Source organism: Heterocephalus glaber, unplaced genomic scaffold, assembly GCF_053883595.1.
Source record: "Heterocephalus glaber isolate CG9 unplaced genomic scaffold, H.glaber_assembly_v1.0 deba00001729, whole genome shotgun sequence".
Taxonomy (NCBI): domain Eukaryota; kingdom Metazoa; phylum Chordata; class Mammalia; order Rodentia; family Bathyergidae; genus Heterocephalus; species Heterocephalus glaber.
In genome coordinates this window covers 5,477,899-5,622,077 of record NW_028258440.1, presented here as the reverse complement: position 1 = coordinate 5,622,077, position 144,179 = coordinate 5,477,899, and the positions used below count along the sequence as shown (strand labels likewise).

The window sequence follows — 144,179 nt, the reverse complement described above, 5'->3', positions numbered from 1 at the left end:
ACATTCTTTGTGGGGTGAGGTGGAATCTCAGCATTGTTTTCATTTGCATCTCTTGAATGACCAGTGATGTTGAACATTTTTTCATGTATTTATTTGCTATTTCTACTTCTTTGTCTGAGAAATGTCTGTTCATTTCAGATGCCCATTTTGGATTGGGTCTTTAAATTTGGGAGGTCTGATCTTTTTAAGTTCTTTATAGATTCGAGATAGTAGACCTTTGTCTGAGGAACAGCAGGTGAAAAATTTTTCCCACGTTGTGCATTGTCTATTCACACTCTTGGTAGTTTCTCTTACTGTGCAGCAGCTTTTTAGTAAGAAGAGATCCCACTTGTTGATTGTTTGTGCTAGTTCATGGGCAACTGAGATTTTGTTCATAAAATCTTTTCCTACCCCAATGTCAAGAGTTCTACCTAACCTCTGTTCCAGCCAGTTCAGTGTTCCTGTTTTAATATTTAGATCTTTAATCCATTTCAATTTTAGTTTAGTGCATGGTGAGAGATATAGGTCTAGTTTTAATCTTTGGCAAGTTGAAATTTTTCCAGCACCATTTATTAAAGAGGCTATCTTTCCTCCAGTGAGGGTGTTTGGCTCCTTTGTCAAGATGAGGTGGCTGAGTGTGTTTGGGATTGTTTCTGCATCTTCTAATCTGTTCCCCTGGTCCTCAGGTCTGTTTCTTTGCCTGTACCATGCTGTTTTTATCACCGTGCTTTGTAGCATAGTTTCAAGTTGAGGATTGTGATACCCCCTGCCATGTCTTTGTTGCCTAGAATTGCTTTTGCTATTCTGGGTCTCTTCTTGTTCCAAATGAATTTTTGGATTGTTTTCTCAAGGTCCGTGAAGTATGCTGCTGGAATTTCAATTGGGATTGCATTGAATCTATATAGCAGTTTTGGAATTAAGCCATCTGACATATTAACCTACACTCCCATCCATCATACTAACCAACCATCATGCTGAATCTGACTCTACTGCCTCTCTCTTTCACTCATAAAGACCCTCAGGATTATATTGGGCCCATCCGGATAATTCAAGAGTGCTCTCTAATTTCCCTATTTTAAAGTCAGCTTCTTAGCACCCTTAATTCCCCCTTGCCACGTAAAACATATTCACAGGTTCTGGGAATTCAAATGTGCACTTTTTCGGGAGCTATTATTCTGCCTACCGCTCTTCCTGGTTTACATGCACCTGATTTACATTAATCAACCCTTTTAGCCACAAGTCATCTACACACCTGAGCTACATGTCCCTGTGCTGGCCTCCAAATCCTGGATAACTATGCAGAGCAGGATGGGGCTAAGAATAGGGCTCTGGAAATTCTGCTGGAGACTCCTGATCCCAAAGTGAAAAATCGGCAATACTAACTGTGCCTTAGCCACGTCCTGGCTTCACCACTGACTCATGTGGCTGTGAAGCCGGAAATAATAGTCTATTACTCCCTGGGGCTGCCATACTGGAAGTACTACAGACAGGGTGGCTTAAAACAACCAAAATATATTGTCTCAGCTCTGGGGGCTTTGAGTCCTCAGTCAAGGTGTGACGGGGATCACACTCCCTTCAAAGGCTCTAAAGGAGGATCCGTGTTTGGCTTCTCCAGCTCCTGGAGGCTCCTGGTGATTCTTGGTTTATGGCAACAAAACTGCAATCTGTCATATGGCTATCTCTGTGTGTCCTCCTATAAGAACACTGCTCACTGACTTTAGGCCCCACCTGACTCCAGCATGACCTCATCTGAACTGATTACACCTGGAAAGACCTTATGCCCAAATAAGGACACATTCTAAAGTTCTGGGTGGACCTGAATTTGAGAGAGACACCAGTCAACCCACTACAAATAGCATAGTTTTCTCACAGGACCTTGGGGAGGGCCGGAAGATAATGTAAGGCAGCTTCTCAAGCTGCAGTGTGCACACGAAGCACCTGGAGAGCAAGTTCAGTGCAGATTCTGAGGCAGATTCTGGGGTGGGTCTGCATTTCTCAGGTGCTCTCAGGTGATGGCGTTGCCACTGGGACTTGCTTTGAATAACAAGAGTAGAGGCAAAAGAAAGAGCTTTGGAAACAAATGTCTGCAGCATTATTAGATTTCTTTTGTAACGAGCTTTTCTCATGCTCTTGCTTCCCCACACCTGGATCTTGTATGAACTGTATAAGACAAGGAAAGTGTTTTGTTTGGATCTTTTCCCCAAAAGCAGACCCAGAGACAAGGACTTGGGTGGTAGGTAGTTTACTGGGAACGTGATCATGTGAAGCACACATACAGAAATGGAGAGAGAGAGAGAAACTAATGAAGAGCTCATTAAAAAAAAAAAGCAAGTTGCTGCTGGGGCAACTAGGGCTCCATCCTGCTGGAGGCCCACTGAGAAACTGTGGGGACACTCCTCAGAACTGTCACACTGGAGGGCTAGAGCATTTGTCCTCAGATTCCCATCCATCTTCATTGGAATTTTACCCTCGCCCCGGGGGTGGGGGAAATTTTGTGGAGGGTGTGCAGGAAGGCCCTATCCAGGGAGAAGCTGCAGGCCCTGGAGGTGGGAGCTAGAGGTTGGAAGCAGGCAGTCAGCATGCTGGAAATAGCCTTCTCCTGCAGCTGCAGGTGACCTCAGCTTGGCTGAGGCGATGGGGCAGGGAGACAGATTTGTCCTCATCTGCTACAGAAAGCTTCCAGGATTTGCACATCATACAGATTCTATTTTGAGTGCATGAGCCACCCAAAAGAGCTCTCACTTACAGTTACGATTATGACTGTCATCCAGCCAAAGTGGACACCTTGCCCATTAAGGATGTCATAGAAGAGTCCGTCAATGGCCAGCTTTGGCTCCTGACTTTTGGACCTGCCTACCCATTTACATTGGGGTTGCATGGTGGGAAGAGCAATATGACTTGTACTTTAAGGTCACCTTAGGAAGAGGATACTTCCCTCTCTCAAAGTGCCTACCTTCACCTAGTTCAGTCTATCCACACTCCTGACATTCAGTGTCACCTTTCATCCACATAACGATCGTATGAGCTAGTGACTATGATTGTCCCATTTTATAGCCAAGGAAACTGAGGGCCAGAAAAGCTAAGTCATTCACCCAGGTCACGCCGTAAGTGGCAGCAGTGGTATTCAAGTACAGTCTACTTGAGTCACTAGAACAGTAACAAAAGCTCCTTTAAAACTGGCTATTTAAAGAAGACCCAGTCAACAGAGGATGGTTGCATATACCTGTGATCCCAGCACTCTGGGAGGCTGAGGCAGGAGGATTCCAAGTTCAAGTTGAGCCTGAGCAACTTACCAACTTATGGAGACCCCGTTTCAAAGTAAAACAAAAATAAAAAAATGTGTGGGGATGTAGCTCAGTGGTAGCATTCTTTGGTTCAATCCCCAAAACTGGGGGAAAAAGGATCCAGTCCTGACACTTCATTTTGCTCCCCTGGCCTGTTCTTTCTTTATGTTACTTTTTATCTTTTCCTCCTCAGCTCATCTCAAGTTACAGGAATAGCCAACCTTGTAGACAATCGTCTGATGACAGGAACCAAATTGCCCCCCTCAAGCAATAATGACTTTCCTGGTGCCAGCAGGACCCCAAAGCTAGACCTGAGGTAAAGATCAACCAGACCACACTTGGACCAAGACTGCTTGCCTATGCATACTTCTTGCCCCAACCGTAGTTCTCCTACTATATAATCCCAAAGGTTTTGTCATAACTCTAAAACAAAGCCTAGGATGCCAGTTCTCCCGTTCCTTCCCAGTATGGCCCCACTGAAACCAATTCCTTTCCTGCTTCACCTCCATTCATCTCTGCTGATTGGATTGTCACAGCAAGAGGCTGGACCCAGTCTGTTGGAACCTCCAAAGCCAGCCCCCCTGGCCAAAGATCCTGAGAGCAAACTCTAGATTCCATAGGAGAAAGTAGGTAGTAAGTCTCAGTGAGATTTAAATACAGCTCTAAACTCTACTTCTGATAAATGCAAATGACGAGAAAAATGACTTTTATTCACACACAGCTCCTCATTCTATTATAACACTGTGGAGTCCTTAGAAAATGATTCTTCACTTTAAAAAATAATTTACTGGAAGCAAAATATGTGTATTCCCTTTTATAAGTCAGTGTGTATTTACTCAATGCTGGCATTACCTGGGAGGGTGGCTTTATTGGGATGAATAGATTTTTCTTAATTAGTAAATGAATAGATCCCAACTTTTAAAAGCAAAAGATGCATTGGGACATGAAGTAGATTAAATGATATGATAGTATTACTTTCAAAAATGTTGCCATAGGATTTCCTCAACTAGTAATTTTCCCCAGCTCGTCAAATATAGGATTCCATACACATTTCAGGAACACACTTATTCACAATGTCAGAGAGATCTATTTTTCCTCCGTTGGGGGGGTATTATCCCTCAAAAGAAGGAATAGTGTGGGTTCTCTGCCACTTTGATTTCCCTACTCCATGTGTGTAGTGCCATAAGGTGTGTGCACAGAGGGCTGGAACTCCTAAGTTTGCAGAAACCAGCCATTGACAAATGAGTCCACAAAGCTCTTGGGGAAGGGGGCAAGAAAGCTTCTCTAATTACTTCCATGCTTTCTGCTGCTTCTTTCTTTCTCATATTTATTGTTCACTATAGAAATTGCAGAAAAGGGGCCCCAGTCTCTACCTTGAAGGAGCTGACAGTCCAGTTAGACAAACAGGCAGAATACACTGGAAACATCCTGTAGACAAACACAAGTGAGCTGTGGATGAAGCATGGGAATGTGTGGTTCTGACACTAAGCATGGAAGGGGCTCAGGACAGGGAGAGATCAGTGTGAACTGAGAAGAAAAGAGGTAGAGTGAAAAAAGCACTGGCTCAGAGTCAGGAGACCCGGTTTCTAGTCTGGTCCTTTTGCCTGACCCTGTGTGTAATCGCATGTGTTCACTTATCTCTCACAGGCCCGCCCTCAAGTAGTTTGCAGTCTAACCGCGACACATGGGCAGCACAAGCACCAGCTATTTACTAGGCACTGCCCAGACACCCGGAGGCAAACGCCCAACAGCTCTGTGCACACACTTGCAGCTCCCCAGAACCCCTTTGACAATCTCACTTTGGCATCATGCTGACCACATTGCCTTCATCTTGTCCATCTGGGAAAACTACTGACCCTTCTAACTTCTGGCCAGGAATCACCCCATTTGTGAACATTTCCGTCTTAATCTGTTTGAGTTGCTATAACAGAATACCATAGACTGTGTCTATTTGTGCTTCAAGAAATATTTTTTCTCAATGTTCTGGAGACTGGAAGTCCAAGCCAGGGCCCCACGACAGTCTTCTCTAGTTTACAGATGGCCATCTTCTTGTCTTCCCATGGCAGGGGGGTTCTTACAAGGGCTCTTCTCCTTCTTCTGGCTGTTCTTACAAGGGCTCTGATCCTATCAAAGGGACCCACCCTGATGGCTTACTCACCTCCTAACACCATCAACTTTGGGGTTAGGATTTGAACACACGGATTTTGGAAGAACATAAACATTGAGACCATAGCAGCTTCCCAAGCTCCCTCTACCCTCACACCCACCACAGTTCCTTCCTCCACTGTGCTCCCATCAGGGGCTTCCATCAGTGCCCTCACTGGGCTAGACTGACTAGGTCTGTGTACCTCCTACCTAATTTAACTGCAAGCCCCTGAGGACAGGAACCAAGACATTATCTTTGTACCTAGTGCTGGCTCAAGGTCTGGCCCAGAGCAGTGGCTTCTCCAATAAATGTTTGCTGACCCACATAGAATGGAATCCAGCTGAGAAGGGACCTTCAGCTCCATCAGCTTTCCATTCCATTTGCTTTATAGTTGCCTTGGTAGAAAGGGAGCTTAAAAGCATGACAGGCTTGTGAGCTTTACCTACTGTAATCGATAGGTTGCTTGGAGATGTTTTGCCAAATGGCACATTCAAGAAAAGTTGATAAGTAGAAACCAGTGCTGTGTTGCCACTTCAGATTCCAAATGACAACCTAAACTCCAGAGGATCTGGTTCAATAAAGTGGGATCAAGCACAGTTTGAAAGCTGCAAAGACCCACTAGGATAGGAACACCCATCGTGCTACACACAGATGTCCCCTTTGTCACCCACCCCCAAATCATGCAATACAACAGCCTCACACCCAGATGATCAGAGGAATGATGCCGACCTGCCCATGATGGAATGGCCCTTGTCTGGTACTGTCTGCCTCCCTTATACTCAATCCCTACTATGGGCAGAGGGAGTAGGTAGAGGAAAATGATAGAAGGCAGAGTCTATATACGCACATAGGCTGCCATACATACTTGGAACATAGGAGCCTTTTGATTGGCTAAGGGAGAACTCTGGGATAATGAAGCCTACCGTGTGAACCCAGCCCTTGACTAGCCAATGTAGTTTCCACTGTTCTCAAGCCATAGCATCACCCTTACAGGCCTTGTCAATTGTCATGTGGGGACCAGGAGAGAACATGTGACAGTTCTGTGCCAGTGCAGCCATTTTTACCACTGGAGCAGAAAAAGCAGGGGCAACATCCTGGGCACAGAGGGGACTAGAAGTGTTGCATTGGCCTAGCATGCATAAAGCTCTGGGTTCAATCCCCAACACATCCTGGGCACAGAGGGCAACATCATGTTTGTGTTCAGTCCCACTCTTCAATGCTGTCTTAGAAATGAGATGAAGGTGATCCTTCCCAAGTAGAGGAGCCATAAACACCACAGGTTGGTCATCTGTGTTCTTTCCGGGGTCAGTTCAACTGGGATAAGGAGGAGGAGCATAGGAGATAACCCCATTGGAGGGTGGCAAAGACTGCCCAATACGGCACCTTAATCCTGTGGCCAGAGCCAGAGGTCAATGACAGGGTAGGGAGAGGGGACCAGACCAACTTCCTCCAGCACTGTTACTATCCCATCTGTCTCAGTCTATTTTCTGTTGCTATAACTAAATACCACAGATTGGGCAAGTTATAAAGAATAGAAGCTTATTTAGCTCCTAGTCCTGGAAGCTAGGAAGTCCAAGAGCATGGTGCTTGCATCTGCTTAGCATCTAGTAAGGACCTCATGCCACAACATAACATGGCAGTGGGCTCACATGATAAGATGGAGCAAGCGTGCTACCTTGGGCCTCTCTTTTCTTTTAAAGCCATCATGAGGGCCTTGCCCTCATGACCTCATCTAATCCTACGCACCTTCCAAAAACCCCCTCCAAGTACAATTAACATATGAATTTTGGGGTTAAGTTTCCAACACATGAACTTTGGTGTGTGGGGGGGGACACAGTGAAATCACAGCACCATCTGTCCAACACAGGCAGATCGAGGTTTGAATTAAAGCTGGTGACGAGGAGGGTAGGCAGATAAGCTAGATAATAGCCACCTGTGACAAGTGTCTTTGGAAGTACCTTGCTTGGCTTGTTTATTACTATTATGTTCCATGGCCACTGCTGCCCCAGAATTTAGGCCCAAGGGTCACCCTGTACATAAGACTCAGGCTCAGTCTGAAACAGAGTCTAAACTCAGCCTAGTCTGTGGCTGGCCCAGCCCTGGTCACTGGACCCAGTGCAGCCTGGGTCCACATGCCCAGCTTCATTGATCCCAAGCTCAGACCAACATGTGTGACCAACTCCAGGCTCAGGCTTCAGGAGCAGCTTCATTTAAAACTTTGTGAGATGCCAGTAAATAGCACACTAATGAAATCCACAGATGGGCTAAAACCAGATTGTTCAGAATCAGCTAAGACTGAGATTGAGTCTCGAGGGGCCCTGGGAGGCTAGAAATATGGTGAGGAAATAAGCATGTGAAGCTCAGCCTGGCCAGGAGCCAGCTAACTGCATGTGTGAGCTGCCAAATTCTCCCCACAGTTATCGGGAGGCGGGAAGGCTGTGGAAAACAGCCCAGCTAAGGGAGACAGAGGGGCGGGACATGGTAGGGGCTTGGGGCAGGGGACTCTGACCTAGTCATTTGGGAGTGAGTCTGTGGAGACAGCTCATGGACTAGGGAGCAGGCGCCTGCCTATGTGAGCTCAGAGGTCCCAGCAGGACCCAGAAGTTCCAGGGGAAGCAGAACTTTTATCACACTGGACAGGGAGGAAGTCCTGGCCCAGCCCTGCTTGGGATAGTTTGTTATCAGGGGTAGCAAAATCTCTGGTGCTCACCTGTCCCCTCAGGAGTGTCCACAGCCAGCCTAGGTGCTGGGAAAATCTAGAGTCAGCAAAAGATGGCTGTAATAAAGTCTCTGGGGCCAGACAGACCTGAGTCTGTCTCCTGTGTTCTGAACCTTTAGATTAGTTACCCAACATCCTGCAGCCTCAGTTTCCTCATCTGAAGATGAGATATTAGACCTTCCTCATTGGATGTCCTGAAGACAAGAAAATGTCTGTGAAGCAACAAGCATAGTTCTTACCACACAACATCAGCCAAAAGGAGAAAGCCAATGATTGTGCTGTGGAGCCCTCATTATGTGTCCTTCCATGTTCCTTCCTCTCAGAGCTGCCTTCTTTAGGACTATGGGCCAGCCTACACTCTCCTTAGCTAGAAAATGACTGGCCCCTCCAACTCTGCTCTCTGCCCAGCCTCAGTTGTTGAAAGAGCTGCCACATTAATGGCCAATCATGGTTGATTGACTCTCTGCATCCATAACTCTGCATGAATGGAGACAGCCAAATCTTTAGCTAGAATGAAAATTGTGAACTTTGAGTTTTTCCTTAAAGATTTCTAAAACAAATCTTAATATGTTATTTGTGAGTAGCATAGTTAAATGTCTTAGCTCATTAACTGGGGTTGTTGTGGCCCAGTGGAGGGCCTATACCATGGATTCCATTCCAGTGTAGACTACTCTCCTTCATTTTAGCCCTGGCCATGGCCTAAACCTTAGTGAGCCCCAGCCGTGGCCTCAGCCTGAGTCCTCAACCCAGTTCTGCCTGCTTCACGTGAAATGGAAAAGGTAAAAACCAAACTCACCTCCACTGCAGGGAAAACAACTTAAAGATATCTTGTGAGGATAACACAGGTTTATTAGTTCCCTCTCTCTCAATTATGAGCACTCACTGCAGCTGAAGTTTCACAGAGTAGCCTCCCCTAGGAATAACAGACCCTTGCAGCCTGCCCTCTGAGCACTTGTTGTCTCCAGCCAGCAGTGATAACGGCTTAGAATCCAAAGGCAATCCACGAAGGAGTAAGATGTTTTCTTTCATGGAATCAAGAGAGGCCTGATGCCATAGTGCAGATGATCCTCGAAGGGGTGTCCAGCTGAGCAAGTGCAAGGATTTAGCTGTGACTCTCTCCTAGGTCCAAGAAATCATGGAGCAGCAAGTCTTTCTCCTTCCTCAATGCATTTGCATTATGCCAACCTCCAGCAAAAGGTCGACCCAGTGGTAAAAGCTTCTGCATTGAAAATTGGCTCGGACCCCAGAAGAGAAGCTGGCCTCATCTGTGCTCTTCCTCACCATGAGCAGTTCCAGCCTGAGACCAGGAAATGTCCTGTCAGATTTTTCAGGCCAGACCCACTTTCTCACATTTAGTTTCTTGTGTCCAGAGCTCTGGTTCCGAACATGTGCACTCCATAAATAGAAAGCCTAGAAAGGAAATGTGCAGCCAGCTCTTGTCACCATCATTATTCCAAAGTCCCCTGCAATACTAAGGCTGCCTTTGATCAGCGGCAGCCAGCTACGTTCTTGCCCTCAACTTTCTTTTAACTGGATCCTTATGTCTAGCCACTTCACAGAGTCAATCACAGCTCTCCCTCTGCTGCCCAAAGAACTGTCTCCTCATCACCAGGGAGCTCTCAAGGCAGGGCCGGCCTACCCTTTCCACCTTGTGTCCCTATAAACAGTGTTCTTGCTTAGACTGGACGATGAACTCTCATTCACTCATTCATCTAACAAATATTTATTGAGTGCTGACTATCTGCCATACTCTGATAAGAGTTCGATATTGCAGTGAAGAAACAAAGTTCCAGCCTTCATGAACCTTTTAATGGGTGGCAAAGGAGAGCCCAAGGAGGGGAAACCAAGAGAAGTCACTTATTCAATCATTAAGAATCAGGCATCTACAGTGCCCCAGGCTTCAAACTAGGTCCTAGAGGAACAAGACCAAAGCAGAGCTCGTACTTGGCCAGAAAGAGGCATCAGCCAGGCCAGTGCTTTTATCACCCATTCAGGGGAAATGTTTTCTCTCAGGATCCTTGCTGAAGGCAGCTGTGTTGGCCTGGGTTGGCTGATTACTACCCCACCATCAACCTATTCCCCACTACAAGCAGCACAGGTTGGCTGAGCATACACAGAGAGCCATTTATCCATACATCCACAAGGAAACACACTGATGTTTCTAAAGGCCAAGTGGAAGCAGAAGTGCCTTTCAGGTCAGCCTCAGACCAGAGGGACTAGTTTAGCAAGGGAAGCAGCAGCACCCTTCATTTGGGGGCTATTGTTAATGTGTCCATCACCTGCACTGACCAACTGACCTGGCAGGGATACTAGTCCCAGTTCATTCCTGCCCAGCATGGGACTCCTTCAGCAGGCAAACATCATTCAGGCATGTCCCATCAATCTCAGCAACACTTTCTCATAATTGTGCGATGGCTTGAGACCCTTCCTCCCCAAGCTTTCTCCCTTGCTCCTCTCCTTTAACAAGTGTCAGCCCTGCATGGAAGTCTGAAGGCTCTCTCTGCCTACTCCTGTTACCATCCCTGTCAGCTTCACATTCTGCCCTCCCTCGAAGAGACCTCCTGTACATTTAATCCCATTTGGATGTCTGCTTCTCAGAAGACTGGACCTGAGCTAGAAGGCAAAGACCCCATGAGTCAGGATGAACACCATAATTGATGCATACAGCCCCTGCAGCTCTGAAGGGCCACTACCCACTGGCAACAGAGCATGGTTACCTGTTTCTGCAGGAGGGACTGAGCATGGCCTAGAAGGGGTCCCAGCTTCATACAGCTCCCATCCTACTAAGAAGAACCTGCATCAACTACCTCCTCATCTCAGGAGTCTCCATTTCCCTCAAGCAGAAGTCTTGGAAAATTCAATCCCATATATACAACTATTTATTCATTTTAATTAGAAAAATAAATCCAACCATAACCTCACTTTACCCAAGATCTGTGTCCTGGAGAAGTTAAGTACAAATTGAATTAGGGGAAAGTTGATCCTATTGTACATGTCTCAGGAGGGTTCACACTGAAAGGGAACTCTGCAGTATATCCAAGTCTGCCAGCATGCCACATCTGAGTTGACAGAAAAATTGACAGTAAAACTGATGACAGTGGATGTACTGCAGAGAAGTCAAGCAAACAGCAATCTCAGCGAGACTCTGGCTTCAGGAACTCCAGCCCACTGAGGAGATAGGCAGGATCCACTCAGAGAACAATAGGCCACAGAGGATAAATTAGAGTAAGATCTGAGTGGTGACACTATTGCTAATTCAGTAGTTCTGAGTAAGAGGAGAGAGTTTAGGCAAGAATTTCCAGGGAGACCATTGAGGGTGAGTATCTAGCTCCAGACCTTTCTACCACAAGTACCCAGAGCTATACCCTTCCTGCCTTTCCTCGACTGTCCCAGTTGCTCCAAGGTTCCCTACATTGCTCTCTGGGCATGACCATATGGTTGGCTGCCTGGGGAGGTCCTGGCATGGTTCCTGGAGCCAGAGGTGGGGTGAAGATGTGTAGGCTGCTTGGAGTGTGGCCAGCCCTCGGGGCCAACTGCAGGGCACAGGGCCAAGTTGACAATGCCAGCCACTGGAGACAGAGTGGCAACTGCTGCTGTCGCCTCCAAAATACCAGTTGAGGTTTTCTCCTATTTTGGGGTTTAGAAACTATTTCCAGTTCTATTATGCCTTTGTTTTGCCCTATTTTTGCTTTTGTTTTTAATAGTGTTGGTGGTTGTGCCTGGAAGTAAGAAAGAGAGGGCAGGGCAAGAGCCAAGGGAACAGTGAAGTCAGGAGAATGTACCCTGGTTCTGCCCCTCAGCTTCTCCTCTACCACTCCCATCCTTGGAGCCTGTGCCTTCTACAGCCTATTCTCCAAGCACAAGGACCAGTGGGGTGGCCACTCTGCCCTACTTTTCACCCATTACAACTTCCCTATACTGTGGCCCATTCTCCCAGCATCCAGTTCTCTGCTAGTAAATGAGAACATTCTCTCTGTCCTCGGCTGCCTTTCCTCTCATGAACACCCTATCCCTGGACAGCCTGACTGGCATCCCTGGCCTTATTTGCCCTTTATATGCCATAAATTCTACATCTATTGCTCTGGCCCCCACCTCTCCTGTGAAACCCAGACCTACATATTCAACTGACTTCTCTACTTGGATGGAGCTGTTTTAAAAACTGTACAACTGGCAGAACAGGGCTGTGATTCCTGAGAGAAGGGAAACAAATGAGGTGAGGTCTATGATGTCCTTTGGTTTCTGCTTGAAGGCACTTTCTGGAGCATGCTGTAAGAAGGAGAAACTCCAGAACAGCATAGAGATCTCTCTGAGTCCATGAGAATGATACTGCAGTTTGAGAGACTGAGTTGGCTGGAATTTGCAGGGTAGAGTTCTAGAGAGGAGGGAAAAACATGGAAAAAGAGTTCCAGGTATCTGCCAAGGTGTCCTTCTGGTTGAAATGCTGATACTAAGCTATATATACATTGAGTGAAACCCCAGAAAGCCTGCTGAAGACCTATTAAGATGCCGTAAGCCAAAAGTCCCAGAGCCCTCAGAGACATGGAAGGCATGCAATTTACCATCAGTCAGAGTAAAGAAACCTTGTGAAAATCCAGGATATTCAGCAAAGGATCCAAGAAGTGCCATACCTTAGCAGTAAGGATAAGCTAGTCCTAGAATAAATGCTACTCTAAACCTGCTCTAATGAACCTTAGAAGCAAGCCTTGAAAAGCTCAGGCTGATGTGAAAATACCCTAACAGCCATCCAAAACAAAGTTCAAGGCTCCTTAAAAGACTACACAAAATCCAGAGACTCAACAGTGTACATTTACAATAAAAAATTATTAAACATGTAAGGGAAGCAGAAAAAATGTGCTGCTTCCATGGCCCAGGGAAACATCAGTCAACAGAAACAAAACCAAGAATAGCAGAGATGAACGAATTAACAGACAAGGATTTTTAAAACAGCTACTTTAAATATGCTCAAAGATTCAAAGAAAATATGGAAATAGCAAGGAAAGAAATTTTCAAAAACATAAAAATAACCAAATAGAATTATTGTAGATGAAAAATATATGTGAAATTAAAAATCCACTAGATGAGCATAACAGTAGATTAGACACTGCAGGAGAAAATAGCAGTGAGAAGAAACAGGAATAAAAATGACCCACAATAAAGCATAGAGCAAAAAGACTGATCAAGAAGTTAGCAGAATGACGCTTGGTGTGGTGGTGCATGCCCATAATCCCAGCACTCAGGAGGCTGAGGCAGGAGGATTACCATGAGTTCAAGGTCAGTCTGGGCTACATAGCAAGACCCTGTCTCAAAAAAACAAACAAACGGCAAGTTAACAGAATGAAAGGGGAAATAACGTGTGATACATCCATATGGCAGACTATTATTTGTCTATGAAAAGGATGCATGCTACTACACAGATGAACCTTGAAAACATATGCTAAGTGAAAGAAGCCTATCACCAAAGATGACAATTTATGATTTCTCTTACATGACATATCCAGAATCAGAAAAATAGTGACAGAAAGCAGATTAGTGGCTTCCAGGGGCTGGGGGACTAAGGAGTTGGAGGAATAGCTAAAGGACACAATATTTCTTTGGAGCTGATAAAAATGTTCTAAAATTGGCTATACTGCTGGTTGCACAAACTTATGAAAATGTACAAGTATTGAATTATGCACTTTAAATGGGTAAATATGTGGTATGTGAATTATATCTCAATAAAGCTGTTATTTTCAAAAAAATTTTTAACAGAACCACAGTGACCTAGGGTTCAATATTACAGTCTAACATATATGTAATTAGAGTTCCAGAAGGAGCTGGAGGCAGAGAAATAATATTTGAGTAAATAATAGCTGAATATTGCCAAATCTGATGAAAACTATAAACTACATATCCAAGAAAGCTCAACGAACTTCAAAAAAACATAATAATGAGGAAGATCAAACCAAGGCATCTCATAACCAAATTGCTGAAAATTACTGATAAAGATAAAGTGATAAAAAGTGGCCCTAGAAAAAAGACACATTCTGTACAGGACAACTAAGCCAAGGGTTACCACAGACTTCTTGACCAGAATGTTGCAAAGCTGAAGACAATAGAGTGACATCTTTAACATATTCAAACACTACAAGAAATGCTGAAGGAAGTTCTTCAAGCTGAAGGGAAATGATACCAGATAGAAACAGAGATCTACGAAAAATAATGAATACTAGAAACGATAACTATGTAAGTAAATACAAGAAGATGTGTTTTCCTCCATTCAAAAAAATTCTTCAAAAGATAATTAACTTAGGAGGGTGGATGAACATGACCAATCCACAATATGTGCATTAATTAAAATATCAAAATATCAAGTGAAGCCCTCCAAAAGAAAATCTTTCGAGTACTTTGACCTTTATGCAAAAAGAACAACTTTCAGTAAATATCTCTGTGCTGCTACTAACAGTTAAGTTTTCTGAAATATAATAAAAAAGATAATTAACTTATTGAAAGGGCTCACTGTGCCTCAAAGTGTGCTTGTAATTAGTAGGTGTAAAATAAAAATATGTGTGTAATTAGTAGGTGTAAAATAAAAATATATTTTAAAAAGATAATTAACTACTAAATGCCACTGAATTATTCATTTTAAATGATTAATTTTGTCATGCAAATTTTACTTTAATAAGTTATTTCAAAAAAGATAGCTATTAATTCAAAAATAGTAATAATCTATTGGGGGTTTATGACATATGTAGAAACAGAATGGATTACCACAAGAACAGAAAGAATGGGAGAGGAGAAATCAAAGCATGCTATTTTAAGTTTCTTAAGTACATGAAGTCACATATAGCATCTAAAGTACATGAAGTCATATATAGCATCTAAAGGCAATTTGTGATAAGTTAAAAAAGATTTTAAACCCAAGAGCAACTGCAAAAATATACTTACAGCTAATAAGCCTAATGGTGGAGATAAAATAAAATATTAAAAGATTTCAATTATTTCTTGATACTTGTCCCTCCAGGAGGTGGAGCTTAATCCCATCTCACTGAATGTGGGCTGAATTTAGGTGACTTGCATATAATGAATACAATTTGAAAAAGGAAAAACAGTATCTTTACAATATAGAATCCTGGCAGATACCACCTTGACTAAATGATCAAGCTTAAAATCACCTGTAATTCTTGTTGATATTGTATGGTACAATGAGATGATGACATGAAAAGGTTATATCACCTCCGTGATATTTTTCTAAAAGTCCACAACCACAAACTAGTCAGGAAAAAACAACAGCTCAACCCAAAGTGAGAGATATGCTACAAAATACCTGATCAGTACTCCACAAAATTGCTTAGGTCATCAAAAAACAAAAATCTTAAAGAGTAAGCATATCTGCCCTTGTTCCCCACTTTAAGGAGAAAGCATTGTATCTTCTCCATTCATATAAGGTGTTCTCGCTGGAAGTATGGAGTACATGTCTTTAATCTGTTGAGAAGTTTCTGTTCTACTTCTAGGCTCCTGATAGCTTTTACCATGAACAGCTGTGGAATTTAGTCCAATACTTTTTCTCCAACTACTGACAGGATCATATGGCTTTTTCCTTTCCTCTGTTAAAAGGATGACTTTTGGGGGTGGATCTTCCAATGCTGAACCAACACTGCCATCCCTATAACAAAACCACTTTCTACATCCTGCCAGATCTGACTTCTAATAGTTTGTTTTGTTAAACAAATTTCTATGTATGTTCATACTTTTTTCTTCTATTATCTTTATCCAGTTTTAGGATTAGCACAATGTTGAGTTCCTAAAATGAGGGGAGAAGTGTTCCTTCTTTTTTCTGCTTTAATTGTTTGATATAATTTATCAGTTAAAATGTTTATGAGCCTGCTGTTGTCATACAGGTAGGTTTTCAAGCTAGGAATATACTTTCTTTAATAGGTGCTATTCAAATTTTATATTTCCTCCAGAGTTAGTTTCATTAATTTGTCTTCCAAGGTACTTCTTAGAAGTTGTCAAATTTATTTCAAAAAAGATTTTTGTAATATGCTTTCTATATTCTTTTAAATTCTGTAAAATCTGTGGTAATGTCTCCTAGATCTTAATATTGTAATTTAAAAAATGTATAACTGATATTGTGTAATAGGAAGAAAAGGTCTAAAAGAGCAGGGGAATTGTGAAGGGTAGGGGAAGGGAAAAAAGGGAAAGGAAAAAATATGAGAAGAGGAAAAAAATGGAAACAAGGTCTTTGCAAATAGGGAAGGGTGGGCAAGGGAAGGGGAAAAAAATAAGAACCAAGAGACTCATGTAATGGTACAAGATCCCAATGATGAATGTAACTGTATTTTATACCTAAAATGTACCAATAAAGTTAATGGGGGGGGGAGAAAAATCTAGAAAACTGTCACAGCAAGGAGGAACCTAAAGAGATAATGACTAATTGAAATGTGGCATCCTGGATGGGATCCTAGAATGGAAATGGGCAATGGGAAAACTGGGAAAATCCAAATGAAGTCTGCAGTCTAGTTAACAGTATGGTGTCAATGTTAATATCTTGATTTTCTACAGTATACCATGTTTGTATAAAATGCTAACATTAGAGAAGGTTGGATGAAAGGTCTATGGTAGCTCCTGTACTATCTTTGCAAATTGTCTGCTAATCTAAAGTGATTTCCAAATTAAAAGTATATTTAAGATTACACTTGTATTAGTCATTTTTCATTACTATAATCAAATACCTTAGGCTGGGTACTTATAAAGAAAAGAGATTCAGCTCACATTTCTGGAGACTCAAAGGCATGGAGCTAGCATCCGCTCAGCTCTGAGGAAGACCTCATGGTGAAGAGCATCTCCATGGTGGAAGTGCATGCAGAAAGATCACATTGCCAGACAGGAAGTCAAAGAAGAGTCTGGGAAGTGGCCAGGCTTGATCTTTCATAAATCTTTCATGAGAATCCACTCAATGTCCCATAAAAACTACCCCAATCTCATGTGAGAGCAAAGCTCCCAGCAAGATTTAATCAGCTCCCACTAGGTGCCACCTCTTAAAAGTGCCACCATCTCTTAACATCACCATGCTGGGTACCAACTTTCCAACACATGAACCTTTGGGAGGACACACTTAAACTGTATCCAAATCATAAGAACACTCAATCCAAAAGAAGGCAGAAAAAGAAGGAAATGTTTGACAAAGAACAGATGGGAAGAACAGAAAACAAACAGAGCAAATTGGTGACCTAACTCCAATTATATTAATAGCTACATTAAATATACATGGACTCTAAGCAGTACAATGCAAAGGTAGATTATCTTGCTTTATTAAAAACAAAATTAGATGACTTTTTCTGCTTTCAATAGGAGATATATCTTAAGTACTTGTTTAAAGACACATGTAGGTTAAAACCAAAATGATGGATAAAGATATACCAGGGGTGGTGATATTAATTTCAAAGTAAGCTTCAAGACATGGAATATTATTAGGAGTAAACACATTTATAATAGTAAAAGGGTAAATCCATCAGGAAAATATAAGAGTCTTGGATGTACATGCACCTAACAAGCTTCAAAATACATGAAGCCAAAGTGGAAGGAGCCAAAACAAAAATAGCTAAACTCACAGGTGCTGTGGTGCACTCCTGTAATCCCAGCACTTCGGAATCTGATGTAGGAGGATAGCAAGTTCAAATCCCACCTGGGCAATTTACCAAGACCCTGTCTCAAATTAAAAAACCAAAAAGGGCTGGAGATGTAGCTCAGTGTGAAGGCCTTGGGTTCAATCCCCAGTATCTCAAAAAGTAAATATATAGACAAACTCATAATTACAGTTGGAGAGTTTGACATTTCTCTCTATAATTGATAAAACAAGTAAACAGAAAATTGGCAAGGATCTAGAAGACTTGAACAACGTCATCAATCAACTTGACTTATTTGACATGAATAGAACACTACATCCAACATCTGTAGAACACACATTCTTCTAAAGCACAGATGGAATATTCTCTAAGATAGACCATATGCTGGGCCATAAAACAAGTCTTAAAAAATCTAAAAGGACAGAAATCTTTCAGAGTATATTCTCTGACCTCAACACAATTAAATTAGAAATCAATAACAAAAAGATCTTTGGAAAATCCTCAAATATTTAGAAAATAAAATAACTTATTTGCAAATAATCCATGGGCCATTGAACAAATTAAAAAGAAAATTTAGAGGTTGAGTCAGCAGGTTGCAAGTTCAAGGTCAGACTGGGCAACTTAGCAAGATCCTGTCTCAAAATAAAAAGGACTGGGGATGTAGCTTGGTGGTAGAACTCCCTTGGGTTCAGTCTCCACTACCAAAAAAAAAGGAATTCAGAAAGTATTTTTAAATGAAGAAAATATATTTCTTAAAGTATGGTGTGTCACTAAATTAGTACTTAGGAAGAAGTTCTTAATACTTATAGTAGAATACAAGAAAGGTCTCAGATCAATGACCTCATCTTCAAATTTACTAAGCTAGAAAAAACAAGAGCAAATTAAATCCAAAGTAAATGGAGAAGGAAGTAATAAAGGTAAGAGCAGAAATCAATGAACTAATAAACTAATACAGAAGATCAATGGAAGCAAAAGCTGGTGCTATACTGCTGGGGATCTTCCCCAAAGAATTAAAAGAATCATACCACAGTGATATATGTGCACCCATGTTCATAGCAGCACAGTTTGTAATAGCTAAAACTTGGAAACAGCCCAAATGCCCATCAACTGGAGACTGGATAAAGAAAATGTGGGGTTTTTTATAAAATGGAGTACTACTCAGCCATCAAAAATGAGAAATTAGAGACATTTATAGCTAAGTGGGTGCACATTGAGGCAATACTCTTAAGTGAAATAAATAGGACACACATGAGTAAATACCGAATAGTTTCTCTGGTGTGAGAAACTGAAAGTGTAAATAAGGACTAAATGTATAATAGGTAATGTGAAATAGGAAGAAAAGGGGCAAAGGGGAAGGAAGTGGGAAGGCTAGGGGAAAGGATAGAAGGGAATGGGATTAATATGAGAAAATGGAAAAATAGGAACAAAATCTTTGTAAATAGGGAGGACTGGAGGGGTTGAAGGGAGGGCTGGGCAAGGGTGAAAAATAAGAACCAAGAGAGACTATGTAAAGGTGCAAACTTCTAATGATGAATGTCATTATATTGTATACCTAAAATGTACCAATGATTAGAATGAATAATCGGTAATGTAAAATAGGAAGAAAAGGTCCAAATGGGTAGGGGTAATGGGAGGGGCAGGGAAAAGGAAAGAAGGGAAAGGAAAAATGATGAGAAATGGAAAAAATGGAAATAAAGCCTTTGTAAATAGGGAAGGGTGGAGGGCGTGAAGGGAGGGCTAGGAATGGGGAAAAAATAAGAACCAAGATGCATTATGTAAAGGTACAATTCCCAATGAGAAATGTAATTGTGTTGTATACCTACAATGTACCAATAAAAGAATTTAATACAAAAGCTGGTGCTATAAAAAGACCACTTCCAGCTAGACAGTACTGGTTACATGGTTGTATTCATTGGTCAAAACTCACTTAATTGTATACTTACTATGGTGCATTCTATTGTCTGTGACGTATACTCAAAATGGACAGAGGATTTGAATGGACACTTCACAAATGACATACAAATAACACATGAAACATTTTCAACACATTAGCAGTCATCAGTGAAATGCAGATTAAAACCACTGTGAGATACTAGTGCACATCCACTAGAATGGCTAAAAGATAACAAAACTAAGTGGATATGAAGCAATGGTAACTCTCACATTTCTGGCTGGAGTATAAAATGGGAAGACCATTGTGGAAATAAATCTGGTAAATTTCTTGTAAAATGAAAGATAAGCCAATACTTTGTTCCAGTCACTCCACTCCAAGATAATTATGCAAGAGAAATGAAAACAAATGCCCACAATAACACTTACAGGAGACTGTTCATAGTTGCTAATGGGGTAAATCTTGATCACAGTGGTGGTTTTACATACAGGGCCAGTCCTAGGGTGCTCAAAGCCTTGGAAAATACATTCAGTGCAGCCCCTGTCCATATATACTATTTGAATCATCCAAAATCAATGTGTCGATAACATTCTGGTGGCCAGACTTCACGCACTTCTGTCAAAGAAATATTGCTCTGGTGAGTGGAGCAATCTACTTGCCAAACTGACCTCCTGGGACCAGGCCCCAACCACAGTCCCATAGATGATCCAATAAGTGAGAATTCTAGAGTTCTGTGGACATCTGGTGGGCCTCAAGCATGGGGTGGCAGGTCTAGAGCCTCAAAGACTGCCTCGAATGGTAGAAACATGGGCTGGATCTGTGTCTAGTTGGGATGCATTCTGGGCTAAGGTAGCTCACTGTGATGATATTGCTTTCCCTTCCTAGTCCCAAACACTGAAGGGAAAATCTGAAAATTTCATGGAAAATACTACAAAGTACATGGAGGTGGGGCACTGAGATGCAGGGCATGGGGCAGTGTTGGCTACCTGGGTTTAAAATGGTATTGATTACTTGGTGTATTTGTCAGGTTTTGGTACTACAATGAAATACCTGAAGCAAGCTACTTATGAAGAAAAAGACTTCCAAACTCATGGTTTGGAAAGTTCAAGGGGATGGTACTGGCATTAGCTCAGCTCCAATGAGCTGTATCACATCGTGTTGAATGGCAATGGCAGGAACATGGGTGGCAAGTGATTACACTGCCAAACAAAAAGCTGGACGAGGCTCAGGCTTTTATTACAACCCTCTCTCAAGAACTTCCAAGGGGTCTCACGAGAACTACCTTAATCACTTTTGAGGGCATGCCCCCAATTGATCCAAAGACCTCCTACTAGGCCCTACCTCCCACCATAGCCACGCTGAGGGCCAGGCTTCCAAGACATGAAACTTTGGAGGGACACACTTGAAGCATAGTTAAACCATAGAGTACACACATTCACCAAAATTCATTGAACTATAATGGGTGTGTTTTATTGCATATATATTATACATCAATAAAGTAGAGAACAATTCTCAGCCCCACTCCAAATAAAATCAGATTGCCTTCTGTCTAGACACTCTGGAAAACCTTCATTTGCTGGTTCTCAATTACCTACAGAATCACATCTATGATACACTTTCAGCCCAGCCCTGACCTACCGCGGCCTCAGCCCCTGACACACCCTTCCTCACTCATTCTCCATGCTGAACTGTGAATCAATTTCTAAAAATTCCTGCACTTCTTTGCAATATTGCACCTCTACATATTAGGTCTCCCTTGCTTGAGCATGCACCATCTCTCTGCAAGGAATTCCTATACATTGCTCAAAGTCCATCTGAAATGTCACCTTTTCGATGTAACCTTGCCTGACCACCAAACACAATTGGGATGGTTGGAGGAAGGATGATCTCTTCCCAGTGGACTCACAAGTCTGAGATACACTTTTTATGGCTATGTCACTTGTCAAAAGTGGACTGATGATACCTGTCTGAGCTTTACTCCCACATCACATTGCAAATTCCTCCAGGGCAGGGACCATACCTTCTTCATCTTAACATCTAGCACAGTGCCTGGCAATATCTAAGAGTCTTGACAGAAGCTGTTGAATAAGTGAATGGATGAATCAATCAATGAAACTATTCCCCCTTTGGGACTTTTTAATGGGGGCATTCAGTGGAGAGTGATTTTACCATAAAGAATGAGCTATAAGCAAAAAACTTCATTTCTGGACATCTCAGAAAGGAGGAGTATTTGGTCATGGGTCCGTTTAAATACCAGATTATGCCACTGCTGTATTTCAGCTTATCCAGGGCTTGTATTTGTGAGATAGCCAGGGCCCGGGGTCATCTACGGCCAGTTATATGTTGCATACCCATTGTCATCACCATCATCATCACTATTCTTCATTGGACAGTTGTCATATGTCAGGTACTGGTATATACACTCTTGTATATCAACTCACTTAATTTGCACAATAACCCTGAAAGGAAAGTGCTATTGGGTTGAACCATATGAACTTGGCAATATTCAATCTTTTTTTGACCTACAAATAGCATTTTCATATGGTTAAGCCTAATGTTACCATTCCCTTTTTAGAACTGAGGAAGAGGAAGTTCAAGGAGGTGTGAGCCCCCTGCCCACATTTGAATGTTCATCCATCTGACTCCAGAACCCTTTTTGCTATTTCCCCACACTGCCAGCTCACATCAGCTGTGAAATTCCTGCCCTAAGCCAGTCCACAGAGGCTAAGAAGTGAGACAGGGTTGGGCCTGGCTAGGATTTCAAATGCTCTTTTGCAAGGGGGAGCGGGTGGCATGAGCAGTGTGGCCTGCAAATGTTAGTCTTTTAGTGGTCACATTTCCAATTTTTTTAGGCTCTTACTCCTCCAGAATCTACCTCCCCAGTGGCCCCCTCACCCCCACACACAGAAAGGAAGAGCCAAGCTGCTGACTCACACACCACACAGCAGTTGCCTTGACTTTGTTCACGTAGGCTCAGCGGCTCGAGACTCCTGCTTTGGCCTTGGTGATGTCCTCAGCTGGCACCCAGTGGAGCCACTGCATGCTCTCCTCACCATGGACATGGCTGGCATAGGTGCTGTTGCCTGGGGAAGACAACCATCAGAGCAGGCTGTAGCCCAAATCCAAAGTCAAAGGTGATGCCCAGCATCTGAAAGAACACAGGCGGCGGGGTGGGGCGGGGGAGGGCTTCCTGCCAGTTGTGCTTTGAACCTTGACAGATCTACCAGACCCCCCAACCTTGCCATCTCTCCTGCCTGCTTACCAGGCCTTCGGCATTACCTGCTGGGTCAACAGGCCTGGCAATGTTGGAGGTTGGCAAGGGAGAGATATGATGCAGAATGCACGAGCCAGCAGGAGAAACTCACAATGACCCCAGCTCATGGTGTGAAGGAAGTGTCAGAGCACTGCCTGGACTAGGGATGGGCACCAAATAGAGGCCAGGGAAATGCAGACAGGCAGAATCTCAGACATCAGGAGGCCCAAGGAGAGGAGAGAGAGGCAGGAAGTTCAGGCAGGCACTCCATGAGGTTCTGTCTTGAAATGAGCACTGGGGGAAAGAGGCAGGCTGACTGTGATGTTGGTCTGAGACTACAAGCCCTGGGTCACAGGAGAAGAGAGGAACAGGAAGGGCTTCCTATAAGAAGACCAGAAGGAGAAGCTGACAGACCTAGGATCTTAATAAAAGGTGGTTCAGAGGCTTCTTTTCCTGTTTCTTCTCTCAGGGTGGAGCAGCCTGAAATGCCTCAAAGGACTGGGCTGGAAGGTAGGAGGCCTGGGTATTAGTCCTACCTGCCATCCCAACCCTTGCCCTCTCTGGGCCTCAGTTCTCTGTGTGTACAATGAGGCAGGCTGGGTAGAGAAGGTGCTTGGTTAGACTAGAGTCATGGTTCTCAAGGTTTTTCTACTTGGAAAATGTTTTAAAATAAGATCCCATGGAGCAGCTCATTACGTTAAGCAAACAAAAATAGAGCTGCTCTCATACCTCTTCCCATGGGTTCCCCCAGATCCTACATGGCAGCCCAGAGCCTATTTTAATGAACACTGACTGGTTAGACCTGTGGTTCTCATACTTGTTCACCAGCATCACCTGGAGGACGTGTTAAACCACAGATGGCTGGGTCTACTCCTCGAGTGTCTGAGTCAGTGTGTCTGGTATGGACTGAGAATCTGCACTTCTAACAACTTCTCAGTTGATGCTCATGGTGCTGCTGCAGGATCCACACTATGAGAACCAGTAGGTTACATTATGACTATAGGCCTTTCTCCATTCATGCCCAGTCAATATTTACATGAAGTCCACCTCAGATAGATTGCTGACATGACAGCATGGGAGAGCACCTGGCATTGTGCATGGCACATAGTAGGAACTCAGTTGAAGCTGGTGGGGTCTAATTCTAAATGCCTTGCCTATAAGTCTCTTTAGATGTAAAGGAATTGACAGAGGCAGAAGCCCTTCCTATACTGAGTTTACAGCCTGCCTCCCCTCCCTGGAAGTAACACCCCCACTAATTCTCCCTTCAGAGGTTATTGCATGTTAAGCATTATCCTTTCCAGACATTTTTTTCCCAGATAAATTCCCTGAGATGTGGGTAGCTGTTCATTCCCTGACCTCTCAGTGTTTCTCAGATGTTTTCCCCATTTGTAGGGAGCACAGTCTTGATCCTCTGGAGTTCTTCCAGGGCAAGGACCTTACCCGTCTCATTCTTCTCAGCATCCTCCGTGGCTGGTGGCCCAGTGTCTGACACAGAGTGGGCACTCAGTACAAGTTTGTGGGACAGAGTAAAAGAAGCACGAAAGCTGTGACTTGATGGAGCCCTTGTGGATTACCATCATGGTTAAGGCCACTTGCTCGGGAACTTTGAAAGGGCATTTAGGGAGGGCAGGTCTCTGGGCACATTCACCCGGGAGTACGGCCCAGCAGGTTTTGCACCTTGGTCCCAAGAATGGTCACAGGGCCCCTCGTCCCCCACATCCTCCTTTTCAGCCTCACCACTTTCTTGAACAAATTGGCACTGACCCTGGTGACAGACTCAATCATTTCCCTCTGCTTCATGATTGTGCTAAGTGGCTGCCAAAGTCCCATTCCTAAATAGTCAGCACATTCCTCAGCACTGCAAGTGGAAGCCCATCTGCTCCGGGGCTGCTTCCTTTCCTTTATTGTGCTATTTTGGCTTCAATTTCCCATTTGGACAGGAGCATCTTCCAGCCGGTGAGGAAGGGAGAGGGTGGGGAGGATCACCACAGCCTGCCTTCATTTCTCATTCGCCTCCCTGGTTGCTCTGGAAAGAAATCAACAAATTTCAGCCTACGTGCCTGGCACTGCTCTTAGCTCTCTACACGTAGTCAATCCTTATAATACCCCCGTGATGAAGGTACAAATATTATCCCCATTTTCTAGATGGGGAAACTGAGGCAAAAAGAGGTGAAGTAAGTTGCTCAAAGTCACACGGTTTGTGATAGAGCTGAGAATTGAACTGAGGCAATCTGGATGTCAAAGATGAATTCTTACCCATGGTCTTTGCCACCTTGCAGAGTGTGGATTCTTGAGGCTCCACTGGTAAGTGGGAACATAGCACTTTCCCTTGTCACTGTCTGTCATGAAAACTAAAGGTCACTTGTATTAAAAGCAGAAGTGTTACAGAGAAACAGATTTCCTCCATCCCTTACCACTGACCCACTCACTTAATGCAGTGTTTGAACTTGCAGCTTCTAGGCCAATAGGAGAATGTGGACTTTTACCCTGAGGTTGGTTGTTAAGGGGCTGATCTTCCAGAAATCTAGAAATCTAGTATTTATTGTGTGCTCTTCTTTTCATGGACTGCTCCGTTTAGGTCTCACATCAACACTAAAGTAGGTTATAAGGATGAACTAAGGCTCAAGGTGCTCCTAGCCAACCCAGCCAACCTTCGTCCCTGCACCTGTATACTTCACGGCTGCATTAGATATAAACATTTATGTTTAGTCATTCAATCCTCACAGCAACCTCATGAAGTAGGTACTATCATTATCCCTGTATTTCATTTCACAGATAAAGAAGCTAAGGCATGGAGAGAGAAGTAACTAGCCCAAGGTCACACAGCCAGGAAGTAACAGATTTAGGAGTTGAATCCAGACTGCGGCTTAGACTGGCCTTAGATTGCGGGATTCCCAGTGTGTTCTCTTAACCATTACATTGTACTACCTCTTGGCATTGAGGCCACCTCCAGGCACTTGAGGTGCCATGTTACCATAACCTTCTCCACCTCTTCTTATCTCTCTGCTGTTCCACACGGACTTGATCTTCCCAATAGCCGTAACTCTTAGAGGCTCTTGAGTCCAAATTCTAGCTCAGTGACTCACTAGCAGTTTGACCTCTGTGTCTCTCTGTCCCTCTGATCTGTAAAGTGCAGCTGGTAATGGTAATGAGCTCATAGGGTAGTTGTGAGCATTTAGGTCAAGTAGGATCAATTCCCCATCATCACCATCACCTCCTGCTGCATCTTCTCCAGCCCAGCCCCAGCATCCTGCAGGGGGAAATTGTGCTTAACGCCCTTTCACTTATCAGTCTCACCCTCCATGTCTGTCTCTTCCTGTCCCAAATGAAAAGCAGCCCTCAGTTACACATTCCCTAGGCTTTTCAAAACTTGGTAATTACAATTCCTTCCAGGAGATCAGAGAAACCCATTTCCCTAGCATTTGAAGCAGGAATTCTATTGTCATTTCATAACTCAAGCATGACCAAAGTGGCTCAGCCCATCTCCTATCTTCCTCACCCTTAGGAGAATAGATAACTTGCCTGCAACATACCCCAAGAGCACCCCATGGCCAGAGTTCCTGAGAAAGAAATTCACAGCAAGGAAAGGCACTCATTTCAAATATTTATTTGGAATCTGATAATTCCTTGCCACACCAGTGACTGTGGGAGTAAGCCTCTCCCTGTTGCCTTCTTCACAGTATTTAAGTGCTGAGTTAGGAATATAAATGATCTAGTATCTTTCCCTATCTTCCTAAATGCCTTTGTCCTATAATTCTCCTCTAGTTGCACTGATGTCTTGTGTATTAAGCCAAGTGGAACATAGGGATACCTATAAGCAGACAAAATTAGAAGAAGAGATTCCCTTCAATTAGTTCTTCATCCACAGGCTCTAATCCTGGCCACTGACTGAGCCCTACCTCTAGCACAGAATGTTCCTTAACCCTGCTCACAAAGTGAGCCCTCAGAACTGGCTGCCCTTTGTCTTATTCACAGGCTGAGTAAATAATTGCAGAATGAGAAAACTCGAACATAGAGAGGTAAAGCAACTTGATCAACATCAGACAAAACCCAGTCCTCCATCCCACTCGTATACTGACCCTGAACTTCAACTCATGTTTTAGCCACAAAGGACAAAGACTGCAAACATGTAGATGCATCAGTGCAAAAGGACCCCATTACTAAGGTTCCAATTCAGAGTCAGATGGGAGGCTACCATATCTTTGTCTCTGAGAGAGAGCCCACTGTTCCAGGCTTCCCAGAGTAGAAGGGCTATTAAAAAGAATTCTTACCTAGGAAGAGGGATTTGCCTGGTGAAGGAAATCAATAAATTGCTATTGAATGCAGTCCAAGCTCACTTACTCAAACTAATTGGAGGTAGCCTTTCAAATTAGTGAACCATCTGTATTGTAGTTTACTTATAAAGAAATGAAGCTTTATTGCTTTCAACAATTCACAGTAACTCCAAGTAGACTAGCAAATTGTAGCCTAATCAAGGTCTCAGGAGACTTGCCTTAATGAAATGAAAAGAATCCCCAGCATCAATCATTTGTATGCAAATAGTTCTGTGAAAGGAAAGACAGTTTGTAGCCTTGAAGTTTGGAAACCCAGTCCACACAGTCCATTTATTCGCTCTATTCATTTGCTCATGGTAAGCAAAGTAAGCCCTGGTAGAGCCCAAGCCATCCCCATTTGCCACTCATGGAGTGTCTTCTAATGAGGTTTTACTGTAAAAGGAAATAGTCAGAAAGTAGTCTTAGAAGTAGCAGGTGCAATCCATCTACTGATGGAATAAAAGATGGTTTTGAAATACTGTCACTTCCTTTAATTTTTTTCCTAAGAAGACATTAGGGGGAAAAAAAAGCTACCAACGTAAGTCAAGGGCCTCAGTGCTTTGTCAAAACCCGGAACAAACATTGAGAGGAAGAAAATCTGAAGGTCGAGGAAAGGAAATAAACAAGAAGAGTAAGTAAACCATGAATCATCTGTTACCACCTGATGGCTCCTTAAAAATAAAAATAAAACCATGGAAGGAAATAGAGTCCATGCCATGGTTTAGCATTTTAATAGAGGACCTGATGTAGATTCTCTGTTCTTTTATTTCACGAAGAAACTCACTTTGGCTTCTAATTTGGTTGTTTGCTTGGGTTTGTTTGGTTTTTTTTAGTTTTTAATTTTAGTTTTAGTATATGTTTGCAGTACACAATGTTTATATTCCTTGTGGGGAGTTGGTACATGTACATAACACATCTTAATTCTTTTTACTTCCGCTTCCTATCCACTCCCTCCTCCCCCCCTCCATCTCTTGATCCTTTTCCCATGTGAGAAAGATCTATCTCCCTACTTCCCATTATCTGACTTTATTTTGCTCTTTATTTATACTTTGAGTTTCTCGTATAAGAGAAAGCATGCAATGTTTAAGCTTGTGTGTCTTATTTATTTCACTTCACCTTATAGTCTCAAGGTCTTCTATGTTTTTTCCTTAAGGCCCTACAGGGCACAAGGTTGACAATATTCACCCAGCACAGGTGTCCACTTCTCTCCTGGGCACTGTGAGTGGAGATAGGAGATGCATGTTTTTCTTTGCATATGTTTAGTGACCATTCCCTTGTTTCCCAAAGACTTTGAGAAGGTTTACCACAAAGTGATAAAATAATAACAAATAGAAACAGAGAACCAGGACCAGGTGAAATAGCAACCAATTTTTAAAAATCAAATATTAAAGAATTTAAAGGTCATCCAGAGTGACTACAGGTGGCTAAAAAAGGCAGACCTGGGCTTCATTCTATCCCAGTGCAGTGGACTAACTCCCAAGAGATCACAGATTCTCCAAATTGGCCTTTCTGTGCGATCCTGGACTAGACACCATTTTTTGAGCCTGTTTCATAGGTTCTGTTCTGAATGATGGGTCCAGCACATATGATCTATTTCATAGAGTGTTATGGGGCTCATTGAGATGATGTCTGTAAGCCACCAAGTCTCACTGTCTGGCAGAGAACAGGTGCTCCACAAATGGCAGATATTGGGACAGATATGAAGACAGTCTCCCATCATGCATTTGCCCATGAGGGAATCTCATTTGATCCTTACATCCGCTAGGCCCTGGGCACAGGATCACAGCAGGGAGAGCAGAGGAAGGGGGCAGTCCTGCAGGAGGCACTACTCCAGGTGTTTTCCAGGAGATGGAACTTGGTTGAGCAATGTGTCAACGGTGCATGGAGACAGTAAGTGTCAGACTTCTCCTACTGGAGCAGAAGGATAGATGTGCAGAGGGGAGAGTAGGCAGGATCCTCTCATGGAGTTGTTTAAGTCTGGCCAGATGTTGGAGGAATTTGAACCTCATTTAACAGGAAGTAGGAGTCATTGAAGGATTTTGAGCAGGGGAAGGATACGGCATGTTGAAAGGGATGTTTTCAAAGGTGGAGTCTGTCTCCTGCTGTCTGCTCTGTGCAGGCTGGGGTGGGGGCTGGGAGGAGGAAGCAGAGACTGGCAGACCAGCTGCAAGAATCCAAGGAAGAGACAGGCATGGAGAGCTCAAGCTAAGGCCATGGAGATGGAGAAGAGACAAGATTCCCACTTCCAGTTAGGGGCACTTGAAGAGGAATCATTTGACATACGCCCCTCTACATGCGAAACTTCATGGGGGCAAAAACCACACATACTTAGTTCATCACTGTTAACCCCCCAGGACCTAGCATAGTGTTTGGCACACACTAGGCATTCAGCAAGTGTTTTATGAATGAATGAGTGAGAGAATGAATGGATGAATGAATGCCTCCATGCAGACACTGAATAAGAATAAGAATGATTGCTTAATCAACAACAAACAATAGTACACAGAAAACAAAATAGAGGGTTGTCCAAAAGAATCTCATCACTGTAACTGACTTTCTGTCACTGTCCCTGGACCTACACGGACAATCTGGTATGGGAAGGCAGCCCAGAAGAAAGAGCCAGAACTGGCTGGAAAAGAAGCCACCTATAGCAGAACACATACTGGCAGTGGTAGTGAGCACATCAACCATGCACCCCCTGGACAGCTCACATCATGTAGGAACACTGTGTAGGAACAGGAAAATTACAGATGAGAGGAGAAGAGAAATGGTGGTGCTTATCTCACAAAAGGACTAGCTGAGGATTCACTTAAAGTAGCAGTGTGGAAACTTGTGAATCTGCCTTAGCCTACCAAGTAGCGGGGGATGCAGTGCATTTCTTGGTATCTCAGGTATATGCCATCACATTTGGCTTTTAAAATTTTTTTATGGCTGATAATTTAAAGGAATCAACACCAAAAACAATGTTTTTATTTGCTTTCTTGATACTTTAAACTATATTGATACAAAAACATCTTGCTTACTCTGAAGGTGAGAGTCCAAATGAGGCATTTTCTCATTACTTATTGACAAATATACAGAATTCTGAACATCTTAAAATGATTTTCATTTAATTGAAATACTGTGTGTACTCTCTTGATAGTTAAAGCTCTTACAAACTTATTTTTATTTTTATTTATTTATTTATTTATTTATTTATTTATTTATTTATTTTGGTGCTGGGGATCAAACTCGGGACCTTGCACTTGTGAGGCAGGCTGAACAAACTTATTTTTAAATTTGTTACAACCAGAGGAGTGGAGTGTCCCAGTGCAGTTAGGTGTGTGCAACAACATCATAGAAGAGTAAAAGGAATAGGTCATTGTAAAGACTATCTGGCCAGTGAAAGGAAAGAAGAAAGGGATCCAGATAAATAGGAACCAATTCCTGGCTCCACAACAGTAAGATTGTATTAGGAAGCAAATCTCTGAGAGCAAGTTTCTGTTTCTAGAAGGGGAAAGTCACAGACTCATGGAAGCTGAAAGCTGAGAAGCACTTGGTCGGGTTGTGGCAAAAGCCTGGGTTGGCCTGCTTTGGAGCCATGGGACTTCCTTAATTTAAATTGATCTTTTGTAAGTAAGACCAAAGGAAAACAAGATATGATTTTGACAGTCTGACTTAGCTTTTAAGTAATAGCAGGCATTAATGTCAAAATTGGTTATTAAATTTATAGAATCATAAATGGTGAATTTTAAAAATGTATAGGGTGTTAGGTATATTCATTAAGAAGACCAGTAATTCTCTCCAGGGTTGTTCTCTTAGTAATTTGTCATTTAAGAACACACTGTCAGAGTTAGACCTGATCTTTTTTGTTTTTTTTGGTACCGGGGATCGAACTTGGGACCTTGCACTTGAGTCAGGCACCAGAACTACTGAGATAAATCCCTGGCCCAAGTTAGACCTGATCTTTTTTTTTTTTTGGTTCTTATTTTTTCCCGATTCCTAGCCCTCCCTTCACGCCCTCCACCCTTCCCTATTTACAAAGGCTTTATTTCCATTTTTTCCATTTCTCATCATTTTTCCTTTCCCTTCTTTCCTTTCCCCTGCCCCTCCCATTACCCCTACCACTTTGGACCTTTTCTTCCTATTTCACATTATCTATTATTCATTCTAATCACTGGTACATTTTAGGTATACAATATAATGACATTCATCATTGGAAATTTGCACCTTTACATAGTCTCTCTTGGTTCTTATTTTTCACCCTTGCCCAGCCCTCCCTTCAACACCTCCATTCCTCCCTATTTACAAAGATTTTGTTCCTATTTTTCCATTTTCTCATATTAATCCCATTCCCTTCTATCCTTTCCCCTAGCCCTCCCACTTCCTTCTCCTTTGCCCCTTTTCTTCCTATTTCACATTACCTATTATACATTTAGTCTTTATTTACACTTTCAGTTTATCACACCAGAGAAACCATTTGGTATTTATTCATGTGTGTCCTATTTATTTCACTTAAGAGTATCACCTCAATGTGCATCCACTTAGCTATAAATGTCTCTAATTTCTCATTTTTTATGGCTGAGTAGTACTCCATTTTATTAAAAAAACCCACATTTTCTTTATCCAGTCTCCAGCTGATGGGCATTTGGGCTGTTTCCAAGTTTTAGCTATTACAAACTGTGCTGCTATGAACATGGGCACACATATATCACTGTGGTATGATTCTTTTAATTCTTTGGGGAAGATCCCCAGCAGTGGAATAGCTGGGTCAAATGGGACTTCCAGTCCTAGTTCTTTGAGGTATCTCCATACTGATTTCCACAGTGCTTGCACTAGTCTACACTCTGACCAGCAGTGGAGCAGGGTTCCTCCTTCCCCACAGCCCTGCCAGCATTTGTTATTGGTTGATTTCATGATAGCAGCCATTCTTTCTGGAGTGAAGTGGAATCTCAGCATTGTTTTTATTTACATCTCTCAAATGACCAGTGATGTTAAACATTTTTTCATGTATTTATTTGCTATTTCTACTTCTTTGTCTGAGAAATTAGACCTGATCTTAATGTAAAAGAAAGGGGATGCAATGCATTTCCTGGGAACTTAAATTGAGTCTCTGAGTTACAATGATAAACTCAAGCTCTGTGACCCTTGTTGATGCTTCCCCGTTACTAGAACTGTAGGTTCTTTGCATCAACGGAGATGTTATCTCAGATATTTCTGAGGACCCTTCTAAGAGTCAGGGACTCTGGGCCAGGTTCTGGTACTAAGGTGCCAAATATGTAATATGCTGGGGCCCCAAATAAACTGCTTTGTATTGAGCATGAGGCCTGGCTGAAAGCTGAGGAAGAGGCAGAGTTGCTCCTGGTCTATTCAAGGAAAGAAAAGTTCCACAACAGTGACAAAAATCCAATTGACAGGATTTAGATTTTGTTCAACTTTTTCCTTGTTAGTGGTTTCCCACACCCAAATTTTGATTTATTCTTGTAATGCCTTATTTAACACAGCTTAAAAACTGCAAAAAGGATGAAATGGGATCTAGAAAGCTGTTAGGCTCTGAACTAATCCCCCCCTTTTTAATAAAATGTTTTTAGATAACCATGAATCAAAGTTAGGTGCTAATTATAAGAATGAAAATTATAATGAACAGTACAAAATAATACACAGTACCAGCTGCTTTGTTATTATAGCCTATGTATTAAAGTAAAAGAATACTGAAATACCATACATTAATTTTTCAAGTTTTTTTAAAAATTAGTAACTTAGGAATAGTGAATTTAAATGCAGGAATGAAGAAGCTTTATTTTTATACGGTAATTTTTATCCTCATAAGGACTTTAAAAAAATATTTTACTTAACAGCTGAAATTTTAAACATGTTAAATATATTAGAGAAAAAGCATTATAGTTAATTAGATTCTTTGGTGTATATTTTCTTTTTTAACTTAGTGGTATAAAATAGGAAGAAAAATACTGAATTCTAAAGATTGCATAATAAAGGACAACAAATACCTTTATTAAAGATACTACTTCTGTTAAGTGTGCCCATAAGCAGCCTATGCCAGCAAGTTTTTATCTGAAGCTTTAATAAACTTATTTTGGGGAGATTCTCTTCCATATTCTGTACTGTACCACTAAAATAAGATACTTGGAATCTAGCTCTTGCCTTAAAGTAAATGCCTCTGCGTCATTCATAAATCATTGCTTGACTACATTACAGGATAAGGATGAGTTATTGAAGCATTACTGAACAATAGATCCTTCTTTTTGGTGGACGCATGTTTGTTTCGCATATTATGTAAGACCCTATATGTTTGTTGAGATCACACTGTCCGCTAATAAATTGTTACTCTAATAAAAAAAAAAAGTAGCAGTGTAGAGATTCCTCAAAAAACTAGGACTAGAAGTTCCATTTGACCCAGCTATTTGTCTTCTGGGTATCTTCCCAAAAGAATTAAAAGCACCATACCACAGCAATATATGCACACCCATGTTTATAGCAGCACAATTTGTAATAGCTAAATCTTGGAAACCACCCAAATGCCCAGCAAATGAACAGATAAGAAAGATTTTTTTATATAATGGAGTAATAATCAGCCATAAAGAAGGATAAACGTGAGGTATTTCTAGGTAAATAGATGCGCCTTGAGACCATACTCTTAAGTGAAATAAATCGAACACACACACATATGTGTGTGTAAATAGCACAGGGATGTGGTCTCTACCTATATTATGAACTCATTATCTTTCACACATAAAAGCATCTCCATTGTCTAGGGTCCCCACTGATAACTCTGCCTTAGAAGGATCGCTGAGACTCCTAGAAAAGAAAGCAGGCACAAAACTGGGATTGATGTGTCTTTCTTACTATACTTTGTAAACCCCCCTCCTTCCACCCCTGAATTCTAGCTCTCTCCCCTACTCCTAAAACACTCTATTTCCTTAACCATCTTCATCCAAGGTGTGAAAGGAGAGTGAGCCCCAAACTCTGTTATCCTCTAGACCGCTCTCCTAGCCAATCCCCCATTTGGAGTTAGGACCCCCAAGTTCTTCCTTCAGGTTTCTCTTTCCCTCTGCCCACTCCAGCCGACCGAGAGAACAGCAATCACATCGACCTCTGCTGCCCTCTGCTGGCTGGCCCCAGATGTGTTGGCTCCAGTTGGGTCAGTAAAGGCAACTTCCAAAGACCGACCCATCAGTTTTCCCAAGCCCTGGTTGCCACTTGGATCTCAGTAATCTATGGTGGATGTGTTGTCAATATCCAGGCTCTCCCCTAATCTTCACAAACACAACCTATCCTATCCAGACCCAACATAACAAAGCTACAGCTGGTGTGGTCCATGATTCTGGAGTTGCTGTCTTCAGCAAAGAAGGTATGCTATTACAGCCATCCATATCCTCATCCCAGTTCCCTTTGCAAACATTCCATAATCATTTATTGGGCATTTTCTGTGTGTCTGGCACTATGTAAATGCTGCACAAGTATTATCTTATTGAATCCTGGCACCAACTTTGCAAGTAGGTAAAATTATTATCCCCACTTTACAGGTGAAGAGACTGAGACTCAGAGAGATAAATGTCATGCCAAAGGTCACAGAGCCAGTGAAGGGCAGAGATGGGACATGAAAACTATCTATCTAGTTCCAATGCCTATGTTCTTCACCCCTGGCCTTGGTGTGGAAGGCAGTTGAGAGGGTATGAGAGTGGAGATAGGCAAGCCAGTTAGGGTCTGTGGCAATAGTCCACGGGAAAAAAGCAAGGATGCTCTTTAGATGTATTTAGGAGGTGAACCTGGCAAGGCATAGTGACCGACTGGATGTGGAGGAAGCGAGAGGGGCTCTGAAATGGCCCTCTGGCTCCTGGCTTATGCAACTGGGTGGGTAGGGACACGTTTGGGTATGGGAAAGTGAAGAGATTCATTCTGGATGCGCTAAGAGTGAGACATCCAGGCACAGCTGGTCAAGAGGTAATTAGAACTCAGGAAAGAGGTCTGGGCTGCTGTCAACTAGGAGGTGGGTAAATTTTCCAGGGAGACTGTAATTCATCAGAAAAGAGGGATGAGGCTGGAAGACCAACATTTAAAAGAAAAGTAGAATAAAAGGAATATAGAAAGAGGACTAAGAGCCAGGCTTGGTGCAAAGTTGGACACCATGAATTTGAAGTGACCCAAATCCACAGAGTTGGAAGGCATTCTCCCACGGAGAAAACAAATGGTTCAAATGTCCTGGGGTTCATTCAATCATTCAACAAATACTTAAGAGCTAGGCAATGCTAGAGCACTGGCTCTGCGATGTAGCTATGGACAAAAATAAACAAATAGATACATAATACCAGGTAGATACTCTGATGAATAAATAAAACAGAATAGAGGATAAGAAGTGACAGTAGTAGTGTTTAAACAATGAGATCAGGGAAGGGTTCTCTGCAGAAATGACATTTAAACAGAAGTCTGCATGAAATGAAAAAAGAGTCATGTTGGTTTCTGGTAAAAAGAACATTGCTATTTGTAGGAACAATATGTGCAAAGGCCCTGGGGTGGGGCCATGCTTTACTTTGGGGTGGGAACAGACAGGATGGATGTGGTCAAAGAACAAAGGGACAAGAGTATTAAATGTGTTTAGTAAAAGGGAGGCTAGAGGGATGAGTCATGAAGTTTGGACCAAATAAGAAGAGAAATTAGACCAGGGAATGCTCATAAATGGAGAGAAGCATATAGCATAAGGTGCAGTGAAGTTGAAAGTCAGGAGTAGTAAGAGGGAGGGGGAAAGGTCTTCTGTCAGAAGGACAGGGGTGTGTGGTCAGAGAATGGGAGTTTGGAATTCAGTGTAGTAGAGGACAGCAACCCCGGGGCAATGACAAAGCACAAGATGCTCCTTTGGACATAGGGGGCTGGGGCATAGTGAGAGTTTGTGCCACTCAGGGCGGTCCTTCAATTTGCTGCCCCCAACATATCTGAATATGTTAACATATTTAAATACCACCAAAGACATGTACTGCCTGGGACAGACCACCCCTTCTGCCCCCTACCCCCAGCTATGCCACTGGGCTGAGGAGGAGGAGAAGAGAAGGGGCTCTGAACTGAGGAATTTTTAACTCAAAGAACTCGACAAGAACCTTGATGTCACCCACTATAATGGCGGAGATGTGGGAGGAGGCAGCCATGAGCCTCTTGTCATGGTCTTCCCCATGACTAGGGACGTGTTGGGAGGTAGACTGACAAGAACCATGACAAAGGCAGAAGAGGAGTAACAGGAGGCCAGGGAAAGCTTCCAGACCAAGTGGCAGTTGAGGTGATAATGGGAAGGAGAACAGAGGATGACATTCCAGGTGGAAAGAAAAGGGCCTATGCTAAAGAGGACATGGGGAATGAAACAAAAAGAAGGGCAGTGTGGTTGGAGAGGAGATGGCAGAGAGAGGGACATGGGATGACTGAGAAAGGAAGAGGACAGGCTAGGAGAGCACCCAAAGACCACCAAATGAAGGCCTGAGTAGAAGCAACTGGAACCTGGGTGAGCCCTGAATCCTGAGGGGGAAGCCCAGGTTTGTGACACACATGGCTGAGCATACGACTCAGCTGGGGCTTGGGATCTGACTCAGTCTGTGATCACAGATGCAAACCAAGCTAGCTGGCCTATGCAGAGTTCCAGCCAGGCCCCACTTATTCCACAAGGAGGAAGGGGAAAGAAGGAGAAGGAGGAAGAAGAGCTGTGGGCAGCTGGAAGCTACTGGAAAGGAGCTTCCCAGTGGATCCACCAACTACAGCAAAGAGATGACCAAATCTTGCCCACCTTGATGCCTGGCTGTCTGGGTAGGGAGGTCATGGGCCACATAACACCAAAGAATGGCTCCATAAAACAAACTCTTGCCCCTTCCCCTCTGAACACACAGTACACACACACACACACACACACACACACACACACACACACACACACACACACGGGGTGACAGTGGTGCTTTTCATCAAAGCACGGCAAGTGTGATGGAATGGACACACAACAACACATGCTTTTCTGGTGCTGGAAAATTGCTCCCCACTCAGCACATGCCTTTCAGGCAAGAGATGGAGAGGCTGAACTACACACTGTTGGGGTTTAGCATCAACTCAACAAACTTGTATTGATCCCACTTTTTGCTGGGCTCTGTCTTGTATGCTTTGGAGGATCTGAAGATTTACAAAAGCACAACTTTGAGAAGCAGGGTCGGTGGGCAATCCACTTTTCAGTCCTCCTTCTGTCTCGATTAGACATAAGCTATCTTTCTCTCAATAAATTTTTCCTATGCATATATATATAATGTATAAAAGCAAGCTCCTACCTTCAGGGATGGGTGACCTAGAAGGTACAAGTGTCTTAGGCACTTTCCTCATCACAGAGACACAGTATGAGACACCCACAACTTAGAGGATGAGAGGTTTATTTTGGCTTACAGTTTCAGAAGTTTCAGACCATGGTTGGCAGGCTCAAACAAAAATAACACGGTGGAAGTACCTGCCTCAGAGGAAAACTGCTCATGTCATTGGTGGTCAGGAAGCAGAGTGCAAAGAGAAGAGCTAGCCAGGGAGAGTAATAAACCCTTGCAGGTCACACCTCCAGTGACCTGCCTCCTCCCTCCTCCAACCAAACCTCACCTCCCAAGAGCACATTCATCTCTGAATCCTTCATTGAATTAATCCTCTGAAGAGCATAGCTTGATCCAATCATCTTCCACAGGAGGCTTTGAGGGGACACCCCAGAACTAAACCACAGCAACAAGTCAAGAAAACAAAGGGTTAATGCAAGGCTTTTAAAATAGATGGTCAAGGCAGAGAAAGAGGCTTCCGGGCTGCCATACCGCCACTCACACTGCAGAGGAGGCTTCCGGGATACCATACCACCACTCCCAATGCAGAGGAAGGGGCTTCAAGGCCACCTTACCACTGCTCCCAGCGCAGAGGAGGTGAGCCGCTCGGGCACCAGCAGCATAAATACACCCCCCACCCCACCCCTGTCGAAAAGAGAAGACACCTAAACAAGTCTCAAAACCAGACTTCCATATCCCTTCCAACAACCCCAAAGGGAAAGGAGATGGAACACTCTGATATTCAACCACCTGGACTCCCTGAATTGGCAACAAAAGAGGATCTGGAAAAAATGAAATCAGAAATAATTTCTCAGATAACAGCAGAGATTATGCTCATAGTGCAAGACATGATTAATAAATCTAGAGAGGAGCTGAGGAACATGATGGAATCCCAACATAGGAAACAAATGGAATCCATAAAACAGATGCAAGCAGATTTTCAGGAGATAAAAAACTCCACTGAAAGTCTACACAGCAGAGTGAGCCAATGTAAGGACAGAATTTCAGATATAGAAGATAAGATTGCAATTAGGGAACAGGAATAGAAAAATTGCTTTAAAATGGTAAGGGACCATCAGAAATCAATCCAGCAGCTGCTAGATGATGCAAAGAAGAATAACATAAGACTGATTGGAGTCAATGAAGAAACAGGAGAGAGTGCAGGTTACATAAAAAAACTGTTCACAGAAGTGATGGCAGAAAACTTCCCAAGCAGGGGGAAATAAATTGACATACAGATAAGTGAGGCATATAGGGCTCCAACTAGCCTTGATCAAAAAAAATCTACACATAGGCATATAATTGTTAAGATTCCAGAAATCCAACAAAAGAAAAAATTTCTACAAGCAGTTAGAGAAAAGAAACAAATCACATACAAAGGAAAGCTCATCAGAATCATAGCAGACTTCTCAAGGCAAACCCTCAAGGCAAGAAGAGCTTGGGGCTGGGGATTTAGCTCAGTGGTTTCACCACCTGCTACGCAAGCACAAAGACCCGAGTTCGATCCCCAGTACCAAAAAAAAAAAAAAAAAAAACAGAAGAGCTTGGAGTGATGCATTCCAAGACCTAAAGGAAAACAGCCTCTAACCCAGGTTGATGAACCCTGCAAAACTATCTTTCAAAATTGATGGAGAAATAAGGTACTTTCACGACAAAGAGCACCTTAGGAACTTCAAGAATACCAAACCAGCACTCCAAAAAATTTCAGACAGTATCCTAGGAAAACACAACAAGGATCACAACCCCAGGAAACACAGCAGAATGAATCCATTGGGCACAACAAGAAATTAAATGCAAAGGGGGATGATCCAACAAAAACAAAAAGTCATGACAATGATGACAATGTGTATGAGTTATAACCATCAATGTAAATGGTCTCAATTCACCAATCAAAAGAAATAGACTGGCAGAATGGGTCAAGAAGCAAGATCCAACAATATGCTGCATACAACAAACACACTTAATTCAAAAGGAAACTCATGGACTGAAAGTTAAGGGGTGGAAAACAATACTCCGTGCAACGGGAACCCGAAAAAACACAGGAGTAGCTATCCTCTTTGCAGATCAAGTGGATTTTAAGCCAACACGGATTAAGAGAGACAAAGAAGGAAACTACATCCTTGTAAAGGAAAGAATCCAAGAGGAAGAGATGACAATCATAAATATCTATGCACCAAACACTAGTGCACCCAACTATATAAAACAAATAATAATGGACATGAAAAGTCATATATGCACTAATACAATAGTAGTGGGGGACCTCAATACCCCACTGTCATAAATAGATAGATCAACTAGCCTAAAAATAAGTAATGAAATACTAGAACTCAAACGATTGAACAAATGAACTTAACAGATGTTTACAGAGTCTTCCACCCCACAAAATCAGAATACACATTCTTCTCAGCTGCACACATTGTCATGGTTGAAAATAGACCACATACTCACTCACAGAACATGTTTAAGTAAGTGCAAAGGAATTGAATTTATCCCCTGTATATTATCAGACCATTGTGCAATGAAATTGGAGATCCATAGCAAAAGAAACTGGAAAAATTTCATAAACATGTGGAAATTGAACAACACACTTCTGAATAACCAATGGGTCACAGAAGAAATTGAAGAAGAAATCAGACAGTTCCTTCAATTAAATGACAATGACAATACAACATATCGGAATCTATGGGACACAATGAAAGCAGTCTTACGAGGGAAATTCATAGCAGTGAATATGCATATTAGGAAAACAGAACGAGCCCAATTAAACAACCTGATGCTGAACCTCAAGCTTCTAGAAAAAGAAGAGCAGGACAACCCCAAAGCTCATACAAGGGAAGAAATTATAAAGATCAGAGGAGAAATCAATGCAATGGAGACTAAGAGAACGATACAAAAAAATCAATGAAGCCAAGAGTTGGTTCTTCAAATCAATAAACAAAATTGACAAACCCTTAGCCAACCTTATCAGAAAAAGGAAAGAAAAGGCCCAAACCCATGTAATTAGGAATGAAAAGGGTGAAATTACAACAGACCCAGCAGAAATCCAGAGGATCATCAATACCTACTTCCAGAACCTATACGCCAATAAGATGGACAACACAGAAGAAATGGACAGATTCCTAGATACATATGAATTACCAAAGTTGAACAAAGAAGACCTAAACATTCTGAACAACCCAATATCAACCCATGAAATTGAAAATGTAATTAAAAACTTATCAACTAAGAAAAGCCCAGGCCCTGATGGCTTCACTGCTGAATTCTACAAGACTTTTAGAGAGGAACGGCTGCCACTACTGTTTAAACTCTTCAATGAAATTGAAAGGGAAGCAATACTCCCAAATTCATTCCTGAAAGCAAGCATCACCTTGATCCCCAAAGCAGAGAAAGACCCAACCGAAAAGGAGAACTATAGGCCAATCTCACTAATGAACATAGATGCAAAAATCCTTAATAAGATACTGGCAAACAGAATGCAGAAGATCATCAAGAAGATCATACACCCTGATCAAGTGGGATTCATCCCAGGGATGCAGGGATGGTTCAATATACGAAAATCAATCAATGGAATACACTATATCAATAGAGCCAAGGACAAAAACCATATGATTATCTCCATAGATACAGAAAAAGCATTTGACAAAATCCAACATGCATTTATGAAAAAAAACCCTACAAAAAATTGGAATAGATGGTCTCTACCTCAAACTGATAGAAGCCATCTATGAAAAACCAACAGCCAATATCATACTAAATGGGCAAAAAATGAAATCCTTCACACTAAAATCAGGAGCAATACAAGGATGTCCACTATCACCACTCTTGTTCAATATAGTTCTGGAAACATCAGCCACAGCAATTAGACAAGAGAAAGAAATAAAAGGAATAAAGATAGGAAATGAAGAAATGAAATTGTCATTATTTGCAGATGACATGATACTCTATATAGAAGACCCCAAGAACTCCACCAAAAGTCTTCTAGACTTAATAACCAAATTCAGTCAAGTAGCTGGTTACAAGGTCAACACACAAAAATCAATAGCTTTCCTCTACACTAATGACAGACTCACTGAGAGAGAAATAGGGCAAATAATTCCTTTCACAATAGCATCCAAAAAACTGAAATACCTAGGAATCAACCTAATGAAAGAAATCAAAGACCTCTTCTCTGAAAACTATGGCACTCTGAAAAGAGAGATTGAAGATGATATCAGAAAATGGACAGACATCCCCTGCTCCTGGGTAGGAAGGATTGATATAGTGAAAATGGCCATACTTCTGAAAATGGCCATACTTCCAAAACTGCTATATAGATTTAATGCTATTCCAATTGAGATCCCAGCAGCATACTTCATGGACCTTGAGAAAACAATCCAAAAATTCATTTGGAACAAGAAGAGACCCAGAATAGCAAAAGCAATTCTAGGTAACAGAGACATGGCAGGGGGTATCACAATCCCCAACCTGCAACTCTACTACAAAGCTACTGTGATAAAAACAGCATGGTACTGGCAAAGAAACAGGCTTGAGGACCAGTGGAACAGATTAGAAGATGTAGAAACAACGCCAGACACACTCAGCCATCTCATCTTTGACAAAGGAGCCAAACACCCTCACTGGAGGAAAGATAGCCTCTTTAATAAATGGTGCTGGAAAAATTGGGCTTCAACTTGCCAAAGATTAAAACTAGACCTATATCTCTCACTATCCACTAAACTAAAATCAAAATGGATTAAAGATCTAAATATTAAAATAGAAACTCTGAACCAGTTGGAACAGAGGTTAGGTAGAACCCTTGAAGACATCGGTGTAGGAAAAGATTTTATGAACAAAACCTCAGTTGCCCGTGAACTAGTACAAACAATCAACAAGTGGGATCTCTTCTTTTAAAAGGCTTCTGCACAGCAAGAGAAACCACCAGCAGCAGTGTGAAGAGACAACCCACAATGTGGGAAAAAATCTTCACCTGCTCTTCCTCAGACAAAGGTCTACTATCTCGAATCTATAAAGAACTTAAAAAGATCAGATCTCCCAAATTTAAAGACCCAATCCAAAAATAGGCATCTGAAATGAATAGACATTTCTCAGACAAAGAAGTAGAAATAGCAAATAAATATATGAAAAAATGTTCAACATCACTGGTCATTCGAGAGATGCAAATGAAAACAATGCTGAGATTCCACTTCACTCCAGAAAGAATGGCTGCTGTCATGAAATCAACCAATAACAAATGCTGGTGGGGCTGTGGGGAAAGAGGAACCCTGCTCCACTGCTGGTGGGAGTGTAGACTGGTAAAACCACTGTGGAAATCAGTATGGAGATACCTCCAAGAACTAGGACTGGAAGTCCCATTTGACCCAGCTATTCCACTGCTGGGGATCTTCCCCAAAGAATTAAAAGAATCATACCACAGTGATATATGTGCACCCATGTTCACAGCAGCACAGTTTGTAATAGCTAAAACTTGGAAACAGCCCAAATGCCCATCAACTGGAGACTGGATAAAGAAAATGTGGTTTTTTATATAAAATGGAGTACTACTCAGCCATCAAAAATGAGAAATTAGAGACATTTATAGCTAAGTGGGTGCACATTGAGGCGATACTCTAAAGTGAAATAAATAGGACACACATGTATAAATACCGAATGGTTTCTCTGGTGTGAGAAACTGGAAGTGTAAATAAGGACTAAATGTATAATAGGTAATGTGAAATAGGAAGAAAAGGGGCAAAGGGGAAGGAAGTGGGAGGGCTAGGGGAAAGGATAGAAGGGAATGGGATTAATATGAGAAAATGGAAAAATAGGAACAAAATCTTTGTAAATAGGGAGGAATGGAGGGGTTGAAGGGAGGGCTGGGCAAGGGTGAAAAATAAGAACCAAGAGAGACTATGTAAAGGTGCAAATTTCCAAAGATGAATGTCATTATATTGTATACCTAAAATGCACCAATGATTAGAATGAATAATCGATAATGCAAAATAGGAAGAAAAGGTCCAAAGTGGTAGGGGTAGTGGGAGGGGCAGGGGAAAGGAAAGAAGGGAAAGGAAAAATGATGAGAAATGGAAAAAATGGAAATAAAGCCTTTGTAAATAGGGAAGGATGGAGGGGTGAAGGGAGGGCTAGGAATGGGGAAAAAATAAGAACCAAGATGCATTATGTAAAGGTACAATTCCCAATGAGAAATGTAATTGTGTTGTGTACCTAAAATGTACCAATAAAAGAATTTAATAAAAAAAAAAGTAGAGGTCAGCTGCTTGTGCAGTCCACTGTGGGACTGCTGTGACTCACAGGTATTCCAAACAACTTACATGCAAGGACCCTTGTCTATTCACCCTCCCCGTCCTGAATCATTTCTTTCCACTTCAGGCCTGTGGCCAACTTGGGTTCAAGTTCCCATTGGCAGGCATAAAGACAGTGCTTCCAAGATAAGGAGATAAGGGAGGAGTTGAGGGTGAAGCTGGTAGGCCATCCTCACTGCCAGGACCAAGGTGAGGACCAGAGGGGTGGACATGGAGGCCATGTGCTATGTGGAGACCATCCCTGGGCAGAGTCCAGGAGCTGGGGGCAGGCTGCACTTTGCTGGCTCTCAAACCCCTGAGGCCTTGCTGATGTTTGCTAGAACAGTAACTGCCATTTCAGCAGTGTGGAATGCCAAGGACAAAAAGAACAAGGTACAGATGAGACTCGTTTTGGTTCGAGTCACAGATTTGCATTAATAAACATGTACATAGCATTTATTCTTTATACTCTGCCAGGCATGTGCTAGGAGCTCCACAGCCACTAACCCATTTAATCTTCATCACACACCTAAGAATTTAGGGTTATTGTGACTCCATTTCACAGGTGAAGAAACTGAGGGCTCAGAGAGGTGAAGTCACGGTCAAGCCCATGCAGCTAGATGGTGAAAGAGCTGGCATTAAAACCCAGGTAGCCTGGCTCCCGAGCTGGTGCTCCCAGCCTCGCTAGTAAAGAGGCAGGGCTGTGTTTGTCCTTGAAGGCTGCCTTCAGGTCCCTCCTCTGCATCACTCTACCTGCTTCCCCTTCAATATGGCTAATCCAATGCACAGAGGAGGAAAGGGCCTTTGACAGAGCATCTCCCCAGTCCTCTGGTCTCTGGGAATAACTTCATCATCAGTTCTGGAAGGAGTAGAAAAGGGGACAGGGACACAATAAGAGCTTCCTGGTCTGTCCTCTGAGGCAAAGGACTTCTGCCCTCGGCTTTTATCCTGATGGTGGAGTTTACAGAACCTCCTCACTCATTTGACTCTGCCTGTCCTGCCAGGGAGTCCATGAAAAGCCCTCTTTCTTTCCACAAAATGGCCTTCGTTATAGTTTTTGAATGACCTATTCTTGAAAGCTGCTTTAAACTGATTGCAGATGTAAGGAGAGAGTAAATGCATTAAAATTAAATCAGAAGGAATAGGCAGTCTGCCTCTGGCCTGCAGAGTAGGTGAACACAGGTCTGATTGTCTATCGGAAGCAGTCCTCTCTGGTCTATTCCTTGCCCAAGCCCAGAGTTTCTAGAGAGGTGAACTGCGAGCTAACTTGCCGCTGGTGCTGCCTACTGCTCTCTGATGTATCCAGGTGCACAGACAAGGCTTCAGTGTCTCCACTTCCCTCACCAGAAGTCAGGCTGTTCAGGAGTAACCTGCAGTGCAGGATAACCAATCCCTGTAGGAGAAACTATGACAGAAAGCGCATTTCCAGTGAACCAAATTTGTCTTCTCAGAGCCCCCAAACTCTGCTTTCTAGGTGTTCTTCCCTCTTCTGTGGCATCATCCCCTGATTCTTCCTAATCGAGGTGACTTTGGGTTTCCGTTCCCTCCTGGTTGTGAATGGCCCTAAGCAGCGTGCATTTCACAGAGTGCAGAACACACAGCCAAATGGGACTCACAGGATCTCTCAAGGAGGGCTGCAGGCAGCTTTGTGGAATGGACTCTTCTGGAAGAACTCACACCAGCTCAAGCAAGGAACTCTGCAGCTGCAACCACCTTCCCCAAGGGCTACAGTAGGGCTGCCCTGTCACAGAGAGAGAGAGAGGACATGACTTTTTCTGGGAATGGCCAGCTCAGGGGAGGAGCAGAAGGAGGGACCAACATCCATCCCAAAGCAAAGACAGGGCTGTACCCAGAGCCCCATATGGGGGAGCTAATGAGAAACAGCTTGCAGGAGGGAGGGGGACAGAATTTAGGAATGGCAGGGGCAGAGCTTATGAAGAGGGGGCTGGGACATGCAGGCTGATTGAGAACAGCTGTTGCTCCTCAATCTCAGAGATCTTTGGACTCTGCCCGGGATGGGCTCACAGCGTACTCCAAGCTACAAGGAGCCTGCACAGGTTGCCTGAGACCGCCCAAGGTTCCTCTGCTCACTGTGGCTCCCAGAAACTTCTGAAACAAAAGACCAGAGGGGGACTCTCCATCCAACAGCCGGACACGTCCTCCCCATCGCCCACCAGCCCCACCTCTGTCTGCTGCTGCCCAGGAAAGGCCTGGAGGAAGGGACAAGAGAAACAGACCCGCCCTCTCTCCCAGTCCCTCCACTCACTCAGCGCTGACATCTGGAGACCCCATGGCCGGAGCTCACTGGGGTTTCTGCCCCTGGCTTGTCCTCCTCTGTGGTAGGTGCACCTTGGTCTCTTTTGGAAAGCAGCTCTGGCCTGTCCCCTCTGGGCTCAGGAAGGGTTGGAGTGAGGGCTGGGGTCCAGATTGTCTCTGTCTCTTGGTGGTCCTGTCTGTCTTGAGGAAGAGGCTCCATCAGGGCCAGTCTTCAGGCTCCTTGTGGCTTGGATCAAATCTAGTTTAGCACCTTCCTATCCCTTCCTGTTAGTGGCAAAATTATTGTGACACTGGCTAGAGGGTAAGGAGGACTTTATTGAAAACTATTGCAATGGGCACCGTGCAGCAGGAGAGACAGCAAAGACCACTGGGGATTTATAGCCAATGAGCATGGTTGGAGGATCAGTGCATGGAAAGTTACTAGGAGTCACCGAGAGGAGTCACTGAGGGTAGTGGGATTCTTACAGAAGGCAGGCCAGGGTGATCAGATATCAAGGGTGGGGCATGAGAAATCTAATCAGATATTGGGATTGATCAGATATCAAGGGTTCCTCTAAACTGCATTGACAGGATTCTTGCCAAGACAAGGCAATGCAGGCCTGACAAGGAGAACACAGTCACAAAAGGGCAAGGTTGAGGCCTTGTCAAGAAAAGATCTCAGAGGAGCCTATATAGTGTTTGGTCAAGGAGCGCCTTTGTTGTCCATGCAGTGCCCTGTTTGTCCTCAAATAGGTGCCCAGTTCAGTTCACCCCTGGCCTTAGGGAGGCCAGTCTCCCCTTTGCTCTCTATCAGCAGGACTCTGCTCATTAATTCAACACCCAATTCCTGAGCACCTCCCCAGTGCCAGGCCCCTGTGCTAGGGGTCAGAGTGATTTGGCTGCACAGGCTACTCCTTGGGAGCTACAACCCAGGCCTCAGAGAACAGCAGATCCTCGTGTCCAGAAGGACATGGGTTAGCTGGGTCCTGATTCTTAGGTTGGCATCTTAGCACCACTATCTTGCTAGAGATCTGTTCCTGCACAAATGGGTGTTTATTTTCTTAAATCAACAGTGTGAATTTCATCTCCCCCTTGAGTTTATGAGACTAAGACAGCCAGGCAGGGCATCCTGCCAGGCAGGGTGTTAGTCCAAGCCACCCTCCTTCTATCTCACCTCAGAGGTAAAAATATAGTGTCTCCCAATACTTAAGCCTCCTTGTCCCTCTAGGGAAATCCCCCTTAAAATGCACGAAGTGGAGAGAAAGACTATCAGAGATTATTGGACTTTGGGGGCAGGAAAAGACTGTAATGCACCCCTCTTTTACAGAGGCCCGGAGCTGGAGGACAAAGCCCAGTGCCTGACACAGAGTAGGCACTTAGGAAACATTTGTCTAATGAATATAGGGTCACACCAAATTTGGGGTAGAGTCCAAATTGCACCCTAGGTCTCCATGTACTCTATCCTGCTTATAATATCCCAGTCCCTTCCAGGCCTACCTGCCTTGGTTGACAGAATGAGAGGATGGAAAGGTCAACCCCCAGGTTTTGTTTTGTTGGCAGTGCTGAGAATTGAACCCAGGGCCTCATGCAGGCTAGACAAGCAAGAGCTCTACCACTGAGCCACACCCCTAGCCACACTCTTGTTTTGTATTCCAATGACCTAAGTTCAAATCCCCATTTTGACTACTGACCCACTGTGACAAAACTTGGGCAAGTTACCAAACCTATCCGGGCTGTGCTTCCTCCTCTGTAGAAAGAGAATAGTAGAACTCAAATAGGGTTGTTCCAAGTATCAAATGAGATACAATTGTGTGCTCTTAATGACAGGGACAAGTTCTGAAAAGTGTGCCATGAGGCAATTTTGTCATTGCACAAGCTTCATGGAGTGACTTACACAAACTAAGATGACCATGAGATCACTACAAGATACAATCTTACAGGTCCACCATCACATATGCAGCCCTTTGTTGGCCAGAACATCATTACACAGCACATGACGAGGCAACAGACATACCTGTTGTTGCTGAGTTGGATACCCGGCACCTAGTAGGAGCTCTTTAAATGCTAATATGCCCTTCCCCACCAGGCTGCGATGTTGGACTAGGATTACTGTCTTATATATTTAAAATGTGCCTGAAACAACACGCAGAGATTTGGATTATAAAAATGGTATAAATGGGGCTGGGGATTTAGCTCAGTGGTTCCACCGCCTGCCTCACAAGGACAAGGTCCTGAGTTCAATCCCCAGAACCAAAAATAATGGTACAAATGGGCCTTGAATTTAAGTAAATACAATATATAAAATTAGATTTTTTAGAAGGCTAAAAAGGTGGAGTCATTATTTAGTGAGGTCCTCTAGAGCATTTAAAAGAAAATTTGATTGCAAAAATTTAATTTACACACAACTTTTCCACTTCACTAGACCCTGAAAAGACCCAATTAGATTAGAAGAAAAATTGATATAATGAGCACTAAACCCATGCAAAAGTGGCAATCACTAGTCGATGAAACTAGCGTCTTTGATTGTGACCCAGGGTGTCATCAATTCAGCCTGATTTCCCATGAAATATGGTTATTTTTAACCTGAAGTAGAGGTGTATGTTTCAAAGGATGGACGCCCCACAGAGTGGGGGAAGGGACTGAAGGAGGATATCCCTGCTCTCTGAGATCTCTCTGGTCCCCCAAATAATCTGGATGTTTTCTCCTGGTTTCTAGCTTGTGCCTGGAGCCACCCAAAGCCAGGGGACCTTGGAAGAGAAGATGTGAGAAACTGTTCAGCCAACCCTCCGGTGAGGTCTTGGGTCCACCACGTGTGAGCCCGCCCCCGCATGCGGCCCCGCCCCCTCGTCCTCTCCATCTCCCATTGGCTCAGTTGGCCAGCCTCTCCGCCTATAGGCTTTCCCCTGATTTCCGGACTCTGGACCCCCTGTTTCTTATTAACATGCATCATTCCAGTGGGGCAGTTGTATAACACAACTAACAGACCAGGAAGTTTATCATGTCCCCCACTTTCTACTTTGGCTCTCTACTCTCGCCCTAGGGCCTGGAAAGCCGCCCCGGGAAGGAAGGAGGGGGGAGGAAAAGTGAGAAAGAGGGAGGGGCATCCCCTGGCTGGTGTTTGGCTGAGGCTCAGCAGAAGCTAGGCAGAGGCTGGGAGGAAAAGGGAGGAGGGAGGAAGTCAGTGGGCTAGAAGAGCCACCGGAAGCACGAGAGAAGGAGACCTCTAGGCTATGAAGACTGGAAGGCCCAGCAGGTTGGAGCCAAAGGGGATCAGGTGGTCAGCTTCCAGGCTGGAGACCAGAGTGATTCTGAACTGGAGTGGGGCTTAAAGATCTTCTACAGGCAGGGATGGTCCCGAAGTGTGAAGAGGTGAGCCGGCATGTGAGTACCCTAGGTCTCAGGATAAGCACAGCACATCTACGTGCCATGTCAACTTTATAGGACTATTAGGTTAGGCAGATGGTGGGCAAGCCCATCGCTTTTATATTAAAACAACCCTGGATAGATCTTTGAGTAGAAAACAAAACAAAACAAACAAAAAACATGGTTCATTTGAAAGATAAAATGGCCTTTGAAGAAGTATCAGGCTTGGAGAGGATCTTTCCTAGCAGAGTCTCACACTGATGGGGGTGCTCATTCACTGTCCTCTGCCATCTGGGACCAGTGAGTAACAACTTGAAAAAGCCCCCAGGGTAGGGTTGCCAGATAAAATACAGGACACTCAATTACATTTGACTTTCAGGTGATATACAATATTTCAGTCTAAGTGTGTCCCAAATAGAACAGGAGCATACTTACATTAAAACATTACTCATTGTTTATCTGAAAGTCAAATGTAACTGGGTGGGTGTCCTGCATCTCTATTTGCTGAACCTGGCAACTCTACCCCAAGATATCCCAAGTAGGGACTGTCCCCGTGGCCTGGGCCAGTGCCAGAGCTCAGAGCCTGCAGTTCTCACCCACACCCCCTTCCAAGACTACAGCACTATTACTGTCACAAAGATTCCTTCTCCAAGCTACACTTCCATCTCTGCTCAGCACAGACATCTTAGTCGAGGCTCAGTGGAACATCAGCTGCCTGCATCATCCTTCCCAGGACCAGCCAGGCTAACCACGCCCAACCCTGCCTCAAGAGAGGCTGGCGGCTCCTCTGAAAGCTGCGGTGATGATGGTGGGAGAGGGGTGGAGGTGTGATTTTTCTCTAAGCAACGGTGAGTGTTTGGGTGTCTTCCTGTCACCTGTTAGCACCTTCCAGTTACTGCGGTCAATACCACAGCGCGGCTCTCAGCCCTCCGCCAGCAGATAGAGGCCTGGAATCTCTCTGCCTACATCATCCCAGACACGGATGCCCACAAGGTAAGGAACTACTCCTCTTCCCCTTGCCCTTGCCACTGCCCCCTGGTTGGCCTATGAGCACAGACACATACAGGACACTGCTCAAACTCAGAAGATGAAGGCAAAGGAGGGATTTGATGGGCAAAGAGACAAGTGGAGAGCTCGCACATGGTAGTTTTAGGGCAACTGGAAGCACGTATTCCCTTGCATAGGAGGGAAGACATAGCCAAAACCCCTTGACCTCAAGAAATGAAACTATAAAACAACTTTAGAATCAGTTCTGATCAATTCCCAGGAGGCAGATCCAGAACGAATGTTTAGGGCATCCCTGCCCTAGGAGGTTAGAATGGAGACTGGGAATTGGACTGGAGCCCAGGCCTTCCCATAGCCTGCTGGATGGAGCAGTGAGATGAACCAGAGTCCTGGACTATGCTAGTGAGGGGGATAGAGGGGAGGGGACAGGAAACAAGATGGTCTCATCTCACTTCCCAGCACCAGCCCAGTTGGAAGAGAAAGCATTTTCAGTGTCAATCAGCTTGCTTGAATTACTTTTCTCACTTGCTGGGAAGGCTAAGAATCTTGAATAAATATTTGAACTTCTCTGATCCTCAGTTTTCTCTTTTGCCAGATGGAAATACTGAGATCTGTCTCCAGGGATATGAAGAGCAGTATATAGCCATGCCATGTTATCCATAAGGGATTGGTTTCAGAGCCCCCATAGATACCCAGTTGAGTGGATACTCAACTCCCTTATGTAAAATGCTGTGATATTTGCACATAATCCACGCACATTCTTCCAAATACTTTACATCATCTCAAGAGTATTTATAAACCTACTACAAGGCAAATGGATGTCATACTGTGTTATTTAAGGAGTGATGATAAGGGGAAAGTCTGTACATATGACCTGTGAGTAGGTGAAGCTGCAGATATGGAATCCATGGATAGATACACAGGTCTGACTGGACAATAAGTAGAAGTGATTTATGATGTACCCAGTGTACTGGAGAACTGAGAGGAAGAGGAGATATCCGGAGGGCAGAACCAAATGATATGATCCTAAACTACACAGAATTTGCATTCTTGTCAAGGTGACAAAAACTCCTTTACAGAATAATCAAGTGTAACCCTGAGTCCACTGTTGGACAGTGGAGTTGAGACTCCAAGAGTTCAAAGGAAGGGAATAGAGAAGGCTGGGGCAGTTAGAGGGGGCCTCCTGAAAGAGGTGCCAAGTATAGGGAGGAGAAGCGCCCTGACAAGGGCACTGGGATTAAATAAATAAATAGAATTTTAAAATAAATAAACGTTTTAAAAATTAAAAAGAAGAAAGAGGTGCCAAGTATGGTTAGCCATTTGGGACTGGTTACAGCTGACCAGAGAGAAAAAGACAGGGATGTTGTTAGGGGCCTTCCACGTGGCATAGGACTTCATAAAAAAGGCTAATAATTCTGATGTTGTTGATTTCCCAGAGTGAATACATTGGCAAACATGATGAGAGGCGTGCATGGATTACAGGCTTCAAGGGGACTGCAGGTGACAGCCATTACCTCCCTTCATTGCGTCTCCTGGCACACCAGAGGTGGTTAGAGTGGACTTGGCATAGCTAGCTCCTTAGCAGCCAGGACCCCAGGACCTAGGATCCAGAATCCCCTTCTTTTCTCCCTGCCTCCAACTTCTCTGCCACCCAGACACCAACATCTCTCAAAGCATAGTGGCCACCTTACTGTACAGAAAGGATGCAGAGGCCCTCTGGCTTCCTTGCCATGCTCACTGCCTCTGCTACAGCCAGGCCCAGCCCAGCACTCCTTGGGCTCCATTTCTGAGATAGTTGCTACTTATGGACCCATTCTTCCCTTCACCTGATGGCTCATTTGGAGATAAAGTTTTACTTGCAGGTCTTTTTACAGACAAGATCACTTTACATGGTGGAAAGAGAAAAACATAGAGACCCATAATGATGTCCCAGGGTCTGAAGGGACACCTGATGGTAGCCCATTAAATGCAATCTAAGCTTCCTTTGTTGATCCTCTAACATGCTTTCCTGAGCCTCAAGCTGTCCTCCCTTGCCCATCATAAGCCTTATTTCTTTGCCAAAGTTGCTGGATTTGTCTTCTCCACCAATCCTCAGCTAAGCCTCTGGCTTAGTGTCCCTATCAGCCACCAAGTCTTGACATTGAATCTCATCTTTCCAGGGAGTACCTACATGCAGCATGAGTTCTTTGGAGCTGGCCAAAACAGACCCTGTCTTCTCCCGCCAAAAGTCCTGATGACCCCCTCAACCCAAAGCAGAGAGGCCTGCCTCAGGACACTCTTTCTGCCAGGTTCCCCCAAAGCTCTCTCTGTTTTTTTCTGGTACCAGGGATAGAACTCAGGACCTTGCACTTGCAAGGCAGGTGTGGTGCCACTGAGCTAGATCTCCAACCCCTTCCCCAAGGTTCTCTTTCACATTTCCTGCCTTACTGCCTTCCAGTGGAGGAGACAAACTCTAGAGGCACCTTGTGACATTCTCAGAGCCCGCACCGTATCACACATCCACCATCTAAAGCTGTGCTCCTCACCTTCACCCTTACCTTCACCTCATCTCCAAGTTTCCCTGTTGTAAATGTATTGTATACCTAAAATGTACCAATTAATATATAAATTTTTAAAAATTTTTTAAAAAACCAAGTTTCCCTGTTGTGTCCCAGGTACTGCAGTAGTGACTATGAGGAAAGCAGCTGTCTGGACTGACAGTCGCTACTGGACTCAGGCGGAGCGGGAGATGGACTGCAATTGGGATCTCCATAAAGAAGGTAGAAAGCCACATGATTTTGTTCCCATCAAGGACATATGTGGTAGGACTGTCACAGGCAGAAGCCTGGCTAGAGAGCCTCAGGCTGGCCTGGCAGGCCACCTCTGAACTCCTTCCTGTCTTTCAGTTGGTATTACTCTTATTGTCTCCTGGCTGCTGGCTGAGATTCCTGCTGGAGGACGTGTGGGCTTCGACCCCTTCCTCATCTCTTTAGGTATATCCTTCCTTCAATTTCTGGGATTTGTCCTCACCAACAAGGGTGGCTCAGCTTCCCTAGAAGGTGAAGAAACACTTTCTTAGAAGGAGGGGCAATGTAACCATGAAGCTAAACTGTTTTGAAGATGTGGTTGCAGAATATTTTGCAACAAAGATAGATTCATGTGTTGTGTAATTTGTAAATGTTAAAAGAATGGATACAAAAATTTTTTAAAAAGTTATAAGTGCAGAAAGCCAACCTAGAAGACAGGGGATCATTATATGTAGTACATGAATAGACCCGGATGTCCTTGAACCTGGAACCATCCTCTGTGTCCTCAAACTACTCAGGGATGGTATTCAGAATCACTTAGAGGCCCTCTTTTGGAAAGTAGCTTAGAAGGGTCAAAAGAGTTGGGAGGGAATGCAGCTCGCTGAACTCCAGGCCCCAGATAACTGGTCCACCAATGACCTCAAAGGTGGCATGACCTCAGAGGTGGAATCCTCATGAACATGTAGTGAGAGGCTCCTCCTTCTGAATTGACTTCCTTGCTAGCCTGTCCAGTGGCTGAACATCACCATTCTTTTCAACCATAACATGGAATCCTGGTGAAAATGGTACCCAAAATAGGGAATACTCCCAGCCATTGGCACTTAAAAAGACAGTATTAGCCAACTGTTGGTGGACAGCATTGAGGACGGCCCAGGATAGCTCAGCTTGGAAAGCAGAAAGAGGAGAGGCACAGCCCCGTGGTGGGGCACACATTACAGAAGGTCCAGATTGCTGGGACAGGTTTGGGGCAGCTGGAGCTATAGAGGTGGAACTAGGGCAACTAGGAGCAAGGCTAATTTTATTTAAGCCACAGGTTTTCCTGAGTTGTAAATAGGCAAGGGGCAAGTGATTCCTTCCTGTCTCCACAGACTCCTGGAACAGTTATGACATGAACCTCCAGGGCTCCAACATACAGCTGGTATCCATCACAACCAACCTTGTAGACCTGGTGTGGGGCTCAGAGAGGCCCCTGGTACCGAGCGAACCCATCTATGCCCTGGAAACGGCATTCACAGGTGATTCAGCAAGCCCACTCTCCTTTCCAACTTATACCAACACAGATTCCCCCTAACATGGGTCCCTATTACTGCTCCTTTGACTGAAAAGGCACCATCAGAGGTACCAAAGCAATGGTTTGCAAAGCTTAGCAAGCACCCAAGTTTCCTGGGATGCTTGGTTAAAAGGCACATTTTTGGAGCCTCTCTCCACAGAGAGTCTTAGTCTGAAGGTCCCCAGACCATATTTAGAAAATTCTGGAATAAAGAGTGTCAGGATTTAAAGCAAAAGGCAGGGGGAAGAGAGGAAACAGGAGAGTCAGAAAAAGAGGGAACAAAACCCTGTGGAGAGAGAAAACATATGACATCCATTGCTTGTCTGGTAGTGGAGACTGGCTCATGTTGAACCATTCATCCCTTTCCTTCTGACTCTCCTGTGGTGAGATATTTACATTTGTGAGACGCCTGGGGTGGACAGGGGAAGTAAATAAGTGCAGGGTCAGTCTATGGCACAGATGAGTATTCAGGTTTTGGTTGGACCGCAAAGGAAAATTAACTGACCTAGAAGATTCTAATCTTGACCTCATTGACACCATCTAAATATTACACCATAAAAAATCAGTATGTGCTATGATTCTTGTAAGGGATAACTACAATCCCGACTAGGGGCTAGGTTACTGATTATGAATCAGCATGTTGGCTACAACCCCTACTTCTCTGGGGATTCTGAGAGAGCCAACAGGTTTGTACTAATAGTCACACGGGGGCCGGGGATTTAGCTCAGTGGTTTCGCTGCCTGCTGCACAAGCACAAGGACCCGAGTTTGATCCCTGGTACCAAAATAAAAAACAAACAAACGAACAATAGTCACACAGGGCAATCTGAGAGGCCCCTTTCCACATCCGAGTCCATACATGTTTCTGGTTTGGAAAGGAGTTGAAAAAGTAGGAGAGAGGGCCGGGAATTTAGCTCAGTGGTTCTGGCACCTGCCTCGCAAGCACAAGGTCCCGAGTTCAATCTCTGGTACCAAAAAAAAAAAAAAAAGAAAAGAAAAAGTAGGAGAGAAATTTCTAAACTGTAGCTATAACAAAAGTAGTGAAAATTGTGTCCAATTCTCTGTGTGTTCCAATGTAACTTGCAGAATCATTCTTTCTGCATCTTGACAGTTTTTAAAGAAACTTACTATCCAAGACTGATCATAGATAAACTCATTTTCCTGAGATAAAGAAGGCCACAGATATGCCAGGAAGCAGCAGGGATAACAAGAAAAATCCTACTAGGGCTTGGGACAGGTTCATATGGATTTTGTCACTTCCCAGGAGCGAGGGGATGCCAAGGCATCACAGGTTGCTAGTCTTTAAGGAAAAAGCTATCTGGAGCCAGAACTGGGCCTTGGAGGCCCAAGGACAGAGTTCAGCTTCAGGAAGCTTTGACAAGAAAGCTTTTAGGCTGCAGATTTTAAAGGAAGGGTAGAGGGGCAGGGACAAAGAACAGAACATGAAAAGTTAACTACTCAAAGGTAGCTGTGTGCATCAGACCATGTAAATTTTGTTCCTTTTGTTTTCTCAAAAATGTGTCATGTTTGTGAATCTTAAAAACATAATTCTAAGAAGCCAGTTAGAGAAGGCCACATATTATATGATTCCATTTATATGAACCATCCAGCATTGACAAATCCATAGAGACAGAAAGATTAGTGGTTTCCTGCGGCTGGAAGGAAGGGGGAATGGGGAGTGACTCCTTAATGGGTCCAAGGTTTCCTCTTGGAATGATGAAAATGTTCTACAAATAGTAGTGATGATTGCACAACATTGTGAACCATACTTAACGCCCACTGAACTATGCACTTTAAAATGGTTAAAGTGTTACATTTTGTTATGACTATTTTACAACAATAAAATAAACCTAAAAAAAGTTTATCATACCCAGAGTTTTGGTTCTTGTTAAATAGTTTTATCTGTTTGTATAAAGTTTGTAATGGCACTAAGTTATCATTTATGCTTATATCTGGGCCCTAGATACAAGCTTCCTAGAGAGGACAGCAGTGTAACACCGAGTGGAAGGACAGGTTTGGAGATTGACGATGTTATCAAGACAGTACAGTGTCTGCACAGATTAGTAGTTTTAGCCATGTAGCCAGACAGACCTGGGTTCAAATCCCAGTTCCACTCCTTGCGGCTATGACACTCAAGACAAGTCACTTTATCACACTAAAGGCTCAGTTTTCATATCGCTAAAATGGGACCGAGTGAGACTTAAAACATGAAGTGCTTAGTTAGCCTAATACCTGTGGTTTAAGTACTGAGATTACTGGAGGGGAGAGTTGAACATGGTCCCAGCCCTCTCCCTTTGCTCTTCAACTAGGGCAGCTCTCCGGATCTCTTTCTGCATGTTTATTTATGGGTGAGAAAGCTATACCAGACTTATTATATACCAAGACACCTTGCTACATGCTTTATAAATACTCATTTGAGCCTCACATCAACCCTGTTGAGTTAGAAACTATTATTGTATCCCATCCTCCTTTTCAGATGCTCAAAAGGAGACACAGAGGGTAAATAATTTGTCCACGGTCACCCAGCCAGTAATAGCAAAGCTAGGATTTAAGCCCAGTCTGGATCCAGAACTCATGTTATTAATCACTACATAAGTAAGAGTTTGTTTGAAGAAAGGTTTCTGCTCCTTTTTTAAAAAATGGAAAGCCAGGGCCATGGATTTAGCTCAGTGGTTCCATCGCCAGCCTCAAAAGCACAAGGACCCGAGTTTGATCCCCAAAAACAAAAACAAACAAGCAAACAAAAGGAAAGGCGTTATCTTAAGGGAGCCAAGTGCCAAATGTAAGGTGTGTCCCTTACGCTTTCTGTGGTCTCCTTTGCTTCTAGGGAGCACTTGGCAGGAGAAAGTATCCAACATCCGAAGCCAGATGCAGAAGCATAGCAAGGCTCCGACCGCTGTCCTTCTGACAGCACTTGATGAGACGGCCTGTGAGTGTGGATTTGTGTGCGTGGGTGGGTGCCACACCCTCCCCAAGTCTCCTGGGCCCTGAAGCACAGGGGTCTTCCCCCAAACAACCATGTTCCCACCAGTTGTGAGATGCAGTAACAGTGGCCCGTGGGAACCAAGAGGGGTAAGGGAGCATCAGCTCATACCTACAGAGTAATGAAACCAGGGGGTCCCCAAGCAAGCTGGGGCCACTCCATGGGCCACCAGGGGAACAGGCAGGCCACAGCAGCAGAGTGCATCTGTTTCCTTAAAGAGAAGTGGACCAGCAACGCCTCCCACCAGCCTGACCATAATCCCAGGACACTCACACCCCCAACTACAACACCCAGGATAACTCTACTTGGTCTCAACATGGCTCAGAGCTTTTTGCCCAATCCCTATGATTGGGCTTCAGACATCTCGGGGACCCACTGAAACTGTGTGCTCACTGTAGGTATCTGCATTTTTCTAGAGGGAGAATTTTACAGGGCTCATCAACATCTCATATACCTCCCCCCAAAGACTGAGAGGCATCCAGAGGCAGATGCTACAAATGTGCTGCTGGCAATCATTTGGGGCCAATGCAGACAGTGGGGCAAAGGTGTCAGAAATGCTTCCTCCCGGGCAGATCAGCTTCAAATGATCCCCACCGGTTCTCTTCCCAGGGCTCTTCAATCTTCGCAGCAGTGACATCCCCTATAACCCCTTCTTCTATTCCTACACACTGCTCATGGACTGTTCCATCAGGTACTGCTTTTCCTTGGCTTCTGTCATGAACTTCCTGCAACTTCTGCCCTCTCATTGCCTCACCTCTGATGCCACCCCAATATACAGTCTTGGTGCTGCCCATGAGCTTGGCACCTGCCCCTAGCCTTCTGTTGGCTGCTCCTAACCTTCTGACTTCTGCTTCCAAGAAATTCCAAATTTGGGCTGCTTAGTTTCTTACACTGGCTTCCTCTGACTTTCAGGAACAAGGGAACTCTGTGAGCCTCTGGTTCTTTGTTTTTTTTTAAAATTAAATTCTTTTATTGGTACATTGTAGGTATACAACACAATTACATTTCTCATTGGGAATTGTACCTTTACATAATGCATCTTGGTTCTTATTTTTTCCCCATTCCTAGCCCTCCCTTCACGCCCTCCACCCTTCCCTATTTACAAAGGCTTTATTTCCATTTTTTCCATTTCTCATCATTTTCCTTTCCCTTCTTTCCTTTCCCCTGCCCCTCCCACTACCCCTACCACTTTGGACCTTTTCTTCCTATTTTGCATTATCGATTATTCATTCTAATCATTGGTACATTTTAGGTATACAATATAATGACATTCATCATTGGAAGTTTGCACCTTTACATAGTCTCTCTTGGTTCTTATTTTTCACCCTTGCCCAGCCCTCCCTTCAACCCCTCCATCCCTCCCTATTTACAAAGATTTTGTTCCTATTTTTCCATTTTCTCATATTAATCCTATTCCCTTCTATCCTTTCCCCTATCCCTCCCACTTCCTTCCCCTTTGCCCCTTTTCTTCCTATTTCACATTACCTATTATACATTTTAATCCTTATTTACACTTTCAGTTTCTCACACCAGAGAAACTATTTGGTATTTACACGTGTGTCCTATTTATTTCACTTAAGAGTATCACCTCAATGTGCATCCACTCAGCTATAAATGTCTCTAATTTCTCATTTTTGATGGCTGAGTAGTACTCCATTTTATAAAAAACCACATTTTCTTTATCCAGTCTCCAGTTGATGGGCATTTGGGCTGTTTCCAAGTTTTAGCTATTACAAACTGTGCTGCTATGAACATGGGTGCACATATATCACTGTGGTATGATTCTTTTAATTCTTTGGGGAAGATCCCCAGCAGTGGAATAGTGGGGTCAAATGCGACTTCCAGTCCTAGTTCTTTGAGGTATCTCCATACTGATTTCCACAGTGCTTGCACCAGTCTACACTCCCACCAGCAGTGGAGCAGGGTTCCTCTTTCCCCACAGCCCTGCCAGCATTTGTTATTGGTTGATTTCATGATAGCAGCCATTCTTTCTGGAGTGAAGTGGAATCTCAGCATTGTTTTCCTTTGCATCTCTCGAATGACCAGTGATGTTGAACATTTTTTCATGTATTTATTTGCTATTTCTACTTCTTTGTCTGAGAAATGTCTGTTCATTTCAGATGCCCGTTTTCGGATTGGGTCTTTAAATTTGGGAGGTCTGATCTTTTGAAGTTCTTTATAGATTCAAGATAGTAGACCTTTGTCTGAGGAAGAGCAGGTGAAGATTTTTTCCCACATTGTGGGTTGTCTCTTCACACTGCTGGTGGTTTCTCTTGCTGTGCAGAAGCCTTTTAATAAGAAGAGATCCCACTTGTTGATTGTTTGTGCTAGTTCACGGGCAACTGAGGTTTTGTTCATAAAATCTTTTCCTACACTGATGTCTTCAAGGGTTCTACCTAACCTCTGTTCCAACTGGTTCAGAGTTTCTATTTTAATATTTAGATCTTGAATCCATTTTGATTTTAGTTTAGTGCATGAGCCTCTGGTTCTTTGCATTGTCCTTAGCAGACACTCAGGACCCTCCTGGTCTTCCTTCCCCACCCAGGTTATTTGTAAACAGGAGTCGCTTTAGTCCTGAGACCCTGCAGTACCTGAACTCTGGCTGCACAGAGCCCATGTGTGTGCAACTTGAGGACTACAGCCAAGTCCGTGACAGCGTCCAGGCCTATGTCTCAGGAGATGTGCGGGTCTGGATTGGGACCCAATACACCATGTATGGGCTCTATGAAGTGATACCTGAGGTGGGTTTGCAGGGCCCTAGCCCATGCTAGGTACTGACCCCAGCTCAGTCTGCTGGTCAGTGGGCAAATGTGCAGTGTGTTCCTTTCTAGGCCTCTCTGGGAAGAGGCAGAAGAGGAGGAAGCAGGTATGTTTGTCCACAGGGGGCTCATACAGTTGTTGAGGAGACTAGAGAATACAGCCTGGTCAGCAGAACCTGACACTGAACCTTGGCTCTGCTCCTAACTGGCTGTGCAGTTGACCTTGAGCAAGTAGCTTAGCCAACTAGGTCTCTGTTTCATTGCCTAGAAAATGGCAAGAGTCCCGCCTCATAGTCTGGGGTTTAAAAGAGATGGGACACATCAAGCCCAGTGGCTGACACAAGGTGGCCACTCTCTATAATATGGACAGGAAATTCACGTGGTCAGAACAGCCCATCATCTGATGCAGGCTAGGATCTGAGCCATTCCAGAGTGCTTATGGCAGTGAGCTGCCCAGCTTGGCAGTGTTAATCAAGGAAGCCTGCCAGGAGGGAAAGAGGAAGGGAAAGAGGGCAGAGGGAAGGTTAGGCTGGACACTGAAGACTAGGAAAGACATGTACCCAGAGAGCACCAGAAGGAGAGGGCATTGAAACAAGGAGCAGCAAGTTTCACCTCAGCTGGGACTTCCTGGCAATTCTAGAAAGCACTACTGTGCTCTGGAGGATGCTCCCAGCCCTCTTCTTCCTCCTTGTTCCCAACAGGAGAAACTCGTGGCAGATACCTACTCCCCAGTGATGATAACCAAGGCGGTGAAGAACAGCAAGGAGCAAGCCCTCCTCAAGGCCAGCCATGTAAGTCCGTATGCAGGCAGACATAGCCTCTTGGCAGCTCCTTGTCTGATGGATTAGAGAAGAAAGCCTTCCATAGCTTTTCAAAGCCTTCCAAAACTGAGGAGAGCCTCACTGAAACAAAGGAGCAGACATCAAACTCCTGGGAAGCATCCTGCCCCTTAACGACTCACACCAGTATAGTATAGTGGTTTAAAGTACAGACGTGAGAGGTAAAGGTTCTGAGTTCAAACACCAGTGCCACCCACTTCCTAGCTGGGTAACCTTGGGCAATCACTTTTCTAGGCCTCAGTTACTTCATTAGTAAGGTAAGGGGGATCAAAATAGTAATCTTACAGCACACAGTTATTGTGAAGATATAATAAAAAAAATGCATGTCATAGAGGGTGATCAAAATACACCATGAGTGTTTACATTTTAAAAATGTATTAGAGTAAAAGACACATTGCCATACATTTTCCTCATTTTAAACACACTTATCCCATTGTCTTGGAACTTTCTGAAGCCGTTCTGGAAGTCTTCTTTCGTGAGTGTCTTTATGGGGTTTGTTCAAACTGTGAGTGCTGCTGCCAAGTGCCATCCCACAGAAAGGCATTACAGTGCATCCTTATCCACCTTATTCACTGGATCTGGCACTGTATGACTTCTGGGTCTTCCCCAAAGTCAAAATGACCATGAAAGCTAAAAGTTTTAAATCAGTTCAAGACTTCAAGGCAACCACAATGGCACAACTCAAGACACTCATGAGAGAAGATTTCCAGAACTGCTTCCGAAAGTACCAAGAATGATGGGGAAAATGTGTTCAAAGGGACAGGCAGCATATTGAGGGGATTAATGGCAATGTGTCTTTTACTGTAATAATTTTTTTAAATGTAAACTTGCATTGTATTTTTCAAACATCACACACACACACACACACACACACACACACACACACGTAATGCTTTAAGCACTGCCTGGAACATTCTATTACCTGTAATGATTTCCTCACCCTGGCAAGAGAATGACTCACCTTCTTTTTAGGACAAGCTTGTTAAGATAAGAGTAAAATAGGGCTGGGCAAGGTGCCACACTCCTGTAATCCCAGTACTCAAAAGGCTGAGGCGGAAGGATTGCCATGAGTTTGAGTCCAGTATCAACAATTTAAGGAGACCCTGTCTAAGGAAACAAAAAAACAATAAATAGAATAAAACATTTCACAAATAAAAAACGTTCTCTTAGGGAAAATTTTCAACATACATTATGGTAGAGAAAATAGCATAATGAACCCCTGTGGCCCCATTACCCAGCTTCAACACTCAACAATTCGGGGCCAGTTGTGTTTCCTCTATAACCCGGCTAAAAACTCCATACATAACCTCCACTGCCGCTGGCTTATTTTAGAATAAATCCCAGATATCATATCATTTCTGCTGTCAACACATCAGGAAATATCTCTAAAGATAAGAATGCTTTTAAAAACATGAGCACATTATGATCAGATATAAACATTAATGAGAATCCTTTGGTATCAAATAGCCAGTCAGATCCTCCTGTTTTTAAAGCTCCAAATCCCAGAACAGCCACCAGGGAGCTGTGGCTGACACTCCTCCCCTTCTCTGTCCCCCCCCCCACACACACTCCAGGTTCGGGACGCTGTGGCCGTGATCCGGTACTTGGTCTGGCTGGAGAAAAACGTGCCCAAAGGCACAGTGGACGAGTTCTCAGGGGCAGAGTTCATGGACCAGTTACGAGGGTGAAGGACTGACTCTCTTTCAGTCCGGGGGTAGGGGCAAGGAGGGTAATTGTTCTTCTAGGTAGGGAGAAGGAAGATCCTCCTTGTATTTGGAAGTCAGAGCAACAGGTTCTTGGGTGGTCTGGGAGCTGGCGAGGGGGTGTTGGGTGACATTCCCCAGCCCGGCTGAAAGCTGAAAGAGGGACAACCCAACAGCACCCCCTAATGTCTGCTTCAGACCCAGACTTGCCGTGCCTGGGGGAAGCTGGCTCTGGCCAGGCTACACTGGACCACTTGAGAATTTCCAGTAGGGAGTAGGGCTCCCACGGCACCATCACACTGTAGGTTTGAGGTGCATGACTGGCTCGGGGAGATTTCAGATACAGGGAGCTAGCTTTCTTCCCTGCCATCTGTAAAATGGAGATAGAGGGGGAATAATTGGTGTCTAAGTCTGACCTTCTCTGATCTTGAGTTCTCTGTGACAGGACAGGGCTTGGGGAAATGGAATCAGGAGGTGGGGCTGGAGGTACCAAATGGAGTGGGGCTGCAGCAGAGTAGAGGCAGCTACGATCTTCGTTTGATCTTATGAGATACCGGGGCACAGCCTAGTCCCTGGGCACATTTACTGACCATTCCTTGCCTTACACTCTCCAGAAAGGAAGACTTCTTTTCCGGACCCAGTTTCCAGACCATCTCTGCTAGTGGCCTGAATGCTGCCCTTGCCCACTACAGGTACTTCAGGAGAATGAATTTTCCTGGGCTGGGGCTGGGGTAGGGTAGGAAATACTCTGGGTCCTGAGGCTACATTTAAGGTTTGAGGCCCTCAGCTTGTTCGAAGTGGGATGGAGCTTGATCTCAGGTTAGGAGCCTCCTTGAAATAAAGACCTGAGCAAATTTTTCCCCAAAAGACTGAGACTTTATGAACATTTGGCTCTAAGGGATGCAGAGCGGAGATTTGGATGCTATTAGATGCTTTTCTTTGGCTTCTTGTGAGTTATTTATGTAAAGTAATTCTTTTTTTAAATTTTATTTTATTGGTACATTTTAGGTATACAATATAATGACAATCATCATTGGAAATTTGCACCTTTACTTAATCTCTCTTGGTTCTTATTTTTCCCCCTTCCCCTGCCCTCCCTTCAACCCCTCCATCCCTCCCTATTTACAAAGACTTTGTTTCCATTTTTCCATTTTCTCATATTAATTCCATTCCCTTCTTTCCTTTCCCCTACCCCTCCCACTTCCCCTTCCCCTTTGCCCCTTTTCTTCCTATTTCACATTATCTATTATACTTTTTACTCCTTATTTACACTTTCAGTTTCTCACACTGGAGAAACTATTCAGTATTTACACATGTGTGTCTTATTTATTTCACTTAAGAGTATGGCCTCAATGTGAATCCATTTAGCTATAAATGTGTCTAATTTCTCATTTTTTTATCGCTGAATAGTACTCCATTTTATTTTTAAAAAACCACATTTTCTTTATCCAGTCTCCAGTTGATGGGCATTTGGGCTGTTTCCAAGTTTTAGCTATTACAAACTGTGCTGCTATGAACATGGGTGCACATATATCACTGTGGTATGATTCTTTTAATTCTTTGGGGAAGATCCCCAGCAGTGGAATAGCAGGGTCAAATGGGACTTCCAGTCCTAGTTCTTTGAGGTATCTCCATACTGATTTCCACAGTGCTTGCACCAGTCTACACTCCCACCAGCAGTGGAGCAGGGTTCCTCTTTCCCCACAGCCCCGCCAGCATTTGTTATTGGTTGATTTCATAATAGCAGCCATTCTTTCTGGGGTGAGGTGGAATCTCAGCATTGTTTTCATGATGTAAAGTAATTCTTAAAGTTCATGAGCAGTCATGGACAAAGTCCTATTCACTCAGCCCAAACCAGCCATGGTAGGCCCAGGATGTAGACTAGCCAGATATTAGCTCCATAGAAAACAAACCGTGGCATCCCTGCCTGATGAAATGGGGTGGGAGGGGGCACTGACCAGATGCCTCTGCCTAGCATGGGCATGGCAGGAAGAGGTTGAATGCCCCTCCAGGGGATGACCTGGCATAGCCCAGAATTCCCTCCTCTGGTGCCTCCTGGTATCTCCCAAGCCTTGCTCCAGCCCCTTCTCCCCAGCAAAGCTAGAGAATAGCAGGGTTGCTAATCCTCAGCTCTACTCACTCTGTCTCTCCAGCCCCACCCTAAAAGTCCCCTCCCTTCCTGTGTCCTGGCTTCGAGGGACCCTCTGATCTCTGAGGCATCCGGAAGTTAGTGAAAGAGCTCAGAATGGAGCATCCGGGTCCAGGCCTAGCTTCTCCCTGCTCTCTTGTGTGGCCTTGTGCAAGCTCCTTTGCTTATAGAGGCCTGCATCTCCTTATGTAAAAGGAAGTAACTAGACTGGGTGGTCTCTATGACTCTCCTAGCTCCCACGTTCTGGGCTCTTTCCTTCCTCCCTCCTTTGGGAATCAAGGCCTTTCTTGGCCAAGTGCAGGATAATCAGAAGCATGCTAGGCACAGCAGCAGCAGCAGTAGCAGCAGCCAAGTACTCTTCCAGGGCCCTTTTGGAGGCAATGACTTCCCTAGAGTAATGACCCTGCAAGCCCAGACCAGGCTTCCCTCTGCTGTCACCCAGGGACCCCCCAAAGCCTAGTGCTTGGTCAGGCTGCTCTCCTCTCAGCATTCTCTCTTGTTCTCAGCCCGACTAAAGAGCTGAACCGCAAACTGTCCTCAGATGAGATGTACCTGGTGGATTCTGGGGGACAATACTGGTAATGTACTCCCCACCACACCTGCCTGGCTGTCTTAGCTCAGACATCCTGGGGTGGCCAAAGCATGCCAAAGCTTCCTTTTCCTGGGCCATGAGTTCACCTGAGCCTGGAGAAACCTGCACTGAATGGGTTCTGAACATCCTTCTCATTTTCACGTGGCAGGGGGCGGTGTCAGTGCCCAATGGGAAGCACACAGAAGCCCAAATGGTGGGGGTACTCATGCAGTACTTCTGCTTTGTTTTGTTTTTTGGTACCAGGGATCGAACTTGGGACCTTGCGCTTTCAAGGCAGGTGCCAGAACCACTGAGTGAAATCCCCGGCCCACCCCATGCAGGGCTTCTGTGAGAATAAGGAATAGATGCTCCTTGCTCAAGTAAAATTTCTTTTTAAGTCCACACATTATTGCACAGCCCTGCCTGGATGCACAAACACACCCCTACACTCTCACACAGCCTGCACACCGCCAGCTCCATGCATACTCTGGAGCCTCTGTTATGTCTCCCCCTAGGGTTCAGGTGCGATAACCATGTCAAGTAGGGGTGGAGCAAGTAAGAGAAGCAACTCTTTAGGTACATTTCCCTTGCACAGTGCACAACCCTGCTCAGGCAGGACAGCCATGCACATTAAGCTAGCCCTAATCCTTCCAAGTGTGTGACTAATCATTGGCACCAGAGCTGATTTAGCTGACCTGGCCTCAGAGATGTTCCATCCTCATCTAGGAAACAAGTAGACTGTGGGAAGCTCAGGGTGAAGCAAAGGGAGGGGTGTGCTGAACTGAGGAAGGTGCAAAGAGTAGTTTCAGAAGGTTTCCCAGCTGCTTTCCTGTGGCTATGGTGACTGTGCCGTGGCAGAGGCTCTTCACGTGTTCTTAGTGCAGCTGTCGGGAGCCAGTGTGGCAGGTGCCAGCTTGGCAGCCTTTACTAGTCACCAGCTCTGTGCTGTGTGTACTTGAGATGGCTGATGTGCAAAGGGGAAGTGAATTTGTTGGGGCGTTGTTGGCTTGGGGCATGCTCAGAGTAGGGTGAGGCTGGGGAAATGGTCACCTCACTTCCTCTTCTCTCCTTCTGAAGCAGTTCACCATGCCCCATGACCTAGTCCTGAGGAGGAGCCCCCAGGACCACAGGACCATTTCTCCCTCCCCTTACCTGGGAGGGGATCACAGGTGCCATCCCACCGAAGCTCAAGGTTGGGAGTCAGACCTTCTGGCTTCACCTCCCTGGGACTCAGCAAATCCCTGGGTCAGGTCCATGTTCACAAGGAGTATGGGGAGTCAGTGCCTGCCCTGCGTGGCTTCACCGAGGCCCAGGGTCTCCCAGCCTCAAGGCTTCAACTGCCTCAACTGTGAAATGGGGATGATGAGCCCTGCTCTGCCACCCTGCCCTGGGAGCTGCAGAAGTGCCCTCTAAATGCTAAATAACTGTGTGAACATCAGAGTGTTGTGATAATGTAATGCTTCAGAAACTCAGTCTCCCCTCTGTAAAATGGAGATAATCCCTGCTGCCTCCCAGGAAGCCTGGAAGAAGCCTTGCTTTTAGAGCCAGCTGACCCACAGACAGCAGAGCTACATACACAACAGCCAAACGGGGTAGCATGGGGGAGACATGTGTATGCGGAATCGTGATTGCCAGAGAGCATAATGACTTTCAGCTTCAGAGTTCTACAGAGCCCTTTCAGGCATGGATGCCGAAGATGCGATGTTAAGGGGGGTAACTACTTCCTTTCACCTCCCACTGGCCTGATCCCAGCCCTGTGGCTGGGACCTCAGTGGAAAACACACAGAAACCCACTGCCCCAGCCTCTACCCAAGTGTTCAGCAGGGCCAGACGTGTCGGTTTCCCCTCTCCCCAGGGACGGAACCACAGACATCACCAGAACAGTCCACTGGGGTACACCCTCTGCCTTCCAAAAGGTAAGCACTGTGCGCGGCACTCCCCTGTCCACCCTCCCCAGAGGGCCCCAAGCAGTCGCTCCACGGAGAGCCCTTTCAGAGCAACAAGAAGGCCTCAGCCCAAGCTTCTCCTCCTCCCATTTTGATGCATCAATGCCCAGACATTTCTTCTGCGCTTTGTGTCTGGCCTTGTCCTTGGCAGAAAGGAGGAGGAAGGGCATCCCAAGTGGAGAAACACAGCACAAGCAAAGTCTCAGTGTGGAAAGGAGCTGGAGGTGTTCAGGAAGCCTCAAGGACTGGTCAGCCAGGGCAGAGGCTGGGCCTTGCTCTTTGCCCTAAGGAGCCTCTAGGGGTGGAGCAGGGAGCTGCATTCGTGTATTGAGCAAATAGACTGTGAGCCTGACATGCTGGAAACAGAGAAGGGAAATGCTGCCTGGATCTATGGCCTCAGTCTGCTGGGCAGCAGTTGACAAGCCTGTGTGGGTACGTGGTGAAGGGTACTGACAGCCTCAGCGCTGGTGGTGACCAGAAGAGGCCACCATCAGCCCTGACAGAGGAAGACTGGCCTGCCAACTAATCAGGCCCAACCTAAGTTTCAGGCTCTAAGGAAACCAAAGGATGGGTGAGAGTGTATCTCAGTGGTAGAGCACTTGCCTAGCATGTGTGAGGCCCTGGGTTCCATCCCCAACACTGAGAGAGGGGAGGGGGGAGAAGGACCATCACAAGCACAGTGGGAAGAGTGCTACTATTTACTTGACCACCTACTTACTACATTATGTTCATTATTGATCCACTCCCCCTCTTGACCACCTTAGGAGCTAGGTACTGTTATCATCCCGTTACATATGAGGAAACTGAGGTACAGAGAGATGAGTTGTTGGTCCCAGGTCTCAGAGTTGGGGAAACAGTGGCCAAGGCAAGATTCCAGCCCAGGAAGTCTGCCTGCCACCCCCTATAGTCACCACCTTCTACAAGTATGTCCTAAGCACATTACGATGACCCCTGTGGACTGGCCAATGGAAACCACATGGGCCCACACCCAGCTTTGGGAATGTCCCCCTCAGCCTCCTTTGGCCACCATCTAGAACCTGGGTGACCGCACATGAGAATACATCTCCCTAAACCCTGCCATACACACCCAGGCCTGGCCCCCACACCCACATGCCCCGAGGCCACACAGCCAGGAGCTCCCCTGGCTCTTCCACATCACTTCCTCTTTCCATCAGGAGGCGTACACCCGAGTGTTGATGGGAAACATTGATCTGTCCAAGCTTATCTTTCCTGCTGCTACATCAGGTGGGTGTTGGAGACCAGGCTGGACCTAGAACCTCAGACACCTGATTTCATGAGACTCAGACTGCTACCCTGAGAGGCTGGTGCAGCAGGGATTATATCCTCATCCCACCCCTATATAGGTTGAGAAAATCTAGCCTAGAGAGAGAAAAGGACTGCCTAAGGTCATACAGAGAGTTAGTGGGAGAGTCGTGCCTTGAACCCCCCCAGTCTCCTGCCTCCTAATCCATTGTCGTTGCTCAGAGATGGAGGAGATCAGCGTGGGCTACAGCAGACATGGGAAGATTCCTGGAGGAAGTAGGTATCAAAGTGCTAGGCCTTGACACAGTAGAGTCATCAGTCCAGATAATGGGTACAATGTACAGCAGTGTGCTGGAGATAATGAGGTTCTGGGCTGGCTTCAGCCATGAGCTGCTCTCCATCCCAACCCAACATCGCTGTGTCACTGAATACTTACCTGCCTCTCAGGAGCCCCTCTTCTCTGGTACCACCTTGGTAGTTGAACAGAAAGGGGCAAAGTGTATAATCTGGGATCCAGCCAACTGACCAGGAGTGATCTCTTTTCCCTTCCAGGGCGTGTGCTGGAAGCTTTTGCCCGAAAAGCCTTGTGGGATGTTGGGCTTAATTATGGCCATGGAACAGGCCATGGCATTGGCAACTTCTTGTGTGTGCATGAGTGTAAGTATCTCAGCTCCCACCCCAGAGTCCTTCCTTGTGTAACACTCCCCCTCTGAAAGAGAACATTTTGCAGGTATGGAAATTACCAAGATCCACAAAGATGCCCTGACCCACCCAAGGTCACCCAGCTGGTGGGAGGGGATGCTCCACAGAGTAAGTGAGGAATCCTGGGACCTGGCCAATCCTGCTGCCTTTTTCTTTTCCTGCTGCCTTTTGGCATACAGAAGGGCACCAGAGAAAGGACAAAGGCCTACTGGCTGACTGGGATAGACTCCAGAGAAATAAAATCTGGAGCCAGTCTGATGTGTGCCAGCTCCAAGCAGACAATAATGTGGTGAACAAGTAGTGCTAGAGATGCCCATGGGCCCCCAGTTACCTGCTCTTCCCCAGAACCTGCTTGTTTTCAAGCTGGTGAGGACAGGAGAGCTGACATTGTACCCACATCTTCCTTTCCAGGGCCAGTGGGATTCCAGACCATCAACATTGCCATGGCCAAGGGCATGTTCACTTCCATCGGTATAGCTCTTGAGCCCCTCTAGCACAGTACTCTATCCCATAGCCAGGCTAGCTGGGGACTGCAGTCTTAGGTGTGTCCACCTTCAGAGAGGATTACAGGCTCAAGGACAGACCCAGCCCTGGGCTGTATTGCTTCACCTCCTCACTTCCCAGCTCCCATCTCTACTCTTAGCCACAACTGGCTTGCCCCAAATTTACCGCAGTCTCCCTCAGCCTATACCCTTCTTTTATTCTTGGGAGTTGATTCCAAGATGTATATCCAGACTCTGGAGTTGCCAGTCAAATGCCAGGGTGATAAGACAGCTGCACACAGGGAGATGGTAACACCTGCAGAAATGTAGTGGACTCTTTCATCTTCCCTGCTGTGGTACAAGGGAGGAAGAGTTGTGCCTGGGAGGCATCTGAGGCTAGACAGTTACCTCTGCTTAGCCAGTGAGCATCTAACAAGCTATGGGGCTGCCAGAGCCAGTGGGCAGAATGCAGCTAGGCAGCCTGGCCCTCCAGCCACTTGTGGATTGGTACAGGATGCCTGGACATGGGTACCCTCTGGTTAAAGCTGCTAGCATCTCTGTGTCTCCCAGAACCTGGATACTATCACGATGGAGAATTTGGGATCCGTATTGAAGACGTGGCCCTTGTGGTGGGAGCAAAGACCAAGGTAAAGTGACACCGAGTTGGGCTGGAGGTGGACAGCGTGGCAGTCACTGTGGGTTGCATGGGGGGTGAGGGAAGCTGAAGGAAAGGGGCATTTGAATGTGCATGTGAGCATGACTTTATTTGGGGTCTTTCTTAGTGCCGTAGGAATTCCATGAATCAGCTTCTGAAACGCCAGGTTAGACTCATCTGGAAAGCTTGTTTTTCAAATGTCAGTGCCAGGCCTCACTCCAAACCAAGTGAATCCGTATCCCTGCCCTGAATCATTGGTTCTCAGTGCACATAATAATCGTCAGGGGACCTGTTAGAAATAAAGATTTGCTATTATAACAACTCACAAGATAAAATACCTAGACATAAACTTTAAAAGACTTACATGGAGAAACCCTCTGCTAAGGGACATAAAAAAGATTTAAGTAAGTGGTGTTCTCTAGAAAGAAGCCTCGATATTATGAAGATGTCATTTCTCCCTAAATTATTCTATAAATTCAAGACAACCTCAATTTCAATGTTAACCAGATACTTTTGGAACTTCACAAAATGCTAGTAAAGTTTATTTGTAAAAATAAACATTCAAAGACAGCTAGGTAGCTAACAAAAACTTCTTAAAAAGAAGACCAATATGGGAATATCAGATTTTAACATAAGCTACCATAAATAAACAGGATGACACCAGAGATGAAATAGACAGAACAGTGGAACAGAATAATTAGTCCAGAAGTAAACCCTCTAATTCCCATAAATGACATGGGGATTTAGTTTCCAATAAAGCTGATGTTTCAAAACAGAGAGTAATTAGTCAATAAATAGGCAAGGAGAACCAATGGCTAATCATTTGGGCAGTGAGTAAACTGAATAATAAAACTATTACATCAAAATAAAGTCTCGTATCAACCAAAGTTTTAAGGTCAATGAAACCATGAAACACCTAGAGGAAACCTTACAAGAATTTCTTTAATACCAGGGTGGAAAAGGGGCTTTTTTACACAAAACTCAGAAGCTACAAAGGGAAAGATTGATAACTGACTAAATTTAGTAGAAAGTGTCAATATGGAAACAGTACCATAAACAAAATAAAAATATCTATGATAAATACAGCACAAATGACCCCAAAAAGGGCAAAGTTCCTTGATTTTAACATGTGCTTTTACATAGGCAAAACAAGGTTTATGCCTGTAAACCCAGCACTTGGGAAGCTAGGACAGGAAGATCACAAGTTTGAGGCCAGGCTGGGCTACATAGTGAGTTCAAGGCTGGCCTGAACTACAGAGGGAAACCCTGTCTCAATAAATAAATAAATACATAAATAAATAAATGAAGAAATAAGTGATTTAAAAAATAGGCAAGGCAGAAAATGGGCAAAGGCCATAAAGAGGCAATTCATTAAAACCAACACAAATGGTGCCCACAAAAGATGCTCAACTTCATTTTTGAAGGAGTACAAATCAAGATACCAATAGAATACTATATTTTACTATCAGATTGGCAAAACTTAAAAACTTTGATACCCAGTGCTGGCAAGTATGTAATGAAATGGACATTCTCATACATTGTTGGAAAAAGTATAAATTCGTACAAACTTTCTTGGGGAAGTTTAACAAAATTGATCAAAATATTAAATCCCTGTGCCTTCTGTCTCTGCAATCCCACCACAAGGTATGTATCTTCTGGATACAGTCCCAAAAGTTCACACATGTTTACATATGAGTATCGCATGTTTACACAGTGATATTGATTTGTAGCATTGAAGGTAATAGTAAAAAATTTGAAACAGCATAAAAATCCATAACTGGTCACAGAAATCATGGTACATCCCCATGTCATGGACTCTTACGCAGCTGTTTAAAAGAAGGAAGTAGGGCTAGGGGTCTAGATTAGCAGTAGAGCACTTGCCTAGCATGCACAAAACTCTGGGTTTGATGCCCACACCAAAATGATGATGATGATGATGATCTTCTGTGCTAACTAACATGGAGCACTCTCCTGGATTTACTATTAAGAAAGGGAAGGAGAAAGGTACAGAGAAATGTGTGTGGTAAGATCCATTTTGTGTGAATTTAAAAAATATATACAGGCTGGGGATTTAGCTCAGCGGTTCTGCCGCCTGCCTCACAAGCGTAAGGACCCGAGTTCGATCCCCGGTACCAAAAAAAAAATTAAAAAATAAAAAATATGTACATATACAGATACATATGCCTAAAATATTTTCAAGAAAGAAACTGGGCAGTGAGGACTTTCCATTTTCAGTGTATATCTTTGTGTAGTTTGAATTTCCTAAGCACATACATGCAGGGCTCTCTGGGAGATGAAAGTTATGGGATTTTTTCCCTTCATTTTACTTGTCTATATGAACAGAAGAATCAATAAATAGATGCATAGCTCCAGCTACTTAGGAGGCTGAGGCAGGAGGATTGCAAATTCAAGTCCAACCTGGGCAACTTAGCAACTTAGATCCTATCTCAAAATAAAAAGTGGGCTGGGATATAGCTGAGTGCTAAGGACCAGAGCTCAGTCCCCAGTACCATAAATAAAATAAAATAAACCTGGCATGGTAGCACACATCTGTGATCCCAGCACTCAGGAGGCTGAGGCAAGAGGATTGCTGCAAGTTCAAGGCCAGCCTGGGCTACATCGTGAGTTCAAGGCCAGCCTGAACTACATAGCAAGACCTTCTCTCAAAAATAAATAAATAAAATAATAAAAAGGGGCTTGGGATGTACTCAGTATTCAGTGTGAAAGCCCTGGGTTCAGTCCCCAGGACTGCAAAAAAAGAACAACAACAACAAAAAAAGGACCCAAGTTTGATCCCTGGTATAAAAAAAAAGTCTACTAATTTCCTTTTATGTTATTTAAATGTGTGTTCCCAGCCCTCCCCCAGAGATTCTGCTTCCAGTAAGTCTGGGAGGTGGGCCCTGGACTCTACATACCTAATGAGACCCCAAGTGCTATTGATGCACACACTATGAGAAGCATAGACCCAAGTCATAATGACAGGCACAGGAGGGGAGCTCCAAGCTCCAAGATAGACAAGAGGATTGGCCAAGGGAAGGGACTCTGGAAGGCTCAGGCCTAGGTGGCTTGTCCAGGATGGACAAGTTCCCTATTGCCATGGATTCTGGGCAAAGTGTTCCCTTGCTCCCTTTCATTGAGCTCCTCTTCCTCCCCCTTTCTCACTTTCCCTGTGGGCTCTCAGTACCCAGGATCCTACTTGACCTTTGAAGTGGTGTCCTTCGTGCCCTATGACCGCAACCTCATTGATGTCAGCCTGCTGTCCCCTGAGCAGGTAAGTGCTCCTCGGCACTGCCTGCCCTTGAGCCTTCTCCTCCACCTAGGCCTGTCCTGCCTGTACTGCCCCTACTCCAAGACTCTCTGCCCTTGCTGTTCCCAGGAGGGTCTACACTCGTGGCACTGTAGGCACACACTGGGTTATACCTCTCCAGATCACTAGAGGCCCCAAAACTTTCAGAAATGTCCAGGCAGACCAGCCTGCCTGGACTGAGGTAATGAATCCTAGGGCAGTCTGAGACAGGGCCCATGAGCTCTGCCACTATAAGGCTTAGAACTAAACAATACCTTCTTTCTCCTCTGTGGGCCTCAGTCTCCACTTTTGTAAAATGGGCCTGCCTACCCTGTTTACTCTCATTCATGAGCCTGAAATCTACCCACCCTGCCATCCCTGGCCATCACCACAACTTTAAGCAGCCACTCTGCAGAATTGCTCTGGAAAACCCAGAGAATACCTGAGGCCTGATACTGGCTGGGACCCTGGGACCAAGGTGAGCAGCTAGCTGGAATACCTCACAGGAGAGACTGACACCAACCTCTCACCTCCTAACACTCAGCTCAAACCTTCTTCACTTTGCAGCTCCAGCACCTGAATCAATACTACCAGGTCATCCGAGAGAAGGTGGGCCCAGAGCTGCATCGACGCCAGTTGCTGGAAGAGTTCGAGTGGCTACAGCGGCACACAGAGCCCCTGTCTGCCAGGGCTCCACACACAGCCTCTTGGGCCTCTGTGCTGGTGGCCTCTACTCTTGCCATACTCAGCTGGAGTAGCTAAAGGCTCCTGATTCCCTGCTAACCCTTCACCTGGATGTAAGACTCACTCAGCTCCCCTCTGCCTGAACCACGCATGCCCCAAGAACCCCTACCCACCCGTCACTGGAAACCATTGCCCTCAGCTTCCTCCAGACCAGGCCCCAGGCAGCACATCTCCCCCACAGGATCTGTATGCCTCCCCCTGGACTCCCAACCCCAGCCCTGGGATAGTGGAGCCAACCGGTGCCTTCCTCTAGTGGGCACAGCTTGTTATACAGCTGCTGTCCCTTCCCACAAATGAAAGACCAAAAGGGCAAAACCCCTAACCCCAGGGGCTCCCTGGCCCAGGGAGAGCCCTCCCCTATCACCAACTGCTGGAGAGCTCCAGATCTCTTCCACTCTGTAGGCTGCCTCTGGCCACCCCCACCTGCCCCTAGTCCTACCGTGGCCTCCAGGCTACAGCCCCTGAGGCTGAAAAGACAAGGCTCCCTCCAAGTTGCCCGTTGTACCTGTAGAGGAAGGGGAAGCAAGGGTGGCTGCATCCTCTAGTTGTAGACTGCCAGCCTAGGACTGGAGAGAACAGACCAGTCAGAGGCAGAGTGGGCCTGCAGCCAGAGACCAGCCAGGAGCTCACACCCATGTGAGAGCCCATCGCTCCTAAACCCTGAGTGCACTCCACTCCAAGGGACAGCATAGGGCACTTAGGTGCAGTAACCTGGCTATGGGTAGAAGGGAATGTGGCCCTACCAGAGATTGAGGAACAGCCTAAGCCAGTGCACAGGGAGCCCCTCCAACTTTTGAAATTGCAGCCACAGACAATGCTATTAAATCTTCCCATGTGCTTGGATGGCCCTTGACCCTGTGTGGGCCGTCTGCTTTCCCCATTTTTCAGACAGGGAAACTGAGCTTCAGACAGGAGGGGAGCCCTGCCCCAGGCCACACAGCATGAGATTGAGAGGTGGCAGGGCCAGATGGGCGAGCAGCCTAGCTCCCTTGCCCTCCAGCAGCATGTAGAACCTCTTAACCTGCCCGCAGCCCTCTCCTCATTCTCTGAGCCAACTGTTGGGGTGAGAAGAGTTTTCTCTAGCCTCGGTCAGGCCAGCCAGAGTGCCTGCCTGCCGTTAGCCACCTGGGCTCACATCCTGCTAGATGCTTAAAACAATCTTGCAAAGTTGCCTGCCTCTGGTTTTGCATTGTGTCGGCCCTGTTGCTGGAGTCTGTTGTTACCTGTGGCTTTTGTGGTGGGGGAGGAAGAGAGGCTATAGTGGGGGCGGGGATGTGAGGCTCCTGGCAGCTCAGTGGGGGAGCACATGGGCTTGAGAATGTGCCTGTGAGCATGCGCATGAGTGTGTGTGCCTGCACCTGTGCACGTGTGCATGTACCCCACTCCTTACTGGCGCCTCCAGCCTGTGCTCAAGATGGTGTAACCTTGTGGAGGGCACAGGGGGAATCCCCATGCTGGGGAACTTGTCAAACATAGTCCATGGTCAGGAAAAGTTGGAGCCAGATTCTTTGGCCCAACAGAATATAGCAGGAGTGGGGAGAACAAGGCTGTGGGTAAAAGGTGCTGGGCAAAGGCATCAAGCTGAGAAGTCTCTCGGCCTGGGACTGAAAGGCCCAGTTTGCTGAGTGTGGGGATGACCTGTGACAGTTACCAACACCAAAGCATGCACCCCTGAGGCCCAGCCCTGACCCACCCTCACTGAGGGCCGGCAGCACCCAGCAGCAGGCCTTTGGTTTGCTAAGCCATTTGTTCTCTCACCTTTCACCTCACAGACAGCTACTACCAATAAAATTAAAGTTCTTGTGGTCGTCATGATCGTCATCATTGCTACCATTACCCTTTGGTATACACCACTATGAGGAAAGCTTACACGCATTTTCCCATTTTATCCTCACTACCTATGAGAAAATACTTGTATTTTTCCTGTTTTACAAGTGAGGGAACTGAGCGAGACCCCTGGAGATTAACTAACTTGCTCAAAGTGACTGTTTTTATCAAGTAAATGAAAAAAAACAGGATTCAAACCAGTCATATGGCTCCAGAACCCATTCTCTCCAAAAAAGGCCAAGTGGTGGGCTCTCCCCATTTTTCCAGATGAGAAAACTGAGGCCTGACCAGGACCACACCACTGGAGAGCAGTAGAGTCTACACGGTACTGCTTCCCCTGACTGTCCCTGACACTTGCTCCTCCCATCTCCTCCTCCCTACTCAGCCACCCCTCCAGCCTTCCACCTTGGGATTGAGAACCACAACCCTGGAAGCGTGGCTGCTGGAGAGGCTGCAGCCAATGCAGCTCCGCCCTTCATGGGGTCCAGAGAGCAGCGCTGACCATGCCTGCTTTAGGGATTTCACTCTGAGTCAGGCAGGGCACACATAGCAGAACTGAAATATGTGGTGGCTCGTGTGACATCACTAGGAATTGGATATGTCTCCCCGCCCCTTGATTTCTGGTCCTTTGTTTTTATACTAGAGGATGAAGCTTACCAAACCTCTCCTCACTTGCTCATTGCAGCCATGGAGCAGGCCATATGGAAAAGCCCCTTTTCCCAAGTGTTAGCATTCTGGGGTTGTGGTCCCAGTTGTACTAGCTGTGTGGCCTTGGTGAGTCACTTCCCTTCTCTGGTCTTCAGTTATCCCTTCTCTAAATTACCCATACTGCCTTCCTGATGAGGTTATGGAGAGCAGCCCACAAGACCCGGATGTGGTAGCATTCTCTAAACCAGGAAACGACACAGACAAGAGATGATAATGTGGTTATTCGCACATCACAAGTTCAACTCTTGCTTCACCTTTGGAGGTAGATAAGGAAAGGTTCAGGACCCCACTTTTACATATAAATAGCCAAAATTAAAAATGTTTTGGAGCAAGCATCCAATTTGTAGGGTTTTTCCCCCAACTGTGCTGCCTGGAGCCTGAGATTTCTCTGAAGTACCCCAAGGGCTGTAACAAAAAGTAGTTCTCCAGCAAAAAGTAGCCCTTATGGGCTTCCCCAAAGATTGTACCTGAAGTAGTCAGCCAGTTTCCAGGGTATATGACCTGTGCAGTCACTGAGGGACTTCTGCTGGGGGTGTGTGCTATCCCGTGTCTTGTAATTCTTAATAGTTTTAAAAAGGACCCCACATTTTCATTTTGTGCCAAGCTTCATGAATAGCATATCTCATCCTGAATAGGAGCTACATGACCAAGCAAACATCTAGTTCAATCCCTTCAATGTACAGATTGGAAAACTACAGCAGTCCAGAAAGAGGAAGGGACTTGCTCAAGGTCACAAAGCCCTTTGGAGCCACAGCAAGGATCCTAATATGGCTCTGTCCTAGCCCCCCTGTCACTTTTAGTGTGCATCTCTGTCATTCCTATATTGTCGCTAATGAGTAGACTGAGGCCCCGGGGAGACCTGTTCGAGAGTACATATCTCTGACAACAACAGTAACAGTGGTATTGTGCTCCATTTCTTGATGTTTCAAATCCTTTCTGGAATAGGAAAGAGAATGGGTAAGACAGTTACTTGCACATATACACAGGTAGTTTAAATAGTTCATTTTAAAAATGATAGGTAAGGGCCGGAAATTTAGCTCAGTGGTTTCACCGCCTGCTGCATAAGCGCAAGGACCCGAGTTCGATCCCCGGTACCAAAAAAAAAAAAAAAAAGATAGGTAAATCAGTCCTTGTTCATTTGCCAGGCAGCTGGCTCCAGCTGTTCAAGAGCTGGGGCTTCAGAAGGGGGCTGGGCTGGCTACTCTTCACCTAGCTAACCCTCGTCAACAGTGCACTTTACCGACTCACTGGGCACTTCCTCAAATCAGTAGTTGGGCACTCTTGGTGCTAGAAAAATAGAAATATGAAAGATGCAGTAATAACTATTTCCCTCCCCATAAGGCTTGTCACAGCTGGGAGTGGGAGGTGCTCCCCAACCCTGACCCAGCCAGTCCTGGCTATGAGGTCAGCCCATTTATTCACTTCCTTGTTTCTTTGTGAAACAGGAACTTAGCAAGCAGCTCAAGTCGGGTAGGATGGGCCGTTGAGAAAGCCCCAGTGAGCCATGGCAAGGCCATGGAGCTGAAATGCTGGTTTCCCTCCTAGCAGGTCCCAAGCAGCTTTAGGCCTGCCTGCTTGTCACACCTCCTGTGTTCTAGAGTACTTTGGACTGAGGGACCTTGCTCTTGACAAGGTGGAGACACACTGGATATGGGCCATAGGATTATGTAGCAAAGATTCAGATGGGGCCCAGAAGACTCATAGAAGCATGTGCCAAGGGGATGCCTCTGAGAGAAGGTGGCAGCTCCCAGTGGTCACCAAGGGCTTCCTGGCATTGCCAAGAGGAGAAACTCTGGGTGGGAGCCTGGATTCCATGTGAAGTCACCCACCAGGTAACCAGCATTTTCTGTGAGCTGGACCCTGGGCTGAGAGTACTCCCTCTACGACGTGTGTCATCTGATTAATGACCTCTCTCTCTCTCTCTCTCTCTCTCTCTCTGACACACACACACACACACACACACACACGCACACACACGCACACACACGACCCACATTATCACTGATACTGCCTTCACAAAGGCTCAACACAGGTGATGTCACTTGCCTGAGGCCATGCAGCCCACAGAGATCATGGGACACTCTGGATCCACTTCTACTATCTCCATTTCTGAGAGGTGCTCTTCTGTTCTTCTCTCTTCCCTAGGGCCCTAGACAACTGTCCCCATGGGGCCAGGGGCCTACTGCCATGACACCATTGTTCTGGTAACCTTGGGACAGAGTCCTAGGCAGAGCAACCTAAACTAGCCTACTCTCACCTAGAAAGGCCCTCCAGTGAGTCATGAGCATATTTTGATCTGAGCACCCAAGTCCAGCCTCCTCTTCTGAGGGTAATTGCCACAGCTGCCTGCAGGTGTTTTTTGTTTTTAAACCATGAGTTCAGAGCTCTAGAGATTACTGTCTTTCCCTCCAGGGGGCTCCCCATGTTCCCCATCTGAAAGCTCTATGTATGGTGTGCATGTGGCATAGACAAAAGAGCCCCCTGACCTTTGGCTCATTGACCTTCTCTGCCCACCTTCGCCTTCCTGCAATTTTGCCCTTTCCACCCTCCCTGCCTAAGATGACCACCATGGAATTTGTGAATTGGCTGGGCTGCTAAGGTGAGCTTCACCTTATAAGTATCTGAGTATTTTCAAGGGATTGTGTGGTCTCAGATATTTCTGGAAACAGAATAATCACTACTTACCATAGTTGAACTAGTACCATCTGAATACCCAAAACTTCTTCCTTGGAGTGAACCCAAACTTTTCATGTATCTGTTCCTCACTGTTCCTAGCCACATAAACACATCCCCCTCCACTACGTGACAGCTGTTGCAATTCAACTTGCTTCAAATTCCCCTACCCAGCTCTCTAGGCTAAATATGACAGGTGTTTAGTACTCCACATGTTGACAAGGGCCTCCCTCTACATCAGCCCCACTTAAACAGCCCTAACTCCTGCAGCTGCTGTGCACCTGATGTGACTTCCAAATGCCATCCTCATCCTGTTCACTCTCATTTGGGCCTTATTCAAGGTGGGCCCTGTGGTGCCTAGTGTGGCACTCAACACAGCATAGAACACCAAGAAAAAAGCTGTGAGCAGAGGGCCCCTAATTCTCTCACATCCTTGTTCAGGAACTCTGCATCAGAGGCACTTTAGCCTCATGGTTAATAGCATTGGTCCTAGACCAAGACCTGACTTGCATTTAAAATTAGCTCCTGCCACTTACTAGCTCTTGATTTAAATCTAAAATGTCCCCCAAAAGTCTCACGTGTTCAGAGGCAGGGCTTTCAGAAGGTGATTAGATCTTGAGGGCTCTAACCTCATCAGTGTACTAATCCATTGATGAGATCATAATTTTTATTAATTATTTTTATTAGTGCAGGTGTTATGCCCTGTGTCTAGATGCCCCCCCAAAGCCTCATATGGTCACAGGTGGGGCTTTTCAGAGGTAGCTGGATCTAGAGTGTGTGATGCTGGGATTAAGTGTGTGATGCTGGCATAAAGGATGTGTGATTAACTAATTAGTCCACTGATTGGTTTGGCATAGTTCTGGGTGTGGATAATGAGAAGGCCCAATCTGGGTGTGAGTGCTACTTGTCCTAAGGTCGTGTGGCCTGGATAGAATACAAGGGACAAAAAGAGGGCTGCTGTGATGGTTTTGCTGCTTCCTTGCTACTTCACTGCTTTGCCGTCTTCTGCCCATCATGAACTCTTTCTCTTCTGCGATGCCCCTCTACCATGACACCCTGCCTTGGAGATTATGGTCTGAAACCTCTACAAACTGTGAGCTACAATAAACCTTTCCTCCTTTGGGCGTTGGGTATTCTGTCTCAGCAATGAGAAAAAGTAACAAAAACAACAAGTTCATGGTACATAATGTTTATATTCCTTGTGTGGAGTTGGTACATGTACATAACACATCCTAATACCTTTTCTCATCCCCTTTTCCTCCTCTCTCTCCCCACTCCCTCCATCTACTTATCCCCTTCCCATTTGCAAAAGATCTGTCTACTTCCTATTATCTTTTAGTTTGCTCTTTATTTATAATTTGAGTTCTCATATAAAATAAACCATATGATATTTAAGCTTGTGTATCTGATTTATTTCACTTAACATTATGGTCTCAAAGTATATCCATTTTCCTACAAATGACTCAAATTTATCCTTCTTTACGGCATAGTACTAGACTGTGTGTATATACCACGTTTTTTAATTTATTCATCTGTCGATGGACATATAGGCCCCTTCCAAGATTTAACTATTATGAATTGTGCTGCTATAAACATGGCTATGTGTGTATCACTGTCATATGATGTCTTTAATTCTTTCAGGAAGATACCTAGAAGGAGAATACGGTAGTTGAGTCAAATGGAATTTCTAGTTTTAGTTTTTCGAGGAATCTCCATACTGATTTCCATAGTAGTTGTTATCAGTTTACATTCTCACCAACAGTATAAAAGGGTTCCTTTTCCTCTGCAGCCTTGCCAGCACTTGTTATTATTTGATTTCTTGGTGTCCATTCCTTCTGGGCTAAGATGGAATCTCAGTATTGTTTTAATTTGCATTTCTCTAATGGCCAGCAATGTTGAGCATTTCTTCATGTATTTATTGGCCATCTGTACTTCTTCTGTGATGGCACAATTGGGGGGTGATGAAAATAGGAGGTGGGGCAGGACATGGGGTATGACCTTGGGGGCTATACCTTGTCCTTGGCCCCTTCCTCTGTCCTTGGCCCTTTCTTTCTCTACTTCCTGGCTGCTGGCAGTTAAACATCTTTTCTCTGTTTCACCTGCCACTATGATGGTTCTTCCTCACCTCAGGCCCACAGCAATGGAGCGGGTCAACCATGGAATGAAATTTCTGAAACTGAGTCAAAATGAACTTTTCCTCTTTTAAGTTAATTTATGTCAAGTATTTTGTCACTGCAACAGAAAGCTGACTAACACAGTAGCTGTGCAGTCTTTGGCAATTTGCTTAACCCCTGTGTACCTTGGCTTCCTTCCTGGAAAATGGGGATAACAACAGCAAATGACTTAGCGAATTGTTACAAAGCACACCGCCTGCCTCGCTGTATTTTCAGCTGGAATGGGGCTGGGAGAAGGGGGAAGTAAGAATCTTTTAGGAAGTTTTCCCAAATATAGGTATCCCTCAGTATCCAAACTGTTACTATCTTGAGGCAAGGACGTGTCTATTCAGGGAGTGAGGGAGGGATGCTTTCAGATGTGTCTGGATCGCACCTGCCCCAAATATCCCACAACCACCTACCAAATCCCTTGGTGGCATGCTGATGGGAACCTGCTACCATGACCTTGGTGGCTTTCCCTGCATCCACCCTCCCAGGGTTTAGACTCATCTTGTTATCAGTGGGACACAAGCAAGCACGCACACACGCATGCACACATCCACACACACACACACACACACACACACACACACATACATCCACACATCCTGCCACATCGCTGCTAACTCAAGGTTCTCCTGCCTGGCATCTATGCCTCTAGGAACATCTTTACCATACTTATCCCAGTTTCAGCTATCTACTTCAGAAGGTTGTGGCAGGATTAAAGGACATTTGTGAAGTATCTAATGTAGTGTTTGGCAAAGAACAAGCATTAGGCAAATGTCAGCTCCCACATACAATAGATTTTGAGTTATTTATTTTGCGCTCCTTCAAAGTGCCTAGCACAAGGCTATGCCCACAGCAAGCTCCTAGGTCCTGCCTGCCACCACATTATTAAGTTTAAGATGGGGCCGGGGATTTGCCACCTGCCTTGAAAGCGCAAGGTCCCAAGTTTGATCCCCGGTACCAAAACAAAAAAAAGTTTAAGGTGGCCCTGTTAACTGAACTACTGACCCAAATCACTTCCCTAGCCTCTAGAAGAAGGCTCTGTGTACCAGGAATGGAATCTATAAAATGCAAACGCAGTGCTCAGAAAGGGGATGGGTATTAAATAAGGGTTAAGGGTCCATTAGCGTATGCTAGGGTTTGACCGGGTAGGACTCCAGCCAGGGCCATCTGTTGGAAGAAAAAGACAGAGAAGCCAAGACCGCACGGGGGGACATCCTGGATCCCAAAGCTCTAGCTTCGGAACAGAGGATGAAGATCTGGAAAGGAGAAAGAGGGATGGGCCTGAAAACACTGTCTCAGGACCCGTCACATCTCTGTATTTCTCTCCCAGGTGCCCTCAACCACCCCCTCGCTGCCTTTTCCCAGGCCTCAGTGGCCCAGCGCCCTGGTTTGCTAGCAGCGGCCTGTGAAGTCTCTGCGGTTACGGTGTGAGCTCAGCTCGCTGCCTGGGCGGAGCAAACAGGAAGCGGGCACATCCTGCCAGCCTGTTTGGAGACAGGCTGCCTCTGCGCAGGCCCAGAAGCTTCTGAGAACTGCTCCCTCCCTCTCGGCTTAGGGCCGCGGGAGCGCCTGATGCCCAGAGCATCTGTAACCTCTTACCTCCCAATCCCTGACGGCCCGCCCTCTCTCACCTGATCACCCGGGTCTCTAAGGGCCCCGTGAGTTGGTGCCCTACAAGACTGCCAGGCTCCTCCAATTGCCTGCCATAAAGCCTTAGGCAGTTACCTAGCTCTTGTCTCAGGGCAGCCTAAAGGGGACTTTTGGGGATGGAAAACGCAAGCCAGAGGGGAAAAGATCTGTGGTGTACTGTTTCCTGAGTCTTTGTGGCCGATGAGTAGGCCAGAGCCAAAGGAAATACGGTTTCAGCTTAGGGGGGAAGGACCTGTCTTCCCTGCGCTTGCCCAACCCATGGAAGGTCCAAACTTGGGGCAAAGTTGAGGGAGGAAGTCACAAGCACATCTTGGGAACATGGGCGGGCCCTTCAGGATTTCGCAAGTGCCACATTCAAAAGCTTTTTAAAAGGTGCATCTTTTATGTATGATGTCCTAAGAGGTTAGGGATCAAAGACGATCTGTCGTTTGGAGGCAGGTCTTGAACCAGGTAGGAAATGTCCCTATAGTAGATTAATTGAAGGTGAATACTTGGCTTCATGTTACTCCATGAATTTATTTCCCTTTTGTTACCTTCTAAGTTTGAATAAAGTCTTTGAATGTTAAAAGAAAGTGTTATCTTTTACCCTAGCAATTCCCCTTTCACATATTTATGCTAAGAACAAACTTGTGGATGGGAATGAATATTACATAAAGGACCCTCAATGAGTACTTAAAAAAAGTTAAACAGGCCAAAGTTCATCAGTGGGAGCCTGGTGAAATAATCACACAATGGGATGTTCAGCAGCCATTACAACACACACAGTTGAAGAATATTTAATAGCATGGGAAAATCTTAATGAGTTCCATGTGGAAAATCAATTTTGTCAACACACTTTGTGAAGTATGACTTTTTTCATTTTTAAAGAGTTAGAAGCAGCTCTATTGAAGTATATAATTGACCTTCAATAAACAACACATTTTAAAGTGTACAATTTGGTAAGTTTTACCACACATATACATCCATGAAGGCATCACCGCAATCAAGATTGTTAATATATTTCTTCTTTTTTTTTTTTTTGGTACTGGGGATCGAACTCAGGACCTTGTGCTTTTGAGGCAGGCAGCAGCTTCACTGAGCTAAATCCCCAGCCCTAGATTGATAACATATTAATCACCTCAAAAGATTCCATGTGCCCTTGGTAATACCTCCTCCATCTCCCCAAAACTATGATCTGCTTTCAGTATAGTCAAGATTCATTTTAGTAAAGAAGAAGAGGTGTATTGGCAAGTAGATAGATGCTTAAAACAGAAAAGGATATGTTGTAAGCAGTATGGAAGACAATCATGGAGAAATTTTGAGTTTTTTGTGTTAATCTGTGTTTGGTAAATTGTCTGTGATAAATGCCAATTGCTATTGTATTAAGAATTAGTCATTGGGGTTATTAAAATATCTGCCACAGATAATTCAGAAAGTGAGCATAGTGCATGGGCATTCAACAAATGTGTTGAGGGAGACACTTGCTGAGGGTGACGGCTTTACCATGATGGCTATCAATAAGAGTGATGGTAGCAGAGGCAATAGCCATAGAAGTGGCGACTGTAGGATGACAGTAGTGGTCGTGATGGCAGTGATGTCTCTGGAGATACAAGTTGACCAGGAGCATTGCCCCAACCAGCAGAGAGATAGTCTCCGTTCTGGTTTCTGGGTTCTCGGTCAGTGAGTATAGGGCCTGAGTGGGCCACGTAACGTCAAGTTGATTGCCACCTCCGAGGAGATGGAGCAGAAGGACTGGTGATGATGGACCTGAGATAAAAGGATAGGGACTTTTCTCTGCTTGTTCAACCCAAGAGGTGCCTGCCTCCGAATCTCTGGAGACTGAAGCTGGGACTTCCTTCCTCCCTAGGGGCCGCCAGGGGCTGCGATTGCTGTAAGAGCAGGTCACGTGCCAGGGCTTCCTGTATGCTGTTGCTGCTGGGTGTCCATGACCCACAACCTCAAGTTGCCACTGCAGCAGTCAGAGTGGCAGCCAGAGGATTGGTCCATGCTGTGCCCTCTGGACGGTGCTGGTGAGGCTGAGCAAGAGGCCTCCACATCTCGACACCTGGGAGAGGGGGGAAGGAGTCTCACCAGGGTAGAGGATCATGTTGCGCCGCAAGCCCTCCAATGCCAGTGAGAAGGAGCCCACTCAGAAGAAAAAGGTGAGGAGCATCTTTGGGAAACTCACGTTTTCTTTCCCTCCTTTGGGAACTCACTCCTTCCTTCCCTCTTCTGCTCTCTCCACCCATTCCCTCTAGGACTCTCAGTGAGAAGAGCCGAAGGCCATATGTTGAGCCTGTAGGTGAGGTCTATTCTCCCAGAGGGCAACAAGACATGACCCAAATGTTACTAGTGTAACAAAGGAAAAAAGAAAAATTTAAAACTCTAAATAACAGAGTTTATGGGATAGACTTTTAGCAGTCTGGAGTTATAGAATTCAAGCCTGCCATGATGTGATAAAGAATGAAAATTGGGGGCCAGAATCCTAAACTAGACTTCAGGAATTACAAAATACTACACTCAACTTGGAAACTTAAGATTTAATTCTCTCTTTCCTCCACTGTTCCTGCCACCACTTCGGCCCAAGTGTGGCCTCTCAGAAGCCTTCTCACTCAAAGATCCTCACTGGGCCACCCAGCCAAGATGCTTCCAGGGCCTCCGCCCTTTGGCCAGGACCCAGACCTTGCCCACTGGGCTCAGCTCAGTTGTAGCCTCCCAGGCCACTGTCGATAAGGCCTGAGGTGACTTCCAGACTCAGGAAAAGCCCCTCCCACAACTGCGGTAAGATGCAGGGGGGCTGTACAGCTTCTTCCCAGGTGGGGAGAAAATGTTTGTGAGAAATAAAAAATGAAGCTGGGGAGATGGTGAGTAGGAGTGGGAGCTGAGGCGGAATAATTCAATGGGAGAATTTCAAAAGCCAGGAAGGGAAGCACCTGAGGTGTTCATCCTCCTGAGGCACAGGCCAAGATCCCTTGAAGGCCTTTGACAGATCTAGGTTTCTCTGGTTGGATCTGTGAATTTGATTGGATCATGAGATTCTCCCAGTCAACCAGCAAGCACACTTTGCACATCCAGTGAGACCATAGGACCATTCCAAAGCAGGAGGCCTGAACCAGGTCCAAAAAGACCTGGACCCAGGCCCATGTCTGGAGCCTCCAGGCCCTCACCGTGCGCTGCCAGTTTTCCCTGGAGCTCAGCCCAGGGGTACTATGGGAGAGCCATCTTGTCGGGGGAATAACTCCCAGGCAGAGACTGAGACAGCCGAGAGACTGAACCCCAAGGGCACTGGGGTGTGCATCCGGCCCCATTTCTTGGGTCGTGGATGGCTGCCACTTCCGGCTGTACTCTTCCTCCACCCAGCTGCCTCTCTAAGGTTGCAGTGGTAGTGGACCGGGGAAGGAGGAGATTCATGAATCTTCACACAGGGCCTGTCATCCTCGTCCAAACCTTGCACAGTACTAGGCCCAGCAGACCTGCCATTGGCTGCCACTCCTTGGTGAGTAGAGCCACTTCCTCTTGCTCTCCGGCTCATAGGGGTGGGAAACAGAGACTGCTTTACAGACACTGCTAGGCCCCAAACCACAGGGGAGCTGAGCTGGAGGAAATAGTCTGAGAAAGAGCTGACACTTTGATACTGAGATACTGTACCACCTCAGATGAAGGTGCTCAGAGCCACACAAAAACCAGAAGTCCCCTTCTTTTTCCTCAGTTTCAGTTACCCAGACTCTGTGTTTGGCAGGTGAGCCTCTAGAATCTTGTCCAGGCCTCTTCCAGGAGAGACAAGGCCCATGTGGCACTGTATAGTTCATACCCTTCAAAGAAGGGTAGTCCAGGCAAACCCCACTGTAGTCTTGCCAGAGCCTGTGCCAGCCTCCTGGGCCAAGATGAGCTTGCTTACATACCCTAAGCCCCATCCTGTGAAAATCCCATTGGAGAAGCCAAGCTTCCAGAAGGGAAAGGCAGCATCTTTCCCAGACCTGGAGGCAATCACCCAGCGCCATCATTGTTCGGACAGTTGTCATGGACAACTGAGGAGATATGAAGGCAAGTAAGACAAAAGGGCAAGGGAGGCCTGCTTCTCTCTCTCTCTCTCTCTCTCTCTCTCTCTCTCTCTCTCTCTCTCTCTCTCTCTCTCTCTCTCTCTCTCCTGCTCTTGCTTCTCCTGTGAGGTCTGCCAGATGGAGAATGTGCCAGGCAGAGGGCAAGAAACTGGAGTTGAAATTGTGCTGCAATCCAGCTGTAGGACCTTGGACAGCATTGACTTCCTTTGGGCCTCAGTTTTCTCACCTCTGAAAAGGGAGATAACTTCTAATCTGTCACCTTGGAATATTGTACAGATCATCTGGAACAATGGTTATGAGAGTACTCTGTCACACATGTTCACGAGGGGGTGCATGCTTAGGCAGGGAAAAAAGTTGCACATTGCAAAGAAAAACAGGTCCTGGCCCTAGCCCTGAAGTGGAGGAAACAAGATTTAATAGCACAAAGGTCGCCACTGAGGGAGAGCTCATCAGGTGCCAAGCACTGTGCTGTGCACTATACCCATCGTCTCTTAGCTCACTAATTCCTCATGACAACCTTGTGAGGTGAGAGCAAATATTGTCACTAGCCCTGTTTTATACTCAAGACTGACAGAGATGAAGACACTTGCCAAAGGTCATACAGCTAGACCCCTTCTCTCTCCACTCAATTGTCCCCGTAAATGATCTCAAAAACACAGAAGAGTCTGATGAGAATAAATGACTCAGCCCACCAGCAGGAGAGCTCTGCAGGGCAGACCCAGATAGCTGTGGCCTTCCAGCCAGCAGAGCAGAGGAGGGAATAGGGTCCTCCAGGATAGTAGAAGCAGGACACAGCACCAACTGTGGATCATGAAGGACTGGGGAGGCCCTGGGTTCTGAGGGCATGTCCCTTAGCTGATCTTAGGTGACTTTCACTCCCTTCAGATTATCTGCACTGGTATTGATCTGATTCTATTCAAAGGCCAGTGCTGGGGTGTAGGAAGTGAAAAGGGGATTGTCCTGGATTTGCTTCCCCTAAGGATAGTCCTTCTCCACCACACCATGACTTTCCACACTCCTCCAATCTCCCACCAGGGAAAATGGAGAGGAATGTAGGCTTCAGTTAGAGTGCTTGGTTGCTCCCTCCTTCCAATCTCTTCCTGCCCCTACCCTCTGCCCAATCCCAGCTCACAACTCCTCCTGGAGCTCCCTTGCTACACCACCTCTAACCTACCTTCACCAGAATGCACTTCATATCTTCAATACAGGCTGCACATCTTTAATCTGACAATCCAAATTCTGAAATGCTCCCAAATGTGAAACTTTATGAATGGTGACTGATGCCACAAGTAGAAAATCCCACACCTGACCTCATGTGATATGACAGTCAAAATGCAGATGCACTAAAAGTGTTGTATAAAGTTACCTTCAGACTGAGTGTATAAGGCGTATATGAGGCAGAAGTGAATTTTGTTTAGACTTGGCTCCCATCCCCAGTATATCTCATTATGTATATGCAAGTATTCCAAAATTCCAAAAACTCAAAATCTGAAACATTTTTGGTCTCAAGTGTTTTGGATAAAGGATGTTCAACCTACAGGACGTTGTTCCTGGCTTCCCACAAAATAACGCCCAAGCTCCTTGGCATGACTGGCAAGGGCCTTCCTTGGCTTGGTCTGCTCCACCTCCCACCACAGCCACCAGCACACCCACTGTTTCATCTCCTCACTTGTAACATTCCTGCCTTTGACTTGCTCAAACTCTTCCCAGCCCCACCTGGAGAAAATATGCCTCCCTACTGGCCCAGCTCAGATGCACCTCTTCCACAAAGCCATCTCTCTTGGTGGCTCCATTCAGACACCACTTGCATTATTGTTGCGCTCGATCCACTTCTGTCTTAGGTGGGGGCAACTGCATGAGCCCTGAGGTGGCACAAGCATAACAACATGCACAGACTTCTAGAGTCAGAGAGCCATGGTTGAGCACCTGCTCTTCTCTTCCCACTGCCAGCTGCAGGACTCTGCCCAGACCACTTCATTTCTCCTCATCTCAGGTTCTTCCTCTCTGTGAGATGTGGATATGACATGAAGCAGGTAAAGCGCAAACAAGCTGGCACATATGAAGTGCTTGGCAGGGGGCAAGCACATGGGTGCTGTTTAACCTTTCATCACAGGATCCCCGTACACATACACACACACACACACACACACACACACACACACACACACACACACACACACCAGGGCCTGAGCAGCAAAGGTGCTCAGTGTGTGGTGGGTGCACTTAAAGGAGCCCAAAGAGTGGTGCAGAAGAAACCTGGGAAAGCCAAAGCTGCTCGGGAAACAGGGAGGAAGATGCCACGGAAACAGTAAGGCTCTAAGAAATGGGTGATCAGGGGAAGATTTCTGTAGAAGTGCTGCCTTTTAAACTGGAGTCGAAAAACCTCTTTGCCAGGCACAGTAGCACAGCTTTATAATCTCAGTTACTCAGGAGGCTGAGGCAGGAGAATGGCAAGTTCAAGGGCAACTTAAGTGATTTACTGTGTCCTCTGGGTCTCAAAAGAAAAAAAACATTTTTATTAAAGCATAATGTCCATACAGAGAAATACATAAGTCATAAGTGCACCACACATCCCCATTCTATAGAATGAACATACCCATTCAGGCAGCATTCAGCCCAAGAAACAAAACATTTCCAGAAGTCCAGAAGCTTCTCTGGACTTCCTTTCCTCAAGGGAAACCACTTTCCTCACCTACAACAGCAAAAATGAGTTCTGTTAGGTATGGACGTTTGTGGAACCATGTGGCATATACTCTTTGGGGACTCTTGCTTAACAACATATTGGTGAGGTTCATCCATATTATGAGGATGGTTGTGCTGTCTCTTTGCTGAGTACTGTTCTCTTGTATGACTGCCACAATCAATTTCTCCATTCTACAGTTGGTGGGCATTTGGGTTGTTTTGGGTTAAGTTGGAATTTGAAGAAGGTGAGAAATCATGTCTGACAGAGAGGGCAGAGTAGTCCAGATGGGGAAATGTCCAGAGTAAGAGTCTAGAGGTGGGTCTTATAAAAGGCTAAGCATTAGCTGGTATCCAATGATAGATTGCTGAGTCAGGCAATGTTTTAAGTATTCTGTGTACTCACTCGTTTCATCCTCACAATAGCCCTATGAGGTAGATGCTTTGGTCTCCATTTTACTGATGAGAAAATAGCAGCCTAGAGAAGTTAAGTAACTTACCTAGCTTTACATAGCTAGGCAGTGCCAGAAACCACCATGGGCAGCCTTGCCATCAATGTCAAATGAAGGAGCTTAGGTTCAGAAAGGTTAAATACATTGCCTAAGGTCTCACATCCCAGAGCTGAACCCAGCAGTGTCTGATGCCAGAAATATAGCTCTTTCCACAAGACCCAAATGCTCCCCTTAGACTTGAAAAATGGCTAGCAGCACATGGCACTAGCTAACCTGCATGCATGACTGCCAGCAAGCCCTCACCCCAAAGGAAGGCCAGGCAGAAACCCAACTGGGTCAAGGGTGTCAACTTATTCCTGGGTGGAGGTCACCCCAGGGTCACCAAAAGGCAGTAGGGATATTGGGACTGCTCCTAAAGTTGGAGGTAGGTCTAGGAAAAGGCCACTCTGGGTGGACCCTCATCCTCAGTCACCCAAAGAATATGTGTTCGTCCTTTCCATCTCCCTGATTGAGAAGCAGCCAGCTGGGCCTGAGCCCTAGCACCACCTCCATGGCCCTTTTCGATCATCTTCTGCTTTGGGCTAAGGCTGGGACCGAAGGGCCTTCACACAAGGTCCTGGAAGCCAAAGGCCCCTCCTCCCAGTCCCCAGACTGCAGATTAGTGACAGAAAAGGCCTAGGGAAAGAGCTGCAATTAGAGAGCAGCCCAGCCATGAGTTTACTCTTCCCTAACAAAGCCTACTTCTGGCCCCACGCCTGCCCTCCTCCTCACTTTCCAACCTTACCAGTCCCTGGGGCTTCAAGGGCAACTCTCGGCCTCCTGGTCTACAGACCAGGCTAAGGGGTGGCAGAAGGAAGGCCATAATAGGATCCATCAGCCTATAAATAGCACCCCAGCCTGCACTTGTTGGGCCCAGGCCAGCTCAGTGCCCGCCCTCTCTCTGTTCCCTCTTTTCCATGTAATTAGAGGAGGAAGTTATCCAGGCAGCTGCATCCTACCATACAAGAGGAGGAAATAAATGGAAGGTGGAGGACAGAGGAGAAAGAAAGGGCGACAAGAAGCAAAGAATAATGGGAGGGGAAAACTGAGGAAGGAGGATGGAAGAAATGCATGGGAACCACAGCAGTCACTATATGGTCATACTTTCCCTCTATATATCCACTCACAGTCCCCTTTTCTAGGTCCCCAAGGTAGCAGAGAGGAGGCTTTCTGACCTAAGCTGCTGGCACCCCAGTCATGTGGCCACAGTGATGCTTGTGACTGCTTGGCCTGACCGCTGACCTAGTTTCTGCTCAGCTACCTCTAGGAATGTGTGGCCCTTGACCCCTGATTGCCAAATTCACTTTGGTCAAGACCCAGCAAAAGTATTAGACTGCTGCACTGCAGTTCCCAAGAGATGGGACCAATTGTGTGTGTGTTGGCGGACAGGTAATACTGTCCCTGACCTGGGGATTAGCCACCGGACACCCACACACACTTTGAGTAGGAAAGAGGATGTGAAACCTTCAGCTTTGTGTGGCTTTGGTTCCTTAAGCCCTTATCTCGGGCGTCTGCAGTCTATCCCGATCAATCTGTCTGGCCATCTGTGAACTCTGGTTCCTGTATGTATCTTCTGGTCTTGACTGTTTATTTTGATGCAGGCTAAGCCTCAACTTCTTGTGTCTACAGCCTGCCCCTTTACCTGCCTTGCCCTGGTTTCTGGCTGCCATCTTACCATGTCCATGCACATAAAGAAGGCTAGTTTCCTAAATGACCTCGTTTCCAGTCTCATCAACACCACCAACAGGTCATGCCTGAAAGTCCAAACACCCACAAACTTCAACACTCACCAACTCATCACATTCATATCTAAGATTAAAAGCTGAGCTGAATAAAGAGAAAATGGAAGCTTTCTTGAATTAAATAAGCCCAATAATTTGTGCACAAACATCTAAATGCCTTCTGTGAGTAAACCTCTACTGTGGTTTTCTTTAAAAAGCATAATGCCAGATCTTGCTGGCTTTGGGTGAGATTGCCTCGATCTTACAAGTTCATCAGGCCGGAGGCCCAGTATGTTTCCTCCTATCACTGACTACAGACCAGGCTCGGTACAGGCTCAGATCATGGAGGCCAGAGCCATGAGGTTTGGGAGGGATTTGCTCTCAGTTAACTTCTGATGAAATTCTTGCATGTGCTGAGGGGTACATTTCATCTGACTCATTCAATTTTTCACTGCAGGCTTTTGGACTGAACTTCAAATACTGAAGGAAATTTGTGCTTAGTTTAGGACCTCACTGAGGTCTAAGGGTTCTGAGATTGGGAGCTTGGCCTGTGGCCCGGGATAAGGTGAAGAACAGGATAAAACCACATAGCTCTAAGGACATCTTGACATTTCACCCCTAGTCCTGGGCCCTTGCGCACGTGTGTGTGTGTGTGTGTGTGTGTATACTTGCACACATACATATGAGGGGCAGATTGGGAGGGGAGAACAGATGGACCTCATGCAGCTATTTTAGCACCACTGATTGCAACACAATTGTTTCTTCCAGCTCTCCCTTCAGCGCTCCAGCAGCTTCAAGGATTTTGCCAAATCCAAACCCAGCTCCCCCGTGGTGAGCGAGAAGGAATTTAATCTGGATGATAATGTGAGTTTCAGGACCTCCTTAGGGGATTTGGCTACGGGCCCCTGGTGGGGAGTGGGGGTGGGAGGGAGGAGGGGGAAGAGGAAATACTAGGATTGTTGGGGCAAGGTCTCCTTTAACAGAAAGCTTGCCTCAAACACACCAAAGTTCTGGGCCCCCAGCACTCACCTGCATTCCTTTCAATTACAAATTAAATAGCAAATTAATTCTAAACTAGTTGAGCTGAGGACAGGACTGGGTCTAAGGAGGAAGATGAAGGTGTCTCAATTCTAACCACCTTCCAGCCTCTGCCATGACCCAAAAGGCCTTTTTACTTCAAGTCCTGGACCCAAGCAAGGTCACCAGGGTCCCTGGACCTCCTTTTTTGTTGTCACAGATTCCAGAAGATGACTCAGGTGTTCCTACCCCAGAGGATGTTGGGAAAAGTGGCAAAAAGCTGGGGAAGAAGTGGAGAGCAGTGATTTCCCGAACCATGAACAGGAAGATGGGCAAGATGATGGTGAAGGCCCTGTCAGAGGAGATGGTGAGGCCTGGGGACCTGTAGAGGCACTCTGTAGGGTATAAGGGTGAGGATGACCATCTGGACAGCCACTGCTCAGGCCAGAAGGCCCTATTCAATGCAAGCAGAAAGGTCATACAGGAGGAAGAGCACGACATCAACCATGGATACAACAGCCAGGCTGAGAGTTCAGGAGGCTGGCTGGGAAATGCAAGGTCTTTGAGGAGGAATGGAAATTTGGGCAATAGAAGCTTCCAGTAAAGACAGGGGTGTGGGAGGTGCAGCTGAAGGGGAGAGATGAGATGGACTGCCTGAGACAAATCCATCCACCTCCAAGATTTGCCTGGAGCTAGCCCCTGGGATTGGGAAGGCCCAGTTCTTGAAGAGTATAAAGAAAAATATACATACTCCTTCATTTATGATGGGGTTATGTTCTGATAAACTACTCATAAGTTGAAAATGCTGTAAATCAAAAAGATGGAGCTGTATCCTGATAAACACATCATAAATTGAAAACACTGTAGGTGAAAAGTACATTGGCTATGCCAGCACTCTGGGAGGCCCAGCATGAGATCACAAGTTCAAGACCAGCTCAGGTGACTAGTGACTTAGCAAGATCCTATCTCAAAATAAAAAATTTAGAGAAGGGCTAGGAATATACCTCAGTGCTAGGAATATACCTGGGTTCAAACTCCAGTACTGCAAAGACAAAAAAAGAAGAAAAGCAGTGAATACCCCTAACCTACAGAACATCAGAACTTATGGCAACACAGCCCACTGTAGAGTGTTGGTTGTTTCTCCTCATGAACTTGGTGCTGACTGGGAGCTGCAGCTGCCCAGCACCAGAGAGGATCAGACCCCATAGTGCCAACCTGGGAAAAGATCCAAATTCAAAACTAAAAGTGTGGTTTCTACTGAATGCATATCACTTTCACATCATCATAAAGTCATAAGATTGTAAATTGAACCATAGTTAAATTGAGAGATCATAGACAAAATTGAGAAGGCTGGCTTCAGCTCAAGAGGAAGGTGGCAGAGCTGTGGGACAGACACAGCCACAATAGCTTAAGGCACGCAGAATCTGGTGTGCTTGTAGCTGTTAGAGGAGGCACCAACCCGTAGTGTGCTAGACTCGGCTTGTGAAAGCAGTTGGTTAAATTGTCAGGAATTTTGCAAGCTGGTTGTTAAATACAACCATTATTTTTTTAAATTATATAAATGTACAATTAAATAAATTCTATTAAAAGCAAGGGTGATCCCATAAATCTTCAGAATTCATCACACCTGTTACACCTATCTGTCATTGAGGATATTTGCATCTATAGTGTCTGTGGAGTAGAAATAACCTAGCTATCTCCTCCCACCACTTATCTGGCGACATCACAGTGGTAGCCTGATGTTGGCTATGGTGTGAGATACATACAACACAAGAATTGGCAAATCATGGAGGCTTTTACTCTTGGAGAGCCAGGTGTTAAACAGCATCACCCTGAGATACGGTGAGCTGGGCAGAGCTCTGGAGTCAGGCCAAGCTGGTTGTGGATTCCTACGGGCCCTGGCAGGGTAACTCTTCATCTGCAAACTTAGGCCAACCATATCACTTATCTCCAGGGATCACCTTGAGGATTAAGTGAAATGGCAGGCAAGCCTGGCACATAGGAGAGCACAGGCAAGCAGTTTGCTCTCAGCAGCAATGTCTGCCTGATTGAGCTATATCAATGGCCCTGAGCCCAAGCTTGGCCACCGTGGCCTTTTCTGCATGTACATCAGCACTTGAAGGTGATGAAGCATAGTCACCCAGCACCCTGGTGAGCCTTGTTCCAGGAGGTAGGCAGGACAAAGATTGTCAACTAGGGTTCAGAGAATGTCACTGAGCCTGTAGGTAACAGAGCTGAAGTTTGAGCCAAGCCCAGGCTCAGTTCTGCTACCTCAGCAAGGCTGCTCAGGCCTTCCTGCCTACCTTCCCTACAGGGAGACACGCTGGAGGAGGGCTCAGCCTCCCCAACATCTCCAGATTGCAGCCTGGACAGCCCTGGTCCTGAGAAAATGGCCCTGGCCTTTGCTGAGCAGGAGGAGCATGCACTCCCAGTGCTCAGCCGCCAGGCATCAACGGGTGAGTAGAGTAGGTGGGGGGACACCTGCTGAATCTAGAGGAAAGGATGGGAGAGCAATATGCCAGTGGGCTGTCTGGGAGGGGGTGGTAAGAAAAATGTCTCCTGTCTGCCTGCTGGAAGCTTTCCCAGGCCTCTTCACATTAAATCTTCCCAACAACCTCATGGAACAGATACTATTATTCTCACTTCATTGATGTGGAAACTGGGGCTTAGGGAGGTTAAGTGACTTGCTCAAGGTGGCCCAGTCTTGAGCTCAGCTCTGCCCTAGAGGAGCTTCCACTTGCTGTCCCTAGGCCCTGGAAGGGGCCATGAGCAGAGGAAGAGCTTCATTGCCCTCTTGGACCAGTATGTCCCCACCCTTCCAAGGGCAGGTAGAAGCTACAGCCCCTTGGGCCTCTGATACCCCAGACTGGGGTGGGAGTATAGGTTCTCTAGCTGTGAAGAGCCTCTTGGACCCCAGACCTTCTTTGGTTGGCTGAGCTCAGGGCACTACTTGGCAACTTTTAGAAGTCCGGGGACTGGACAAGAGGTACCCTGCTTAGAGGGGCTGGGGTACTGGCCTGCAGCCCTGAGGAGGCACTGCTTCTCTTGTCCCTCAGACCTATTCCAAGTTTCTCACTCTGGCTCCACAGACATTTCTCTGCCACTCCCAAAGCCACCTAAAATGCCCATCACCCTGCCCTTCCCAGGGAGAAAGCTCACCTGAGTTTCTGTGGGACACTGTAACTGAACACTGAATCTTATTAAATAGAGAAAGTAAAATATTAATGCAAGGTGTGGCTCCCTGGGGTGGGAGAGCACTGGAATGGGAGTCAACAGACCCAGTGCTGCCACGTGTAAGAGGCCTCAACAGATCACTTGGTGTGGCTGGCCTTTAGTTTCCTTATCTGTTCATTGGAGTGTTGGCCCAGTTGGGCCCTCGAGGCCCTCCCAATTTGCCCATTCTCTGGTCTTTGAGCTGTCTGTCCTGTTGCCAACTCTTTTCATTATCTGAGGTCCCAGAGGTGAAGCTGTGCTTCTCCAGGGTGGCCGAGGAGATGGGTCCAAATCACTCGCTCAGCAGAGTGCAGCTTTCCTCCCTAGCATTTACCCTTGGGACTTCTAGAGGGCCCCCTGGAATGCGCCTGCTGGGCACTGCCAGCTGTCCTGGAGCAAAGGTAAGTCTCCTCCCTGCCAAATCTCCTGCAGGCAGTGAGCTCTACAGCCCCAGCACAGGCTCTGGGAGCTTCGGGGAGGAATCACCTGCCCCACTGTACATAGGACCCTTCTGTGGCCGAGCTCGAGTCCACACTGACTTCACTCCTAGCCCCTATGACCACGACTCCCTGAAACTGCAGGTAAGGTTGGCATCCAGACTCCTCCAGAGCCTGGCAGCCATAAAGGAGTCTGGACTGAGCCAGGGTAAAACAGAATCAGCAGAAGCCAAGTAACTCCCTGCTCTCCTCTCTTCTCCCCTCCCCCACAGAAAGGAGATGTGATCCAGATCATTGAAAAACCACCTGTGGGCACATGGCTGGGCCTGCTCAATGGCAAGCTGGGCTCTTTCAAATTCATCTACGTGGATGTGCTGCCTGAGGAGGCTGTGGGGCCTGCCCGCCCCAGCCGCCGACAGAGCAAGGGCAAAAGGCCCAAGCCCAAGACTCTGCATGAGTTGCTGGAGCGCATTGGTCTGGAGGTTTGAACTTGGACCTACGCTCGGGTCTAGGAACAAGGGAGGCACACTTGCCCCTGGGGTGGGGGCTGGGGAATGACAGCTATGGGTAAGGGGCAGATTCTAGGCAGGGGTGGCTTATAAGCAGCAGTGTCAGTGACCTGCCTCTGCCCCCAGGAGCACACGTCCACCCTGCTTCTCAATGGCTACCAGACACTGGAAGACTTCAAAGAGCTACGGGAAACACACCTCAATGAACTGAACATCACGGACCCACAACACCGGGCCAAGCTACTCACGGCTGCAGAGCTGCTGCTGGACTATGACAGTGAGTGGCCTTAGGAGCAGGGGGATGGGCATACAATGCTGTTGGCATTCCAGAGGACAAATCCTTGCCCTGGTCCTGTCCCCTGACCACACACTACCCTGAAGCACCTTTGCAGTAGGAAGGCACTTTGCATGCTTGAGTCTCAGGGAAAGTTTGTGGGAGTAAGGGGTTGTAGAGGTTTTCAGGCCCCATCCCATTTTGGATCAGAGGGAAGACTTAAGGCCAGAGAAGGTAAGGGATTTATGTGGAGCCTCAAAGCTGGGAAATACAGCCAGGGTTCAAGCCAGGTTGCCAGGATTCAAGCTCAGTGCTGGAGAAGTTTAAGCCCCCAGGCCACCATGGAGCAGCCTGCAAACTCTCACCCACTTCTAAGGTGGAAGTGGTGAGAAGAGGGTGGTAGGAGGGTCAGAGGGCCCAACTGCCTCCAGGAGACTTCCCAGAGCTCCCAACCCTGCCAGGGGGCTCCCCAGGACTTCTGGCCCCTCAGTGAGGTACCCACATTCTCTCTTCCTCCCCCACCCTGGCAGCTGGCAGCGAGGAGGCTGAAGAGGGCGCTGAGAGCAGCCATGAGCCAGTGGTGCACACAGTGTCAGAACCCAAGGTGGACATCCCTCGTGACTCCGGCTGCTTCGAGGGCTCAGAGAGCGGGCGTGATGAGGTGGAGCTGGCAGGCACTGAGGAGCAGCTGCAAGGCCTCTCCTTGGCTGGGGTACCTTGAGGTAGAGGCTGGGCCTGAGCTGCAGAGGCCACAGGGATGAAAGATCTGCGCCCAGAAGACAGTGCCATGCCTGCCCCTGCTTTCTCAGGGTCACTTAGGGCCACAGGGCTGGCCAGAGCCCTACAGGCTCAGCTGGAGTGGACAAAGGGCCACCCAAAGGCACATCCTACCTGCCGAACCCCTCCCTCTTCCAATGACTGACAGCACAGCCCTCCTGGCACCATCCACTCCCCCAGGCCCCAGCCGTAGCAGGTGGGACATTGAGGGAAGAAAGTTGTGGGGACCACACGTTCCTTCTCCCTAACTTGCTTAGAGGCTTGGCTGCCCAATCACTATGAGACTTGAACCAAGTGCCTTCCCCTCTCTGAGCTTTGTACTTGTCGGAATAGACTGGGTAGTCACTGAGGACCTTCCTGGCCAGCTCTGACACTGTGATTTTAAATTTCTGCTCTCCTGCTTCCTGTGGCTTGGCGAAACACTGGGGCTTACTGAGGAGGCTGGAGTGGCCTCAGGCTTCCAAGTGAAATGTCTCTTTCTGCTTATCCATTTCACACCTTCCCTCAAGACTCAGGCTGAGCTGCAACTTCCTCTAGTTTAAAACAATGCATATACCTCATACAGTGCGTGCACCCTTCCAATCCTGGCCCTCTCAAATTAGACTTCCCAGAAGACTAATAGCAGGTGCTTATACCTGGCTTCCAAGGACACAAATGCCTCTCAGATGCCAGTTGGAAGTCTGGGTCTAGACTTGGCCACGTGTGAGTCCTTACAAACAAAAAAAGCACTGAGCTTGACATTGGGAAGTCCACTAGCCAACACTGCTTTGCTAAAGTTTGGGTGTACCCTGAGCTCCACAAAGTATGGAGGCTATCTGTTGATAAAGTCCTCCCTTGTCCCCAGTAGCCAGTCTTTGCCATGAATCTCCCAGAGGAGCCCTTCCCTGGTATGGGACCAACAGTGCCCACTACCTCTAGAACTTCCTGCTTTGTAGTCACACTTCTTGACCTGCTACCAGGAACTTTGGGGAAAGCTAGCTTTGGGGAAGGGGCTAGGTGTAAATATGAAGGGGAGGAGGGAGACAAATCAGAAGAAATAAAATATAGGTAGAATTAAATTACTGTCTCTAGTTATCTTTCCTATGGAGTGAGGGTTTGTGGGGAGGGACAAACAGGTCTTCATAGCTGGTCTCAGCAAAATGTCCCTCCACTGATCTTTCAGGGCTATCCACCCCCTCCTTGATAATGCCCAGTGCCCTCGGTTCTGCTTACCTAAAGCTCCATCTGAATCCTTGGCTGGCTCTGCCCTTCCATTTGAGCAGCCGTTCTGAGAGCAGGGCTCTGGCTTCCATGGCTACAGCTTTTCTGGGGTCTGAGAGTGGGACAGAAGGGAAACTATTTCCATTTTCCTTTAACAGTTCATTTTAACAAGAGCCTTGAAAACCCTCTTTCCTGTGAAGAAGGGCCAGCATTGGAGGGCTGTCCAAGGTGCAAGAGGGGGAGAGCCGTGGTCAGCACAGCCTTTCCCCTTAAGCCCTGTGCCTACTAAAGCTGTGTCAGGCCGGATGGAGATGGAGACACTGACTTCCTGTTGCTGCTGCATTCACTGCATTAGAGAAGGCAAACTGGAGTGAGAATTGTCACTGGAGTGAAGGCAAGGCTACTCTCTTTCCAGGCTGGCTTCTCAGCTACACTCATCCCAGTGCCTGTAGTGACTGTAGGCATCAGGAATCTAAGTGTTATCCTCACCCAAGAAGCAAGAGCCCTAACAGCCTCAAAGCCACAAGGGAACTGAGTAACTACTGCCCTTAGTGAGCACAGGCACTGAGAACTTTACATATATTATACCATGTAATCTTCAGTGTCCTCGAGGTACGCCATCATCATCTCAATTTGCAGAGAAGGAAACTGAAGCTCAAAGAGGCTGATTATGAAGTTGCAGAGCCAGGAGTCTGCCTGACTCTCAAGGCCATGTTCTTAACAGTGCTTCTCAAAAGGCCTCTTCCAACAAACTTTTCAGAGGCATAGGCAGTTCGGAGGGCAATCTGACCATTGACTCAGACTTTCATCTTCCAAGATATGGTCTACAAAAAGAGCCACACAAATGCACAAAGATATACAGACAAAGACAGATCTGTCTGCAATATTAAAAACTTGGGAGCCTGGGGTGGTGATACATTCCTGTATCCCAGCACTCTGGGAGGCCAAGGCAGGAGGACTGGAAGTTCAAGCCCAGCCTGGACAACTCAGTGAGACTGTCTCAAAATAAAAAATAAAAAAGGGCTGGGGATGTAACTCAGTGCAAAAGCCACAGTTCTGTCCCCAGTAACCCCTTTCTCCCCTCCAAAAATAAAGAGAAAAAAAAGGAAACAACACAAACCGCAAATTAGATGGAATCAGGTGTGTCCAACCTGCAGCCCATGGGTCAGACACACCGAAGTTACTATAAAAAATATTTTTAAATAAAGGAATTTTTGTGACTTATGTACATTAAATGTGGTTTTTTTCAGTGCTGGGGATTAATCTCAGGGCCTTTATACAGAGCTACATCTCTAGCCCTTTCATAGAATTTTGAGACAGGGTCTCACTAAGTCACTAAGTTGGCCAGGCTGGTCTTGAACTTGCAATCCTTCTGCCTCAGCCTCTCAGAGTGCTGGCATAACTATATTATATATTTTATATGTGACCTAAAACAATTTCTTTTCACACTGTGTGGCCCAAGCAAGCCAGACAGGCCACAGGTTAGACATGCCAATGTGTGTTCATACAATACAACGTGGCCATTAAACATGGTATTGTAGTAGAAGACTAATGACACAGGGAAATCATGAATTTTTACTCTTAAATTTAAAAATTGTATAAATATATACCAACATTTTGTTGTACAAGAAGTTGGTATTTTATCAAGGGAAAAGCAAGTACTTAAAAATATTTATAGGGCCATTCCATTTTTATCTAAGTAAAGAAAAACACACACAGAATAAAAGACTGGAAAGATCAGCAACAAATGGTTATGGGTGATGGTTTTGTGAGGAACATGGGGTGGGACCGGGGAAGAGGGCTAGAAGTATTCACTTTCTACATTCTTGTTTCATTTGAATTTCAAAAGTATCTATTACTTTTATATCTATAAAAAGGAATGATATTTCAATTTTTTGAAAAATAAAACATAAATGGAGCCCAAACCTCTGATCTCTAATATAATAAAGTAGCAACAAAGACATCTGGAAAAATGAGGGTGGTGGAGTAAATAATGTCCAAAGTGCTTTAAAGAAATTCCTACACTCTAGAGGGGCCCTATCAGAGGAGATTCTTAAACCTTTTAAAACCCCTAGAGAGGGCTGGGAGTGTAGCTAGTGGTAGAGCAGTTGCTTAGCATATACAAGGCCCTGGGTTCGAACCCTAGCACCCCAAACAAACAAAAATACCCTGGGTAATGGCTATTAGCTGAATGCTAAAGAAAGGAAAATATCAGAAAAACAGAAATCCCTAAGAAAATGATGTTTTGGAATCCTCCACAATCCTGGAGATGGGGATGGGGAGTGGGAGGATGTCCAAGAGCTACTGGGCTCAGTTTGGCCTGTAAGGTGATTGCAGGGTGCATAGAGAGCTACACAAGGGCTCCCATGATCAAAGGAGTTTGGGAGCAGCAGGTGTGGAGGGGAATCAAAGAAATGCAGACAACAGGCCAGGGCCTGAGGAGTGAAAAAGGCAATGATGAGCAGAACCACAGGTCAGCCTTGAAGCTCCTCCTCCAGGCAGAGCTGCCAGAACCTCTTGTCCAGCCTGTGGACTTCTAGAAGATGCCAAGTAGTGTTCTGATATCAGAAAACCAAGATCTGGGGTCCAAGAGGCTGACTCTTCTCAGCTAGAGACCCTAAACTCCCACCCTGTTCTGGGGTGCCAGAGGCCCAGGGACCTTTAACCTCCAGCTCCGTGTGTAGATTTTTTTTGATCAAGGCTAGTTGGAGTCCTATATGCCTCCCTTATCTGTATGTCAAGTTCTTTTCTCCTGCTTGGGAAGTTTTCTACCATCACTTCTGTGAACAGTTTTTTTTATGTTGTCTGCACTCTCTCCTGTTTCTTCATTGACTCTGATCAGTCTGATGTTATTCTTCTTTGCATCATCTAGGAGCTGCTGGATTGATTTCTCATGGTCCCTTATTATTTTAAAGAAATTTTTCTTTTCCTGGTCACTAATTGGAATCTTATCTTCTATATCTGAAATTCTGTCCTCACATTGGCTCATTCTACTGCATAAACTTTCAATGGAGTTTTTAATCTCCTGGAAATCTGTTTGCATAAGTTTTATGGATTCCATTTGTTTCCTATGTTGGGACTCCATCATGTTCCTCAGCTACTCTATTTTTTCATCTGTGTCCTCTCTAGATTTATCAATCATGTCTTGCACTACGGGCACAATCTCTGCTGTTATCTGAGAAATTATTTCTGATTTCATTTTTTCCAGATCCTCTTTTGTTGCCAGTTCAGGGAGTCCAAGTGGTTGAGTATCAGACTGTTCCATCTTGTTTCCCTTTGAGGTTCCCTTAGGTGATCTAGAAGTCTGCTTTTGAGGCTTGTTTACATGTTTTCTCATTTCAACATATGCAGCCTGCTATGCCTTTGTTGAGGCAACATTTTGCTCACCCAGTGGTCTTCAATTCTCAGCAATCCATAGAGCTGCCTTTTCTCTGCTGCTCACCAGTACACTAATTCCTGGGTTCAGAAAGGTGGCCTTCTGGATCCCTGAGCTGACCTGTTGTCTGAGTGGGCTTCTGGTTGGGGCCTGTGCACACTTGGGATGATATCTAGATGTGCCACTGGCTAGGGCCCTATGTAGCTGTTGTCTGGGAGGGTCTTTGGCTGGGGGCTGTGCACTCCAGTTCCTGTTGTGTGATGTTTTTCTTTTTGGGGGGGGGTACTGGGGATTGAACTTGGGACCTGGTGCTTGCAAGACAGGCAGCAGAACCACTGAGCTAAATCCCCAGCCCCAGCTCCCTCTGGAGTGGTGGGGATGCACTGGTCTCAGAGGGATGACTGGGCTTGGGGACAGTAAGCACAACCTCCTCTAGGGCCGGTGAGGCTTAGCATTTAGGACTCACTTGCTGGGCTACCTTAGACAAGTGACTTAACCTTAAGCCTCAGTTTCTACATCAGTAAAATAGGGATAACAGTACTAGCCCTATAGGGCTATTATAAAGATTTAATAAACTAGTTATATACTTAGCACAGTGTCCAGCACAAAATAAAGCCCCAGTGAATAGCATGTCTGATTGCTTCAATCTGTTCTACCTTGGTACTTTCATTTCACTCTCTTCAAGGCCCATCTCACCTCTGACTCCTAGTTAGTACAGTGACCAGGAACGAAGGCTTCAGAGTTAAAGTGTTTCCAAATTCTGACTCCACCACTTAGTAGCTACATGACTCCAGGGAAGTTACATATATATGCATTTCTTTACTATAAAACAGGAATAATCATCTAATAATACCTACCTCCTGAAGTCGTTAGAGAAATGAGGTAATATAAATTAAGTTCCTGGCATTCAGTGACAATAAATTGTAGCTATTTGACCTTTCTGTAACCTCCAGGCACAAATAACTGGGCACAAAGGGCACATCAATATGTGTTTGTCTGCAGACCGACATTCAGCATTGCCATGACCCAGACACACAACTGATATTCAAGCACTCAGGAGGTGATGAGTTTCAAGGGTTGATGAGGGTGTGGGCTCTCGTATCCAGAGAGGCTGGTGATGGAGATAAAGCCCACCTGAGGAGTCTCAGGCAGCCCTAGCTCTGCCTAGTTCATAGTAGGATGATCAGCCCTGGGCATTTGACTTCTGTTAGGCAATTCCTTTGGACTGCCATTGGCTGGTAGAAAGAAGAAGATCATGGCCAGATTCAAGAAAGAGTCCAGCCAGCTCCTCCCAGTTCATGGGGAGAGCCACTTGCCCCTTCTCCTTCCCATCAGGGGAGGCAACTAAGGCACTGGGCCATCCTAACCCAACACTCTCCCCTCTCACTTGCTGCTTCCGTACCGCATATCCCTACCTGAGACCACCCAATCAGGTTCTGATCAGCTCCCCGAAGGTCTCCACACAAACCCTTTCCTACCACCCCCAACCCCTATGGCAATGAGTCCCCAGCTTCTGCTAGCTGCCTTCCAACATCTCACTCAATGAGCTCCCCTCTCAGGCTTTTCAAGGAAGTGGAGGCTGCAGTTGGGCCATTAGAGACCAAACAAATGCTAAATACAGTTTCTAGTAAGGGAAAAAAGCACACTGATCCCCAAAGCCACAACAGGGCCCAACACCTTCCCTCCTCTCAAGTCAGGAAATTCTGGATAAGGTATGAGGTTTCCCAGCTGGGAAAAGAAGTAGCTTTCCCGGCTCTCCTTCACAATAGAAGCCACCTTAGCTTCTCACACAACGGTGGCCACATTACATAGTATTCAGCCCACAACACAATCAAGTGGGAAGGAACTGCCTCCCCTCTAGACCCAGCCAAGACCCCTCCTCCAGGAAGGACCTAAATAAATGGAATTCTATAGTACTTAATATGTAGGCTTCACCTTTTCCTATAATTTCACAGTGACCAATACAGCATTTGTATACCATTGCCTCTGGGACCTGCCAGGGATAGCGTCAGAAAGAGCCCAGAGCAATGGCCCTCACAAAGGGACAGCCAACTTGACTGTGGGAACCGGCAAGGCAACTTCCTGACTTTCTGTACTAAAGAAACCCCACCATCAGTTCAACCTAAGTGCAGGGATCTAGAGAGAGATTTAAGTTTAAAACAAAAACCCAACAGCCACCCCATGTCATCATCAGTATATATAGTCAGCCAACTATATATCTAAAATGGCGAGATCATCAGTAATATTAATCCAAAATGAAAAATAACCCTAAAATCATTACTGTTTCTCAATTTACTTACAAGAGAATAGGGCCAGCAATGCTATTTCTTCTAAAGTTAACACATGGTCAGTATTCCACAAGGATTTATTGACTGTGAAATAAATGAAAGACTCATTTCATTCAAATGACATTTGCAGTTATTCAAACTCCTTTTTCTGTCTATATCTGCTTGACAGGGGCAGTGAGTTATGCTAGAAAGCTCTCTGGACTGGAAGTCAGTGAATCTTGGTCTGGTCTTGGCTCTGTCCGTAATTCTTTGTGAGCCCTGGGTAAGATACTGTACTTCAGGGGTGGGTAGATACGAAATACGATAGCACAAGGGCATGAAATGGACTACAAATACGATCAATTTGTTCCTTTCAACTATGTTGGTCAACAAAGCCTCTTTTTATGACAAATATATCACCATGTCTCTTATTTAAATATAAAATTCCAACTCTTTTGGCCAAGTTGGAACAGTCAAATACCTGCTGATGTACAGCCAAATAGGTGTGCAGTAGACTGCAAAGAAGACAGTGGGAAGGAGGGCTTGAAGAAAGTAAAGGGACACAAAATGTCAAGGAGATAATTCTACTCCATATTTTAGAGTTATAAAACCACTTCTAAATCAAGGGCTCCCTCATCTCCTGGCCCATGTTGGAGTGTGAATTCTAAGCTCTAATTTATTAATTAGAAAGCTACCTGATACCAGAAGGAAAACAGACAAAGGACTTGGACAAAAAGAATAAACACAAATGGCAAAAAAAATAAGGCAGGGGAGATATGCAGAAAATTTGTAACCTCTCTTTTAGCCAAAGAAATATAAATTACATGATGCTGAGATAAAAGTTTACAACTATCAAATTACTGGACCAAATATTTAAATGAGATAGATGGAAGAATGCTCTCTGATATATAACTGGCAGAGCAAAATGGGACAGCCTTTCTGTAAAGTACCCTGGCCATACTTATCAAGAGCTTTTAAAAGAGCATTCCTTTTTGACTCCATAGTTCTACCCCTAGGGATCTACCTTAAGGAAGTTCATCATTGCATCATTAATAATAATGAAAAATTAGGAAATGCCTAAATGTCTGACTCTAGGAGTATATACATGTTGTGGAGTCATTAGGAAGTTTTTTTAATTAATATCTAATGATATGGAAAATCTAGGTTAAAAACAGTTTTACAAAACTGTATTTAGTTGAACTCGTTATGTTTAAACATGTACATAGAAAAAAAGACTAGAAAGAAACATACCAAAACATTAACAGTGATTATTATACTGTGGTGATGAGTTTATAGGTGAGTTTTTAATATCTCACTTTCTCAACGTTAAACAATGAACATGTATTACTTTTTTTTTTTTTTTTTTTTTTTTTGGTACCAGAGATCGAACTTGGGTCCTTGAGCTTGTGAGGCAGGCAGCGGAACCACTGAGCTAAATCCCTGGCCCTATTACTTTTAAAATACAGTAAAAAAGTACATTAAAGGCATGAAGGGAGGGAGATGTTCACTGATTTTCTCTCTAAACTTTCCAAATATTTTGAGAAAGGAACCTCTGAGATAATCTGGTCCAGTGGTTCTCAGGCCTAGCAGCCCTAACTAACACTCCCTGCTATACAAGATATTTTGTGATGCACACTTTGCCATCCTGAAATGAACTTCACATTCAATGCAACCTGCTTATACTTTTAATTTCAAGAATAGCAACGTGATTTACTCTTGTCTCTCAGTAGCCATGGGAGATTGGTTCCACTGTCCTCACATCCTCAAGGCTACCAAAATCTGTAAATGTTCAAGTCCTTAGATGAAATGGTACAGTACTTGCATAGGACTTATTACATCTTATATGTTTTAAATCTTCTCTAAATTACTCATACCTGATACAATGTAAATATTTGTTATACTGCATTGTTCAGGGAATTATGACAAGACAAATATAAGTGCTCAGTATGGACACAAGTTTTTAAAAATTATTTCAAGGCTAGCTGACTCTGGTATGTAGAACCCAGAGACATAGAGGACCAATTGTACTAACACACTATAATGGAAAAATTAAAAGAAAGTAATTTATAATAAGATAATATATATTTCAATATACAAATACCTAGACAAAATTATACTAAAACATATGAGAAGTTTCCACCTCTTCGTAGAATCACTGCTGAAAGCAATCACCACAAATATAGATTCATCTAGATAGATTGTGTTGGCAACTTAAATACCCATGAACAGCACTGCTGACACTGACATAATTTTCAAAAGTTATGAATAACTCATAGCAAAGTTCTAAAAAAAAATAAAATACCATCTTCCCTCAATTTATATAGTTGTTATATTCCTGGAAATTCAGGGTATATATTAATATTATAAAAACATTTTCTGTTTGTGAAATAATTAGGGCCAGCTAACAATGCCAGTTTTTTCCACACACATTCATGTTGTGTAGAACATCTGAGAGTTTCACAGGTGTAGATTTATACTTCCCATTTCCCTTTTATATTTTACCCAAAACATGAAATACACAAAGACTTCTTGTGAGTTAGGCTTGCATCCTTTAAAATTAATGATATTCAGAGTTTAAGCCTTTGAGGCTATTTCTAAAACCTATTAGGTAAGAACAGCCAGAAATTTGTAGAACATATTCTCAAAAGTGATACAAATGCCTTCTGAATTATTGGGCACATGGCTCTTCTTTAGTATCAGCACGGCATGAGAACAAATTATCATTTTTTAAAAAAACATTTTCTGTGATCCCTTGATTTTCCCTAGCCTGGCCCCAGCCTCAGGAGTAGAAAATGAACTGAGCTGGAAAAAAAGGACTAATAGAGCCAGGCCAAAGGGAGAAAAAGGGGGGTCAGGTTGCTAGGTTACCACTTGAGCCAATACAAGTGGTCCCAGAGGGGTACCAGATAGAGGACAGGTCCCTCTCTGACCTAGCAAGTTGAAGCCCTCTCAAAGGAAGGGGGTCAAAATGTGGGGGAGGGGTCCCAATCATTCACACTAGGCACAAGTAAAAGAAATGAGGCAGAATCACAAAGAAACAGACAGCCCTATATTTCTAAAACCATTCAAGTCTCCTTCATTAATTGGCTTTCCCCTAAAAGAAAGATTTCTTTATTAAGAAATACCAGAGAGTGAAAAAACCCCAACACATACACATTTGTAGGCTCACACAAAAGTGCAGAGATTTACATATTAAACTGTATTTAAGTTAGAAAACAGATTTAAAAACGAAATACTTTTTTTCCCAACAAAGTAAAGAGATTTGGTCAATAGGAAAAGGGGCCTTAGGGAGAAAGGCAGGATGGTCAGGACAGGAGGAATGGAATTTAGGTACTAAAGAATTAGAACCCACCTCTAACCCACCCCCCACCCCCGGGGGGGGGGTGCAAAGTGGGAGCCAGTGATCTCAGCTGGGGCCAGCAGGGCTCCAGAGCCAAAGGGACATAAATTCTACCTGCCCCCAGGAGTTTTGGATTACTGCCAGCCTTCCTGGCCTGGGGAAGTGGGATACACAGGAAACAAGAGGCATGGGGAAGGAGGGAAGAGCTGGAGAGTGTCAGCTATTGAAAAGATCAAAAAATATAGGACATTTAAGGAAAGATCAATTATTAAATCTCTCCTCTGATCAGAGCTCAGACTAGGGATAGGCCTGGCTGGTACAGGGTATGAATGGGACAGATGTTCAGGCCAAGGTCTTAAATACAGACGGTTTATAAAGGAAAAGAAAAGAGCAGGGAGTAAAAGAAAGTAGAAACTAAAAAAATCATTTTGTACTAGAGATAAGAGATTTCCAATTTGACCTCTCACATCAAGAAGTGCAAAGGCCAGGGATTTAGCTCAGTGGTTCCACTGCCTGCCTCACAAGCACAAGGTCCCAAGTTCAAACGCCAGTACCAAGAAAAAGAAAAAAAGAAGTGCAAGTTTCTCTGACTGACCTAAGGGTCAGCAGGAGAGTGGCTGCTATAAGTTGAGGGAGGAGAGTTCCACTCTGGGCCAAGAGAAGAGATGTGCTGAATACTGACTAGAAAGGGGTTCACATGAGTGACAGGCTGAGTGGAAAAATCTACTAACTTCTAAAGTTTCCAGGCCTGGCCTTATTTTGAACTAACTAAAATCTAACTCTAAGAACCAAAGTGAGAGAACCAGAAAATGAATGGGAAAATAGAAGCAGATATGAGAGGAATCTGAGTCTCTGAGTCAATTTCTCTCCCAATCCCCACCCCCTTGCTGAACTCAAATCCTGTGACAAGGAAAAGAGGAAGACCTACAGAAAACTCTGGGAGCAGCCAAATTTCACCAACTCTGATTAACTTGGAAAAGTGAGATAGGAATTGGTAGAGTCTTAATTACAGGCTATTTGGAAAGAAATATATGCCATCACTTGTAAAAGATTACTAATGACGCCAGGGATTTAGCTCAGTGGGGCCACCGCCTGCCTCGCAAGCGCAAGGTCCTGAGTTTGATCCCCAGTACAAAAAAAAAAAATTAATAATGACATTTTCCCAAGGAGAGGCCCTGGTAAGCCTGCTTGAATAAGCAAGACACATTTGCAATTAACAGTGTCTATCTGCTTAAAACAATACCCTAATAAAGAACTTGTTCCCTTAAGTAGGTAAATCCCTCTACCCTTCTGATCTTAACACTGTATATTGCTTAAAAGTTCTTGCTTGGACTGGGGATTTAGCTCAGTGGTTTTGCCGCCTGTTGCACAAGCGCAAGGACCCGAGTTCAATCCTCGGTACCACAAAAAAAAAAGTTCTTGCTTCATAGACCAGAATAAGATAAACTTTGACCCAGAATGTAGTATAGATCAATAGAAAGTCTGAGTTTGTGAGCTATCTCTCCAACCCAAGGGAACCCTGGAAAATGGATGCATGGGTAGTAATAAGCAACCCCTTCCACCCCCTATCCCCCAACCGACACACAAACACATTCACATCTCCAAGGTGATTCTAGAAATGAAAGGGGACTAAGGAGGCAGGCAGTTTGCATTAGACACAGTTTAATCGCCTTCAAATAGATTAAAAGTTCTGGTTTACCCTCCCCCCCCCCACCCTGTCCCCATAAGTCATCCAGACAGGACCCTGCTTAGAAAGAGAAAAACACAGGTGCTCTAGGAAATATAGCCACATATAATACATAAATCTTCTTCCCTGAAATAGTGCAGGTCCTGAGCAGAGCTGACTGGGGGCCACAGCCCACCCCCAGGTAAAGTGGCTCTGTGACTCTGCCGGTGGAAGTGCTGGAAGAGTGGGGCTTGGAGGAAACCCCTGGTGCGGTTACCAATGCCCGAGGTGGGCCGAGGCCTTGGAGTGGGTTACCCGAAGGACAGCAGTGCTGGGCTTTCCCTCACTCAGCCGAGGCTTAATGGAAGTACTGGTTAGCCTTTTTTTTTCCCTTTTTTTTTTCCCCTTTTTCTGTTTTTTTTTTTTTTTTTTTTTTTTTAGGGGCCATGGAGAGAAGAGAGGAGAGGAGGGGAAAGGAAGGAAAGGAGGGAAGGGGAGAAGAGAAGACAGGACAGGAGAGGACAGGAGAGGAGAGGAGAGCCTCTCTGTGCCTTGGTTTCCCCATTTGTGCATTCAGGGCCTTTGAGGGCCTCACACAGGGAGTCTGAGGAGATAGTGTTTAAGTGAGCACTCAGGCTTCCTCTGAGGAAAAGGAACCACCAAAGTGCCAACTTTTATTACTGCCATTCCTGCTCCTAATGGGAGCAAAAGCCAAAAGAAAAAAATTAAAAAGGGGCTAATGAGAGGAGGAGACATGAGGCAGAGAGTGTGAGGGACTATGCTGTTGGCATCTCATCAATTCTTATTGAGAATAGCACGGGTATTAAAGTTTCTGGAGACTATGAGAAATATAAATTGTTATTTCTACTATAACTACTTACATATATCTAGTGAGGAAAGAGTGGGACTTGGGTGTTACAGAGTGGGCAGGGAACAAAGGAGAAGCTATACGAATAAATACAAGTGGTACCTGCCCTATTCCTAAAAGGACTGGCTGGCAACGCTGGCACGTGGTAGCCAGGAGACTCCTCCAACCTCACTTTCCATCCTTGTTAATTCTGAAGGAGGCAAGAAGCCAGTTAGGATGGAGGTCTCTGTGACTACCTCTGGACTCAGGACATACAGCAGCTTGACAGCACTTAAGCCAGCCTCAAGAATATTTAGCTCCAGAATGAGACCAACAATCCCAAGCATGAAGGCTGGGATCTGGAGGGAGGAGAGGAGAGTCCAAGGAGACCCTGTGGCTGAGGCCATGGGAAACCAGCGCCACAGCCTAAGAGACCCATTTATCCAGTTGCCAGAGGTGACTGACTGACTTCTTCTGCTACTGTCTTGAGTCCAGAAATTTAAAAAAAGATTGCAACAAGAAAATGCCAGTGTGCAATTGGGTGACTAAAGACCAAAGAAAAACACCAAAAGGGACAGCTTACTTGCTCTCTGTCTCAAGTTTATCTTCTCCCCTGGAATTTCTCATAGCCCTAATTAAACACAAACAAAAGTCTCTTCCGTAGATAAGCTACTTCTCTGCTTCAGCTGCCTCCTGTGGTGGCTCTGGGGGCTCTGGAGGTGGCATCTCTTCCGGAGTGCTAGTGTCCTCTGGAATCTCACTGGAGTTCAGCTGTTCTGTTGGGACCTAAGAAAAAAGAGATATCAAATTCAACACAAAGCTCCCTCTAAAATTTAAATGCAGATAATCCACAGACACTGAATTCTTCCTCTGAAGCCCTTGACCACATTGATGCTACAGATCTGCAGCTACCATCACCAAACTCAGACCCAAGACCATATCATCTTCTCAACAGAATGCAGCTGAAACATATTTAGTGCTATCCTTCACTGTTGTTGTGGACAGATGTTTCGATTATTATTCATGGTAATAATAATAGGGACCACAAATAATTAAACAGCCCCCCCCTTTACAACAGAATGCTATACTTGTCTAATGGTTCTCAACCCTATTTTTGCCCTAACACATACATGACTCACTAGAATAGTGGTTCCAAACCAAAGAAGGTGGGGTATCAAATAGTTTAACAATGGTCTCTAAGTGACTCAAAAATTCCATCATTTCCCACACTTAACGAGAATCACTAACCTAGACTATTGTGATTTGGGACTAGACTCATCAGAAAAATGATACTGAAAATGATGACAATGACATATAAATGTGTGTTTGCCATACTTTAAAAAGAAACTTTAAAATTTAGGAAAGACAAGTAGAGAACAACAAAAAGTATTCATATAAAAACAGGATTCTATGGCTGGGGATTTAGCTCAGTGGTTCTTGCCACCTCCTCGCAAGCACAAGGTCCCAAGTTCGATCCCCAGCACCAAAAACAAAACAAAACAGGATTCTATTAAAAAACAAAGTTTAAACCTACTAAAAATCTATTAGAGCCAGACCTGTAACCCCAGCATTTAGGAGGCTGAGGCAGGAGGATTGCTGCAAGTTCCAGGGAAGCCTGGCTACACAATGAGTTCAAGGCCAGCCTGAACTACATAGTGAGACCCTGTCTCAGAAAAAAATATCTATTAGAACCAATAAACAAGTTCACCAAGGTTTCAGGATATGAGATTAATATACAAAGATCAATTGTGTTTCTATATACTCCTACCCAAAAAAATCCAAAAATGAAATTAGGAAAATAATTTCATTTACAATAACATTAAAAATAATAAAATGCTTATGAATAAAGGTAACAAAAAAGTATAAAACATATTTTAAAAACAAAGTATTTTTTCAAAAAATAAAAAAGACCCAAATGTCAGGGACCGCCCTATTGATTATGCTCAAAGCAGGCTGTGAGAAGTACAGGCCATAAGGAGTTAACCCCACAACTGGCATGTTTGTAGAATGAGCCTGGCCAAAGCCTACAGTGCCTACAGTGCTGAGGTCAGAGTGACTCTTACCCAAATTCCATTCCCAGCATTAAAACCTTCTTTACTAAAAAGACAAGGTAAATTATTAACCACAATCTATATTTTGTCTGTTCTGTTTCTAATTCAAGAATGCTTTGTCTCTTCCTTTACAAGCCTTCCTTGCATCAGCAATGTATCCATAGCAACTCCACATAGCCCCTTTACTCTGACCTAATGTCACCAATAAATATCAACAGCTTTGGCTGGCCAGGGTCTTTGCTGCTTAGCATTGGCCATCCTGGCTCCCCTCTTTTCTCTTTAACTCTGTCTCTGTGCCTTTCTTCTTGCCTTGTGTTGTAGCACCAAGCAGGAGACTGGGACCCGCAACAGGAGTCTCAATACCCAAATAAGTAAAAATATTGCTCGTGTTAATTACTTGAAAATTTTAATCTTATAACTTAATCATGTTAGGATGGTAATATCCCCCGAATTGATCTATAGATCCAATGTACTCCTCTATCAAAATTTCAGCTAGTTTCTTTGTATAAACTGATAATATGATCCCAGTATTCATATGGAAATTTAAAGAACCTACAATAGCCAAAACAATCATGCAAAAGAAGAATAAAGCTTAAGAATTCATATTTTGTAATTTTGAAATTTACTACAATGCTGAAGTAAACAAGACAGTGTGTATAGGCATAAGAATAGACATATTGATCAACACAAAAACTGAGTCAAGAAACAAATTGTAACATATATAATCAATTAATTTTCAACAAAGGTGCCAAGACAATTCTATGGACAAAAGGATAGTCTGTTCAACAAATGGTTCAAAGGCAACTAGATATCCACAAACAAAAGAAAGAACGTGGACCGCATACCTCACACTATATATAAAAATTAATTCAAAATGGATCAAAGATATAAATGTAAGAGCCGAAACTATAAAACTCTTACAAGAAAATAGAGGCACAGATCTTCATGACCTTGGATTCAGCAAGGGTTTCTTAGATGTGGTACCACAAGCACAAGCAACAAAAGAAAAACCAAATAAATCAGACTACATCAAAATTTAAAACGTTTGGGCTGCAAAGGATACCATCTAGAAAGTGAGAAGACAACCCACAGAATTGGAGAAAATGTTTGCAAATCATGTATCTGGTAAGGGACTTGCATACAAATCACAAAAAGAACTCATGAAACTCAACAATGAAAAGATAAATAACTCCACTTTAAAAATGCACAAAGGATTTGAATGAACACTTCTCCAAAGAAGATATACAAAGGGCCAATACACACATAGAAAGATGCACAACATCATCAGTCATTAGAGAAATGCAAATCAAAACCACAATAAGATACTACTTCACACCAAGATAGATAAAATCAAAATGTCAGATAATAAGTGTTGCCAGGGATGTAGAGAAGCTGAAACACACACTGCTAGTGGTGATATATAATAGTATAGTTACTTTGGAAATCAGTCCAGTAGCTCCTCAAAAGGTTAAACATAGGAGTTACCGTATGACCCAGTAATTTCATTCCCATATATATATCCAAAAGAAATTAAAGCATATGTCCATGCAGAAACTTGTACATGAATGTTCATAGCAGCATTGCTTATAAAAATCAAAGGCTGCAAACAAACGTCCATCAACTGAGGAATAAATAAAATATGGTACATGTTCATATAATCCAATATTATTCAGCCATATAAAGGAATGAAGTACTACTAAATGCTATGATATACATGAACATTTAAAATGTCATGCTAAGTGAAAAAAGCCAATCACAAAATACCACATATTGTATAATTCCATTTACATGAAATGTATAAAAGAGGAAAATCTGTAACAAACCAAAGTAGATTAGTGGTTGTCTAGGGATGGAACTGAAGGAGTCAGGGAGAAAGGAAGAGTGACTGCTAATGGGTACAAGGTTCTTGAGGGGGAGGGTAATAAAATACTTTTAAATTAATTGTTGTGATGATTGTACAACTCAGTGAATATACTATACCAAGGAATTGTTTTAAACATGGATTCTATGGTATGTGAATATCTCAATAAAGTTCTTTAAAAAGAGAGTTCAAATAATAATTTTGGAGCATATTTTATAAACTATATCTTGAACAGGACAGCTGGGAGAATTTCCACAACATCTACATATTCCAGCGAAGAAGCCTCCTTCCATCAAGGTGACCACATCACTAACTCCAACATGGTCCCCTGAACCCATCTTTGTTTCTCTAACATTTTATGCACCCCTTATCAAGGCACTTTTCACAACACTGAACAATGGCCCGTCTTCTTGTCCATCATCCCCACTAGACAATGAGCTCCTTATGAGTAGAGGCATTATATGCCTTGTTCACTGGTATATCCCCAGCACCCAGCACTGTGGCTGGCACAGAATAGCTGCTCAAAAATGTATGTCAAAAAATGAGTAAATCTTAGCCTACCCCAAGGGCATAAAGAGTTCAGGGCAATGTCAGGGCAAAAGCAGAGGGAGGAAAGCTAGGGAGATTAGGATAAAAAAATTGCCCAATTATACTGTTAAGCTGTAAAGGAGTCTACACACTGTCTGGCACCCACTCAGCCATAGGTCAGGAACACTTACTGGGCTCTGTGGCAAGAGGCTACTACTGGTCTCTTGAGTACTGGGAGGTCGACTTCCACTTTCTTCCAGTGGCAAAATACCCCTTCGATCCAGCACACTAAAGAAGACAGGAAAAATCATCAAAGATTTGGCATTCATTGCTCCACCCACCCAAGCCCACTGAAACTTGCTGTGTATATTAGAAAACATAAACCTGTCTTTTGGCAATCCAGCCTGGTCCCAGTACATGCTTCCTATCTTCTATTCACTTTTTCTTCCACAAGCCAGTGAATGCCACATTAATCCAGGAACAAAAATATGAAATAAGAATGAAAGTTTATCCTTTCAAAATAATCAGCCCAAGGTCGATGGCTCATGTAGAAATGGTACCACATGACAACCCCTAAAAAGACCTATTTGACTCCAAGGGGCCACATTCAGAAGAATGGATCAGACTAGGTAATAGGACAAGGCTGAATCTCTCATCCCAAGTCCCAGCACCTCCTAGTCCCTTGAGTACCTGGGGGGCAAAGGGCCACACAGCACTTCACAGCAGTTCTTCACAATGTTGCCATGGCTGTAGGGATTTTGGACACGATTCTTCCCTGTCCATGATCCTTTGATCTGAAAATTAAAAGCCAAAGCTTACATTAACAATCATGCTGAAGAAATACACGCAGCATAGGATAATGTGAAATTTCAGGAGGTTGATGGGTGGCAGTAGATGCACAACAGCATGAATACACTAAATACCACAGAACTGCACATTTAAAAATGGTTAAACTGCCACATCTTATATTGTATATACAGTATTTTATCACAACAAAATATATAGACAAAGAAATATTCACAAAACACAGCAGAGTAGATTAATTAATGATATGTATTATCTTTATTTAAAAATATGTAATGTAGCATAGAGGTTCCTCAAAGAACTAAAAATAAAACTACCATATGATCCAGCTATACCACTCATTGACATATTCCCAAAGGAAATTAAAGTTGACATACTATAGAAATACCTGCATATTCATGTTTACTATGGTACAATTCACAATAGCAACAATTTGAGCCAGCCTTGGTGGCCATGAATAGATGAATGGATGAATAATGTGGCATATATATACCACGGAGTATTATTTATCCAACGAGAACAAAAGCACATCATTTGCAAGAAAATGAATGGAACTGTTATGCAAAATAAGCCAGATTCAAAAAGAGAAGTATTGTATATTTTCTCTAATATGTGGAGCCTAAAAACAAAAGACAAATATAATACAAAAATAGAAGTAGTACTAATTATTAGACAAGAGGGAGGAAATAAGAGGGGTTATAAGGGAAAATAATGGGAGGATGATCATGATCAAAATATGTTATATGCATGTATGAACTTTTTTTTAATTTAAAAAAGATTGAAAGCCTCCCCTAAAATATATAATACATATATAAACAAACACGAGAACAAGTTTAAACCAGCCTAGAAGACTATAAATCATACATTAACAAAGGTACTATCAGAAGGTAAAGCTACAGGGATTTATTTTCTGGTTTTTGCTCATCTGTATTTTCTACAGTGAATGCATAACAACTGATAACTTTTTTTTGGTACCAGGGATCGAACTTGGGTCCTTGCGCTTGCCTAGTAGGTGGCGTTGATAGTTTTTTTAAAGCAAGGATTTATTCAGGGCAACTGTTTCTATTCTACATGTAGACCTTTCACGCAGCCTTTAAGGACCTATGAAGAATTAAAGACCTTATATTTACCCAACTTTTCAACCTGTCCTTCCTAATGCCCTACAGGCATCTAGCTTCACTAAAAAGCAGTTTTCCTTTTCTTCCACGCAGTGCTTTCAACAATCTCTCATATCAGGCTGCTGCTTGTCTGAACCTTCTGGGCTCTGGAGACCCAGGCCTCTGGCACATAACGAGAGAATAGGCTTTTGGGAGAAGAATATGTAGTGAGAAGAGAAAGGTGACTCACGTCTTCATTGGTTGTCTGGTTGAGAGCCACGAGGAAAGTGTGAAATCCAGTCAGTCCCACGACGGACCAGAGTGTGAAGAAGCAAATGAGGACTTCTAGAACAGTGGGGGTAGGTTAAGGAATGTTGAAGAAGCCATACCAGGGGACTTGATTTCTCAGTCCATATTCATGGCTCCAGTCAAGCCATCTTTATCTCTTGGAAGGATTGTTATAAAAAGCCAAATATCTATATATAACAATACATAAATTCTAAAATAGATCCTTTATGAAAGGTAAAGGATTGTTTATTCAGTATAAATAAATCTCTAGCATCTCTAGTGTATTTAAGTGTTTGTCTATTTATTCATCATTAGCACTTTGAAGGTGACATTTAAAAGGGGGTCAAACTAAACAATGCTGGCCCATCACTGACAATGGAAATTCCATGAAAAATAAAGTTTATAAATAAAAAATAATGGGAAAATAGAATATAGTTAATAGAAATATTGCCAGGAGTGGTGGCACACGAATCCTAGCACTCGGGAAGCTGAGGCAAGAGGACCGTTGCGAGTTCGAGACCAGCCTAGGCTACATAGAGAGTTCAAGGCCAGTCTGAACCACATAGTGAGGCCTTGTCTCAAAAAAAAAATTCCAGGTAATAAAAAAAACTTCAGAAATGAAGCCACTATACAAAATAAGCCTTAGGGAGAACAGGAAGGAGGGGCTTCCAGTAAATGATGCACAAGGTATAGTGAGGCAAGGTATAGCTGCCCACTAGAGGAGATAAGGATGAACCTGGGAGAAAGATTTTGGAGGGAGGCAGCTGAAAAAGCGGTAAGAGAAAGATCTCCCTTTAAGCCCTGGCCCTCTTCCATTTTGGCTGCCATCACTAAGACTAGACTCTTTAATTTTAAGCTTTGGCATACTCTGATGTCTGAAAAACTAGGTGGTGGGAGAACTGCAGGGAGAAAACATGCTGGAAAGTAGTTTAAGAAGACTTCACAGGGACATACTGCCAGGGGAGGATATGTTCCAGGAGTTTCTTTCAACGTCTCCAGGAAGCCAATTTTCAAGGATTCTGTGAAATTGGGAGGAGGAGTAGAGAGAAAAATTAGTGACTTTAGTCAAAACTACAAAGTGTCCTACTGCCTACTCGCTTCTTTTCCTCCCTATCCTGTGTTCTACACTGGCAGAACAGAAGCTGTCACTCGCAAAGGTGAAGAGTCTCACCCCCAAGCTGGCAAGCTAGTGATTGAAGAATTCACATTTCCAATACCAGGCAGAAGCCAAGCACTGGGCACCCTTCCATTTTCCCAACCCCAAATATGGGTATGTAGGGGGATAGTAATAGAGGAAAGAAATCAGAAATGGTCAAGAAAAATCCTCTCTCCTCACCTGTGTGCCTCCCTTGTGCAAAATCCAACTCAGAGCTCCTCTCTTCCTAGGAGGTTGTCTTGATCAAGACCACCCCTTAACTTTGCATGGAACACGGGCCAGGAATTTAGCTCAGTGGCACTGTGCCTGCCTTGCAAGTACAAGGCCCCCAGTTCAGTCCCCGGTACCAAGAAAAAAAAAACTCTGAATGCAACTTGCCCTTCAATTGTTGGAATGTATATGTGTGCTGTGTGGTGTGTGCACATGCACACAGTACACAGATGTGTACTTCCTATCTTCCAAGTAAATCACAGCTTCTACATGTAATTTCTTGGTAAAATCCCCTACACTACCTAGCATAAAGCAGGTCTTTCAAGCAGAAGAGAGGCTGCACAGAGCCAAAAAAAATCCCCAACATTTGGAATCACCTCAGAAAGCCCCAGTACTCTGAATGAGGGCCAGTAATTACGGCCCTCCACACACACACAGAGGGCCAGAGAAAAGGCCAACACACTCAGTAAATACCTACTGGTAGCAAAGTGAGGTTTGTACCCCAGCTCAAGAGCAAATAGTAGTGCTTTTAACCTTCTTGAGGTGCCTTCAACAATGGACTAAAGTCTCACCAGAAACCTAACCTCAAGCTCTCTTCAGGTCTTCCCCCACCTTGCCCCACTCCACTCCAGTAACAGACACTGCCCTGCATACTTACTCAGGGCCACATAGACGATGTTGAAGGCAAATACATAAATTGTGAGGAGGGAGAGAGAAAGGATGAAGAGGTAGAAGTAGCGGTAGTTCCTCTTTCCAACACAGTTCCCCACCCAGGGGCAGTGATGGTCGAAGCGCTCTGTGGGAGAAAGAAAGAATCCAATGCCAAAGCCTCCAGAACAAGAGCAACCCACCAGCCAGATAACCCTAATCCAAAGACCCCAGGGTCAGCACCTACTTTGGTTGTAAAAAAATATGTATGAGTTTCTATTCTTTTTTCAAAATGTTTCTTAGTCATCTCATTTGATCCCCATAATCACCTTGGAAGTTAAGCAAAAAGATACTTTTTTTTGAGACAGGGTCTCACATAGTTCAGGCTGGCCCTGGACTCACTACATAGCCCATTCTGACCTCAAACTCACAGCAATCCTCCTGCCTCAGCCTCCCAAGTGCTAGGATTACAGGCATGTGCCACCATAACTGGCTCTATGAACTTTAAAAAATGATTTTGCATGTGATAAAAATACTTGAAAGAAAATTAAGGGCCGGGCATAGTGGTGCATGCCTGTAATCCCTGCACTAGGGAGGCTGAGGCAGGAAGATCACTGTGAGTTCAAGGCCAGACTGGGCTACATAGTGAGAAGGAAGGAAGGGAGGGAGGGAGGGAGGGAGGGAGGCAGGAAGGCAGGCAGGCAGGCAAGGCAGGCAATTAAAGAGGAAAAATAATGACAATGCATATAAATTTGTACCTAACTATATGAAAAGTTCTTACAAAGCAATACGAAAATACATATACTTCTGCAAGAAAGTTGTCAAAGGTTACTTGAAATTTACTGAAGGTAGGTTTTAAATATCCTCACCAGACACACACAGACACACACAGAAACACACAGACACACACACTCAAAATGGTTATATGTATAATGTGTTGCTAATTTTATTGTGGTAATCAAATCATCACACTGTAGTCATTTATTTATTTATTTATTAATTTATTTATGGTACCGCGGATCGAACTCAGGACCTTGCACTTACCAGGCAGGCACAGTGCCACATCCCTGGCCATGTAGTCTTTTAATATATAAAATTTTTGTCAATTTTACCTCACTATCACTGGAAATAAAAATAAAATATCTACATAAAACAAAAAAGAAAATAGTACAAAATAGTTAATAAACACCATGTAAACAAATATTTTTTCAGATTTATTAATTCAGTGCAATATTAATAAAAAAATAAGATATCTTTTGTCTATCAAAATAAGAATATAAATAATCATATCCAATGCTAGAAAGAATAGGGTAAAATGGACACTGTAATATATTGCTTATGGGAGTATAAACTGAGAGAAACCCCCAGAAAGCAATATGGCAGTACTTATTAAAAGCCTTAATAAAACTGATACCCTTTTAGCAGAATAAATCCATTTTCTGTAATTTCTCATAGGGAAATAGAGATATGCCCAGAAATTTAATAGTTTTTTATTGAAAATTATATTGTGATAAAATATCAATAAAATAATTTGCCATTTTAAACATTTTAATTGTACCACTCAGTGGCATTACTTACTTTCATGTTATACAACCATATTACTATCTATTTTCAGGACCTTTTCATTACCCCAAATAGAAATATTGTACCCATTAAGCAGTAATTTTCCACTTTCCCCTTCCCCCACCACCTGGCAATTTGTTTATATGAATTCACCTATTGTAAATATTTCATTTAAGTACAGTGGTACCTTGGTTCATGACCTCAATTCTCTCTAGGATTCTGGTCGCAGAACAAACTGGAAGAGAACCAAATCAAATTTCCCCACAAAGTCAACACTGAACCTAACCATTGAATTTGATTCAGTTCTCTTCCAACTCAGTTTACGACCGGAATCATAGAAAGAATCAAGTTCATGAACCAAGGTACCATCATATAGTCATACGATATTTGTCCTTTTGTGTGTGGCTTCTTTCACATAGTATGTTTTCAAGGTCCATGTTATAACATAACTACATGTTGTAATTCTTTTTTATGACTGAACTATAATCCATTCTATGCATATGGAATACTACATTTTGTTTATCTGACCATGTATTGATGGACACTTGGGTTGTTTCTATCTTCTGGCTACTATGAATAATGAGGCTATGAACATCTATGTACAAATATATTTTGAGTCACTGTTTGTAATTCTTCCCAGACTCCAAAACTGTGAGACAATAAATTTCTGCCGTTTAAAACCACCTGGACTATGGTATTTTATTATAGTAGCCTGAGCAGATTAATACAGGTATAAATATATACTCAAGAGCAGAATGGCTGAGTCATATGGCAGTTCTGCAACCAGCAGGCAAAATGCAACTTTCAGAAGTTAGATTTCTTTTCTCTAGAGACAAGCAGCTTCTCCAAACTTGCTCAGGCCTAGAGCAGTATGACCACCACCCCGTCCTCTCTTCAGATGCTGGCCCCACGAAGTCAAACTCCAGTTTTGTTTCCACAGGGAAGGGAAGGAGTGGCCAGTAGGTGTAATCTATTGTCTTACTGATTCCTTCTCCCTTCTGTTCCTTACTATAAAAGGCTCTTGCATACCTGGACACCACAAAATGGTGATTTGGCCCCTCTATCTCCTCACAGCTAGCTTTAGTAAATCCTTTCTTTTCACCAAAATATATGTCTTCCTTTGATTTGGTCAGCAGCAAGCAAATGAACCTAAGCATATGGACCTAAGTGGCTGGTAACAATTCTATGTTTAACTATTGAGGAATCAAAGAACTATTTTCCATAGTGTCTGCACAAGAAATATAAGAAGGTTCCAATTTTCTTACTTGCTTAAGGTTAATATTTACAATTGCAGGGTTAAAATGATGAATAAAATGGCATAATGAATAATGTCTAATGATAAGAGACTGCTTAAATAAATTAGATTATAACTATGATTATACAGTCATTAAAATAACATATTCAAAAATATTTATTAAAGATATAGGAAAAAGCTCGGAAGAGAATTCGAAGTTACGAAAGCAGGAGTAAAAACTACCATGTAGGGCCAGGGATTTAGCTTAGTGGCGCCGCGAGGTCCTGAGTTCGATCCCCAGTTCCACAAAAAAACAAGCTATCATTTATGGTCCCATTTCACAAATGAAGGACTGGAAGAAAATAAGGGAAATATGGAGAGTGAGTTTAGGATTAAATTTTATTTATCTTTTTTATACTTCCTATATTTTCTAAAATGAACATATAATATTTTAATGAATAAAAAATCATTTTTACAGAACAGTGAGCTGTGTTCTGCTAAACTATAAGGTTATAAGAATGGTTCATCTCCAGATTAACAGGCTATAATATATCTTTTCAGAAAAAGGGAAGGAGAGTATAGAGAAAAATGGCATGCCCATGGGTTAGGATAATATTTGGATTCAGAATTACACATCTCACCTCATTTTAAGCAAATCTGTCATATAAAATCATTGGGGAAATGTAGAATTATACAAACATGTGATATATCCTCTTTGTAGAAAACTTTAAAAATGAAAACTGAAGGAAACAAAAATCATTCATAATCCCATAACCTGTAGATAACAAACTACAGGTACTCTGGTATGTCTCCTTGCATATTTCTTTATATATTTTATTTTTAAAATATATAACTGAGATCACATTGCAAATGTATCATATCTCCTACTTTATGTCATTTAGCTTTCTAGAATGAACTTTTCCCATAGTCTACTGTATGAATGTCCCACAATTTATTTGACCACTCATCTATTGGTGGACTGATGGGTTCTAAATTTTCATTTTCAGAATAATCCCAAAGTAAACATTTCTACATCTAAATCTTTCAGCACCTCTCCAATTTCTTGGGACAGATTCTCTAGAACAGGAATCACCAGCATCAAAGGGTTTACATGTTTTAAGGCTTTTGATGAATCTTATTACACTGCCTTCCCAAAAGTTTGTTCCAATTTATATTACTACTAGTATAGCACCAAGCATTATCGGGTCCTTGCTCATTTCCTAGACTGAAAAATCATCCTGTTTTATTATTTATTTCTCTGATCATTAGTAAAAGTGAATCTTTTTTCATACTTACCAGACAATACTTCCTGTTTTATGAACTATCTATATACAAGAACACTACTGTTTTTTTTTTAAATCAGTATGTATGAGTTCTATATGTTTAAGAATATTAATACAGAGCCCGGCATGGTGGTGCACACTTGCCATCCCAGCACTTGGGAGGCTGAGGCAGGAGGATCACCACAAGTTCAAGGCCAGCCTGAGCTACATAGTAAGTTCAGGGCCAGCCTGAACTACAAAGCAAGACTGTCTCAAAAAAAAAAAAAACTAAAATAAAAAGAAAAGAAAAGAATATTAATACAGAGAGAGAATTCTTTATGAAACTTTCACTTTAGACTTTCTTCCTGGTCCATTTAAAATGAGTTGTGGAGCCAGGGATTTAGCTCAGTGGCAAAGCACCTGCCTGGTAAGCGCAAGGTCCTGAGTTTGATCCCCGGTATCAAAAAAAAAAAAATTAAAAATAAATAAATAAAATGAGTTGTGACTTACAAAATCCTATCTACATATCAATTTTTGCCATATAAAGCAAGATACATGTCCCCAAACTTTGACTAAGCAATTGGCTAGTAAGAGGAAAGCAAGGTCCTCAGACATGCTACATGATACATACACTGTCAGAATCATGTCCAGTGATATCAGCAATGTAACACAGGTACCTTTTAAAAAGCTCACTTACTACTGTTTCTGATTTTTCTCATGTTTCAGCATATAGTGGACAGAGCATAAAATCAAGCCACATATGTGCAGATGGAAACACAGACCCTGATATTATGAACACCTATACTAGCCATGCTTGTAGCAGCAGAAAGGAAGAAAAAATAAGGGTTCTGACATCTGAACTCTTCCAGCTTTATCTCAAGCTAATTACATAAATTTACACAGAGGTGCTTCATTATTTCATGTGTAAAATGGGGATAATATTGATTTCAGGATGTTGTTACAAGTCTTAAATGACAGAAAAGGAAAAGACTTAGTACAGTGTCTAGGGTGTAGGAGAAACTCAATAAATTTCAAAAACTCAATAAATTTCCTCTTAGGAACACTGCCAACATAGGCCTGCCTTCCTCAATACTGCCCTCCAGTGGATAAGGATACTCTTCCCCCCATGTAAGGTGAGCCTCACATGACGAAAATTTAGATTTCAAACACAGGTAAAGTTGATTTTCCCAGTTTACCAAAGAGGTTGGTTTTTTTTTTTCCATTTTAGATTAGATAACATTTAAATTATGATTTGATCCACACAAGTACAGCTGATCTGCCTTTGTTCAGGGATTTCTTTCCTGTCTAAATCTACCTAGTTTCCCATAAGAATCTATCTTCTCAGAGCTGGGGATTTAGCTCAGTAGCACCACACCTGCCTCACAAGCACAAGGTCCTGAGTTCAATCCCTGGTATGGGGGGGATCTATCTTCTCACCTCTATTGACTTTTCCCAAGAATTGCTGATCACCCTGACTACCTTTTCCCTAGGCAACAACCCCTTGGTTTTACTCACCCACACAGTTGTCACAGATGCTGCAATGGGAGGCCCGGGGAGGCCGGAAGATCTTACATGTATAACAGTATTTCAGTTTCACAATCTGGTTGTTTATCTGGAAATTCTTGATACGAGGGGGTGGTCGCTGGCCCTGGGGCACTGCACCATTGGTAGCTTCTGTAAATCATTAAAGACAGTTTAATTCACTGCTAGTCATTATTTAAGCCCCAAAGTCTCCAGTAGGGGTAGGGCTGGGAATGTAGTTCAGTGGTAGAGCACTTGCCTAGCATGCACAAGGCCCTGGGTTCAATGCCCAACACCAAAAAAATAATATAAAAAGCAATGCGGGTCATCAAAGGTTGCCTAGGCCTACTGTCTTCTCCAGGCAAGAATTTCTCGACTAGAATTTCAGCATCACATATTGTCTCTCCAAATTACTACTGACTGCTATGCAATTCTGTTATATACATGTGAAAAAGTGTTTCTTCGAGTTTTTTGTCTAGTTAGAAAGAAAAACATTCATAAAAGAAAAAAATACCAAATGAAAACATCTAACTTCACTAATCAGAAAAATAAAAATTAAAACAAAAAGACACCATTTCCACCTATTACGTTAACAAATATTAAAAAGAATAAAAATACCCAACGTAGACAAGGGTGGGAAAAGGTCACTCATTCTTTTCTACATACAGCAAAATTCAAACTTTAATGAACAATTCTGCAAGTTTTGACAAATGTGTTTAGACATGAAACCACTATCACAATCCAGATATAAACAGTTCCACGTAAAACACTCAGATTGAGTTCTAGTTTAGAGTTTATCTCTAAATTGTTCTTCTTGCTTTTTTGTATATGTGTAGTACTGGGGACTGAACCCAAGGCCTCCACACTGAGTAACGCTGCCAGTTCTTTTCATATTTTTTTCTTTTGAGACAGGGTTCTCACTAAGTTGCCAGGCTGGGCTCAAACTTGTGATCCTCCTGCCTCAGGCTCCCATACTGCTGGAATTTAAAAGAATTCTTACACCTTACCAGTCAACAATGTAGAAGCTACCACAATTTTAAATGTATATATTCTTTTTGTCTAGCAATTCTATACTGATAGGGACTTATCAAAATTACAAAGAAAAATATAGATGTTTATACAGGATATTTGTCACAGAGTCTCTTTTAACAACGAAAAGCTAAAAGTAACTTCAATGTCACAATAGGAAGTTGATTAAGTAAAATTATGATACATGCATAGAATGTAATATTATATGGGCATTTAAAATGATTTAGGCAAGTAAATGGTGACACAGGAAAATACAATATATTGCAAAATAAAAAGGTATGCTAAAAATCAATACGTGTAAGAGGTTCCTACCTAGCAAAAGTGAAGCATATGCATGAAAAAGACTGATGAATAAAAAATAAGAATGTATGTTTATTATTTAAAAAGTTAGAAAAGCTGGGCATGGTGATGTATGCCTGTAATCCCAGCACTTGGGAGGCAGAGGCAGGAAGATTCCAAGTTCAAGGCCAGCCTAGACTACATAGTGAGATCAAGGTCAGCCTGGACTATATAGTGAGACCCTGTCTCAAAAAAAAAAGTAGGAAAAAACATAAAATATAAATAGTGAAAGATAAAAATCACCAAGAATCTGTCAACTCAGAGATACTCATACATTTTTGGTATATATTCTTCTCCTCTTTTTTTTTTTTGGTACCAGGGATCGAACTTGGGTCCTTGTGCTTGCTTGCAAGGCAGGTGGCAGAACCACTGAGCTACCACTGGCTTCTTCTCCTCTTAATAGATAAACATTCATGATATTAAAAATTTGAAATCATAGAAATGCAATTTTGTACCATGAATTATTTACTTAACATTATACTGTGAACATTTACCCATGACTGGTAATTTTTTCTAAAATACCATTATTAGCAATATTCCATGATAGGCACATACTGTGATTTATTTAATCATCCTGTATCATTAGGTATTTAAATTATCTGGGGGGTTTTTTGCCAATTAAATGATGTTGCATGCAAAGATTTAAAACATAGACAAAAGCTTAAATCACTTTTGTAAACTCAATCTCAGTCCCCTCCTCCCTTCCCCAAAATATATTCATGTGTTAAAATTCATTTCTAAAACAGAAAGAAAAGCATGTTTAAGTCTGAGCAGTAATATATGAAGTTTCTAGCATTAAAATAGCTATATTCATATTAAAAACAAAAGAAAAATAAAAATAATACCTTAAAAATTGTACAGTAATTTATTTAAAATATCTGATTATTTCCTTTAGCTAAGCCCTTAGAGAACCATTATTAACTAGATCGAAGAGTATGAACCCTTACAGCCCATATCACTTATTGCCAAACTGCTTCTCAGACAGAGTGTATGAATTCACATGCCTGCCCATCCACAGCACATGAGAGTGCCTGTCTCACTGCACCCTCACCACGCAGTATAATTCCAAAAAAGAATGTTTTTCAATTCACTTTGACTATAAAAATATCTGCCATATGGAACATTTTTCCTTTTTTTGCAGAGTGGGGTAGGTGCTGTGAAATCAAACAATAACAGTGTGTCACAAGTCTTAAAAGCATGGGATAGCTATTCACTAAGGGTGATACACAAGTAAGTAAGCACCAGCATGCTACCTTAATATTCCTCTGCATATGCTTTACAAGAGGGCACCTGGGAGACAAAGTTCAGGGTTCACTCTCCCTCGGAGGTGCTTTGAGGCAAAGGAATCACACTCCCCATCCCTCCTCCACAGCTGAAAATCAGCTGAAAAAAACTTGCTAATGTAAATAAATGTATTAACTCAAGAATGCACTCTTCTAATAAGAGAAACATGCAAAACATAGAGGTCACAACATGACAACTTACGTATGGGCCCCTCATCCAGTGATGGGGCAGAGAAGAGCTAACCTTGGTGACAGCCTGCTGTGAAATGTAAGAGACAAGTCAAGGTACTGTCTCGACCCTCCATATGTGAATGGAAAGGGAACTCTAAAAGAATAACCCAGATGAAGGAAAAATAGCACTCACAACTCTCTCTCACTATCTTAATCTTAACTGTTCCCAGTTCTAGTCCCAGGTCTCCCCAGAACTCCAGTTGTGCCAACATACCTTCACCCCTGCTTTCTTCCCACTATTCTCGCCCTCACCCCACTCCTATATAGTTCTAGCTCACATGTACACCAAGCAGTTTCTCCTGAGCTCAACTGAAACAAGCTAGAATTTTTTCAAAATGAAATCCACCACCAAGAAGTTAGGAGGAAACACGGCTAAAATAAACAAAAGAAATACAAAAGCCTAGAAGTCTTCAAAGCAGCCTGAAAGAACTAAAGGTTAGCCACAGATTGGCACTCTGCTGGCATAGCTTCTCAGCCTTACAAATCTTGGGTCCCTTTTTATTTTCTACACTATCTGGCTTGGATGCCAGCTAAAGCTACTGGGGTACCATACTGGAGAACCATTTAGATAGGCACTATTGTCATCTGCTGGAGTCCCACTCCCTCTTAGTACTTGCAACATAGACTTCTTTCCCACTGTGAGCTCCCAGTATATACCTTCTCTAGACCTGGGGTGTTCTGCTTCAATTCATAAAGTCACCTTGGCTTCTGGTGGCATAACAATTTCCATTTCTGCCCCAAAGATTCTTACCCTGCGCTGTAGACTGCACAGTACTGAACCTCCAATTGCTTCCTTTACCCTTCCTAGAATTTCTATGGCTCCTTGCACCATAGCTGCCCTTCTCACCTTGCATATTTCCCTAAAGCAGGAATTCTTGGTCTGGGGGGGCCCATGAATGTGCTTCAAAAAATCTATGGATCCCTAAAATTATACCCAAAATTGTATGTATGTGTATGGGTATAAAAATAGAGTCCACCAAAAAATGTATACATACTTCAGTAAAAGAAAAATAATATGATGTTTTTTCAACAGATGTGTTACCCTTGTATAGAGGACCCTAAAGGATGTATCTCAGAAAACCCACTACACTGCTGGCCCTTAGAGAAGAAATCAAAAATGCATTTGCAGCAATCTCAATGACCAAGGTTACCCAAGGAGCAGTTCACCATACTAATAATATGTCTAGAAGCTACTTGCCACTACTTTGAGCACCCCTTGTAAGTATAGAGTGCAAAGATAACTTGTATTAATCTTGTGGTGTCTCAATAAGTTTAGTATTAAAATATTTATACAAGTTTTTCTTTTCCTAAGGTATATATACATTTTTTGGTAGATTCTATATTTTGGGGTAAGTTTAGTTTTTGTCAAAAAACAAATGTGTTGGTGATCCACTCAAAAACAAACCTCTCATTGAGACAATGTAGCCAGACCTTGGTAGCAAATCTGTCCTGTAATGCAACTGAACACAGGGAAAAATAAAGCATATGACTTTAGAATCTTGTTATACCTGCCTTAATCAAATTCACAGTATGGTCCTAATCTCAGATTCAGGATCTCAGAGAGAAAAGGCTAGACCAGTAGATTGTGAATCTGCAACTGCTATTATGATTCCATTCCCTTATTGAAAAGGACTGCCCATGGCATGGTAGTTCACCAGCTGGTTGGGAGACTCACCTATCTCCATTTCTATGAAAGCTGCTTCATCTGGCAGAGCCCGAGGAATCACTCCAGGGTCACTGAAACTGGTCCTCAACAGCGTGGCCATGGAGAAAAGGAAGAGCATAGCAGCAAACACTGGGATGGCAGGAGACAACTGAACAGCCAGGTAGCGACACCTTCAAAAAGCAAGCAATTCATCATTTAATTATACCAGTGGTGGTGAACCTATGGCATGCATGTTATTTTTCTTTTAAGACAAAAGATGTTAATGTATGAGTTGTTTTCTCTAAGTTAAAACCTCAGTATTCAGTTTTAATTGCAGTGCTGGCACTTTACGATAAATAAGTGGGTTTTGGGTTGCAGTTTGGGCACTTGTCTCTAAAAGGTTTGCCATCACTAAATTATACCTAACCTGTATTGATCTCCAATTGTTACAAGTATCTCAATCTGGTTCCACAATAAACTCAGCAGTACCCTAAGAGCAGGAACCATGTTACTTACCTTTCTTGAATTACCCTAAACATCTAACACATGGTTTTTTACATAGTGTGAGTTCAACAAATAATCGATTGATGCCACCTATAACATACAAAGACAGTCTCAAGGGACCTCCCTTATTCTTCCTATCAGCCTGCTGGGAGCCACATTTCTTCTGCTTTAGGAAAGACTTACATCTGCTATGCTAAGAACCAGGAAGCAACTGAGCCTAGATTTACAAGCACCACAGGTTGATCTCACTTTAGGACTAACCAGAGCTTTTCATACCCACTCATCTGGCTGAGCTTGATGAAGACAGAGAGGAAAAAAAAAAGAGGACCAATCAGGAAACAGGCTCAGTATCAGACAGAGGGTATTTCCAATGAAAAACCTTAGTGCTGCTGAATGACTCTGCAATATCCATTCCTCTTCTCTCCCCAATTAGCTCAACTAGCAGGTGACTAATAATCATCAGCAAGGGAATAAGAAAACTGTATCCTTAGCCAGGTGTGGTGGCACATGCCTGTCATCCCAGCACTTGGAAGGCAGAGGCAGGAGAATGGCCACAAACTCAAGGCCAACCTGGGTTACACATTGAGTTCAAAGGCAGCCTGGACTACATAGAGACCATGTTTCAAAAAAACACAAAAAAATTATATCCCATTTGTAACATCATGTTCACTCTCCTCTTTCCTCATAATGTACCTCTTCTTCTCTGTATATCCCAACTGTACTCATCTTTCAGGTCCTGGCGACATCACTGTTATCTCTGCAACTATAATTTACACAGTGTTCACCATATGCCAGGCACTGTACTAAACTCTTTAAATAAATTTTCTCATACAATTCTCACACTAAATCTATGAGGTAGCTTCCCTTACACTAATTTGACAGATGAACAATCTGGGACTTAGAGAAGTCTTACTTTCTCCAAAAGACCTATGCTAAGCTACACTAATCTCTCCCTTCTCTACTTCCACAGCCCTGTATTATTTCGTAGCTGTTTCTTAGTAGGTTGACTGAATCTCCTTCAAATGGATTTCACAAGAGAAAGAAACTACTTTTCAGTGCTGTGCCTGCCTGGCAAGCACAAGGCCCTGAGTTCAATTCCCAGTACCATAGAAAAGGGGGGGTGAGCAGGGATGTAGTTCAGCGGCACAACGCCTGCCTGCCTGGCAAGCATGAGGCCCTGAGTTCAATTCTCATTACAAAAAAAAAAGAGAGAGAGAGGGAGAGAGAGCGAAACTAGTGTTATTGGACCAGGAACTATTTAGTTTAAATTAAGGCTACCAGCTCCTAGTTGGGTGACTTATTTAACTTCAGCCTCTTTATGTGTAAAATAAGAATAATATATAACAGTACTTTGTGGGGTCATTGTGTGAATAAAATGCACTAACATTAAGTGCTTAGATCAGCATCTGACACATAGTAAATGGTAAATAAACGTCAGCTATTAACATGATCGTGATTCCATACTTCCCAACCCTTAATACAAGTAAAAGAAGAAACTATCAACAAATACTTGTTGATCTGAGCTGAATGTCAAACCAAGTCAATGGGAAAGTATGATGAGATTTATCACTGACCTATTTTTATGCTCCTCCACTCCAGGCACATTTCTCCTTCAAAACGGGAATCTTCACTGGAGGCAGATTATAAGTGGATGAGCAAGAAGCACAGGGAGAGCGGAGAAAGTAAGCTAAGGAGAAAGCTTGCCTTATCAGCACAAGGAGTAAGCAAGTTGCAGCCCATTTGGGGAAAACATTTAACTCCAGATTGTATGCTCACTGCAGTTTCAGAACAACCCCTGTGAGAGCCTCTCTTCCCTCCCTGTCACACACAGAACTGCGGGGTGCAAACCAACTGTTACATTAAGCTAAGAGGTCTGTGATGTAGGTAAACTTACGTATTGAACCTAAAAGATGATCTTCATGCCTCTTTGTTTGCTTGGTGGTTTTTAACATAATTTGGGGACTTAACTTGCTTTCTGATTTACATCCTTCTCCCAAAAGCCAAGGATAGGGGAAAAAGGATCTGGCAGCTGAGTTCAGGGTAATTAAGGTTCATGCACATCACTAGCTTGCGGATTACCCTCCTTTCTGCTGTGCCCCTTCATGTGAACACATAATCAAAAAGTAAATGCAAAAATGAATACCACTGCCACTTACCCGGAACCCTAAGGACACAGGAAAAGCATGAGGCTTTGTTTCACGAACAAGCCAAGTGAAATCATCACACTAACAGAAAACAATCATCTTCCTAGTCATTGGCTATCCCTAAGATCACTGTTGAAACAAAGAAGTAATATCCGGGACTCAAACTGCTCTGACTATATAGTCTCCAATCAAAAGCCTTAAAAATATCAGAACTATATGATTAGCCATCAAAGGGAGTTTATTTCTTTGTACTAAAGTGAAAAGATATAGTGTGAGAACCACAACCAAAAAAATTCAAAATTAATGCTGCTCCCCCACCCACACAGAAGGACCTGAACTTAACCAAGTCCAGTTCCAACACTTGCTGCAGACCAGACAATGGGCAACTTAGATTTGAATTATACTATACCAGCAAGGATAAAGGTCTCTGTAATCGCCACACAGACTATCTCCTGCACCTGCTAAAACAATCCACTCTGTATGTCAACAAGTACACAACAGGCCCATTGTATTTTTCTCCAGAGATGAGGCTACTGGCAGCCAGCTGTCTCTAGTGAGTGGGTGTGGTTGGGAGGGCAGATGTGGGACCAGCAAGCCTTTCTACTCCAAGTAAAAGGCAACTTCAAGAGCCAGCAGCTAAGACTACTGCGAACTACAATTCATAGTGTCTGTATTTAAAAGTTGATTTTTTTTTTGGTACCGGGGATCGAACTCGGGTCCTTCTGCTTGCAAGGCAGGCAGCAGAACCACTGAGCTAAATCCTCGGCTCCAAAAGTTGATTTTTAAAAATACTCCCCAAGCCAGGAGTAGGAGCATGTGGCTATAGGCCTAGCTACCCTGGAGGCTAAGGCAGGAGAATCACTTGAGCCCAGGAGTTTGGGGTTGGCTTAGGCAACATATCAAGATCCCATCTCAAAAAAAAAAAAAAAATACTCCTCTAGGGTGGCAGCATGGGGGTATGTCGGTCAAAGGACACAAAATTTCAGTAAGGAAGAATAAGTTCAACAAATCCACTGCACATCATAGGGACTATAGTTAATAACAATGTATTGTACACTTGAAAATTGCTGAGAGTAGATTTTAAATATTCTCAGCATAAGAAAATATTCTCACCACAAAAAAGATAAATATGTGAGATAACATACATGCTAAATAGCACAATATATACATGTATCTAAACATCATTTTGCCTATCATAAATACAATTTGTATTTGTCAATTTAAACCCCCCCCCGGGTTACTCCAATAATTGTAGTAATCTGGACATCTGTCTCTGACAGGAATAAGATATGTGAAGATTTGGTGGGATTTCCAAAAGTGAGGGTGCCCTCAAACATCACTAATTTGTCTTAGAGAAAGACTGGATCTGTCATCCATGAACATAAGCTAATTGTTTTGAAACACCCTAGTACTTTCCATCTATATCATTCCTCAGAATAATGATATCCATACACTTCTAGAAATAGAACTCCCCTTTGTCTTCCAAGTACCAAGAGGCCTTCCTCTTTCCAGGGGTTTAGAAGTCCCTGAAATTTCATGAATGCAACCATGTTCCTACTAAGTCTGCATTTCTGCCACCTAAAGAGAAATGATCATTTTAAGCCATCCACTACCACCTTCTTGACTGGCCTTAGGTTTCCATAGCTGGCAAGAGGACAGAGCTCTCATATGTCCCTATGGGCTACATGGTGGTACTAATATTGGCAACCAGCAGTTCCAGGCTGGGCTAGTGTACCATGTCTCATTCATACTTTGTCCCAGCATGCTAGTTCATTGAAGGGATGATGATAATGATACAGACTTCAATTCACACGAAGAAAAAACTCAAAAGAGACTCCCAAATGAACTTATAAATCGACCTGACTCCATGGTAGGACTATGCCTCACAGACTGGCAGCTTGGATTGATAATCTACATTTCTTTGCTTCTAATTCTCCCTAACAGCTTTCTTGCTATGTTTTCCATGTTTTGTTTGTCCTTTTATCGGTGTACTCAATCACCCAACAAGTATTTATTAGTCTAGTGAAGAACAAGAGAAATAGGAGTTAATTTTATTGGGGAAAACATAACTAACATGAAACAGTTAAAGAGTAAGATAAGACCAATAACCAAGTGTTAGAATGGTGATTCTGACTTGAAGAACTAGAAGTTGTCAGAAAACAGTTTTCTTGGGGAGCTGGTAGCTGCTTGGAACTACTCCAAAAACAGCTATTAGGACGGCTTTAAGGAAGAGCTGTGCTTGAAACAGCAGGAAGGGTCCAGGAGCAGAGCCCATGGTTCCCTTTGGTCTAACAGGATAGGAATAAGCCTTTGCTAAGTACCTTCTCGTACGGATGGCTATCTTCTTACTACCACCTGCTATGCTCTGAGTGTTTGTGTCCCCAGAAAACTCACGTTGAAACTCAAACCCCAATGACAGTATTTGGGGTGAGGCCTTTGATAGATAATTACATCACCTAAGGCTCCACTATCATGAATGGGACTAGTGTCCTTTATAAAAGAGACCCTGGATAGTTCCTCTTCCCTTTCTGTGATGTAAGGACACAGAAAGAAGACAACCATCTATGAACCAGAAGTGGTCCCTCACCAGACACTGAATCTGCCAGTGCTTTGATCTAGGACTCTGCAGCCTCCAGAACTGTGACAAATTTCCATTATTTACAAAGCATGCAGTATATGGTAGTTTGTGATAACAGCCCAAAACAAACTAAGACTCTACCTCTAGAACACAATAAACATGTAGAACCACCTATAAGACAGTTTCAAGGTTCTTCTTATGATACTCAGAAACTGCTGGGAAGGAAAAGGTTTCCTTTAACACTAAAAGCATAATTTAAAATCATCTGCCAGATACACTGTTCTGTCAAGGCCACAGGAAAATGCATAACCATTTTTGGTTCTAGTAGCAATGGGAAAAATTAATTGAACAGGGGCACTTTCACTTCTCAGGTGATAAGCCATCCTCTCACAGAGGAGGTTCAAAGTCTATATCCAAACAAATCTACTCAGGAGTTGCCAAATTTCAGGCATAATAACAGATTTCAATTATAGTATACTCCTGCTTAAGAATTTAGAACAGTTCCCTGTTCCCAACTATATTAAGACCCAAACTCCACAAGCCAGTGTTCCAAGACCTTCCATTAACTGGTCTTATCTGATCATCATTGTAAGGCTCCTGTCTTCTCATTTCTCCATTCCAGAAACATCCGACTAATTACCCTGAATTAGCTAGCTTCTTGTTACTGCAAGATGCATACGGTGCCTCCTCTGTTCTTAAACACAATACCACCTCTGGCATCTCTAAGGAGGAAGATTTAGGAGATCTCTTTGCCCCCTCAATAAACATCGCAACTAATGTCAGCACACTGGGGAACATCTCTGTTCTTTGTGCTTGCCTTTCCCAAAATAGAGCGACACTATACTCAATTATTAAGACTCATTCTCAAAAGATGGAAGACTGACACTGAAACTCTTACTATAAAAGGTAGTAGAGGCTGAAAATATACACAGAATGTCAAAACTATAAAGAACTGTTAAAGGAAAGCAACTGGCTCAGGACACATAACCTCACCCTTCTTCAGAGAACATGCTTTATCAGGAGTTAAGTTTAGCTAAGTTCTGTAACAGATTGATGTCAAAGAGGCCACTACATCTTTCTAAAAGTATCATTTGGTTGGCCAAGTCACAGACAGAATCCTAGGCTTGATAAAGCACAAAACTGACCTCTGCTGAGTAATTTTCCAGGGAATGTTCTTGTGGTTATAGATCATGATACAGTTACCTATTCCTCTTTCCAGTCTCACCCAAGAATACTCTCTTCAGGAACCTGGACCTTGTCATTATAGGCACTAGTATTTTATTATGTCAAAGTTTGGCTTTGGTCTACATAGTCCTGCATTTCCTCAAACCTGCACTGTCTGATCTGCTTTTTCTATTGCATCTGTTTCCAAGGACAAGGTACCCCTCTCATCAGCATCATCCACTGAATGACAAGGTGGGGGCACACATTACTCTAGTTTTCTCCAAGCCACTGTTACCCTGGCAATAGGGTCTAGAAGTGGCCACAGAGGTGATGATCCTTCATTGATTCACAAAGCTCCTTATATTGTAAGTTCTCATTTAGAGATGAGCCACCTTGCTCTTGCTACCAGAATGTCATGCCACAGTATGGTCACTTATCCACATGCCTTTGTTTTTCAGGAGCATGAGCTTGGGAGACTTAATAACCTATGTAATACATACACTCACTAGCAAAAAACCCAGAATATGCTGGTCTCTCTAGCATTTGGCACTATGCACAGCTTTAGTAACCTGAATGTCTTCAGAATTCCACAGCCAAAAGGCAACAGCAAAATAAAAAGTAGTGTCCTACAGAGCCAATAGCTGGCCAACTGATCTTGAAGTAACATCACTTCTGTGGGCCTGATTTCCTCACCCACAGGAAGATGGACTCTCCTAAGCCCTGTCCAATTCTACCATCCCATGAGTCCATGAGTCAAACTATTAAATCTTAAATATTGAGGGGGAGGGGTGTGGTTCAGTGGTAGAGGCCTTACCTAGCATTCACGAGGCCTTGGGTTCCATCCCCAACACCGCAAAAATCATTTTTAAGTGCACCCAGAATGTATTCATTCAATATTACTGACCACATACTCTATGTAAAGTTTGGGGGAGAGCAATGCAGGGACTACAGAGATGTAGAAGATAATCCCTGACCCTAAAAGAGCTCCCTCTAGCGGTGAGGGGTAAGAGAAAAGTGTAATCATCTAAAATTCAGAAATATAAAAAATGCTACATGATTCTTTGTTACAATGAGTGGTATGTACAATTAAAAGAACTTGAAAGAGAGGTAGAATCTGAATGGACTAGGAGAAGTGGGACAATTACCAAGCAGTGCTACAAAGCTTTTTTTGGTTCATCTAATTCAATGACTCCTCTGACAATATATGTACATCAAAATCACCTGAAGATGGGCATGGTGACACATGCCTGTAATCCCAGCACTCTGAGAGGCTAAGGCTGAAGCCTGCAAGTTCAAGTTCAGCCTGGGCAACTTAATGAGACCCTGTCTCAAAATAAAAAATGAAAAAAAAGGGTAGGGGGATGTAGCTCAGTGTGAAGGCCCAGGTTCAATCCCCAGTACTGTCAAAAAAAAGCAACCATAGGGCCAAGTCTGATAGCAACTGGTGTGACAGCACCTTGATACGATTCCTTCCATATACAGTACAGTAAAAGCATTAACACTGATCATAGCAACAAGCTGCTTGTATTTCAGCAGTCAAGAGTCATGTCATTCTTGACACAAGAAAAGCCTGGGGAAACCGACCTCACTAGAAGTCTGGCCACAAATTTAAAAGAGAAAGCTAGGAAGCCAATTCCAGAAGACAGTGCACTTGGTCCTTTCCCCAAGCACCAAGCTTGAGGAGGGTGAGTTTGACCAAATAACACAATAGTCTTTTAGTAGCTAGACAGCTCACAGGTTGTGTCATTCTACTATAGTGCCCTAACGCTCTAGGCTAAACTGATAGCTACATGTTCACCACACAAGCTGGACAGGGTTTAAGCAGAAAAAATTGAAAATGGTTCCTATGCTCAAAGCTGAAACTAGCATACACACACACATTTCCTAAATATCTTACCCTCAGAATTAATTAGAAAATCCTTTTTCTTTAAGCATTACACAACTTTCACTCTGCTTCTGATTTTAAATACATCTCCCATGAATACAATTACATTTAAATACAGCTACCTACTGGTAGTCTATTCTCTCCTTTTGTGTGTATTTGAATCTTCCAGACAGACTCAGAGTTGCAAGAGGTTTAGTGATTATGTAGCTCTGTGACAGCTGCCCTGAGGGATGGCCACCCAGCTTCTTCAGAAACACTTCTAACAATACAGAGCTCACTAGCTCCCCGGAGAACAACCTTTTTCTGTTTTGTGTTCAACCTACTGTCAATTCACTAAAAATCATAGATCTCTCCTTTGAAAAATCAAGATTCATAAAGGCAAAATCTAAAAATACAAGGCTTTCTACTGGCATTACTAACACTGCATGTTTTTCATTAAGGGCACCCACATGCCTGCCCAGATTTCTCAAGCCATCTGGCTGACCCAGAGCTATGCCACAGGCATCCGTAAAGCAACACACACTGGTTCCTAAGCACCTGCTTCAAGCAGGACCCTGTCACTAAAGCAGATCGAGATGTGTCTCAAGATTGGGCTATCTAAGCCAGGCATGGTAGCACATTCCTGTAATCCCAGCACTCAGAAGACTGAGGCAGGAGGAGGACTGCTGCTAGTTCGAGGCAAGCTTGGGCTACATAGTGAGTTCAAGGCCAGCCTGGACTACATAGTGAGACCCTGTCTCACAAAACCCAAAAAAAAAAAAAGTTGCACCATCTTCCCACAAGGCAAAAATGCAGCAGCCAGAAGATCTGGAGTCTATATTCCTTGACAATTTAACCCTACCTGCCTTGACTAATTTACTGATGTCTCATTAGGTTGTCATACTAACAATAGAGCCCATATTCTGCCCCTCAAGCCCTACTCTCCACTATGAAGCTGGTAGCAAATTACAGACTCCAAAGAAAAAGGCCAACCAGACAGAGATTTAATTCCTCAGAGGCATGCTGGTGTACCTTATACAGCCTGTCACTGGCCAAGCACAAGGCAGCCACCACCTAGAATATCCATGTATCTGTATAGGACAGAGATACACACAAACACAAAAACACACACACACTCTCTCTCTCTCTCACACACACACACACACACTCACACAGATTCAGCCATTCTCAGTAAAAAGGGTCTATCACCAGAGTTCTCTCCTTTTTGCTCAGATTTATACTTCCCCATTCCACTCCTCAACTAACCTATTTACTTCTCTTCTTCCTCTCTCCACCCTAACTTCAAAATATTTGTTCTTTCACACAGACAATTGTAACTAAAGGCAGTTTTACAAACAACCTCACCTTTTGTATCTACAGGCAAAACACAAGAGATAAGTTGGAGTAGGGAGTCATCTTGGAAAAAAACTCAGCCTAACTCTAACAAATAGTAACTTGACTAATTATAAATTTCATCTCATGGGCAGTTTTCTTCAGGGGCCTTAGTGAAACAGACCCAAGTCAGAATCTCTCACTGACTCCCAGATACAAAAAGGGCCAAACAGCAATAACTCCAAATTCCAAGTTGCCCTGGCCAGTCAAACCAGAGGTTTCCTGGGCCCAAAGTTACTAACTCACTGACAGCCTGGAAACAAATTTCATTTCTGTCAGGAATGATTCCAATCATAAAAATTTAACCACAGAGGTAGGATTAATAAAAAGAGTGAAAGAGAGAATGACAGTAGAGTTCAGCATTGCCCTTCCAACAAGATGGCAGGAATAAAGCAAAGAAAACTTGGGAAACAGGGTGAGGAAAAGAGAAACAAATTGTTTTGTGTTATGCATATGCCTGCCTGATTGCACATGCTCATGCATACAAGTGCACACACACTCAGCCATGAAACTCATATGGAAAAGCACCTAAGAAGCCTTCAGCAACCTGCTCGACTTCACCAAATACTTCACAAAGTCAGCAATAATAGCAGGAGCAATAGCAAAAAGACCTTTAACAAAGAGCTCCTCTGACCTTACTCAGCCAGCCCTGTTATAAACTGCACTCCCCTCTTTCCCCTGCTGTTACTCGAGCCAGCTGCAACCATCAAAAAGTCTGGCAAAGCAGCCTGAAAATCACTCTGGATGCATTGGGAAAGTCTGCAGCCCTTATAATACAAAAAATGAGCCCCAAGGGACTGGAGTCCATTTTAATTACCCATAAAGCGAGGCAAAAGAGCCCCTTCATGCCTCCTCTGGCCATGCCCCAGCATGAAAGCTCCATTTCCAGGTCACCAATGTACCTGAACCATGACAGGCTCACATCAGGCGTGGCTCTCAGTGTATACATACACCTCTTATAGTAATCTCAAAACAATTAGCATTGTTCCCATCCCTAGAGTGTAGAGCATTCTCAGCACACCTAGTAGTCATGCCACAGTGCCCTAGAATTCAACTGGCCACCTCCCTAGAGCAGTGACCTACGCAGACTTCAAACAGTGGCTCCAGTATTAGGTATTACATAATAGAAAAAAATAACATCAAGGTTGGCATTAGGCATACACAGAATAGAGAGTTATTTACATTGAACAACTTTGTCTGGGCCTTTTTTTTTTTTTTGGTACCAGGGATCAAACTCAGAACCTTGCGCTTGCTTTCGAGGCAGGTGGCAGAACCACTGAGCTTAATTCCCAGCCCTACAATGAACAACTTTGACGAAAGAAATGAACTCACTTTTTTTTTGGTACCAGGGATCAATTGAACTCAGCACCTTGCGCTTGTGAGGCAGGTGGCAGTACCACTGGGCTAAATTCCCAGCTCAACTCACTTTTTTTTTTTTTTTGGTACCGGAGATCAAACTCAGGTCCTTGCGCTTGCGAGGCAAGCAGCAGAACCACTGAGCTAAATCCCTGGCCCCCCAACTCACTTTTTAAAAGCACCTATGTGCTGTGCCCCCGGCTCATTTGTGGTACAGCTGAGGCTAGAATCAATATGCAGATTCCCAGTTCACTTGGCTTTTCAACTTCACAGCTAGCTGGGAGCTTGAGCCTAAGGATATAGACCCAGAATAACAGACTGGGCTTTGATGAACGGTACCCCTAAACTTGGGAAGGGTACAGAGGAGGCAGTTTGTCACTAAGCGCCTGTCATTGCAAGGGGGAGGTGAGTAATTCAGATAAACTCCCTTATTTCCCAAGTTTGTCAGGGTAAGCCCAAATCAGCACCATAAAATTGGTATCAAAATCTCTGTCTTTGTCAGAAGTACATACTCTGCTGTAACCACAAAACAATGAACTCAGTTGATATTATCTATAGACATTGTTCAAGAGGACTGTAAAATCATCCAAGGACTGGCCACAAATTCCCCAAGAAAGAAGGTTCTTTCCCCTGACCCAAAGTAACCATAATCCAGCAACTCTATTCATAATCAGAAAAACTTACTCGAAGGCGAAGAAGAGTGTACATGTCCCCAGGATGAGGAAGAGGGTCAAGTAGAAGATGCCCTTTTGTCGAGCCATCATGACGCGGCCATCACAGCAGAAGGTGTTCCTGCCTGGGAGTTTCTCCCATTTCCTTGTTACCTTCTTTCTCACCACCATCACAGACATGATTGGAATTCCAGGTCCAAAACAGGCTTTGTGATTACAAGAGTGAAGAAATGGAGGCTGAGCCCGGGTTCAAAGTTACGTTGCCTGCTATTGCTGCTGCTGGGTCAAGCATCATCAAAAGTCCAATTTCTAGTCCTAAGAGAAAGCACAAAAAGGGAAAAAATGAGACAAAAAGATGCAGTTCAGACCTCCTTTGCCAGAGGCAGAAAGATGAACATTGCTTGAAGGAGTGGAGATGGGGAAGTGGGAAAAGTTTATTTCCAGTCTGTCCTCTAAAAGGAGAAATAATTAAAAGTTCTCCAAAAAAGGAGGAAGCTAGTATTTCTTAAATTCTATGGTTCCAAACTAATACTGATAATTTGAAAACCACGGAACCTTGAAACAAGAAGGGATTTTAGAGTGACTATCCCAATTACTTTGTCAATGAATAAACTGAGGACCAGAGAGAGAAAATAACTTCTCCAGGATACACAGAAGCAAGGCTGACACAAGAAAACGCGCCTGCTGACTTCCATTTCAGGGCACTTTCCACTCATACCACAACATTCTCTAATCTTCATTAAGAGGGCTCTAAAAATAATAGTGGAGTTTCTGTCCTTAAGGAGCTGTTCCCTCCCCTCCTCCACTTCTTTACCTTCAATGGGCCACTCAAATATGAATCACACCAAGGAACGAGTCACCCCTGGCAGGATTAGAGTTCTGGACACTATACATCTCCGCATCCTATTTACACTCAACATATTTTCCCTAATCAAACCGTCTACAACTTCCTGAGCCTGGGAAACGAAACAATCTTGCTGGTCTAGCCCAACATTTGTAGGAATCAATGAAACCACATCGGGGACCTGTGTAGGTGAAAGGCTCACTCAAGCAGGAAACATTCTAGAATGGTTGGTGATAGATAATGGGTGGGTGGGGGGTGGGAGTGGGGTGCAGCAGCTAAGATAAGTCACCAGGGTGTTTTCTGGGACATTTCATAAGTACCATCTCTACTGGGCATCCTGAATTCCCAGGCCTATCCTTTCTCAGCCACTGCCGCCCTTCTCTCAGGTGTGGGGCTGTGGCCTTTATTTACCGACACCACATGCCCCGGGCGGAAGGAAGCTAGCAGCCCGACTGACTGCAAGAAAAACACCCAACTGGAGATCATTCCCGGGCAGGAAAGAGCAAAGGTCCAAAAGGGGACTCTGAGCAGGCGGGGGGGGGGGGGGGGGGTGGTTAATGAAGCTTTGGGGAAGGGGAGGGAGCGCCAGAGGTGCAGAAAACACTTCCTTTGTGTAAAACTAACCTGGGAAACAATCTCCTCCTCAAAAAACCGGCCCAGCGGGAGAAGAGACCAGGAAGGGGAACCCGGCCTGGGAAAACAAAGATCACCATCTGTCCAGCAGCGGAGACCCGCCCCCCCGGCCAGGTGCCCCAGGCCTGAGCCCCTTGCGGGGCGGCGGGCGCGGCCTCCGGAGACGCCCAGCCTCCGCCAAGCCGCGGACCACCGCCCCGTGCAGGTTGGGACGCGCGCCACATCCACACGCACAAGCACCCACACGCTCGTACACGCTCACACACGCCCCGCCACGTGTAGTCACCCGGGCCTGGGGCTCGGCAGCTGGACTTGAGAAGGGTGGAGCCAACACGCCCGAGTCCCCGGGCGGCTGAGGGGAGGCAGCCCACCTCACAGCCAAGCCGAGACCCCCGCCCCCATCCCTTGTTACCTGAACAAGGGAGACCGAACTCGGCCCGCTCCTGAGGGCAGGAAGTGGACCGTCCCAGGGGACAACGTCGGCTGCCAAAGGAGGCAGCGACTTCTCCCCAGCCGGGAGGCTGCCTTCTCCTGACAAGGGGCCCCCACGGTCGCCCTAAACCAGCTGTGGCAAACGCCCACCGCTGGCCGAATGGAACGCTCCTCACGTCACCAGGTCGCTCCAGTAGTTGCTCTCCCCCTATTGGCTAAACAGCCACAGAGCCTCCGCCCCTACCGCCCTTTCCCCGAACTGTCATTGGCCATTCTGAACGCCACTCGATGATGCCTCCGCCCACTCCCCCACCCATCTCCCTGCTACATGCCCACCTGCCAAGCAGCTGCCAGCCTGTCTTTTGGGTCTGAGAACTAGTATGTGAAGTCTTGCCTTTTATTAATATAGGTACCCAAAGACGGAGGCG

The 144,179-nt window shown here is 44.2% G+C and overlaps 3 protein-coding genes across 9 annotated transcripts; 2 read left to right on the top strand and 1 right to left on the bottom strand.

Moving 5' to 3' along the window:
* The first annotated feature begins 45,733 nt into the window (after positions 1-45,733).
* Xpnpep2 (X-prolyl aminopeptidase 2) lies at positions 45,734-76,353 on the top strand. Of its 5 annotated transcripts, XR_205878.4 has the most exons (22): positions 45,735-46,123; positions 48,756-48,829; positions 50,286-50,396; positions 51,845-51,908; positions 53,063-53,167; positions 53,294-53,380; positions 54,283-54,429; positions 57,291-57,392; positions 58,056-58,137; positions 59,992-60,187; positions 60,907-60,996; positions 62,619-62,728; positions 63,362-63,439; positions 65,403-65,474; positions 67,323-67,383; positions 68,589-68,658; positions 69,229-69,333; positions 69,790-69,849; positions 70,431-70,507; positions 73,697-73,786; positions 74,102-74,279; positions 74,369-74,541. XR_205878.4 is itself a non-coding variant. In XM_004860038.4 (21 exons), exons 1-21 carry the CDS (start codon positions 46,075-46,077, stop codon positions 74,561-74,563), a joined length of 2,016 nt encoding a protein of 671 aa, XP_004860095.1. In that variant the 5' UTR covers positions 45,734-46,074; the 3' UTR covers positions 74,564-76,353. The 5 variants fall into 5 exon arrangements, 4 of the variants coding, with proteins under 4 accessions (XP_004860095.1, XP_004860094.1, XP_004860097.1 ...); XM_004860038.4 differs by lacking the exon at positions 74,102-74,279 and having other exon boundaries at positions 45,734-46,123; positions 62,619-62,719; positions 74,369-76,353; XM_004860037.4 differs by lacking the exon at positions 74,102-74,279 and having other exon boundaries at positions 74,369-76,353.
* A 9,112-nt stretch (positions 76,354-85,465) lies between these two features.
* Positions 85,466-99,781, top strand: Sash3 (SAM and SH3 domain containing 3). The gene is made up of 8 exons (XM_004860041.3): positions 85,466-85,706; positions 93,265-93,360; positions 93,734-93,880; positions 95,828-95,969; positions 97,159-97,307; positions 97,436-97,645; positions 97,799-97,949; positions 98,477-99,781. The coding sequence occupies exons 1-8, from the start codon at positions 85,650-85,652 to the stop codon at positions 98,665-98,667; spliced, it is 1,143 nt and encodes a 380-aa protein (XP_004860098.1). The 5' UTR covers positions 85,466-85,649; the 3' UTR covers positions 98,668-99,781.
* A 10,770-nt stretch (positions 99,782-110,551) lies between these two features.
* On the bottom strand, positions 110,552-143,943 carry Zdhhc9 (zDHHC palmitoyltransferase 9). Of its 3 annotated transcripts, XM_004860043.3 has the most exons (11): positions 143,732-143,918; positions 143,311-143,377; positions 141,856-142,157; positions 130,200-130,360; positions 125,637-125,795; positions 120,073-120,210; positions 119,019-119,067; positions 118,011-118,113; positions 116,550-116,653; positions 116,051-116,147; positions 111,186-112,205 (listed from the first exon to the last, which is right to left on the bottom strand). In XM_004860043.3, the coding sequence occupies exons 3-11, from the start codon at positions 142,020-142,022 to the stop codon at positions 112,089-112,091; spliced, it is 1,095 nt and encodes a 364-aa protein (XP_004860100.1). In that variant the 5' UTR covers positions 142,023-142,157; positions 143,311-143,377; positions 143,732-143,918; the 3' UTR covers positions 111,186-112,088. The 3 variants fall into 3 exon arrangements, with proteins under 3 accessions (XP_004860099.1, XP_004860100.1, XP_087055970.1); XM_004860042.3 differs by lacking the exon at positions 143,311-143,377 and having other exon boundaries at positions 110,552-112,205; positions 143,732-143,943; XM_087199844.1 differs by lacking the exons at positions 120,073-120,210; positions 143,311-143,377 and having other exon boundaries at positions 143,732-143,943.
* Between the last annotated feature and the right edge of the window lie 236 nt (positions 143,944-144,179).

Coding starts and splice junctions, on each gene's coding strand:
- Xpnpep2 (XM_004860037.4), top strand. CDS start 46,075: ATGGCCGGAGCTCACTGGGGTTTCTGCCCCTGGCTTGTCCTCCTCTGT. Junction 60,997..62,618: donor CCCTCCTCAAGGCCAGCCAT/GTAAGTCCGTAT, acceptor CACACACTCCAG/GTTCGGGACGCTGTGGCCGT. Junction 63,440..65,402: donor GCTGCCCTTGCCCACTACAG/GTACTTCAGGAG, acceptor TCTTGTTCTCAG/CCCGACTAAAGAGCTGAACC.
- Sash3 (XM_004860041.3), top strand. CDS start 85,650: ATGTTGCGCCGCAAGCCCTCCAATGCCAGTGAGAAGGAGCCCACTCAG. Junction 95,970..97,158: donor CAGCCGCCAGGCATCAACGG/GTGAGTAGAGTA, acceptor AATCTCCTGCAG/GCAGTGAGCTCTACAGCCCC. Junction 97,950..98,476: donor GCTGCTGCTGGACTATGACA/GTGAGTGGCCTT, acceptor CCACCCTGGCAG/CTGGCAGCGAGGAGGCTGAA.
- Zdhhc9 (XM_004860042.3), bottom strand. CDS start 142,022: ATGTCTGTGATGGTGGTGAGAAAGAAGGTAACAAGGAAATGGGAGAAA. Junction 120,211..125,636: donor CATCTGTGACAACTGTGTGG/GTGAGTAAAACC, acceptor TTTCTCCCACAG/AGCGCTTCGACCATCACTGC. Junction 118,114..119,018: donor TTGAAAGAAACTCCTGGAAC/ATATCCTCCCCT, acceptor ACCTACCCCCAC/TGTTCTAGAAGTCCTCATTT.